At 43.1% G+C, this 144,179-nt stretch overlaps 3 protein-coding genes across 5 annotated transcripts; 2 read left to right on the plus strand and 1 right to left on the minus strand.

The window, feature by feature from the left end:
* Positions 1-1,119: 1,119 nt before the first annotated feature.
* LOC134527083 (serine/arginine repetitive matrix protein 1-like) lies at positions 1,120-2,686 on the minus strand. The gene is made up of 2 exons (XM_063359433.1): positions 2,596-2,686; positions 1,120-1,634 (listed from the first exon to the last, which is right to left on the minus strand). The coding sequence occupies exons 1-2, from the start codon at positions 2,684-2,686 to the stop codon at positions 1,120-1,122; spliced, it is 606 nt and encodes a 201-aa protein (XP_063215503.1).
* A 29,443-nt stretch (positions 2,687-32,129) lies between these two features.
* LOC134527450 (uncharacterized) lies at positions 32,130-75,184 on the plus strand. Its single transcript, XM_063360143.1, has 7 exons — positions 32,130-32,299; positions 45,820-46,073; positions 49,249-49,303; positions 50,053-50,202; positions 50,308-50,465; positions 73,305-73,410; positions 74,187-75,184. Exons 2-7 carry the CDS (start codon positions 45,834-45,836, stop codon positions 74,288-74,290), a joined length of 813 nt encoding a protein of 270 aa, XP_063216213.1. The 5' UTR covers positions 32,130-32,299; positions 45,820-45,833; the 3' UTR covers positions 74,291-75,184.
* A 90-nt stretch (positions 75,185-75,274) lies between these two features.
* Positions 75,275-87,566, plus strand: LOC134527451 (uncharacterized). 3 transcript variants are annotated; one of them, XM_063360145.1, is made up of 5 exons: positions 75,275-77,492; positions 81,242-81,309; positions 84,243-84,378; positions 86,831-86,938; positions 87,377-87,566. In XM_063360145.1, exons 1-5 carry the CDS (start codon positions 77,295-77,297, stop codon positions 87,473-87,475), a joined length of 609 nt encoding a protein of 202 aa, XP_063216215.1. In that variant the 5' UTR covers positions 75,275-77,294; the 3' UTR covers positions 87,476-87,566. The 3 variants fall into 3 exon arrangements, with proteins under 3 accessions (XP_063216215.1, XP_063216216.1, XP_063216214.1); XM_063360146.1 differs by having other exon boundaries at positions 75,275-76,987; XM_063360144.1 differs by having other exon boundaries at positions 75,275-81,309.
* The last annotated feature ends 56,613 nt before the right edge of the window (positions 87,567-144,179 follow it).

The following is a 144,179-nucleotide window of genomic DNA, read 5'->3' on the forward strand; positions in this document are numbered from 1 at the left end:
ATCCTAGTCACGGACATTTTAATTAAGGCCAGTGGCCGCGGTGACTTTTAATAAGGTTTGTTGTCTATTGGGGTCACGCCCGGGACGCTCGCCTGACTCAATCCGGCTGGGCAAGGGGCGCGCTCCGAAAACGGGATACGGTACTGGCGGTGCGGAGCACGGGCTTAAAGGCCATGGTCGGTACGACGTCAAATGTCCCCCCCAGTGGAAGCCCGTCTCCGCCCCGTGTTCCCGCTCCCGCGGTAAGACGACCCCCTAGCTCAGCCGGCACACTTCGACACGCGATCCCATAGCGTGGCGCCTTAGCGCCCGCGGCGCATGGAGTGTCGGCGCAGGCAGACGCCGCCTCGGTCGCTGCGTGGGCAGCTGGGCCGGGAGGCGGCGCCGCGGCGCATGAGGTGCTAGCGCAGGCGGACGCCGCCTCGGTCGCTGCGTGGGCAGCTGGGCCGAGAGGCGGCGCCGCGGCGCATGGAGTGTCGGCGCAGGCGGACGCCGCCTCGGTCGCTGCGTGGGCAGCTGGGCCAGGAGGCGGCGCCACGGCGCATGGAGTGTCGGCGCAGGCGGACGCCGCCTCGGTCGCTGCGTGGGCAGCTGGGCCGGAAGGCGGCGCCGCGGCGCATGGAGTGTCGGCGCAGGCGGACGCCGCCTCGGTCGCTGCGTGGGCAGCTGGGCCGGGAGGCGCCGCCGCGGCGCATGGAGTGTCGGCGCAGGCGGACGCCGCCTCGGTCGCTGCGTGGGCAGCTGGGCCGGGAGGCGGCGCCGCGGCACATGGAGTGTCGGCGCAGCGGACGCCGCCTCGGTCGCCGCATGGTCAGATGGGCCGGGAGGCGGCGCCGCGGCGCATGGAGTGTCGGCGCAGGCGGACGCCGCCTCGGTCGCTGCGTGGGCAGCTGGGCCGGGAGGCGGCGCCGCGGCGCATGGAGTGTCGGCGCAGGCGGACGCCGCCTCGGTCGCTGCGTGGGCAGCTGGGCCGGGAGGCGGCGCCGTGGCGCGTGATGTGTGGGGCCGCGTGACGAGACTGCCCAGGACATACTCGGCCAGGTGGGCCGGGGGTCGGCGCTCCCGTCGGGGGCGCTCTCGCGGGCTACTCTCCGCGGGGCTCGTCGGGCCTTGCCATCCTTAGGGCTGGCGTTCCCGCTCGGGTATCAGCGCCGGGCTGGGTGAGCTCCGCCCCGGGGTGGTGTTCAGGACGGACTCCCGCAGCCTCGCGGGTCTGCGTCGTGTCCGACGGGGACGTCCAGCCCCCTCCTCGCGCGGTTGTGTGACGGTGATGCGGAAAGTTGCGTCGGCAAGGGAGGCTGCGTGCCCCCAACCACCTCTGGTCGGGCTCGGGGGCGATTCCTCTTCGTCCTCGTCTGGGTCGGATATGATGGGTTCGGGGTCAGGGGTCGCTCTGGCGGGGTCGTCGGTGTCGTCCGCCGCGACTTCTGTCACCCGGAACCTGGCGTGGCGGGGCCGGCCCCTTCTCCGCCGGCGCGGCGTGGTGTGAGTCTCCGTAGGTTCCTTATGCCACGGGGGCGGCTCGCTCTCGGGGGCCTCCCCTCGTGGCGCGGTTTCTGCGGGACAGGGTGCCTCGCCGGGGTCGTGGGGTGCGTCCGCGTCCAGTTCCCCGTCGGAGAGGTGCTCGGGCTCGTCTGGAGCGGTGTGTCCTCGGCTTCCTCTCGCTGTTGCTCCAGTCCTCCAGGAGGGAGTGCATCAAGGGGGATGTCTGGTTCGTCTGCCGTGTCCCCATGTTCGGGTTCGGCCGGGAGTGGTTCCCCGGGGGTCGCCGCCACTCGCAGGTGGTCCCGGTGGATCTTCTGCACGCGGCGGCCACCCAAGTCCACCATGTAGGATGTCGCCCCCAGGAGCCGCGTCACGGTGTAGGGCCCCTCCCAGCGGGGAGAGAGTCCGGCGCAGTAATTGCGTGGCGCTGCCGACAGGGGGTACGCTCGGGCGTACACCCGATCGCCGGCCCGCAGTTGTGCCGGGGGTCGCACTGTCTGGGGCGTGATTCCCTGACTGTAGCGGGCTTGTCTTGCGCGTGCTGCATCGTGCTCCTGGGTTCGTCGCTCGTCGCGCTCCTCCGGTTGCTCTCCTGGGTGCGGTACGCCGTGTGTTGCCAGCTCGCCGGGCAGCGGCAGGTTACGCCCCTGGATCATCTCGGCGGGGGTCATCCCAGTGGCCGCGTTCACGCGCCGCCGAACGCAGAACAGTGTGTCGGCGACGTGGCGGTCCCACTGGGTGTGGTCCTCCTCTAGACGCAGCCGCAGTTGAGTTTTCAGATCCTGATTCCTGCGCTCGGTCGGATTGGCCCTGGGGTGGTATGAGGGTGTGGTGTGGTGGATGATGTGTGCCTCTTGGCACCACCCTCTCCACCGGGCCCCCAGGAACTGGCTGCCGTTGTCCGTCAAGATGGACTCTGGGTAGCCGAACCGAGTGAGGAACTCGCGCGTCTAGACTTCGATGATGGTGGCCGCCCGTGCGTTTCCGCAGGGGTAGGCTTCTGTCCAGCGGGTGAACATGTCGGTCACGACCACTAGGAAGCGCTTACCCCGCGGCGAGCGGGGGTACGGCCCCATCACGTCCAGCGCGAGCGTCTGGAACGGTGTTGACGGCTGGCGAGGCTGCTGTTGTTGTGTCCCGTCTCCTCGGCGGGCCTTGCGGCGCTGGCAGGTCTCACACTCCCGGACGTAGACCCGGACATCCCGGTTCACCCCCGGCCAGTGGTAGTACCGGCAGACGGCTCTCCGGGTCTGGTCCGAGCCCGGGTGTCCGGCGAGGTCATGATCGTGGTAGAATCGCAGTGTTGCCTCGCGCGCTTCGGGTGGGACGTAGGTCTTCCACTCGTCCTCTTCCCCCGGCGGTCTGGTCATGACACGGTCGCCCTGGAGCTGCCAGGCGGGGTGGTCTCCGCGCGCTGTCTCGCGGCGCCGGCGAGCGGCGCTAGGCCGTGGGGACGCGCTGCTCCAGGTCAGCCTCGGTACTGGGAGGGTCTTCGGTCCCTTCTACGCCGAGCGTGAGGCGGGTGCAGGTAGGGTGTCCATCGGCAGTCGTGCTGGTGTGGGATGGAGGCAGGATTTCGTCCCACTCCTCCTCGTCCAGCACCTCCCGTCTGCCGTCTGGCTCGCGCGAGAGCAGGTTGGGGAGCTGATTTTCCGCGCCTGGCACGTGCTCGACCGTAAAGTCGAACGACTGTAGGAGCAGCGCCCAGCGAATCAGCTTCCCCTTCCTCCCCTGCATGGTGTGGAGCCAGGTGAGGCAGCGGTTGTCGGTGCGGAGGGTGAAATGCCTGCCCTCCAGGTGTGGACGGTATTTCTTCACGGCCCACACCACCGCCAAGCACTCCTGTTCGTTGCTGTGGTACCGCTTCTCCGCCGCGCCGAACTTCGCGCTGGCGTAGTCCACCACCTGCCGTTCTCCGTGGTCGTTCACCTGGTACAGCACGGCTCCGGTACCCAGGGCGCTTGCGTCCGTCTGGAGGACGAGTGGGCGCTCGGGGTCGATGCGGGCCAGTGTGTGGCACGGGGTAAATGCGCTCTTGACGGCCTCGAATGCCGTCTGGGCGGGCGAGCCCCAGTGGTAGCGGACTTGGGGCGACAACAGGTCCGTCAGAGGCGCGATGACTTGTGAAAAATTCGGAATATAGTTCTGGAGCCAGTTCAGCAGCCCGATGAAGCGCTGCATTTGCTTCCGGGTGCGTGGGAATTCGGCCATCGCGATCTGCTGAAGGTGACCTAGTTGGGGGCGGTTCCCCTCCGCGTTGACCACGTGGCCCAGGAAGTCGACCTCGGCGGCTCCGAGATGGCATTTGGCTGGGTTGGCTGTCAGGTGGTTTGTGGCCAACCGCTCCATCATAAGGCCAGATGGCGGCAGTGGTCCTCCCAGGTGTCTGAGTACACTATGACGTCGTCCAGGTATGCTAGGGCGAACTGCCCGATGTAGCCCTCCAGCACCCGGGTCATCATGGACTGGAAGGTGGACGGGGCGCACTTTAGGCCGAACGGCATGGCTCTGAACTGGAACCTCCGTCTGTCTAGCACCGTGAACGCCGTCTTCTCCCGGTCCCCGCGTCATATGGGCACTTGCCAGTACCCGGACTTCAGGTCCAAGGTGCTGAAGACCTGGGCCCTTCCCAAGCCTGCTACGGCGGCCTCGACGCTAATCTGGGGGGGCGGGGTGCTGACGGTCACGGCATTTAACGGCCGGAAGTCCACACAGAATCGGCTTGTCCCGTCTTTCTTGTTGGCCAGCCCAATGCACGCATTGTACCGGCTGTGGGACGGCTCGATGACTCCGTCGTGCAGCATCTCGTCCACCTGTTCCCGGATGATTCGCTGCTCGCGAAACCCGTAGCCGCGGGGCGGGTCGAACATTGGGTCATCAGTCAGGGTGGGGATGCAGTGTTCGGTGACGGTGGTCCGCCTCAAGGTTCCGTCCACGGCAAACACTTCGGGTCGGGCGGCGAGGACCTTGTTTACCTCAGCCTGGTAGGAGGGGGGACGTCGTGGCGCACGTCCGCCAGGGTCAGCACCGCGTCCTGTCGGGGGGGCGTCTGTCCTAGCGCGTACACCACGTACCTCTCAGCTCTTCCCAGGTTGAGGCGGGGGGTTCCTAGCTCCAAGACCGCATCTTGCTGGACCAACCAGGGGAGTCCTAGCACCACCTCCTCACACAAGTCTTGCACGACTACTGCGGACACACTACTGTTCAATTTCTGCATACTCACCACGATCTCAGCATGCCCCAGCATCCGCCCGGTGTGTGTGGTGGTAGCCAGGCGCAGCTCGCCGCTGCCCGGATGCAAGGCGCCCGCGGGCACGAACGTGGGGCGTACGAACACGTCGCTCGCTCCGGTGTCGACGAGCGCGGCAGCTGGCCGGCTGTTCACCTCCAACGGGATGCGGAACAGGTTGTCCCGCGGGCGGCCCAGCTGTCCCAAGGTCGGCAGGGCGCGCACCCCGCCAGGCGCTGGGTTGATGGTCTGTGCGGGGGGAGGGGGCTCTAATCCCGGCCCCCCTGGGGGCCGTTTCCCGACTGGGCCGGGCTGGTGTGCTGTGGCGGAGGTGGTACCACGTGCGTCTCCTGGCGCGGCGGTGTGGCGGGTCGCGCCGCCCGGAATCCCCGCGGGCACTCGCTGTGCCAGTGACGTTCGCCACGCGGGCATCCCAAGCGACACAGGGGGACTTGCTCTCGTGCTCCGGCATCCCGCGGTCGCTCCGCTCGCCAAGTTGGCGGCGCCTCGATGGCTCGTAGTCCTCGGTGTTGGTGTGAGGGTGAGTCCCGTAGTGCGGCGTTCCGCCGGGCTTCTGGTGGGCTGTCACCCCCTCGGGTGCTCGTGGTCGGGCCGCGCTTGCAGGCTCTCTGGAAGTTGCGTTCCGTCTCGCGTGCTTCCTGCACGTACTCTGCTACACCGCCGGTGTGGCAGCGACGCAGGAAGGGCTGCAGCTCGTCCCTCACTAAGCCCGTGATGATGGGCAGTGCCCCGGACAGGGGAGTGCCGGGCGAGATGCGGCGAAACAATTGTAGTTTAGTGGCGATGAACGCCTCCACTGCCTCGCTGTCCTGCCGAGCCCCATAGAATGAGGCGGAACACTCGACGAGGGGCGATCCTTTGTCGAACCGGTGTCGGAACGTGTCCGTAAACTCGCCCCATGGCATGGCAAACCGGCCCCACATGCTCCACCAGCTCCGAGCGGTCCCTCGCAGCTGCTCGCTGACCCGCTCTGCCCACTCCGATTGGTGCGTCCGGCACCCGGTCAGGCGCGCCTCGCACTGCGTCAGGAATTCCCCTGGGTCCTCGTGCGGGGCTCCGGCGAACTCTGGCAGAGTCGCTCTGCGGGGCGGCAGGGCTCGTGCCAGGTCTTCCAGGCCGGGCCACACGCACTTGGCCTCGGTGATGTCTAGCACGTGCGTCGTGCGGTCAGGGTGCGAGCTCCAGTCGCTGGCGTGGGTGGTTGGGGGGGCGGTGATGGCCGGGGTGGTACGGCTCGGTAGGGGTGTGTGGTCCACCGGTGGTTTTCGCGCCTGTAATTCTGTCTCCGTGCTGTCGTGCCACGGTTCTATGAGCGCTTGGACCTTGATTGCCGGCAAGTTGTAATCCGGTGCGCATTTACATGTCTGTAGAGGGTTCGCTTTCCCCGTTACCAGGTCCCTGCCCTGTGGCCAGTAGCAGACACGACAGGTGTTCATCTTGAGTCTGTCTGCCATTGCGTCGCGCGGCGCGTCGGTGTTGACAGTCGCTTCGTGCGCGCACGTGGCTCTGTTTACAAACAGACTCCCGATGAATGGAGAGTGGTGAGGGGGGTTGGCGCGCGCGCTGATTCGGGCCGCTGGCCGAGAGGCGCCCGGACAGCCGCACAAAAGGGAGAGCCGAGACTGGCCACTGCGAAGGGGGGATGCGGATAGCCGTGTGTAGCGGCGGCCGAGAGCGCCCGGACAGCCGCACAAAGCGGAGAGCGCGAGGATGTGAAGATGGATAGGGGGGGTGTGCAGGCGAGGATGTTCGCTGAAGGCCTAAAGAGGGGGGGTGGGTGTGAAAGTGAAAGTTGGCGAGGGTCGGCGCGGGCGGTGACGCGCGCTTCCGGGTGGTCCCTTTGTCGCTGCCCTCCTGTGTGCCAAATTCCACTGCGCGCGTCCAAAATGGCCGTCTTCTGTCCCCTTGTCTGATTTTCGGCTGTAGTTATGCCCAACGCAAGGGCGCCATTTGCCGTCACCCGACCTATGTGAAAGGTCCGGGGGGTACCTGACGGGCGCTACGGGCGTCGCGATGCTCTGGTTGTCCGGAGGGGCGCCAGGCTAGCGGGCTGCTAGGCCTTTGGTGTGGGGTCGTGGGTACTCTGCCCCCGCGTGCCCCGCCAGGTACACGGCTTGAATGTAACCTGAATGGTTCTACGCTTGACTGTGAAGGCCGCTCGGACGTGTGGAGGACGGGGAATTACGGAAAATTAGTGTACACGAGTTGGCGAGAATACGTTTAATTTGTGAGTTTCACTGGGGGTCCATGTAGGTACACGGTACACTCTACAAGTCCGCTCCGCGGTTCATTCTCGCTACAAAAATTCTCACCAACACTAACACAGAAACACATACCACTACGCGACACTGGTGGTTACCGCGGCAGTCTCGCGGGACGCGGGTCGATGCTCGCTGGAGACGGCCAGCGCCGAACATTAACGGGTGCAGGGGGGCTCTATGAGCGGGCTCCTTAATTAGGCGAAACACTTACGTGAGTGATACGATCTGCCGCACAGTATCACTATGAAGACGGTCGGGATAGGCCCGGTTCCGTAAAATACGCGCCGAGTCGACGTGGGCAGCTATGAATTAATGAGGTTTAAATTTAAAGATTTAGTATAGAATAAAAATTAATAAAATGAAAGAAACTTGGATGCTGCCCACGGACACACGTCTGTTCCCGGCGCGGAGTGGTTCGAGACTGCTGGACATGGCCGCCTCGCAATGAAGAGAAACTTTCTCTTCTTTGTGAGTCGGCGTCAAAAAACATATATTAATTTAATTTACTATATTACCAGTTAAAACATGTTCCAGGTGCCCAATTAAAATGTAGCACCTGGTAATTGGGTGCTTAAGGCTTAACAATAGTTTTAATGTAATTAATTATTTAAAATGTGACATCAAGTTGGCGACTGTATTTATCAACATATTGTCTCACTGTGAGCTGTAATAGTTGGATTTCTTCTAATCTGACATGATCCTAGTCACGGACATTTTAATTAAGGCCAGTGGCCGCGGTGACTTTTAATAAGGTTTGTTGTCTATTGGGGTCACGCCCGGGACGCTCGCCTGACTCAATCCGGCTGGGCAAAGGGCGCGCTCCGAAAACGGGATACGGTACTGGCGGTGCGGAGCACGGGCTTAAAGGCCATGGTCGGTACGACGTCAGTTTCATATCTAACTATATTCCACTAAGTCTTATTTTCATTTGAAGAGTTATTTATAATAATTTCAAAGTTTGTGCTTTTTGCTGTAAATTTTTTTTTTTAATTTTGCAATATTTTTAATACTATATCTAACTATAGTTCATGATTTTGTGCATTTCAACTACGGGTTCAAACATTTTATAATTATCACCTTCAGACACACGATAACACAAATATCCATTACAAATCAACAATCTCAATGCCGTCTTTGCCCTCCATTTTGTTATATGCAGTGCTGCGCTCTAGAAGTGCTAAATCCCCGAATGATTGTTTGAAATATATGACGAGTTTAAAAAAAAAGGTCTCATGTGTCGAACACTTTTGGCCTATGTCTGACATTGTATATGGCAAGACCTCATGGTTCGAATACACTTGACCTATACGCCCAACTTTGTAAATTACTTGGTTGAAAGGTGACGTCGTCTGGCCGACGACCACCCCAGAGCCCGACCTGCACCCGCCAGCATACGCTCCCGTTAACGGAACACACCCCTGGCCATGGCCCACCTGAGTCAGGCGAGCCGAACAGCAATTAAAGGCAAAGCCGCGGAAACCTGAGTAGACAAGAGAAGAACCGTACCCATTCCTCCTGAAACATTAAATTAGGATTTTAGCGACAGTAAAATCTCTTCCAGACACACCCGTTTGGAGTCTAGCGTAATGAGGTCACGCCTGGCGCGAGAGAGGCCGACCCTCCCTCGGACGCCATGCCAGTTCGGCAGTTCAGCGCAGCTCACGGACCGGGGCGGACCTACGTCCCACGGAGAGGCAACATCCTTTGTCTTCATCGAAAGTAACGTCCGGTAAATATAGTCACTAATTAACAGAACCCCTTTTATTACTTAACCTCTCCGTGAGTACCCGGACCCTTTTTTTGGTCCAGGACCTAATCCGGCCGCATCAATTTAAAGACACCCCGCACCACACTTAGTCAGCGGGGCAACTTACAGAACTTTATTTAAGGTCACGCGCACGGGGCTGACCACAAACCCGCAAGGGAACTTGGACAAACTTAATTGCGGTGCGTGTTTCACCACAGTGGGCACAACACCCGCGCCGAGACATTTGCATACGTGATTGGCCGTCTCCAATCGTCCGCCCCCTTAATTCAGTGTATTTTGTGTCCCGGATTTTGTATTGCTAACTTACGTTACCCGAGTAACGAGTGCCACGTAACGTGTGCGCGCCCCCTTAATTCAGTGTATTTTTGTATCCCGTATTTTGTATTGATAACTTACGTTACCCGAGTAACGAGTGCCACGTAACTTGTGCGCACCCCCTTAATTCAGTGTATTTTTGAGTCCCGTACTTTGTATTGCTAACTTACGTTACCCGAGTAACGAGTGCCACGTAACCTGTGCGCGCCCCCTTAATTCAGTGTATTTTGTGTCCCGCCTTTGTGTTACGAAATTACGTTACCTGCGTACCCAGTGAGACGTCTGAGACGTAACAGCGTCCGAGGCCACGTAACGCGGAACACAAACCATACGGCGCCACGGAATAACGAGTAAACCACCCCCCCCCCCCCCGGGGACCTCTGTAGAGTGTTGTATTGTGTACGACTCGTTCCTATGAATAAAAGGTACGACACCACCACCTAAACTCCACGCCTCTTATTTAAAATCATCTCACGCAACACCGCCGCCGGCCCTAGTGGGCCAGGCAGGGGCACATACATCCACGACCCCAAACTCACGACTAGAACCGAGCTAGTCTGGCGCCCACCCGGACAATACGTAGCAAGAACCGCCTTTTCCCACTAGGAGCCACACCGGGACTCGAGCCCGAGACCCCGGACGACGGCAAAGGCATGCCAAGTACCAAAAAAAAAATTATTCGTTGTTCGGAGACACTCATTATATATGACTGACTTTGGACATGTAGGTATCGGAAAAGACCTCCATACCTATTAGAAATGCAATAAACCCACTTCGCACTCCATAAAGACTGAAATAATCTAGATATGCCAAATACCTATTCTCGCAGTTTGCTTGTTTTTAGTTGTAGAGTTTATGTACTAAATTTTTATTTGTAACTGTATTGTTGTTTCTTTAACTTGTCACTTTGCCGTCACCCGACCTATGTGAAAGGCCCAGGGGGTACCTGACGGGCGCTACGGGCGTCGCGGTGCTCTTGTTGTCCGGAGGGGCGCCAGGCACGAAGTACCCAGAGACTTCCTAACACACTGCGAGGTCAGACTAGCGCGGTCCGGAATACCGACCAACGAATGGTCGTGGCGAGTGAGCGAACAGCTGAAGGGGACCGCCCGCCAATGGTGGAGAATCTGGGGACGCTTCGGCATGCCCTGGGAGGAGTTTGCAACATCATTCAACCGCCGATTTAACACGGACCACGCACTGGTCCAATGCACTACGCAGTTCTATGGCGAAGGCCAACGCGATGGCGAACCCGTCGAACAGTTTCTGGCCAAGAAAATGCAACTGTTCAACCGAGTAGCACCCGGAGCCGCACCAACCGCCGCGCTCGCAACCATTACCACCATCCTACACAATGAACTGCAACCGTTCATGCGGTGGTACCGCGCAGAGGAAGTCGAGGACTACGTCCGACAAGCCATAGACACGGAACAGACTATCCGAGTCCTGCGGCACTACGACCCCCCGAACACCGACCGGGACCTGGTCAGACGCCCAATGGGTCAGAGAATGGCCAGCGTCTAGAACCGGGAAGCAGGGGGCTACCCACCCGACCGCCCGCGACGAGCCATCGAGGACGCACCACCACCTGGTAGGCCCGATGGGACATCGACACAACAGGAACCCCCACTACCGCGATGCCAGTTGGGCTGCCCCGCAGGTACCCGCCACTAGCATGTCGACTGCCCTTCACGCCGGCAAACACCACCCACCGCCAACACGTCGGGAAACGCCCACCCGGGGGCACGGCGGTAAAACGCGCGCCTCCGAGCAACCCGAACCAACCCACACCCGCCGCGGAAACAGCCACACCGCAGCTACACCAGCTAGTCCGCCCACGCGACGGCCTACTCCGCATCCCAGTGGAAGTCAACGGGCGACCCACGGCGGCCCTGGTAGACACGGGCGCGAGCCACGTGTTCGTGGCCCCCCACCTGGAACCCTTCGGCGCGCTGCAGCCCCACCAAGCCGAGTTGCGGTTAGCAACCAGCACACAACCGGGAAGGACAGTGGGGCAAGCCGAACTCGAGGTACGCATTCGGGACGACGTCACCACGGTAACCGCCCTGGTGTTAGAGGACTTACACGAAGGGATAGTACTAGGCCAACCATGGTTAGCGAGACAAGATGCGGTGATCGAAATGAAACCCAGACGAGTTTACATTGGCACTCGCGAGCGGCTCACGGTGTACGCCATAGGCACTACCCCCGAGAGTCAGGGGGAGAAAGTAACCCTAGACCAGTTCCGCCACAACGTCCCCCACGAGTACCGAACAGCAGTGGAACGCGTGTTGGCAGAAAGACAGGACGTCTTCGCGGTAGCCGACCCACTGAAGCACACCACCATCACCGAACACCACATCCCGACCACCCACGACAACCCAGTACACGAGGCCCCGAGAGTCTACGGGTTCTGGGAGCAGAGGGCCATCCGGGAGCAGGTGGCGGACATGCTTCGCGACGGGGTAGTCGAACAGTCCAACAGTCATTACAACGCTTGCGTCGTGTTAGCCCCAAAGAAAGACGGTTCACTACGCTTCTGCGTCGATTTCCGGCCACTAAACGCGATCACGATTAGCTCACCCCCACCTCAAATCAGCGTCGACGCCACCGTAGCCGGACTCGGCCGCGCGAAAGTCTTCAGTACGCTCGACCTGAAGGCTGGGTATTGGCAAGTGCCCATACGAGCGGAAGACAGGGGGAAAACCGCGTTCATGATACCAGACGGGCGGAAGTTTCAATTTCGCGCCATGCCTTTTGGGCTAAAGTGCGCACCGGCCACGTTCCAGGGAATGATGACCCGAGTGTTGGAGGGGTACCTGGGCCGGTTTGCGATCGCGTACCTCGACGACGTGATCGTCTTCTCCGAGAGGTGGGAGGACCACGCCAGACACCTGGCGCTGGTCCTAGAACGCTTGGCCACACACCATCTCACGGCCGCACACCACAAGTGTCATATAGGGACCCAGGAGGTCGAATTCCTGGGCCACCTAGTAAGCGCGGCTGGCAACCGACCCCAACCCGTTCACTTGCGCAAGATCGCTGAAGCGGCACCACCGCGGACGAGGAAGCAACTCCAACGGTTTATCGGCCTAGTGAACTGGCTCAGGGGGTACATTCCCGACTTCTCCCGTACCATCGCACCGCTGACCGACCTCCTGTCACCACGGGCACGGTACCATTGGGGCGAACCTGCGCAACGCGCCTTTGAAGAAATAAAAGCCGCCTTCACTCGCTGTCACACCCTCACACGAGTAGACCCCGGACGCCGCCTCTACCTCCAGACCGACGCCAGCGCACTCGGTGTGGGCGCGGTGCTTTTCCACACGGACCCGAACGGGGTCCGCGAGGTCATCGACTACGCTAGCGCAAAGCTCGGACCGGCCGAATGCCGGTATCACAGCAACGAGCAAGAGTGCCTAGCCGTAGTCTGGGCCATGAAAAAGTACCGGCCCCACCTGGAGGGGAAGTGCTTCACACTGAGGACGGACAAGAGCTGCCTCACCTGGCTGCGTACGATGCAGGGGCGGAAAGGCAAACTCATATGATGGGCGCTATTCCTCCAGTCGTTCGACTTCGACATCGAGCACGTTCCCGGCACGGAGAACCAGCTCCCCGACTTACTGTCGCGGGAACCCGACGCCCGAACAGAGCTGACGGACGAGGACGACTGGGAGGAGATTCTACCCCCGGACACACCACACGGACACGCATCGCACGACTCGGCATGCGCGCGCATCACGGCCGACGCGGACGGGGACGAAGACCCACCCAACACCGTGGCCGACGTCCAGGACCGGGTACGTCGAGCACAGGAAACGTCAATAGACGCGGCAAGACGCCGCCAGCAAGCGACCGCCGGACATGAGGCGTGGCGCGTGCAAGACGGCCTGATTCAGACTCACACACCCGGACACCAGGAAGACTGGAGGACCTACGTCCCGATGGAAGCCCGAGAAGCGGTCCTTCGGTTCTTCCACGACCACGACCTCGCTGGACACCCGGGGAACGATCAGACACGACGAGAAGTCACCTGGCACTACCACTGGCCCCGCATCACGTACGACGTACGTACGTACGTGCGCGAATGCGAGATCTGTCAGGCGAGGAAAGCGAGGCGGCGTGACGGCGAGGAGCAACAACGACCCAGGGAACCCACCACCGCCTTCTAAACGATAGCCTTAGACGTAATGGGCCCCTACCCCCGCACGCCGTGCGGCAAACGCTTCCTCCTCGTCGTGACGGACCTCTTCACGCGGTGGACGGAGGCGTATCCATGCGGGAACGTGCGCACACCTACCATCATCAGCCTGCTGTCCAGGGAATTCCTGTCACGTTGGGGATACCCCCAGTCGGTGTTGACGGACAATGCCAGTCAGTTCCTGGGGCGACATTGGAAGGGCTGGTGCGACGAACACCAGATCGAGCACCACACGACGCCCGCCTACCATCCGAGAGCGAACCTGACAGAGCGCCGGAACCAGGAACTGAAGGCACAGCTCCGGATCCGGCTGGGGGCGGACCACACGCAGTGGGACCTACACGTGGCTGACGCCCTCTTCTGTGTACGGCGCCGCACCAACGCCGCAACCGGCCGCACACCGGCCGAAATGATACAGGGCCACAACCTGCCCTTACCGGGAGAGTGGGCCACGCACGGCACTCCACACCCCGATGAGACGACGGAGGAACGCGACCAACGACGGGTGACTCTGCATGACGAGGCAAGACGTAGGCAGGAGAGGTACGCCAACCGGATCACCCCAACTACAGATCATCCCCCACCCGCCGTGCAGGTCGGCGATCAGGTGTTCGCGCGACTACACCCACTTTCAGCTGCACCCCGCAACTATTGCGCGGGACTGGCCCCGCGCTGGGGCGGGCCATACACGGTACAGCGACGACTAGGCAGGACGACGTACTTAGTCCGCACGGAGGGACGGCGCCTGAAGAAAGTACACAGGGACGACATCCGGCTCACCGCCCTACCTGGGGAGAGGAACCCAGACGGAGACGCAGGACCCCCCACTCCGGACGAAAACGGACGCCATACACCAGAGAGCGACGCCGTCCAGGAAGAGGACGACTTGCCAGAAGCGACCCCCGCTAGAAGCCGACCCGAACCACGCCCATACCGCACCCTGGTGTTCACGAACACCACGTCCGACAGGCCCCGAGACGAAACCGCGGACACGCCCGGGACATCACCCGCAGAGGCCGCGTCAGACGACGAGGCGAAGCCACGACCACGGTGGTGGCGGCGCCCGCCCACGTACCTCGACGATTACGCCCTGAGCACAGCCACGGGGGACACAGGGAGCGACCCCGCCCACGACGTGCCAGACGAACCGGAAGAGTTCCACGAGGACGCACCGGAGATGGCAGTGGTACCCTGAGAAGGAAGCGGGGTGTACGAGAGCCCCCCACCGCGATACTACCCACGGGGCGATGAAGCAGAGGCCGTGGAAATCGCCGAGCTGTCACACAGCATAGGTCAATCCGACGTGGGCAAAGACGACCGGCCAACGCCGATCGTCACACAACCCGGAGAGACGGACCCGGAGATCGCCGCCTCAGCATCAGCCGCCATACCCGAACGGGAACGTACTCCGTACCAGTCCACGAACTGTCAACCGCCGCCGAAGGAGGACCTCCGCGGACCGGGACATCGACCTGGGACAAGCGAACCCGCCAGCGAGCCGGCGGAACGACCCCGACGCACCCACAGACCTCCAGCTCACCTAGCCGACTACGACCTGGGACCAGGGCGCAGAGCCTGTCAGCCGCAAGGCCATCTCGACGAGTTGACCCCCGGATGTTCGGCGTGGGACGACCCGGGACAGGTGCTCGGACCCTACCAACTGCGGCCACCGCGAGCACCACCCGGGTGGGGCTGTTGCCGGAGCTAGGAGGCGCCACGACGCCGCCCCCGGCACGCCTGCCATGACGGCAACCGGGGCGGCGCGCACGCTGGCCCAGTCAGGCCACAATCACCAGGTCCAGTGCGCTGGCCCTACCAGCCGCTGACCCCACACCGGCACCACGATGCCGCCCCCGGCACGCCTGCCACGACGGCAACCGAAGCGGTGCACACGCTGGCCCAGTCGGCCACAATCACCAGGTCCAGTGCGCTGGCCCTACCAGCCGCTGACCCCGCACAGGCGCCACGACGCCGCCCCCGGCACGCCTGCCACGACGGCAACCGGGGCGGCGCACATGCTGGCCCAGTCGGCCACGATCACCAGGTCCAGTGCGCTGACCCTACCAGCAGCTGACCCCGCACAGGCGCCACGACGCCGCCCCCGGCACGCCTGCCACGACGGCAACCGGGGCGGCGCGCACGCTGGCCCAGTCGGCCACGATCACCAGGTCCAGTACGCGGAGCCAACCAGCTGCTGAGCCGCGAACCACGCCGGGATGGAGCGGCCGGAGCTAGGGGTGGCCCCATGTTAGCGGGACCATAAGCGGCGCAAGGTCGGGCTTCACAGGGGGGAAGGGGGGCGTTTGACGTCGTCTGGCCGACGACCACCCCAGAGCCCGACCTTCACCCGCCAGTATACGCTCCCGCTAACGGAACACACCCCTGGCCATGGCCCACCCGAGTCAGGCGAGCCGAACAGCAATTAAAGGCAAAGCCGTGGAAACCTGAGTAGACAAGAGAAGAACCGTACCCATTCCTCCTGAAACATTAAATGAGGATTTTAGCGACAATAAAATCTCTTCCAGACACACCCGTTTGAAGTCTAGCGTAATGAGGTCTCGCCTGGCGCGAGAGAGGCCGAGCCTCCCTCGGACGCCATGCCAGTTCGGCAGTTCAGCGCAGCTCACGGACCGGGGCGGACCTACGTCCCACGGAGAGGCAACATCCTTTGTCTTCATCGAAAGTAACGTCCGGTAAATATAGTCACTAATTAACAGAACCCCTTTTATTACTTAACCTCTCCGTGAGTACCCGGTCCCTTTTTTCGGTCCAGGACCTAATCCGGCCGCATCAATTTAAAGACACCCCGCACCACACTTGGTCAGCGGGGCTGCTCTTCAGTATACGGCACGGGCCACCTCCCGCAACTTACAGAACTTTATTTAAGGTCACGCGCACGGCGCTGACCACAAACCCGCAAGGGAACTTGGACAAACTTAATTGCGGTGCGTGTTTCACCACAGTGGGCACAACACCCGCGCCGAGACATTTCCATACGGGATTGGCCGTCTCCAATCGCCCGCCCCCTTAATTCAGTGTAATTTTGTATCCCGTATTTTGTACTGCTAACTTACGTTACCCGAGTAACGAGTGCCACGTAACTTGTGCGCGCCCTCTTAATTCAGTGTATTTTTGTATCCCGTATTTTGTATTGATAACTTACGTTACCCGAGTAACGAGTGCCACGTAACTTGTGCGCACCCCCTTAATTCAGTGTATTTTTGAGTCCCGTACTTTGTATTGCTAACTTACGTTACCCGAGTAACGAGTGCCACGTAACCTGTGCGCGCCCCCTTAATTCAGTGTATTTTGTGTCCCGCCTTTGTGTTACGAAATTACGTTACCTGCGTACCCAGTGAGACGTCTGAGACGTAACAGCGTCCGAGGCCACGTAACGCGGAACACAAACCATACGGCGCCACGGAATAACGAGTAAACCCCCGCCCCCCCGGGGACCTCTGTAGAGTGTTGTATTGTGTACGACTCGTTCCTATGAATAAAAGGTACGACACCACCACCTCAACTCCACGCCTCTTATTTAAAATCATCTCACGCAACACCGCCGCCGGCCCTAGTGGGCCACACAGGGGCACATACATCCACGACCCCAAACTCACGACTAGAACCGAGCTAGTCTGGCGCCCACCCGGACAATACGTAGCAAGAACCGCCTTTTCCCACTAGGAGCCACACCGGGACTCGAGCCCGAGACCCCGGACGATGGCAAAGGCATGCCAAGTACCAAAAAAAAAAATTATTCGTTGTTCGGAGACACTCATTATATATGACTGACTTTGGACATGTAGGTATCGGAAAAGACCTCCATACCTATTAGAAATGCAATAAACCCACTTCGCACTCCATAAAGACTGAAATAATCTAGATATGCCAAATACCTATTCTCGCAGTTTGCTTGTTTTTAGTTGTAGAGTTTATGTACTAAATTTTTATTTGTAACTGTATTGTTGTTTCTTTAACTTGTCACTTTGCCATCACCCGACCTATGTGAAAGGCCCGGGGGGTACCTGACGGGCGCTACGGGCGTCGCGGTGCTCTTGTTGTCCGGAGGGGCGCCAGGCTAGCGCCTGCTAGGCCGTTGGTATTGGGTCTTGGGTACTCTGCCCCCGCGTGCCCTGCCAGGTACACAGCTTGAATCTACCCTGAATGGTTCTTCCTTGACTGTGAAGGCCGCTCGGCCGTGTGGAGTACGGGAGACTCCGGAAAATTAGTGTACACATGTTGGTGAGAATTACCTTTAATCTAGTCCCGCTACAAAACACTCTCACCAACACTTGGCGACGTCTAGCTGTTACACAATTAACACAGAAAAAACATAACACTACGCGACACTAATGGTTACCGCGGCAGTCTCGCGGGACGCGGGTCGATGCTCGCTGGAGATGGCCAGCGCCGAACATTAACGGGTGCAGGAGGGGCTCTATGAGCGGGCTCCTAAATTCGGCGAAACACTTACGTGAGTGATACGATCTGCAGCGCGGTATCACGATGAAGACGGTCGGTATAGGCCCGGTTCCGTAAAATACGCGCCGAGTCGACGTGGGCAGCTATGAATTAATAAGAGGTTTAAATTTAAATATTTAGTTCAGAATAAAGTAATCACAGAAAGAAAAACTTGGATGCTGCCCATGGACACACGTCTGTTCCCGGCGCGGAGTGGTTCGAGACTCCCGCACATGGCCGCCTCGCAAGGAAGAGAAACTTTCTCTTCTTTGTGAGTCGGCGTCAAAAAACTTATATTAATTTAATTTACTATATTACCAGTTAAAACATGTTCCAGGTGCCCAATTAAAATGTAGCACCTGGTAATTGGGTGCTTAAGGCTTAATAATAGTTTTAATGTATTTAATTATTTAAATTGTGACATCAATTTGGCGACTGTAAATTTACTAACATGTTGTCCCACTGTGAATTGTTTTAGAGGGACTTCTATTCCGACTTGATCATAGTCACGGGCATTTTAATTAAGGCCAGTGGCCGCTGTGACTGTTAATGAGGTTTGTTGTCTATTGGGGTCACGCCCGAGGCGCTCGCCTGACTCAATCCGGCTGGGCAAGGGGCGCGCTCCGAAAACGGGAAACGGTACTGGCGGTGCGGAGCACGGGCTTAAATGCCATGGTCGGTACGACGTCAACTTAAGTGGTAAAATGTAGATTTTAAATTAAGTCAACCTTTTTACATGAATCTAGGATTGAACCAAGGCCTGAAATCGTTCGTATCAATCAGTAAATTAAAAAGTTATATTTATTTATAGAATTTTCCTCGAATTTCTAGGTTAATAATTACAGATTTCTAGATGGAAGCCAAGTAGCCAACAATAAGGTAAATGCCAGAAACATTATACTAAAACTGCACTAAGGGCCAGTTTCACCAAGCAGGTTTAATTTTGTTACAAAACGGGATTTACAAAACTAGATGTAAAATAATCGTAAGTTTAATTCCGACGCGTGTTTCACCATCGTTACATAAGTTTGACGCCGTCCCCGCTGCCTGTTTTGAAATTAAGTTAATTAAAAGGGTTGACGCCGACCGCCAATGCTCCTCTGTCGCATAGACCGCTATGCCTCATCAACGTCTCGCAAAAGCGTGTGCACCGAACGCGCCCGTGCGCGCAGCAAAGTGCAGTTCGTGCGACGAGGCGAACGCCATACAACGAGTTCTACACCGGCGCAAGGATCCGGCCGGGTGTGGCATATCCTTCCGCCGCACTACAACAAATTGTTATAATTATGTTTTTCCACAGGATTTTATTAAACATTATTTTTTATTAATTAATAATTAAGTCTTTGCAAAATCATGTTTCAATGTGCGATTTGTCCCGAACCTGGCCGGTTCAGTTTCCCGCGAAATTCACACGTTTCCGCGGGAGGGCTGGCGGGGGAGGGGGGTCGCGCGCGGCGACACCGCTAGTGTCCTTCGAGAGTTCAACCAGGCCGGCAGCCTGCGCGCAACGCGGAACCTTCAACCTTTGCATTCACCGACATGTAGTTTTCCATAGTGTAATTTCTTTTCAACCTTTTGTACAGTTCCGCGGTCGGCCTAAATTTACCATGAGGTACTTAACTTAATTCAATCAGTGCTCCGAGATGAGTGTTTACGTCATACGTAAGTACTGTGGGGAGAGTATGTGTTTTTACGTCGGCGCTTCACGCCCAACCTAGCCTACAGGCTACTTAGTTTTGGCCCGCACGGGGCAGCCAGCAGGCGACACGTGCCATCCAACTTAATAACGATTCAGTCCCTGGGACACACCTAGACACCACGTAGAGTCGCCGGAGACACGGGCCTACGTGTTGCTAGCCCAGTTTATCAAGTGTAATGTGTTAGCGGAATAGTTGTTCGCCTAAGTGTAATTCGTCATGTCAGGGCTTATGTATCACCGTCGTACTGCAGTGCGCCACCAAACTTAATAACGATTCAGTCCCTGGGACACACCTAGTCACCACGTAGAGTCGCCGGAGACACGGGCCTACGTGTTGCTAGCCCAGTTTATCCAGAGCTAGGTATTAGTGTAGTGTATTGTGCTTCAAAATATCGTGTGCCATGTCAGAGTGTCTTTTGTAACTTTCGCGTCACGTATACGAGTCTGCCCCTCACGCGCATAAGAATCGTGAGCCGCCACTGAGGAAGTGAGCTGCGCGTGTGACTAGTCGCGTCGGGCAAACCGTTACGGCCAGAACGGGCAGCACCATGTATTGGGCTGTGCTGTATTAAATTCACCAACTATCTGAAGAGGTTTTGTGTTATTATTCAGGCGTCCCGAGTGGCCTCAACAGCTCGGGGGGCCCTACTGCGTTGACCCCTACCTCTAGCCACAAGGCCGAACCCTCCCTGAGAACACGAACTGAACAAAAATTACGTTTAAATAATCAGAGGTAGCGGGGACGGCGTCAGGGTTTAAAGAATTTTGATCTCAAGGACGGGGTTCCTGGCATCGTGGCTGCAGGCAGGGACGCGTCGGCAAAGGGCCCCCCGGGCTATTATGGTCTCCCGGGACGCCGTATTAGAGAAAACACACACGTACGTTTAACAGATTTATTACGTCGCACACGTTACACTTCTCTACGTCACATATGGCACTCTCACGCGACTGGCCGCATCATCGTCGACCTCCGCTCAGCCTACACCATCCTCACTTGGCGGTACTCTTTACAGTCGCTCGGTAGCCCGGCGGCTAGTACTTTAAGAGGGGTAGGTACCCGGCGAGTTACGAGACGAATGCTCGGGTGAGCGGCAAGCCCGTTTCTGCACACGTGAATGTTTGTGCGGGACGTAACACGGGTTTCACTAACGGCTGATCATACAAGTTCACTTAACAAAGAAATATTACACTAGGGTCACTAAGGGCTAGTCCCGAGTTCGGGGTAAAGTTCAGGCATCCCACTCAGGTGGTCACGCAAAGGCGGCTAATCCGCGTGGTGGCGAGGGCCACGTTAAGCTGGGAACGGGTGCGGCAGAATCCGGCGGGATATCTGGTCCGCGACCGTTGCACGTCCCAGGTGATGAATCGTTATTAAACTCTGTTTCGCGTTCGGCACTGTGCCGCCCCGCGTGGGATATGAACTAGGTTTTTTAATAGCGAGAGGCGCAGGCACCACGACGGGCCGCCTAAATAATTGCACTTACGTAGCACTGGAAAGACTCGGTGGCGAGTCACACATTTTAACGAAAGACCGCAAGAGATATCGTACGGCCGGTTAGGGCCGACCAGGGAGCTGTTGCTAAAGATTTGAAGATAGTTACCTATTGCTGTTAACGTGGAGATGGCGCGAAAGATGAATGCTCCCCGTGCGCGGGGCTGTCGGCCAAGGTGAGAGCTAGATCGCTACTGACTATTCTCCCTGGCAACCGGGCCAGGGAGGGGGAAAAATCCGCGGGAAACTGCGGAGCGCGGGAAGGTGATTCCGGCCAGTTTTGTGAACGATATTGGTTTACAAAATGATTAGTTAATTCACAATAATTATTGGCTATTTTAAAAGTTTTAGTTTTTGATTGTTTTATCAAATGCATGTACACAGACTACCTTGTTGCGCAATGCCACACCCGGCCAGGCGCATTGCACACGTAGGAGGCCGTGACTGATGTCATGCCGTTCGGGGCACTGCACTACGTTGCACGCACGGGCGTGTTCGTGGCACAGCACTGGTCAGGTGTTGAGGACACATAACGGCCTGTGCTCTCAGAGGGAGCACCGACGGTGGCATCAAGTTTAAATTAATTTAGATTTCCAAAACTCGATTTATAAATGCCTTCCACATGAAAACACCCATTACCTAGCGAATATACCCTAATATCTGTCGGAGATACCAGAATATGTATTTTTTTTCCCCTATTGTAGATGCAGCTTTTGGCCGAGCGTAATTTATGGTGGCCGCATCAACCTAAAAAAAACGGGTTTTTATTTTTTTGAAAATTAGTAATACCGTGGAAATTGTCATATCGCATATAAACATGATTGGCAATGGTGCAGTTTCAGCTGCAATTAAAGAAAAGCGACAAGGAAGTCGAAATCTTTCGCCACATGAGAAGACAGTTTTGTTAGATCAGGTAGGTAACGGAACACTTCTCTGTGATTGAAAATCGTCGTACAGATGCTGTCACACAAAGCAGAAGGCGAAAGAATGGGAGATTATTGCGGCCGAATTCGATTTGCAATCAATACCATCGAATGCCAGACCAGCTGAAATCGTCGTGGGAGAAACTGACGAGAAAGATACATGCCGTTAACCGAATTGAAACGTTATGCACAGGTAAGGTATTTTATGGCATTCATGCTGATTGTTTTGGTTGCAATGGCCTTTTTTTCTCTATCCGAATCTTCTTCTTCTTCTTCTTCTTCTTCAAATATAAAATTGTCAGCTGCTCGAGCCATTTGTTTACATACATTAAGCGAGATTAGCTGCGCAAACTGGAAGAACTTGGCCAGTTAATATAAAATCTCGCTTTACTCTAGAAAATCGAGATTACGCATGTGGTGAAACGCACAATCGACTAAACGAGTTTATATTGAAACTAATCGAGATTAATTTGCTTAAACTACGTTGGTGAAACTGGCCCTGAAGCAGGTAAAAATTAAACTAACATTGAGTTAGCACACACTAGCAGAATCCATGCATTAAATTTTGTTAAATTACTTTTCGTACACTCTATCAGCTGTAAAAAAGTTTAACTAAAAAAAAAAAATGTAACACGGTCAAGGAAGAGATTGGTAAAACTACATTGCTATTAGGCACCATGTTTTTTCCACTTTATCTTCTATACCGACATAAATAAATTGCGTGTATTGTGGCCTTGGGGTTGTGGATACGTCAAATGCACAATACACACATTATTATGAAGCCTCTTAACACTACTAGTAACTGAATTTTCAGGTACATAACTCGAACCCAGAACCCCTCGTACCGGAAGCTGGCTTGCATCCGACTACGCTACGGAGGTTGACTCGATCAGTTACTTCATTTTTCAAGTAAATGTATGACTCAGAAAGAGTAAGTTTGTGAGACATTGCTCTGGTACGATGTAGCCAAACGAAATAAAAATAATGTTTTATGTAATTTGTTACTCGTTCATAGTTAAGTTCCGAACTTGTTTCGTCGAATTGGGTCCTGAATCAACATCTTGATGCCATTTATTAATATCGCATAATTTTCACAATTTAATTGATTTTACAATTTTTATTGTGCATGAGAAAATATTATCTCTTTAGTAATTCATTACAATTCATTACAATACACACACTAACAGTCGACAGGAATATGAATAAAATTTTTTCCCCCATATTGTAGAATCTTTAGCGAAAAATTGTCAATGTTTCATATACCACCACACTATCAGCACACAGAAGCAAAGCCAAACATTGCACGATCACAGGTTGGAAATTTGTTTTGGATTCAATTTTCTGTAATTAACTATGATATTGTGAGAAATGTTATCAAAAAAAGGTATTGATAAAGAATTTATTTATCATGTAATCTCTGTAATCCGTATTTTTACGAGTAAACTGGAAGTGGGGTCGTGTGGTTGGCCAGCGGCCCATTTAGTTAGCCAGCTGGCCCATTATCAGTCAATTATTGCTACACACCTAATTCGATAGCAACAGCGCCTTGATACCCCTCTCTCTCCCCACTTACTTCTTCGGCGCTTTCTCACATTGAGCTCTCTGTGGCTCTGGAAGGTACGGCACGTTCACAGAGTTCCGCCTGCATGAAGTGGCCTAACTAGAAAGCCAATGTTCTGGGAGATTCGTTTGTCAAGTAGACCCTGATGATGCGACACTTCGAAGGTGTGCGAGACCATTTCAGAAGGGTGATGAGGGATATAAAAACTGGCGATGCTAACATCCGAGGGAGTGAAGTGAAGAGGGCGAATGACTCTTTGATGAACGAAAGTGGACTACGAGCGACGAGATTTGTATGTGGAGACTGGTGCATCGGGGAGCGACACATCCTGGACACTGTTTATGCGAGACGATTGAATAGTGCGAGGCAGTGTGTTAGGGCAAAGGTGCACAGTAAGAAATGAGCAGAAGGAAGAGCAACTGTCGATCCGAGCTTCAGTGGGAAGAGTTAATTATGTATCTTGTGAATGTATGGTGCATTTTTGGATACAGATTAATTGTTAAAACTTGAGTTAATTAATTGGGTTATACTTTTCTAACCTGTTCTCCCACATGTAAAATTTGGTGTTAGAAGTTGGGATAGCCCTACTTAATAGATTTAGGAATCAGTTTCAAAGTTAAAATTGACAAAAATTAATGAATTAATAAAATATATAATTTATCTATTGGAAAATATAGTAAGTGTTAAAAAATGTAGTTAGTTTCAAGTGTAATAAAGTTAGTGTTAGCTTAGAGTGGAAATCTAGGCTAGGTCATAGATCAAATGTCATGAAGTTGATAGGACAAAAGTAACAAGAGTCATAGTGTACCTATATTACATTTTTTGCCGAAATTAAAAATGGAATGGAAAGCATTCTGGAGGGGATGAAGAATAAAATAAGGAACAGCCAAGAAGAGATGAATAAAATGAAGAGTGAAATCAGGAACAGCCAAGAAGAAATGAAGGGGTTTAAGAAGAGATGCGAAATGAAATAGTGCTGCGCAAGAAGAAATTAGGAGTGAGCTAGTGGCTGCTCAAGAATAAACTAAGACAAAGCTCGACGAAACCAGAAATCAGTTTGGAGGTAAAGTACAGTGTTTGGAGCAGCATCTCACACAACAGGAGCAACAGCTAATTCAGTTCGAAGAGGCAACCGATCGGCGCGCAGAATCTGTAACCGAGGAGTTCCGACAGATGCTTCAGCTGCTGCAAGCCAAAAGAGCATCTCCAGGGATGTCAATGTAGAAGGCTCTGCTAATGGGCACAAAAAATTCAAGCCACCCACTTCCGATGACAATCTTCGTGGGCAGTATGCAAGCGACAGTTCTAGGCAGAGGCAGTTGAATTTTTGGAGCGAGGAAGAGAAGACACAACACTTGTCTTGGCTCCGTGAAGACTCCTGCTCAAGCTGCTTCAAACCATAACAGTCCCGGACCTAAAGACTATGCTGTATTAGTGGCAGCTCTTGAGCTAAGGTATGGTGACCGACACATGGAAGAGGTGTATAGGACTGCATTGAAGACATGTCAACAGCGATTCTCAGAAATCCTTCAGGAATTCGAGGCTGGCATCGAGAGGCATATGCACCTTGCCTACCTAGAGGCTCCTGCAGAGTTCCGATGACAGATAGCTACTAGTGCATTTATAGATGGACTCAGGAAATCAGAGATTTAGCAAACCCTTCTTTGGCTTGCCATAAGAATATCTGCGATGTTCTTGTTCATGCTCTGGAAACTATATGTGCTTACACTACTTCAAGAAACCTAAACGAAGCGAACTGATATAGAAACGTAAGCTATGATTGCCAGTTCCAGTACTAAAGACGGAAATATCCTCGGGGCATTAGGAAAGCTTTGGAGGCCTGAAGGTCGCTCATGATGCGTCACATGTCGAAAACGAGGGCATATCCAGTGTGACTGCCCAAATCGTGGGAGGAAACCCAAGATAGGACAGCAATGTGATAATGAAGTTAAGGAAGAGGACAATTTGCCGGTTCAAAGAGCAGGAAGTTTCTCACGGATGGTTTGCCTGCCAGGGCCTAGGGCATATTCAGTGCAAATGCTCGGAATATGAACTTACCCAGTGGGACAGCTCGATGGGAAAGGCAACAAATGCAGAAGAAGGAGGTTTAAAATAATTTCTAAGCAGACCTATGGTCCCGAAGAGTTGGAGGACGGCCGGAATGTTAACTATCTGTCAAGAAGTGGGCTATATTTGGTACGATTACCAGTTGCATAGGATGGCATCGCAGCATGGACAACAGCAGCACGTTTTTACCTGTACAGGACAAACAGGTTAAAAGAGGAGGCAGTGTTATGAGTACACTGAAGGTGGGGCCACGGGGACCAGTGGGCCAGCTAGCTAGTCAGCTGGCCCGTTAGCCCACAGGTGGGGCGCGGCCCACTAGTGCTACATGCCTAATCCGATTTGCCATATCACCTCGCTACCCCTCTTTTCCCACTTCATCCTTCTTTAGTGCTGTCTCATTGAACTTTATGTGTCTCTGGAGGGTACGGCACGTTCAGAGACCCATCTGCGTGAAGTGGCATAATTAGGAAGACATTGTTCTGGGAGCTTCGGATGCAGCCTCTGAGGGAGTGAAGTGAAGAGGGTGAGTGACCCCTTGGGAGCGAAAGCTGACGACGAGTGATGGATTTGTGTGCGGAGACTGGTGGATCATTGAGTGAAAAATCCAGGCCTGTGATGGATTTGTGGCGGACGAGTGAGTAGTGCGAGGCAGTGTGTTAGGACAGAGGTGCGCAATAAGTGACGAGCAATAGGAAGAGCCACTGTTGAAACGAGCTCCTGTAAGGAGAGTAAATTGTGGACCTTATGAATCCCACTAATATTATAAATGTGAAAGTTTGGATGGATGGATAGATGTTTGTTACTCAATCACGCCAGAACGGCTGAACGGATCTGGATGAAATTTGGTCTACAGCGAGCTCATAACCTGAATTAACCCATAGACCACATATTAATATGAAATTCCATCACTAAGGGAATAAAAAGTGATAATTTCATTTTATAACAGAAAAATTTATAGGTCATAGACATACAAATAGTGAGTGAGTGAGTGAGTGAGTGAGTGTCATTTCTCTATGTCTGCCACACGATCATACACATAGTAAGGTCTGGCAAATTCATACTTTTTTCCTTGGTGAGACCAGCCCGCTTAGTGGAGCTCGCAGCGGCTAGCAAAATAAAGGCGCAAATAACAGTTTTGTTCTTAACTTCGTCAATAGACAGAGTTTCCTTGAATTTTAAACGCACCATTTTTTTATGCGTGTGTCATGTCTTTAATTTTCGTTTGTTTGTGCCGTATGCATTCCTATACCATTCATCCGATTTCGATGAAATTTTTGTTAGTTGTTATGCGCATGTTTGTGAAGGTTTCTGAAACGGTATAACTATATTGCAATAGTTGGAGCACGAATCGTTTCAAAAAATGTGTTTATTTCATATTATATAGCGGCACTTCGTCTGTTTTTTACACGCTTTATATTAGCTTCACCTGCATGTATGTATGTTTGTTTGTTTGTTTGTTTGTTTGTAACCGACTCCTTTGGGTGCGATTTTGACCCACTTTAAACGGCCAGATTGCATTCAAACTTTGTAGATTTATCGAGGACCGATGACAATACACTAATTTGATAAGATTATTCCATTATTCAATTTGCAAAATAAGATTTTTGTCAATTTATATAATTTCACAATATTTAGTAGGCTTTGTTTATATCGCGCCAAAGACAAACTGACAGAAAAGAGTTTGCACATTGTAAAGAAAACCATTTCGCTCATGTGCGAACTCTTTTCTTTCAGTTTGTCTTTGGCGCGATAAAAACAAAGCTTACTAACATAGAAAAGAGAGGGAGGGATAGAAAGGCCACTCTCTGAATAACAGCTAGAACGCTATTTGCAGCACTGTTGTGGCCGTGCACAGTACTAACAGTATAAACATTGGTGGAAGAATGACCTAAGTAGCTATTTATGCTAAAACCACCTATGTCACAAGCTAGCATTACTATTGAAGTTTGCAATCACATCTACAGCATTAAGAGGGTGGAGAGTTTTAAGCTTCTCGACGTTTATTCTCTGTATCCATTCATTGTATACCGTTTCTTCGTAAACTGGGAAGCGGTGTCTAACAGCAAATTTATCATCGCAACCAGGCACACAGCATTTTCCTACACGTGGCGGCATTGTATTTTACTTAATACGTAATTTTATACTCAATTTAACAATCTTACCTCAATGAAAATATGACCACTAAATAATTGAATAAATAAACGCCAGATATTTTCCAGTTTCCACCTACGAAGCAATAAGCAAGTAGCACGCAAATAACCTAAAGTCCTAAACAAAAATACGAAAGAAAAATTGCCGCCTTTACAAATGAGCCTTGGCAACGAATCTTAAACAAACATTGAGCAGTGAGCACACTAGCACTCTTACGGCCGTGCAAACAAACAAAACGTTGTTCAAGCATCTCTCTAATGAGTGCACATCCCGTCCTTACTAAATATTGTGACATTTAGGGCCGGTTTCACCATCGTAGTTTAAGCAAATTAATCTCGATTAGTTTCAATATAAACTCGTTTAGTCGATTGTGCGTTTCACCCAACGGTTTCGCCGCATGCCTAATCTCGATTTTCCAGAGTAAAGCGAGATTTTATATTAACTGGCCAAGTTCTTTCAGTTTGCGCAGCTAATCTCGCTTAAGATATGTAAACAAATGGCTCGAGCAGCTTACAATGTTATATTTGAAGAAGAAGAAGATTCGGATGGAGAAAAAAAAGGCCACTGCAACCAAAACAATCAGCATGAATGCCATAAAATACCTTACCTGTGCATAACATCTCAATTCGGTTGTCGGCATGTATCTTTCTCGTCAGTTTCTCCCACGACGATTTCAGCTGGTCTGGCATTCGGTGGTATTGACTGCAAATCGAATTGAATTCGGCTGCAATAATCTCCCATTCTTTCGCCTTCTGCTTTGTGTGACAGCATCTGTACGACGATTTTCAATCATAGAGAAGTGTTCCGTTACCTGATCTAACAAAACTGTCTTCTCATGTGGCGAAAGATTTCGACTTCTTTGTCGCTTTTCTTTAATTGCAGCTGAAACTGCACCATTGTCAATCATGTTTATATGCGATATGACAATTTCCACGGTATTACTAATTTTTCAAAAAAATAAAAACAAGTATTTTTAGGTTGATGCGGCCACCATAAATTACGCTCGACCAAAAGCTGCATCTACAAGAGGGAAAAAAAAATACATATTCGGGTATCTCCGACAGATATTGGGGTATATTCGCTAGGTAATGGGTGTTTTTATGTGGAAGGCATTTATAAATCGAGTTTTGGAAATCTCAAATAATTTAAACTTATGTAACGATGGTGAAACACACGTCGGAATTAAACTTACGATTATTCTTCATCTAGTTTTGTAAATCTCGTTTTGTAACAAAATTAAACCTGCTTGGTGAAACCGGCCCTTAATTAAATGAAAAGTGAGAGTGGGTTATGATTATAAAATGGATAAGTTTGACAGATGATATATCAAAAACATATTTGGATAGAGAGCAAAACTTACAGTTTAAAGATTTTTACCTGGAAGAAATTGAGGAAAAAACAAAAAGTGCTGAATCTATATCTAGTACATCAAATAAAAAATTGGAAAAACTGTTAGAAAAATTTCTTGAATAAAAAACAACTATATCTGAAACTCAAAATTTAGGGGAAAATTGCAAAAGATTTCATGATTGAGAAATTCACGGGCAGAAACTCAAATGCTTACCAGTGGATTAAAGATTTCAACAAAGAATGTGAACGTTTCCTAATCAAAGAAGACAAAAATAAAATATAAATTTTAAAACATTTCTTAGAATACTCCAGTGTAGTTTGGTACAACTGCATGCAAATGAATCGGACTGGAACAAATGGGAGCAGTTTTTTTGTGAGACATTTTCAAACAAAGGATGGTCACCCATCAGATATGCCGAAACATCAATGACTTCCCTAATATATTGATTTTCATAGCAGGATATTAAAATTATTGAGTACTGTAGTTCTTCAACACGCTATATTGGATATATATTTTAGAAGTATCCAATATCTATTCAAATTCACTTTAATAGTAAAGTCATGTAATAAATAAAAAATTGAGCCACATCTAGAGACACTTCTGAGATAAAACAATATTTATCGATTTTATTTTAACTGCAGCCAATATCTATTCAAAATCTACTTTAATAGTAAATTGATGTAATAACTATCAAGATTTTTACATTGTTATAAAGTTTCTTTCTTACGTCGAAAAAGAAGTATCACTTTAAATTATAAATAAACCAAACTAAAAAGTAGAAAATAAATAATAGTTAAAAAAAAACAAAAAAAAACACGCTTTATATAGAAAACCAAAACTAAAAAATAGAAAATAAATTTTAATAAATTTGAATTAAGAATAGTGTATTTTTTTTAATAAATATGAATTAATAATAGTGTATATAAGAAAAAAATATTTTATTTTAAAAAAAAGCGTGGGGTGCATGGTGTCAATAGTTATAAATATTTTATTGACATATATGAGTAGAAGGATTATCATTTCGATATTATCTTAAAAAGCACCCTACGCTTTTTTTTTTAATAAAATACATTTTTTCTTATATACACTATTATTAATTGATATTTATTAAAAGTGTTTACACTATTCTTAATTCAAATTTATTACAATTTATTTTATATTTTTTAGTTTGGTTTTCTATATAAAGCGTGTGTTTTGTTTTTTTAAAACTATTATTTATTGTTGTATAAGTGCGCACGCATATATATATATATATATATATATATATATATATATATATATATATATATAGTGAGATAGAGAGAGACAGAGAGATAAGTTGAGATAGAGCGAGGTATAGAAAATGAAATGGGTTAGATAAAGAGATATATAAATGTATAGAGCTATATAGAGATTTATATATAGAAGAGATAGAGATAGTGGGATGTATATATGCAGATATAAATAGACAAATAGAGATAGAGAGATACATAGATATATATAGATGTAGATAGGATAAATATATATTTAGAGAGATGGATAGATGATTTGTATATGTGTAACTACTTCAAACATATTACAAAACAAAACTGAATGAGGCATTGCAATGCATGCCGAGCATTAACTAGATAATAGAATCTTTTCAATATTAGTAATCTCTTATTTTTCAGTTTTTTTTTCTATAGTGCTTTATACAGTCTAGATTACATACAGACCACAAAATTTTTGATATATACAGGTAAATAACTATATACTGGCAGAACAACGTCTGTCGGGATCTGAAAGTGATATAGATTATTTTGCACACTTGCCATTCAAATTAAGAAGACAACAAATTACTAACTAGTACATCTGATTTCGAAAAAGGTCCCCTTCACCCTGGGTTCAGCCCGGGCAACGCCGTGTACTGCAGCTAGTTTGTGATAAATTTGTCGATAGACAATTCAATTGTTATAACTTAATAGTACAAATATTAGATAATAAATAAAACTGTATTTAATTAATTGGACTATCCTTTTCGAACATGTTTTCCCACATGAAACAGTTTTTTTAAACTTAGAACTAATCCTTAACTCATTGGCAAAATTAAAATTCTTCTTTAATTTTTATATTTTTGATTGACATAAAACATTTTTATTTCTTATAACATGATTTTATCCTTGTTGGTGTGTTCATAGTTATATCACAATAGTATCACCATAGTATCTGCTGCAATAGAATCTCCATAACAAGAGTACTCTTAATTGTCTAGCTTGGCTACTAGACATGTATATGAACTCATTAGTTTCCCCCCCCCCCCCCCCTAAAATATGCTAAATATATATTCCATGAAAACTGAACTTCAAAGAAGGAAATAATTATCTTATTTTTAAAATAATCAACTTTGACATATGTAAATATTTAAATATGTAAATATGTCTTATGTAAATGTGTTTAAATAGGTACATATTCATATATTTAATGATAATTAGGTCTTGTCTCTAAAAAGTAGGTATATACCTATTAATGATGTTATTGTATTGCAACGAAATTTCTCGATGTTTAAATGAGATATACTGTGTTAATTCTTGTTAACTTTGTTATGCTGTACTATTTATTTGATATTTTTGTAATGTTTTCTGAAATATTTACTTGTTCTTTGTAGTCTACTAGAGATCCACAGAACAAATAAGGAATTGTATGCCTACATACAAGAACCTATGCGTTCATTCATCCCTAAATAATCAAAAAAACATCAATAGAAAGATAAATAATGGTGCTAGAGAACTAAGGATACCGGTAATTTAGGGAACTGAAAGGCAAGGGCGGATCAATCTATTTAACTGTAGTAAAATAATACTTAAGTAAGTTTGGTAAACTATTATAAGGAATTAGGAGAACATTTAAAACTTATTCAAGTTCAGGCCTCTCCCCCATGTATCCGCCAGTGCTGAAAGTATTATACTTCGTTATGGATGGGCAAACCTAGTACATAGCACAATACAAAATTATGCGACGCGGTAGACGACATCTATTAATTATGTAACATTAACATAGCATTAAGTTCCGTGATAAAACTATAGATATGTACGGTCACAGTGCAAGTATAAGTACAACTTAAATCATGATATTGCACAATTTATCTGTGATGCAATACTAATTCCCATGGCTCACACGCTCAAGGTCGACTCGATCCGACGCGCGCAAAGAAGCTAACTGTTACGCCAGCGAACTAGTGGTATATCTTGGCCAACTAACTTTGGTATTCTTTTAAATACTCACCACTCGAGCGTCGGACGGACCGCGCGCGAGACCGCAGACCTCTGCCACGTAGTGAGTCCGGCTGTAATATTCAGGTAAACTAGTATATTTTATAACGGTTCGTTGCAACTCATTTCTAAGTGTGCTGCGTGATATCGGGACGTGATCCATGGTAGCAAAGTGAAAATGCAGGTTTTACGTAAAGATCTCCTGACTTAGTGCGGGCTTTGAAACTCGTGCTACAGACGCACCCTGTTAAAAATTACAATAAATATACGGACTTTTGAACTAATAATTTAACTCACGTAAACGAAGAGTTCTTCGTAATTTAAAAGAACTGAATGTTCTTATAAACTACGCCCTATTTCGATTTTCGCAATGAATGTTTCGTTCTAAACAATAGTAAACACACACATGGAAAAAATAAGTGTGTTCTTGCTGTAGACTTTTTTTTTTTTTTGTTAAATACCAAAAATATTATTTTGGTTTCATGTTTAAAGTAAGTAGGCTAGGTGTTCGTAAATTTACGAAGGTAAATTTAAGTAGATCTTCGTATAATGTAAACATTTTTTAACAGTGCAGTCTAAATAAAGTGATGTTGGGAAAGAGTACCTAACTAACCCAACATATTCTCTCAACATTAATACTTCTAAAACAACCTGCAGCTTTCGATATAAACATTGCGAGCTTGGCATCATTTTCCGTAGATCGCGTCATAGTGTCGTACATTTTGACTGCATGCTACACGCAGAAATATACAGATGAAGCCTAAGGTCCAATTCTCTTGCGAAGGGAGTGAGGACAAAAGGGGAGGGGGATTTCAGTGTACTACACGTACCAATATAGCGGCCGTTTGCTTACAAATGCTTCGCTGTATCTGTAGGCCTATTTGAGGTTAAATTGGATAAAAATATCAACTCATATCATTACATTTGTATTATGAAGACTTTTTTTTAAAATACATATACAAACATATTAACAAGTAATATTTTGATCTAAGTTTCTTCCGAACAGCATAACTACAGTCGTTAATAAAAGCAGGCTAAAATAGCAGATACAAATATGAACAAACACCCGCCATATTGGTATGTTAAGATCAGAAAAAATGGGGGATAAAAGGCTTCAGATCTGATGGCTAATGCTTCATCTGTATACTTTCCTAATCTCTGGCTACACGATGGTCAGCTTGTCATGGAACGAGGTAGCCCGGAGGTAAGACAGTGGACTCGCATACAGTGTAAGTTGCCTGTTTTCGAATTCTGATGCGGCAATCATGATTTCAATTTTCCATGGTTTCCGGAAATCATATCAGGCAAATCATTTTAAAAGCCATTTCTGGTCCCGTCCCCAATATGAGAGACCTGTCTAGTGAGTTACAGCCTCTATGGCCTCGCTGTCGCCGGACGTCAAGCCTTTGTAAATAATGTACTGCAGTGGCGGACGGATCGGGGGGTTATGAATTTTTTTTTTTTTTGCAAATATCAATGAAGACAAAATGTTACTGTGTGAGAAGCCACGTCACCTATGGCCCACGTGTGAGTGCGATGGTGTGAGTAGTAATGTAAGTTTTTTGAAATACATGTGCTCACATTTTAAATTAATTTTTTCCCCAAACTCGCCTAAAAAAAACCCTGTATACACCACTTGTGCATTGTAGATAGTGTGTTCGCAAACTTCGTAGCGCAGACTTAATGTTTGGCAGGAAATGCCAAAACAAGCAACTTTTCAAAGGAACAAATGTCCGGAAACCAGTGGCGTCTCGTCAGGGCAAGCAAGGCAAGCAGTGCTTGCCCAGGCAGTTTGCAGACAATGTATTTTTTAAACAAATATTTTATTCAGAATAGTATTTTACTTTGGCTCGTGCAGTTAGGTGTATGTATTTTTTACATTATCTTCTTGGGACCCAATACTGTGCGCTGTGCGCTATAAGAAAAGAACTCGTCGACACACAAAACATGCTGTTTTAGAAGCGTTGCTAGGTTTAGAAGCGCTGGTAGGACCGCTTTCAGCAGGAAGGCTGCCGCAGTAGTTTCCTTTCGGAAGGGGGGTGGCATGGTACAAAGGTTCGAAGAGGGGATTGGCTGTAAAAACACGTGGTAGAAGCTACGAAGGTAGCGCTTTCTTGCCGAACTCAAGCGAACATGGCCGAAGCAGACGGTGGAATTCTTCCGCCGACTGCTTCGGCTATGTCCGCTACAGTTCGGCAGGGCAGGTGACGAGGTGGCGTTTCAGTCGGCGGTCGTCTCTCGGGGCGCGCGCATCTCTCTCGCGGGCTGTTGGCTGGGAGTTCCCTGCGCCCTATTGGGTAACCGAAGGCTGGCAGTGCGTGTGGGATTTGTGTGCGTGCTGGGGGCGGCCTAGCAGTGCCAACTGCTACCGACCGCGTCCCGCGGGTGGCGGATACGGGAGCCCAGCCCGAGAGTTGCAATCTCGCTGGAGTGACTGTGAATAACCACGTACCAGTTAACAGAATTTCTGATCACGTATGAAGATAGTTCCTTTTGTGTTGGTACAAAAAATACCAACATTTAATTTTTACTATTCTAGTACATTTTTATGAGCTTCTTCTCTTTATTTTAAGTACCTACTTACTTTGCTATGTGTTGTCTGTTTATATATTTTGTACCAGATATCGATGATACTACACTCCCACTTAGTAAATAAATAATGTAGAGTAGGTATTTTATTATCAGAATAATGTATGCCAAACATTATTATTTTTCAAAAATAGTTTATAATTTTAAAAAAAATGTCAATTATTCTACCTGTGGAATCGTCAATGTTCAGTTAAGAAAACTACTTAAATAGCACCCTTTTGTACCTTGAAATCCATATTTTCCCGGGGGAGGGCCCCCGGACCCCCCCTCCCCCCCCCCCCCCGGTGTTTTGGGGTGAACGGAGTTGTTGCTTTCCCTCATGTAAACCTCACGCCTCGCCACTGCCGGAAACGAAACCCTGCCAAGCTACAGGCGCTAACAGTAACATGTTTTCGAGGGCCCGAAGGCCAACGCACCCGCCTACCACCCCTCCCAAATGTGCGCCCTTTAAGGGTAGATTGGGAGTCTGCTTACTGATCTGAAGAATACAGAGCTCTTTTCCACTGAAACTTCCAGATCCAGGAAAACATGTCCCCTCCACCACTACATACATAGTGGCTTCTTAGGGACCTGTAGACCAAAATCCCCACATGGAGCTACATGCAGGTAAGGGTTCAAGACAGGTGCTTCCACAGTCCAGCGAGCCCCACAGTCGCCGGACATGCTTAGCAGACTGCTACCCATTAGTCAACCAGGTCTTTCCAGTACTACAGCCAACTTTAGGTCTCATCGGCAGACTGTTCGCCGGTAGTTTGACCAGACCACCGCGCTTCAGAGTGCAGCCACGAGGTGTCCTCGTCGCCTCGGAAAACCCTCCGACCCGCCGTACCTCGGCCCGGCGGGTTTACAGCCGATTAAGGCCCGGATGCAACTGCACCCCTCTGGCGACGACCGCCATCAACCCCAGCTGGAAAATGGCAGTCACAGTGCACAGGCAGGAAGCACCTGGGGGTTACCTCAGTACATCCACCGACTACAAGGCTAAAGGGGATACCTCGCCGTGCAGTTTACAGCCCGTTTTTAGGCCCGGTCGCCCGACACCACAACCACCATACCCAGTCGAACTCCATTTCCATGGGGCCTAATCCATTCACTATGGGGCCCTTTGGGACCGATGCACCGAGGCTTGGCCAGTTGACCCCCCAGAAAGGTTTCTATCGCATCTGCTGTTGCCCGCAGATTCAGCCCTTTCACCATTTCCGGTCTCATACATACTATGCGGCAGAGTTAGACCCGGCAGCGCCCTCTTCAGTAAAGAGGTGCTATGACCAGAGGTCGGGGTGAGCAGTCCCTACATAGCCACCACAACCTCAACAGCGGTGCCACGTGAAGGCAGAGGGTTGCCACTTGGTGTGGAGAGGCTATATAATCGCATCACACACCCTTTCCGCGGACTTGATGGTTCATGTCTCGGATACTAGAACCGGCAACAGTTCCGACACCTCGAACGACAATCACCCTCCAATCAGCCGTGGATACCTTAGAGCAGGCAGAGGCTAACAGTAACAGTAGCGCACGTCTGTATCAGGCGGGCTTCAAGGACTGCTCCATGGCTGAGAGGACACGTGATCGCAGTGGCGGTCATACGCCCCGCGGGAGGCAGGGAGCCGCCAGACTTAGAGCGAGCCGTGCTCAGTCTGATACACATCGCCCTGCATGTAGAACTCCCAGTTACAGGCAGTCGCTGGTTAAGCCAGACGAAGATGTTTCTATTCGATACACTTTTGCTGTGGAAGTACTCTTGGTAAATTCCCAGTGCTCCTGTAGCTTTTTTTTTCGCCTGCCCATTTACCATTTACCATTTAAATATTGGCCATCTCTATGATGATGAGTCTGCCATGGTATTTTTGTCTGTCAAATCTGTAATCGCCGCACACGATCAGTCTAAACTGTTAGTTCGGACTTATCAGTTGGAGCTGAACAGTCAAAAGTGTCGTGAGTGAGCAAGCACGGTGGACTGACGAACTGATGGTTTACCATCAAATCGGACTGTGGGCTCGAGAGCCCTCAGGTCGAACTGCCATGTGAGAGAACAGCGTCTCGCCAGTCCAAACAATCAGTCCAAACAATCAGTCCATCAGTCCATCAGTCCATGAGCTGAGTGTCGTAGGAGATATATTTGTGGATACTCTTTGGTTGCTTTACTATTTTATTTATTTTTTCTAAATAAAAGTTCAACTGCAATTGCAACATCCAAATTTTCTTCCATATTCTACGATGAAACTATAAATTCAGCAGCAACAACAACCACATGGCTGATCGTGTGTGGGGAAAGTTTCAGTTCAGTCCAAACTGTCAGTTTGGACTTAGCAGTCTGAACTGGGAGCTGGACTGATCGTGTATGGGCTGCGCTAATTACCCAAGGCCAAACATGTGAATGTATTCCACAACCTACCAGCTGTACTGTACGCCAGAATGCTGGTTGCTAGTGCATTGACTAAAGTGGGTATGCCACAATGTTTCCGTGGAAGGTTCATTGGGAGCTTCCAGGGTCACTGGTATGGATGGTTCATTGGAAGATTTAGCAGAGCGCTGGCAGTTTTCATGTGCAATTTTCTTTCAATGTTTTCCTAAAAGGTGGAAATCTTAGCCAATAAAAATAATGCCATTGTCTTGAGTTATCAACTGTATTGAAACTTGTAAATGCTGAAACATTTTTAATCGTTATGGATGTTAGTAGTGTTATTTTAAGTGGACTTTAAATAATCAACTGTCTGGACCGATGGCATACCTATATATTTAGATAAAATATTAATCACTGTAATAATGATGGTACGCCTATCGCCAAGTGTTTATTACATTTATCCAAAATCTAATTATTGATTTCAAATAAAATGGTAATTTACGTTGTCTCACATGTATTGTCTTAATATGTGTAATTTATTGCATTAAAAAATTGCATGAATGTAATTCAAGCATGTAAAATTCGTGGCTTATGAGAAATACCTATCTCGAAAATGAAGGGAAAAAAAACTCTACCAAGATTATATTTAAGGATATTACATGATTATTAACAAAATATATAAGTAAAAATAATATAATAAAATAAAATAATATTATAATAAAATAAGTAAAAATTGACATTTTTACGTTCCGGTCTCGTTATTTTACATTTTATTCGAAAATTTCAGAAATTTCCGTTGTGTATAGTTTCGACACGTATTAGTTTTTCACTAGATACATACCTATATTACAAAAAAATATTTCATGTTCTTCATTATTGCATCATAACTAGTGGTAGGCTTATCACATGCACATTTATTAGTAAACGAGTACACTTATTTTAGGTTTGAAATGCATTTCAAATGACTACATGTGTGAATATTTTGCCCAATTATTATTTTAAATTAGCCAATAACTAGCGACTTCGCTCGCGCAATTTCAGGGTATTGCTGTTATTGTACCATTCCCGTTTTAGTGTTTTAGAGGATTTATTTTATCTTGATTAAATCACTTTTCTTTTTTCATTTCACGGGGTAGTTAATTAAAAAAATGTAAAACACGCGCCTATTTTATTTGGTTAAGATTATGCTATTGTTTAAAATCACACTGTTTTTTTGATATATATTTATATGCTTAAAATAATTAAATAATTTCACCTTATTACAGATACCTACATTATTTTAAGATTTTTTTAAACTATCGTTGCTTTCTTTCAAATGTAGAGTACATCTGTCAAATTTACTTTCAAAGATATTAGTTGATTATTAGTTATGCTTAGTAATACTTAAACAAAAATTCCAAAGTTTTCACCCCTCTGTTTTTTTCCCACAGAGATGCCTATGTTAAAATTCAAACTACAGATTTTGTAAATGTGCAAAATCAGTTAACCATATAAAACTCATCCCGTTACTTCTTGTAACCCTTCTCTACTTATTACCCTTACAGCAGGGAGAACCTGGCCTCAGAATTGGCCCAAGGGTACTAAATCCAGGGGCGTAGCCAGGGGGGGGTTTTAGGGGTTCTAACCCCCCCCTTAGCACCAAATCTTTAATTAATTTCTTACTCATCACTCAAACAAATTTCATATTAAAATTAATAAAATTTTTACCATTACAATATTTAAATTTAAGCACCGAAAACTGCTAAAATAGCACTATTTTACACCTTAAAATCCAAATTTTTCCGGGGGAGGACCCCCGGACCCCCCGCTTTAATACGGGGGGAGGGGGGCCATGCTTCTTAACACCCCCCATACGCAAATCCTAGCTACGCCACTGACTAAATCAAAGGGAAAGAAAAGGTTACGTTAAACAAAACAAAGAGCAGAGCTCAGTGGTATAAATATATTTTGATTATTTTGCAAACAACTACTAATATGCGCATCTCAACAGCGCTCAAATGCAAAAAAGGCTTTACTACAACAATCAGAGTAAACTTAAAAATCTCAAAATTCAGGTACAAGACAAAAACTTTTATAGGGGTGGGTAGAGTTTTCTTTTTTGTTGTGTGGGTTCACAGGCTTCACCACAAGTTCACCACAAGTGCATGAACTCTTACTCCATTTTCATACGCTATATACAATAACAAATTTACCCGACAAAAATTTTAAAACAATACTATTAAATTTCCGTTTATCCCACCCCAAGAGCTCTCCTATAGCAAATCCCGACACTCTAAACAACAATTCGGTTATGGTAATCTACCAACAGTATGACTATATAGTTCTATAAAATTTTATATAAAAGACATAATTATTTATAACAAAGACAGGTACAGAGCTAGCTGGGCTGCATCACATGCCGCCGTGACTTGAAATGTGCTGATGTGAAAATAAAAATAGTTTTAATAACTTAACGTTTATATAGGGTTGAAATTAATTTTTCCATTACTGATTTAGTGGAGCCATGGAAACTTGAGTGATATTTTGGAGAACGTTGAATAAGAGAAAGTAATATAAATTATTTTTATTATTCATTGCCAATATTTAAATTAAGCTTAATTTGAACAGAAGGTGTTATTTTCGAATGTTAAAACCACATTTAAAATTCTTCAATTCTTTAAGAAATATAATTTCACCAAGTATTATAAAAATTGGCTGAGTTCACATGTAAATAAATCATACCGCATTTGTTAAGTTACATACCGCTGGATTAGCTTCAGAGATATTACTTTTATAATAAAACCTAACTGCCCGTCTTTTCATCCCTTTTGCGGTTGAATATAGAATATATGGCAAATATAAAAAAACATCCTATAAAATCATATAATGTACGTTATTCCTGCTAAATTTTTTTAACTCCAGCTTAATTTTCTTGGATATGATATTTATCACGATAAAAACTAATGTTTCTAGACTTCACTCGGTGCACCCCACGCAATTATTAAACCGGGCCCCGCCGTCCATATGTAGCTGATTTACTGTGCATGTTTACTGGTGAAATTGTGACTTGAAAGTACGTTAGTGGTCATCTAGCTATCGTTATATCGTAAAAAACTATATGTATATATATTCTATTAAAAGTAAAGTAAATACAAAGATATAATAATAATAAATATATTCTATCTACATAAAAAGTTAGTACATCACATGACTTCCAAGCTTACAGAAAAAGCTAGCTGATATATCCGTGCTTTGCCGCGGCAGTTCACTCGCAGGCACTCTTGTACAGCTTACGGCGGCGCCGCAGATAAAAAAAAAAAAAACCGATTCAGTAGCCGTTGCATCAACAATGCAAAATCCCATTGTCATGGATACAAATGAATCTTCAACAACGTAGTAGTGAAACTTTATATATATATATATATATATATATATATATATATATACATATATATACATATATATTGTTACGAACGTTAGTAAGGCCACGCGCAGGTACAGAGCTAGCTGGGCTGCATCACATGCCGCCGTGACTTGAAATGTGCTGTGCCGCCGCCGCCGCCGCCGCCGATCCATCATATTGCCATCCGGGGCAGTTAGTGTGTGCGAGACCAGAAACCGAAGTTTCTATAACTCGCTTAGTGCATAGTAAATCAGGTGCACCCCACACTTTTGTAGAATCACTTGGATCAACGGGCGGGGCGCGTGTCTTGTGGGATAAGTTTGGCACACGGGCCTGTGTGTGCGCTGGTAGGTTGTGTAATGCTAAAAAAGTTACGTGTACCTAATTCGGCGGGGGAGAGAAGCTCCCCACCAGCTAGATCGGCTAACTGGCGTGATGTAGTGTCGTGTTGGTGTGCAATAGAGGCTTGTCAGTGTGCTGTAATTTCAAGTGACCTAGTTAAATTCGGGTGTGGCGTGTAGTGTAAAGCTGTGCAAGCCGCTCCTACGAACCCCTGGGAACACAGAAACATGCTAGGGCAGTTAGCCCATTATTGCATGTAACAAGGTAGTTCAGGCCGTCACTTCACACAGGCATATCATCGTGAGGTCGTGTTGGTGATACGGTAAAAGAAATTACATAGATTAGTAAACACCTGGCCGCCTTAAGGACCGAACTATTGCGTTCCAATATAGTTCGGTCAAAGTTAGGCTAAACCAGTATTGCTGTAGCTGGCCCCCAGGCTGTTGTCATCTAAACCTGAAAAATAGAAAGTGAAATTAGTAAATGAATGTCGTCCTATTCTATTATTGTTCGAGCAGAGAGATGCCCTCGTCCAGTTTTTTTTTATTATTTTCTTTATTTTCTTTATTTTTTTTATTATTTTTTGTTATTTTTTTATTTAATCTAGACTTAAAGCTACTGTACATGCCCCCAGAGCCCTGCCCTGACAGGCATGCATGCCTCTCGGCCCGGATCCCCAGCGAGGGCTGGGGTAGCTCCCTCTGCCAGTTCACCTGCATGATTCTGCCTTGACAAGGTGCTACGACGTGTGTGTGGATTGTTGCGCGTGTTGTAGTGGTGTGACTGTAAAATGTTACGTATCCCGGGGAAGGGAAAATTAATTAGGTGATGATAGATTTACGGAACTAGCTTTGTTAATTCAAAATCCCATGCCTTTCCGAAACGCGGCCGGCACTGGAGGTGAAGCCTGCCAGGCGGGTCTCGCCCTTCAGACATAGGGAGTCAGCCCTAACAACACTGCAGTGAACCCAGAGGTCGGTTAGTACATACACCTGCATGCTTCGGACCATTTTGAATTAGCTAGGAGAGAGAAATGCAGAGAATGTAAGAAAATTAATTTGCTATTATTAAGTGGTGAGCTAGAAGTGTATTTTATTATTATGATTCAAAATCCCATGCCTTCCGAAACGCGGCCGGCACTGGAGGTGAAGCCTGCCAGGCGGGTCTCGCCCTTCAGGCATAGGGAGTCAGCCCTAACAACACAGGCAGTGAACCCGAGGGGGTTGTATATACACCTGCGTGCTTCGGACCATTTTGAATTGTATAGGCCGTGTAAACTTTAAAGTTTAAACTGTAGGCTCTGCGCGGTGTGAACACGCCCGGAGCTGGAGTGCGACTGCCTTGGATTTTTTTATTTTTTTTTATTTTTTTCCTAACCTAACTAAAACTAAGTGTATTTGGGAGGGGTCCGGGTTAGGGAGGGACCTAAGTGCGTCTCAGGCCGAAGCCTATACGCCTTAGTCATGCTGGGATTAGCCATGCAGGGAGAGGGTCGCATGCATCGTGTGCTAGGAGGGGATTGGCCAGCCATGGCAGCGATTGGCGCCATGACTTGGTGTCGGGCGGAAAAACAGTTTTGTTTGGAGGCCCCCAGCGCCCCGACCAATCAGAGAGCTTCTAGGCCTGTGATTGGCCGGGGCCCCGCAGGCCCCCGCACGAGGTGTTCGGAGAGCTATTTTATGTAATTTTAAAGTTATTGAAGACTTTTTTTAAAACTGAATCCATGTCGCTTTCGTTTTTAATATTTATAGTTTTAATTTAAACGAGGATTTTTATGTTTACGTTGCTCGGACGGGTCGTAAATCGCTATTGAATTAATCAGTGCGTTTTCGTGCTGTGGTAAATCTAGGTACATTTTATTATTATTATTCTTTGATATTATTTCGCGGATGTACGGAATTTTAAGTGCGTTATGAATAGTTTCGTTACTCGTAAATCTATTACAGTCTAAAATGGCCCTTAGGAAATTATTCTGTTTAACTTGTAGCCGATTTATATGGTGATTTGCAGCATAGCCCCAGACCTCGCATCCATATAGCAACTGCGGGCGTACAATTTGAGTGTAAAGTTGGAGTTTTTTCCTGTGTGGTAAATTAGGTGCTTTTAACATAGGGTACAGGCTTCTTAAGGATCCTGTTGCAATGTTTGTTGCTCGAGTAATGTGTTTGCTATTTGTCTCTCTGCCGTTCAAATAACGCGGGAACGGAAAAGACCTAGAATAATGAAATTAGGTACATTAGTAGTACGACCAATTTTAAGAAATATTTTGTTTCATAAATTGATTTTAAAAATATTAGATTTTTTCTTTAGTTCGAGGCCCGGCAGGGGCGTGCCCGCGCACAGGGGCATGTATAATGGACAATTCGGGAGTGTTCTGCCTGTAGCCCTCCGTTGTAAATCTCGGGTACATCAGCTGGTGCTTAAAAAATGTAGGACGGGCACCTGGCATAGTTAAATGAGTGTTGTCATCGGGCCCCAAAGACGAAATGTGTTCAAACATTACGCAAGAAATATTAAAAAAAACTTGTTGACAACTTCCATCAGAGCTTAAAACAGCAAGTTCAACAAGCAGAATCATTGCAATCTACACATTACCGGGCCAACAATGGGTGTTACAAGGGCTCTACGTTTTAGAATAGTCTAATGTGCATTATCTAGAGGTGCAAGACTACTTGTAAGCATATTTTGAAGTTGTACAATTTGACGACTTTTTAAGCTGTAATTTTGCGAGTGAAGAATTTTTTGTAGACTATAGAATTCCAAAATCTGTTGGTACTGATTTCTTAGTTTACCTACTGCATATGAGTTCCAAAGGTTTTCGTGGTAAACATGGATATATGCATGAAACATCAATTCCTTATTCCCACAATCTAACTGTGAAGCAGTAAGTGCTGTGAAGGTGGCTGATAAAATCATATCCAAGAGAAAATACCCCTATCTCGGACCGTTGTCACGTGAGTCGACAGCATCCCTATTTATCGCGAGTGTGTACCTTAAAAGTAATTTATTTAAAATGCCGCAACTTATCTGTACGTTCGGTGCACCAACACCAACCATCCATCCATCCATCCATCCATCCATCCATGTATCCATCCATGTATCCATCCATCCATCCATCCATCCATCCATCCACCCATCCATCCATCCATCCATCCATCCATCCATCCATCCATCCATCCATCCATCCATCCATCCATCCATCCATCCACCCACCCATCCATCCACCCATCCACCCATCCACCCATCCACCCACCCATCCATCCACCCACCCATCCATCCATCCACCCATCCACCCATCCACCCATCCACCCATCCACCCATCCACCCATCCACCCCTCCACCCACCCATCCATCCATCCATCCATTTATCCATCCATGCATCCATCCATGCATGCATCCATGCATCCATCCATGCATGCATCCATGCATCCATCCATGCATGCATCCATGCATGCATCCACGCATGCATCCATCCATGCATCCATGCATGCATCCATGCATGCATCCATCCATCCATCCATCCATCCATGCATCCATCCACGCATCCATCCATGCATCCAAACTTTCAAATTTATAATATTAGTGGGATTTCCAATTCCTACCGTACATTTCCTCCTGCCAAAGACAAGAGCAGAATATACTCAAGTCCAACAAATTTTCAAGTCTGAGGACCGCCACTTAATTAACTTTGGGGTGAGAGTGATGAGAGGCGAAGTAGACAGCACTCTTAAGCTCCGCACATGCGGGCTGCAGAAGGCAATGTGTCATCAGCAAGTTCTAGCAGTATCGCCTGGAGCCACGGGCTTAACCTCTGAGGGATATGGCCATAAAAGCATTTCCCTTGGGCGCATGCAGAATTTGTTAAATACGGGGAAATGCACCTGGGTATGTCTTCTTTGTAATGACAAGTGAACGTTCGGGTGGGAGCGAGGCCGGACCATGGACCCAGGACATGAACCTATAAGAGAGACATACGGCCATAGTTCGATTAATATTTCGCTTTCACGAGGATTATAAGGCGAATGCACTACTGAGGCTGTGCACATAGACATACGTAAGTTATTCGTGTTTCAGATGTAGAACAAGTAATTATTGTCCATGGTGCTCCCATCCCAGCTATGTATTTAATTAACTTCTTTAATTATCTATTTTATATACAACAAATAATACAAATCTCATGTTTCATTTATCATCTCTGTGAACTGCACACTATTAAAAATTAATATATGATAACTAAACAATCTGTAATAGGGGGTCTTTGTTAGGAAATTGCTTTCACTTTAACACTGCTTGGCTCATCATCCTAACCTCTCTGGAGTAAAAGGTGACATGAGTAGTTTTACAATAACGATCATAGTATAAAATTAAGATGCCAAGAAGCTACTATATGAGTCATATAGAGCTCAGAAGAATATTCAATTTATATGCATGTACTTATGAATCATATACATGTGAAGGTGTGACACAGTGCTTAATTTAACCAACATAAGTCATTTATTGTATAGATTGGCAGCATAAATGTGAGCAGGAACAGGACGCAGTTGCTAGGAGTCTGAGAGAAATATAAAGTACAATCAACGAACACCAAGGCAAGTGAAAGCGTATACCAAGCAAACTCTAGGAAATAAAAAGGAAGCCTGGAGATCAGCAGATACTAAAGCGTACTTACACAAAATGCTTCAACAACATGCTACACAAAATAAAGAGGTTTTACAGACACATAAATTAATGACAAAAATCCTGCAAATTCATAAGCAGGTTTTATCTTCCAGGAGTTTAGGTACCTACCTATAAACGACAACAAACAAAGAGATAAAATGGAGCACAAAACTGTTATTGGGAATGAATTGAAGTTTAGGACAGGATGTGGGTGGCAGCTCTGGAGAACTGTCACGGCCGAGATGTTGGGCGAGACGCACGTGCCAACAGCGAGGTTGCACGTGGTTGCAGGCGAGACCAGCAGCATGTCTGGGGGCTGGTGCGGTAGAGGCGACAGAGCGCGCAGGTTCGCGAAGAGGCCGGCTGTGATCTGCTACGACAGCCCGGCGGCGGCGCGCGTGGACAAGCAGCTGTACGACACGCTGCGCCACGAGGCGCTGCTGGGCGAGGCGGTGCAGGACCTCACTGTGCCCAGGAGGTCGGCCAGGACCTGGACCGTGCGTCGGGGCGAGCTGTGCCGGATCTCCGTCGTGGAGGGCTCCCAGGCACGTGCCATGGCAGTTACTCTTCTCTCACACTCAGTGCTACCACCATGCATTCATTTATGTGTATTGTTTTGCCATAAATATTAATTCTCTTAATTTTTAATTAACGAACAGTAAGTTCCATATGATAATCTTATATACTTTTTAAAGATTATAATTATATAATTGTGGTGAATTTAATTTCATATGCCAATATGTATTGCTTAAAATGATTCACTTATGTAGCAAAAATTAAAAACTATTTTTATCATAAAAATTATTAATATTTTAATATATAAATGCTGTTTCTGTTGAAACATCTGTAATCAGTGCACATATGAAAGTATTTTTCCAGGCAATTTTTAACCGTGTGGTGCATTGATCAGGAGTAATGATTTAGTTATAACAACATATTTGTCTCAAATCGAAATGGATCGAGCATAACTTCTTGTTGACATTCAGGTCATTAGAAATGATGAGAGGTGAGATGTTAATGGAGTATTGATGGAACAAATTCTGATGGGGGGAAATGGGATTATCCTGAGCAAACCAAAGTGGACAGCAAGGCACACCACGTCTCTCACTTGCAACATATTATAGTTAGACCCTACAGGGAATCAAACCCGTATTGCCTTGATGGTAGAGTGTGACCTGACCACTCAACCACCGAGGTACCTTTATATGTGATAAATTGTTAAAGAATTGACAATATTATACTAGGAGTGAATAAAACAGCAAGCGCAAGCAATTACTAAAACATTTTGTTAGTACAGACCTATCATATTAGGGGAATTGTGCTTAAGATGGTATACTCAGGTAAAATGACATAGTACCTATATTGGTTCAAATATACGCGACACAAGCTCCAAAATGACATTTACATGTCTGCTCATAGATGGCGACACCACTAAAAAATTTTGAGACCGCCTCTTGCGTTGTTTGGATGTGATGTGTATTGCTTTGATTTCGTCACTCGAAAATATTATTTCGTCGATAGTGTTAGTGCCGATAAATTTGTATCAGGTAAGTTTTTTTGTTGTTGTGTTTGGCTACTTTGTTTTGAACTGTGGTTAATATGGGTTATTAATATTGAAGAATAATTTAAGCAACCTTAAAGTTTAAGTCGCAAAAGGCGGCAAATATTTTTTACTTCGTGGAGTAAAATGACATAGTATGTTATCTTACCCTAAAGTTCTTTACATTTATGAATACTTAAAACCTGTTTTATTTTATATTCAGGGCACCCAGCAACTATCAAAAAAGTCTGCAGGTCATTTGTAGTCAAAGGAAGATAATGGCGAAGGCCATTGAAAGCGTCAAAGACAACAAGATGGGATGGCTTAAGGCCTCTAAAACATTAAAAGTTCCGCACACCACACTTCGTCGTCATTTCGTGATTATTCATCGTTCCAAGCATACCTTTGATATTTCCATAAATCAACAGTTTTTACTTTTGGAAAGAGATTCTTTGGGTTTAACAGAAGGATGTCAGAAAATTGGCATACGAATTTGCAGAAAAGGCAGGATTTTCTAATAGGTTGGACGAAGATAAACAAATGATTGGGATTGGCAAAAAGGTTTTAGGGAGCGCAACCCTTCCATATCGTTGAAGGCTCCTGAAGTCACTTCCTCAGCAAGGGAAAGAGCTTTTAATAAGTCTCAAGTGATGAGGTTCTTTGGGCTCTTAGAGAAGTTGGTGACCGATAATGATATTCCACCATCAAAAATTTACAATATGGATGAATCTGGCCTCAGCACCATCCAAAAGCCACCAAATCTATTTCCACAGAAGGCAAAAAAAGTCGGTGCATTGACAAGTGCTGAACGAGGCTATCATGTCTGTCACTGTCTGTGAGAATGTTTCTGGGAATTTGATTCCGCCTGCAATGATTATCCCAATAAAGAACTATAAACCTGAATATTTTGATGGTGCACCTCCAGGAAACTCGCAACTATGTTATGATAGTGGTTACATGGCTGGTGACTTATTTTTCAAATTTATGAAATATTTCGTCAGTTCCACTGGCTGCAAACCCTACAGACAAAGTTATTCTGATCCTCGATGGCCACAGTAGCCACAAAAACCTAGAAGAACTGGAATTTGCTAAGGTCAACGCAGTCATATTGCTGTGTCTGCCGCCGCATTGCACCTATCGGATTCAGCCACTTTACATCTTATTTTTTGGACCACTCGATGCATATTACAACTGAGAAATGAGCACCTGGCTAAAAACGCACGCTGGTAGAACTGTATGGCTTCACCAAGTCGCTGGTACTTTTGGGAGAGCGTACGAAAGTGCTGCCTCGGTCGGAAATATAACGAGTGGCTTTGAAAAAACTGAAATTTATCCACTGAACGCAAATGTTTTTCCGGATCATTTGTTTCTGCCCAGTGAAGTAACAGAAAATATTATTGAGATGTAGGCGGACGACAGAGGATGCGAGAAGTAAAATGATGAACTTCCTGGATCAGCATCTTGTTTCACACAACTTTTTCAAGATGACCTTGCATCAAGTGCTCCATTGCAGCATAATCGTGAAGATACTGCTGGACCTTTTTAATTTAGCGCAGCCCAGCATACGATGTATCCTGAAACAGTCAATTCAGTTCAGTGTGATTGCTGCCAAGTCATGGCTAGATAGTCTACCACCCAGGATATGCTAAATGAGATCGCAATTTCTGAAATCATTGTCTACAGGTAAAGCAATCGTCCAACCATCGCCATGGGGGGTTGGCAATGTGAGAAAACTATGCGAGGTCCTGCTGTGGTTCACCATTACCTTCCGCAATATGGAGGTGAAGGGATAAATGGCGACCCTTGACTCGTAGCACAGAACTAACTCTCAGCCAGCAGGTTAGACTGTTGTTAATAAGATGATTCAAAGATTGTTTGTTATCAGCAGCACAACTACCACCTTGCACAACTGCACTGAATTGGTCATTTTACTGCTTAATAATTAACTTACCTTTTAATATAGTTGAACTTATTTGAAAATAAAGCTTTGCCCACAAATTATTTTCACTTTTTTTGAAAATAAATCGTTAAATATGCATGTAACTGTAGGTGGTAAAATAAGAAAATTATTTATAACCTAGTACTCCGTGACATTTTAAAATGAAAATTCAGTATTTTAAGCTTCATATAAATGTGTATAGAATAAGGTTCTTAAACATTTATTTTTTCATAATTTTTAGGTTGGAGATGTCAATTTCTGGAACCTACACAACCCTAAAGAAAGATTTTACTCAGGTAGGTAAACAATAGCACAAGATAAAATTCACAGAGGTCGCAGTCATAATCATTAGTCGTTACACCAGGATGTCCCACTGCCAATAAACTAAAACCAAGTGCAGTCAGCATGTCAGCTTGCTGCAAGAATGATCCATATACTCCCCTGAATGTGCGAAACATAGCGGACATTACCGTGCACTTTGCTTGAGGCATCACGATTCTCTTCAATACTACAGTCCCTCGTGCTCCATGTTCATAGTCCACTCCCTGGGCTGCCGGAGGGGAATGGCTTGTACTTAGAGCTTAAGTAAACTGCTAGTGTTCATCTACAATTTTCAACAGAATTTATAAAAGTAAATAATTAACTCTTAAATATTCTCAATAAAACATTTAATCAAAATACACTAAGCCAAAGGAAAATAACCAGTAATGAATCACACTTGCACATACATACACAAAGACAATCAGAATTTCATAAGTCATATTTATTTATAAAAAATGCATGAAATGATCTTATCCTAATGTATTTCGTTTGTCACTTGAGTAACATTGTATTTTTAAAATACTTTTTGTCTGATGACTCAAGACAATTTTGTGTTTCATTAAAATCTATAAAAAAACACTTCCATGTTGATATATACTAAACATGTTGTCAATTACTTCAGTTAGGTACTAAAGCAATTAACATTCACAAGCGTTATAAATTAATGGTATGACACTGGTTTTTATTTTGTAGAACTTTTGAGTGCTGTAATGTTTGTGTGCAGGTAAAACACGCCAGCTTCATTCTACACATCTCACCACCTACGACCGGCTGTGGAGCAACCTACCATACTTGCGGCCGATGGCTACTGTGGTTGCTGATTCCATCAAGTACGGCATCGACGAAGATGGCGCCAGCGTGCACGATGTCATTGGTAAGTCAGTCATCCACAGTGAAGCTCAGGTATAGATGTTTAAAAGTTATTTACAGACAGGCCTGTTTGTGACTTGAGGTTTGAGCTGCAACGTGAACATTACAGGAACACGTTGTGATGATTACACGTACAAACTGATCACTGGCAAGGAACGCGCGATGTCTTGCCACACTTACCTAACCAGGGCCGCCGAGCTCGCAGGTCTCAAGGAAGAGGACGTGCACGACGTATGGAACATCTTTATGTGCACTGGCTTCACAAGGGTGAGTGACACACACGCCAGTGATATTTAGGTTGTTTTGTTCTCTTCTACACTGAACCATATTCCACAAAGAATGGAAGTAGGGAGAGCGTGCCGACTCTGGAACATAGGCGAGGGGGGAGCAGGGTAATCCGGGGATTATCCCATTTTTTATGGTTTTGTACGCATTTTTTATGGTTTTTTATGTGCAAATCCAGTTTTTTATGCGCTAATCCAGTGGCTAATCCGGAGATCCGCAAATCCGCAAATTCGCAAATCCGCTAATCCGCAAATCCGCAAATCCGCAAATCCGCAAATCTCAAATCCGCAAATTCGCAAATCCGCCATTTTGTATTTCTAGAAATTTCCACCAACTTCGAATCGTGACGTCATGATTCTGTGTCGTCTGCTGGAGGCCGCCATCTTGATTTCTTCTGGCCGCCATCTTGTTTCGTCTGCTGGAGGCCGCCATCTTGATTTTTCCTGGGCGCAATCTTGTTTCGTCTGCTGGAGGCCGCCATCTTGATTTTTCCTGGTCGCCATCTTGTTTCGGCTGCTGGAGGCCGCCATCTTGTGTGATGTCATATAGTTCTGTTGGTCGCCACCAGGTAGCAGCAGGTATTATTTTATTTTAACTAAAATATTTTCAGTGCCGAGGCTGGGATTCGATCCATGGGACATGAAAACGTCCAGGATGTCGTGGTTACGAGGCGGACGCCTTGACCACTAGACCACGAGACCAATTGGAATATGGTGGAATAAATAATCTATATATGCTACGTACTGACGGCAAGTTTATGATAAATGGGGGAGGGTGTTTTTGCCTTCCTTAATGCATACCTAAGGCGCCACATTTGAAATTAAAATTATTATACAGCCGCCATCTTTAATTCCAGCACAGACTACCAGATGGCGCTAAATTCAAAAAATTAGTTGCCAGAGGCGCCGCCATCTTGGTTCTCAAGTTAGCTGGTAGATGTCGCTAGTATCGCGCGGCAAATTCAAAAATTAGTTGCCAGAGGTGCCGCCATCTTGGTTCTCAAGTTGGCTGGTAGATGTCGCTAGTATCGCGCGGCAAATTCAAAAAATAGTTGCCAGAGGCGCCGCCATCTTGATTCTCAAGTTGGCTACCAGAGTGTGCCACCGTCGCCATCTTTATTTCATATTTCAGCTGCCAGGGCACAGCACCATTCGATAGATCGAATGCTAATCGATATATTTACTTTTATTTCATATTTCAGCTGCCAGGGCGCAGCACCATTCGATAGGTCGAATGCTAATCGATATATTTACTTTTATTTCATATTTCAGCTGCCAGGGCACATCACCATTCGATAGGTCGAATGCTAATCGATATATTTACTTTTATTTCATATTTCAGCTGCCAGGGCACAGCACCATTCGATAGATCGAATGCTAATAGATATATTTACTTTTATTTCATATTTCAGCTGCCAGGGCGCAGCACCATTCGATAGGTCGAATGCTAATCGATATATTTAGTAACAAGTGTTGCTACCAGAGGGCGCGATATTTAAATTTAAAAAATATTACAACCTTTAAACAATTCTCCGCCATCTTGGATTCAACAGCCCCACCATCTTGGAAGCACATGATACACCCAAGGACTCGTTCCAATACATGCACAGAGTGCACCGAAAAGATTGTTCCCTTACATGCACAGAGTGCACCATATTGAATGATCATGATATGTGTTCCTTTATATGCATCAGAAGCAGGCATAAGAAATTTTTTCTTATAGGCATACTTTAGTGTTAGCTTTCCTGTAATGCATTTAATAATAGTGTAAGCTCATTATTATTATTTAGTGATAGTGAATTTATAACTATGATGTGTAGTCTCATTCTCTTCATCTCGACGTGGCGGAAGATTCTCTGGAGTGTAAGCTGAAAAAAAAAAAAAAACTTGTGTTTGAATTTATAGTGGTATGCTGCTTTCCACATCACCTTAGAGACTATGTCTCAGGAGGTACAGCATTAGATGCGTTAACTCCTTTTTTTTATACATGGCGAGTTTCCCCGAGAGGCCTATTTTCCATGTTTAACAAGGGCGCAAGCATTATGCTTCACCGTCACTCTCTCCCAAGCCGCTGTCCACTCCATCATCTGGCTCCACTTGCTCTTGAGCCTCCATTACAGCTTCAAAGCATGCAATAATACCGTTGTAAAGGTATGTTAGAAACTCGTATTCCTCTGGAAATGCAGCGAACAAATTGATCGCGGAGACCTCTAGATGGTGTACTATCGCATCTATATTCATGCCGATGCAAGCATGAAGCGCATATTCAATGCAATCGCGCATTTCCTCAAAAGCAGCCATGTTCATTATGGAATTGTCAGAGACAGAATGAAGACTATAGTTGACCTGTTCTTGACGGAAAGATGACATGCAACCCCGATGTCGCGCTACACATTCCAATGAGGCGCCCAGCGCGGGCTGACGTCACAGCTTGTTGATCCCAAGCTGCAGAGTACTGGGTCGTGTTCAGGAAGTAGTCCACACATTATAAATACATTGCAGGAATAGAATCTCAACAACAGCCCACACAAACGATTCCATAGAATATGCTTCGATTGAGAACAAGCAATAAGGTAAAATAAAATGTGTATATGTAATCTTAAACTCCCATATCCTTTCTCTTTACCCATGTCCTCACGGTATCGGGAAACCCCTTCCAAGACACCTGGAATCTTTCACCACGCTTTCGATGAATTTTATTTACCAAGTATGTATTAGGGTATTTTGTAATTTGAATTTCTGAAGCATAAAAAACACCTTGTATTTTATTTCCATCCATATCACTCAAGTTATACACACGCGGAAAGCTGGACCTCATAGCTGTTACTTTAAACACTTCGTGAGACCAATTCGGTGTAAACCCCTTTTCAAAAACTTTCTTGTTTCGTGACACGCGTACATGATCCCCCACACGAGCCTTAGGTTTTCTAGGGTCAATTGTCTTTACATATTTGTAAACACTTTGTAGCAAAGAGTCATCCTTCACTTGATTCGGAGCCATGCCAATGGTGCGGTGGAATCTGTTATTGTAGACACGTAGAACTTGTGGTAAAATTTTAAGCCACTTATAATTTCCTTGAGCTGAAAACTCGCGAAAAAGCAGCGATTTTGGAGATCTATTAAACCGCTCTACCACACTTGCTTTAATCTCACTGTGAGTGGAATAATGATTAATATTTTTTCTTTTCATAAGAGCTCTGAAAGTTGAGTTATAAAATTCTGTTCCCGCATCACTTTGAATACTTTTAAAACTTCCTGCTTCTTTCAAAATACTTCTCATGGCAGCAGTAACCATCACACCTGTCTTTTGTTTAACTGGAACTGCATAAGCACATTTGCTGTACACATCTATGGCAGTCAGGATGTACTTGTAACCACTGTTCACTTTACTGTATGGTATCATTTCTACCAAATCAATCTGTAGTAAATCATGGAGTCCATATGTTAAAACCCTTCTGCGAGGAAATATAATACGTTTGCCTCGGTGAAGCTCGTATGCAATCCCACGCTGTGCGTCGCTCATTTTGCAATGTATCCTGATTCTTGTAACTCTTCAAGTATCGAAAGGATTTCGTTATTGTGTCCAGTGTGGCCAGAAGCCTGCGAGGCCATTAACAACCTGAGTCGATCTACTATCTCATTCGGATCATTCCAATAAATGAACTCTCGTTTACGACCTAAATCCAATGTTTTATGTAACAATCCACTTCCTCGTTGCTGCGAACCAATATGTGGAAACAGTTGCTTAATGATACCAAATTTCGCATGTGACGTGCTTTTATAGAGATTTGTTGCAGGATCATTCTTTTTAAAATAAGCATTTGTAAGCTCTAGTAGATTACCATATTGTTTAAGGGCCGATTCCGAGTACGTATGCGGCTCTCTGCGAAATAAAAGTTCAAAAAAACCAGGAGCAGGTTGTATTAGTTCATCTTTAACGCGAATCATATTGTTATCGTGAAAAAATACTTCCGTGTCCCCTAAAAACCAGCGGTTATGTCGTTTAGATACACCATAGGTTCCATCACCAGAGCGAAGGTTGTAGCTCTGCAAATAAGACTGCACTCCACCTAAAGAATCATCATATGGAACACCGTGATGTTTTAAAGGAATAGCGTTCGAGTCATCACTGTCGCTTGATTCTAAATATTGTTTCACAGTAGCTTCTTCCGCAGAATCCTGCTTCACAGTATCGATAGACTGTGCGAGCGATGTAGTAGGTCCAAGTTTATCTAAACGCGAATTAACAGACTTGAATATTTCTTCATTAACTGCATCCCTCTCCAAACGAGCTCGTTTGGCAAGTAGATACTTTGCACGAACATTTTCTATGACGCGCTCCAACTTACTAGCCTCAAGAGACATGACTGCAGAGTTAGCGATAGCATATCACCCTTTTATATACAACTAGCATCAATACGTGAGTGATCTAGGCATGTCTAGAGCTTGATGGTTTTGGAGGTGCTGGTTTTGGAGGTGCTGGTTTTGGAGGTGTTGGTTTTGGAGGTGCTGGTTTTGAAGATGCTGTTTTTGCAGGTGCTGGTTTTGGAGGTGAAGGTTTCTTAGACAACACACCGCGAGAATATTCATCAGGAGTAATCGTCAAAACACCAACAGTGCGATTCATTTGTGAAAGCTGTTGTACAATTCCAGCATTAATTTTCAATACCATCTCAACCATGTTAGCATTTAGTGCATCATTTAGTTCCTCTATAAATGTTTGTGCGAATAAATCTAACCTGCTCTCCAACGAGGTGCACATATCACCCAACTTTGTCGACACAGCTGAAAGACTTTCATTTAATTGAGCAATTAAATGCTGTTCTTTAGCCTCCATATTGCGCAAGAACTCCATAATCCCCACTTGCACATCTCTTGTTACAGTAAGTGATCTGTTGATATCTGTAACTTGTCGTGTCATACCATCAGTCATCGAATGCAAAGCATGTGTAAAAGCCCCGCTTACTGCGTCAACATACTTCTTATTAGCAGCATCACCATCTTGTTTAGGATCACCAACTCTCTTCAAATGTTTCCAGCTTAAGTCGCAGTCCCCTTCACGAGTAAACGTCATGCATGAGTCGTGCGATCGTTTAAGTCCACCACCACCGAACTTTGACATCATGATTCATGAACCTATCACAATAAACTGATCAAAACCACATCTGTAACGCCCTTTATGTAGAGGAAAATCTTTAGCTATCACAATGAAACCATGCTCATTAGGACTGTTCCAACAGTGACCGCAAAGAGTTTTAAATCTCTCAAAGCTCATATCTGTACCGACATGGTCGGAAAACACATGTTTTAGATTAAGATCGTCCATTTTAAACAAAATTATTAGATTACAATTATCTCGCACTAATTGCTTTCGGGTTTGGGTATAAGTTTGTACCAAGTAGAAACAGTCGATCTTGTGGTGTCGCCCCATAGAATAATACTTTTGAACAATGCTTTGTTTATCACAAGCAACATCATCGAAGATTAGCACAGAGTTGGGGAGGGCTTGACTGGGGTCTAAAACATCAGCATTTTCTCGAAATTTAAAAAATTTCACTCCCCCGACATTTTCCAGCACATGGGCTAAACGTTGATATTTTGGTTGTTCTAGGGACTTGCTATATAAATACACATTCTCAAAACGTATCCCATTGGGGTGTTCTAGAAGTGAAAGAATAAGACAAGTTTTGCCAGAATTCGAAGGACCTGACACTATACACCGTATGGTATTTGGTAACAGAGATCCATGACGTTCTTCAGTTTTACTAAACACATCATCATCAATTAGTGAAATTGGTAAAGCGAGCTGTTGTTGAACAACCTCCATTCTTAATACTAAACCTAAACACTATAAAACAGTCATCCTTATAGTGAAACCACTCAGTGTCTTGATATGTCTTGTATGAGACGGAAGAGAGGTTCAGGCTTAGTTAATTCTGTTATAAATAAGCTACCATTCGAGGCACATCTTCCGGGCTACAATTTCTGTGGACCTGGCACGAGACTTGCCGAGAGACTAGCAAGAGGTGATCGTGGTGTGAATGCACTAGACGAGGCGTGTCGTCTTCACGATATTGTGTATGCGAATAGTAATAACTTGGCTGAAAGACATAAAGCGGATAAAATATTAGCTGACACGGCCGAGAAGATTAGAAAGTCTCCCGAAACTAAATTTGGACAGAGAGTATCCGCGTGGACCGTTAACAAGATTATGAGAGTGAAACGTAAGCTTGGTGCAGGTTTAAGATTTTCATCATCATCAAAGAAGAGAAACCGTAAATCTGTCAGGAAAGCCCTGGGGAAGAAGGGTGGTCTATTACCATTTATATTTCCAGCACTCGCTGCATTAGGCAGCTTAATTGGTGGAGCTGCGGGTGTTGCTAAAACTGTTTCCGATGTCCGGAGTCAGGCACGTATGCAAGCGATAGCACGTGCAGCAAAAAACGGTTCAGGACTTTATCTACGCCCCTACCCACAGTCGGGTGGTGGGGGAAAGCGAAGAGGAAGAAGAAGAAAGAAAAATCGCGGGAGCAGGAAGCGATAATCAAAAACTTACCAAAGCGAGCTCTTACAAACCTCGAGTTAATGAAGGCGATAAAAGAATTGAAAATACCATACTTTAGACAAATATACATGCGCGATTCGCTACCTAAGAAACCATTGCGTAATGAAAGTGCTATTTTGAATCTAGACTCATCCAAAGGACCGGGAACGCATTGGACTGCTTATGTCAAGACCGGTCCTAACGTTGAATATTACGATAGCTTCGGAGACTTGCCTCCACCAGTGGAACTGATACGATATTTAAACAAGTGCAACATAACCTATAATTATGACAGGCAACAAAAGTTGCATTCATGGAATTGCGGTCACTTATGCTTAAGATTTTTAGTATCAATATATAAGAAGCATTAGTGTTATCATAAGCCACATATGCGACAGAGTGTTTATAGAGAGACCACACACAACGCGAGACGCAGTGTAAACTAGACAAAATGTCAATAACATTAATTTTAACTGGGAAGAGCTCGATTATGAGAACCTACTACTTCCCTCCCTTGCAATTGGATGGAGAGTGGACAATGGCATTGATCGATCTGACAACATATAACTCGATACCGAACATTGATGAAAATAATCAAGTTTTTCGATACATCGCAAACAATGAACATCATGAAATGAAATTACCAACAGGTGCATATGAAATAAGTGACATGGAAGCTTACATAAAACAGAACCTACCTGCAGATTCAACATTTCTATTACGAGGCAACCCCAACACCTTACAGTGCATAATGTTCAGCAACAATATACATGTGGATTTTAGTGGAAAAAATACATTAGGTGAAATGCTTGGATTTTCTTCTCAAGTATACAAAGCAGGTGAGCTGCATGAATCGACAAATCCTGTAAATATATTCCCCGTGAATGTTATACGAATTACAAGCAATGCTGTGGGACACACATACTTGAATGGTAAATTAAACAATACTATTCATGAATTTTCCCCCATAGTACCTCCGGGATATAAGATAAATGAACGACCTACCACGCTCATTTATGTCCCAGTTACCGTTCAATCGATATCGGAGCTCGACATTCAAATAGTCGATCAGGAAGGATGCTTAGTTAACCTAAGAAAGGAAGAAATAACTCTAAGACTGCATTTGAAAAAACAATGGGAGTGAAATATTTTTCTAAGCATAAATGGAGCGGTTCAGGTGTGTCCTTATCCAGTAGACGACGAGACATCAAGCGGCTAACATCTGTTAACGTGAGATTCCTTAAAAAACTTGGATTTAGAGTTTATCCTCATGGAGAACACCGTTCTTGAAGTCGAGCAAGCACCACAATTTGAGGATTCTATTTCAAAAACTGAACTGCATATTTACAAACCATACTTAAATGGACCCTATGCCCCCAACTCTGAAATCCGTATAGTGATTCAAAATCATGATGCATACACAAACATCTCAAAATCCTTTTTGCGTATACGTGGAAAACTCGTAAAGGCAGACGGACGGAAACCGGACCATGCAAAGATTATAAACAATGGTGTATTACATATGATCAATCGGATAGGATTTGAACTGAACGGCGTTCTTATAGACCAGACCAGATCACTAGGAGTGGTATCTACAGTGAAGAATTATCTTTCACGAACTCGTGATGAATACGCCATCAGCAAAATGGAGGGATGGTGTCTCGAGGAAAACTATAGCTTGCCTCTAACAGCCGATGGTGTTTTCGAAATCTGTGTTCCGCTAAGCCATCTCCTCGGCTTTGCTGAGGATTATCACCGTATACTTCTATACTCCAAACAAGAGTTAATTATAGTTTTAGAAAATACGTACATTAACTCGATCGTAGATGCGAGTGCGCAGCCTCAAGCAGTTAATTTAACCATAAACTCTATCGATTGGGCCGTACCACACATCCAAGTGTCTCTAGCGGAACGCACGCGACTGCTTAAGCTTGTGGAGAAAAGCAGAAATATAGATATAGCATTTAGATCTTGGTCTGTTGAAACATATCCCAGCATGCCACAAGCACAAAATGTCAGCTGGTCAGTAAAGACAAGCTTCTCGATGGAAAAACCACGATACATAATAGTCGGCTTTCAATCGGCTAAACATAATGTAATGTCTGCCGATAAATCGAGGTTTGACCACTGCAACATAAAGAATATAAAACTATTCTTGAATTCAGAAAGTTATCCATACACGGATTTGGACATAAACTTCGACAATGGATTTTACTTAATCGCATATGATATGTATTCAAATTTTCAAGAGTCTTACTATGGAAAGCAGAATGCACCTTTGCTTGACCCTCATCAGTTTAAGGAACTGGCTACGTTATTCATGTTTGATGTAAGCCGTCAAGCTGAGAAAATACCTTCGAATATCATAGATTGCAAGTTGGAGATCACAAGCTCAGACAACCTACCGATCTTAACACAAGCATTTGCAATAATATTGCACGACAGACTTGTCTCCTATAATCCACGAGACAAAGCTGTTAAAATACTGAGTTAAGCATAGTAGAGGCTCAGTCGTGTCTCAGCCACCATGAAGTATGTTAATCTGCAAGGATTTTTCTCTCAGTATGGCTTTATTACCAAGGAACTTAGCATTGCTGACTCTGAGGGGAACATAATTACGCGAACATTCAAACCGCCGTTTGAATGGAGAGACATTAGTCGTAAATACCGGAGAAGTAATGCGTGGCTCACTAAAAATTTTCATAGTTTAAAATGGGAACACGGATTGTTTCCCTACAACAGTCTTTCCACCATCTTGACAACTCACTTGAGTGGAACTGTAATAGTTGCTGGAAGCGAACAGAAAAGATGGTTGGGTAAACACTGTCTCAAACACATGCACATAGTGGATGCACAAGAGGAATATGGCTGCCCGGCTTTCAAAAAATTAGACATAATGTATGCTCAAAATCGTGACAGCATAAGACCTGTATCGTCTCGCCGTAATGTCGCATTGCTTAGGGCTTGGATGCTAGAACACAGCGATCCTGGAATGTTGGATGACGCGCTCGAAATGGAATCAACAACAAGCGAAGCAACGGTAAACATGTCTGGACTGGAGGCGCTATAAATTGAGGTCATCGTCCCGGGGTACGACAGTCAGCGTACAGTTCGCGGTCGTGCGGGCGTAGACTCACTATATATTCAAGAAAAATGACGTTCGATCCATCGGCACGCTACGCAGACGTGTCACCCGGCTTTCGTCGTGTGGCATACCTTACCGGAGATGGAGAGTTCCACCTCATAGTCTGCAACTTCAATCATCACTGGAGCACCGATTGCGATCTGGAGGCTCCGGACTTTATTGAGACGCCCTGCAATCAGGTAGATTGTGTTGTGCACTACTTGAGACCCGACAGTAAATTTCCTACTACCTTAGAAGAACTTAAGGCAGCAGCCGCTACTGAAACTATAACCTCAGAACCAGATTATTCTGCAGTAAGGTGTGATTTGAGACGCAGCACGAACCCAGAGACAGTTGTGCATTGGGAGGAGCAGTGTGACGGTTATGTTCACTACACAACTTATGAAAACAGTGTTTGCTACGAGACATGTAGTTTCCTTCAGTGTAAACTTGATCGATTCACCCCATTCGCTTAAGTTTGAGAGCTAAGACAATACCTATGTCAGTCATGTTATCACCGCGATTCCATGATATAACTCAAAGCCAAGAAGATGCCGTAATAGATGAATTGTGGGCACCGAGCATCTTAACATGGGATGAAGCGACAAGATATTTTAATTATCCTCCTGATCCACGATCTAAAGAAATGAAGCCTTCGACTTTGTTTGACAATACCGAAAATAGATATCTTTACAAACGTGCAAGTCTGAACTGTGTTGAATTTCATGTAGAGTTCTATGAATTTGATATTGGATTGAGTAGTCTTCGATACGTTTATTTCGAACTTTGTCGCGAAAATACTCATTTCCGACTGAGGTGGCACGCTGATAGACCATACAAGTCCGTGACTCTCTTGACTGTTTTCGACTGTCAGCATAAAGACTGTGTAATAAATCTTAGTCATCCAATGGCAAAGTTTCCCTGTACTATTGATGAGCTCAAGACATCCCGTGACAGAGACTATGAAAGTACTTTCTCCGAATGGTGTACCGGAATTAAACACTATCGGCATAATCCCGCTACATGCATGTGGAACCCACCTCACGACACGCCTTGCAGTATTCATTTGTGTTCCTTGTCGAGAGGTCGTTTATTACGAGAAAACAAATTCTCGGTGTCGACGCATCTAAGCAAGCAACTATGGGGATGTAGATAATGGACTGTTCTACGAGATGCTCTACTCTATGGAATTTCGTAATCAATTTATTCATTCGGATGGGCAATATATTTTTAAATAGGATCGCCGCTTCCTGGGTCGACAGTCGAGCTGAAACTGTGTCGGTGTGAGGATCTGTGCCAAGCAAGATGTCTAACTTTCATTCAAGAAAGAAATACGTGAGTGTAAATCCTGGTCTAGGCAGTGTTGATTACAGCGAGTGGAGTCAAGACTATTTAAAACACATATCGGAAAGCTGTGACGGCATGTTTCACTCGAAACAAATACTCGACCCAGGACCTCAAGACATACCATTTGAATTAATTAACTGCTCGGGTTATGGACAATGTATTGTTAACATGCTTCGACACGATACAGTGCTGCCTGCCACGAGTGAAGACGTCTACGCACACGCATTCAACCAGACAGCTACCCAATCGGTTCAGGTTATCCCTGAATGCATTCAAATCAGCCCTGATTCGCCAACATCCATCATACCTGTAGCTGAGCCAATCACCGAGGCGACACCGAAGTCCACCAGACGACAGCGAAAGCCTGCTGCCTCTCGCAAGAGTCGAACCAGAGATCTCAGTCATTTAGGACCGGTGAGTCAAGATGTCGGAGTTCAAACAGAGTCTAGTGCTTCCATACAAAGAACTGACGAGATGGCCCGGGTAGCAGTGCGCTCATTACTTCTAGAATTATTAAGCAAAGTATAATTGAATTTTTGTCACTTTGTGTATGTAAATGTTTCAGCTGAATACGTAAATATAATATTCTTTGTGTGTAAGTAAATGTTCAAGTTAGCATTCAAATCTTTTTTTTATCGTCACTTTAATACTCTTTGTATGTAAATGTTCAGGTTTGTATGCAAACATTATGTGTGATTTTCTTGTAATATTTCAGTTTTGCATAAAGTTTTAAAATAAATTGTTAAAAGCATAATGCATATTTTATTACCGAAACTGTTTGCAACTTAAGTAAAGAACGTGTAGGTTACTGTATTTTTTATTAATACTCTTTTCAATTATATAATTTTCTGGTTTAGTATAATTTAAAAAAAATGTATTCAAATTATCCATCAGTCTCTGCGCCCGCACGTTCACGAAATGTATGTTGACTACAATAAAACTAATGTGTAACCTCTGATTTATTGTTATGATTTAAGTATTCCTCTGATATAAAATAAAAGCTAGCATTGAAACGTCCTGCCTTCCTGGGCCGACCAGCGGGTTGACGTGCGAGAGCCCGTGGATGAAGCTCTCTATTTTCAGAGAAAGGAATTTGTTTTTCCAGACAACTGTCGTCGCACCTAAGAGGTGTCTATATGCTGTCACAGACTTGGTTGACAGTTTCTGCAATCGTTGTAATGCATTACAACGATTGCAGAAAAATGTTTTCAGTAAGCTATAATAAAAAAACATTAATTAAATTTTAATTCTGAAAAAAGTGAATGGTAGAAAATCTACTTTCTAAAACAAAAAACATATAGTTTAACTAGTTTTCCATGATCACCATATTATTAAATGATTTTACCAAATATAATCTACTCAACTTTCTTAAATTAATAATTTTCAGTTTATAACTGTCATCTAAAGTCGACACACAGAGTAGGCGATTCCGCGAGAATTCAGGTCATCGCCCGACGCAGATTTATATATATATACACCTGCCACAGAGGTCGGAAACCTCATTTGATCGCAGCCAGCCCTCGTCAGCCCTCGATACCTCCTCCGCAGAGAGACGTTCTTCTCCAGATAAGGTATGTGTCCTGTCAGTTCTGACTGACAACACGAGATGGAGTACATTCGTTTCGTTAAAACACGTTCGCGCACTGTGTTTACAGTTCTTATTTAACAATATGTCCACTATTTTAAATAAATAAACACGTTAAAACGGTCGAATTAAGCAATAACTAAATCCATGTATTTATATTACTTAAATTGTGTATTATCACGGAAAAATTACTAAACTCTATTTTTTTTGTTGCGATTATATTACTTTGAATATTATTCCTGTTTTCGCTTATTTATTAATGATTGAGAATCAACTTGTTTTCATAATTATTTTTACAACGGGATGCGTGTATTTAATATTTCTTTAATACATCTTTCATTCTGTTACTGAACGCTATGCGCGATTTATAAAAACAACAACCATTCAGAGCTCGTTCTTTGCTTGCAAACAGTTAAATAAATTTTGTCAAACTTTAAACAATATTAAGCGTGATATGAAGTTGATATACATTTGTTTTCAATACAGTATGTTCCATGTAAATAATAATTCTCTACATTCTCAGAATATACCGACATATAATTAATTTCTTGCACATTGTTTACATGTCTTAAACATTTTATATTTCTACATTATTTACAACTTGAAATACTTCACAAATAAATATTACAAGAAGTTTTCTCATGACATACAATTATTTCATATTTACACTTATTTTTTCAATACAAATTGTTACACATATTATGGAAAATAATAAGTGCTGATACAGCTGTTGGTTTCAGTATATTAGAGCAAGCATCTTTTATTTATTTTTCAGGTTCTAACTTGTTGAGCGTATCCTTCTTTATTTTTTTTAAATTCCTTTTATAATAATGTCTTCTCCATACTCTAATAAGCGTGCTAGATTTGAGGAAAGCGAGCCTTCGATGTCTGAGCTCGATGAATCATCTATTGATTCATTGATTTCATCTTCATCATCATTTGAGTCAGTGATTTTATCGTCGGCTGATGATTCATCCAACCTAGAGATCGAAGACACGCCACCTCCCTCTTTGCCTAGCCTGAAGCCCGTCACTTTAGATTCCGCATTCCAGGGTCGACTTGTTGATTCCAGAATCGCGAATTATATTCCCCAGCCCGACCCCAACATTAATAGATTTCTCTCCAGGTGCAGGGAACCCTTTCTGGACGTAGTGGGTGGCGTTCTCCGCCCATTCAAAATTTATCTTACATTGGCCGCGGTATTTATTAAGGAGGATCCTGTGCAGGGGCCCATTAGTGATAGCTTCCACTTCGCCTCCAAAAGTATCCCTGTTTTGTTAAGTGAGGACCTAGCAGAAATTTTCAGTTTCACATTAGTTTCTGTGCTTATGGAGCATGTAAGTGAGTTTGCTTTGCACGGGTCTGGATGGATGTTTTGTCATGTAAAACATCTCGACATGCATGTCTCTGCATACCGACCATTCACGGTGGGGGCCGCGCATACAAAGTTGCCTGCATTTTTGTCTAACCGCAAAGCTTGTGTAAACATCGAGACTGACCGTGAGATGTGCTTTCTGTATGCCGTTATGGCAGGTGTGACGCCGGCGGCTGGGATGGTTACTCGTACTGGATCGTATCCTAATCCTCTCGAGGTTTTTGATACGACCGGTATGACGTTCCCCATGACACTGCATCAGGTTAAGATCTTTGAGAGTCTCAATAATATTTCCGTGAACATTTATTCTTGCGTGAGTGATCAGGGAACGATTATTGACGAGGATTTTAACAAACCTACTGATGCAAGTATCCAGCCGATTTGCATTACCTCTATGCGATGTGATCGCCATGTGAATATTTTGGCTATTCGTGCGTCTGGTGCTCCCGCTCATCTCCATTTCATGACTATTAAGAATTTGTCCCGCTTGCTTTCTTCTCAACTCTCGCGTGATCAACATACAAAGTGGGTTTGCGAGCGCTGTCTTCAGTATTTCCATACTGTGGACAAGTTGAACTCCCACACTGATTTGTGCAGCCAACACACGGCCGTTCGGTCAGTATTCCCGACTGAGGAGACTAAATGGCTCGAGTTCACAAATGTATCCAAGAAGGAACGTATGGGCTTTGTCGCTTATTGCGATACAGAGACCTACTTGAAACCGATGTCCACCTGTTTACCGGAGACCGATGCCTCCAGCACCACGACGGTGAACGAGCACGTGCCTTATGCATGTAGCATTTTATTAGTTTGTTCGTACGATGCTTCGCTTACCAGATATGCGCACTTTGAAGGGGAGAATTGTGTTGCCGACATGGTCTCTACCTTGATTGATATGACTAAGTGGGTGTGCGCGATTTATGCTAAGACCGTTCCCATGAAAGCCCAGACTCCTGCTGTTGCTGCGCGGTTGGCGAGTCAGACACATTGCCATATATGTAATAAGACACTAGGTGACAAGTCAGTGTTGGACCATGACCACCTGACCGGTGAGATTCTTGGCTATGCGCATTCTAAGTGTAATATTGCATTTAGACTGCAGAAGAACCAACTGGTGGCTATTTTCCACAATCTTCAGAATTATGATGCCCACTTTTTGATGAGACCATTAGTCTCACGTCATATTGCACAACCTGATGGTTCCTCCATTTTGGAGAACCCCGGGGAGGTCAGGGTTATAGGCACGTCTCTTGAAAGTTACAAGAGCATAACAAAGTACATACCGATAACCGGTAATGATGCGAGAGGAGGTACTCGAACAGTGCGTTTAAGATTCATTGACTCCCTTAACTTCCTAACTTCATCTCTGGATACTCTGGCAGGTAATCTCTCGCCTGCTCAGCTGAGCCTCACTCGTGTCCAGTTTCCAGAAGACGCACAGTTTGATCTAGCTCGTAGGAAAGGGGTGTTCCCATACGATTTCGTCACTAGTATGGCAGAACTGCAGACGACCTCACTACCCCCTAGGGAAGCATTTCATAATGCTCTTAGTGGGACTGACATGAGTGACGGGGACTATGCTCACGCTAGATCTGCGTGGAATGTTTTCCGCTGTAAGACTTTGAACGATTACGCGTTGCAGTATTTGAAGGTGGATACGTGTTTGTTGGCTGACGTGTTCGAGAATTTCCGTTCAGTTTGTTGCCAGTCCTATGGCTTGGATCCGGCGCACTACATTACGGCCCCATCACTTGCGTGGGACGGTTTGTTGAGCAAGTCTGAGGTGTGTCTGGAATTAGTCACCGATCCAGATATCTATCTTTTCTTGGAGAATGCTGTTCGGGGTGGGATCACCAACGTTAGTCGGCGCTATGCGAAGGCTAACAATGTTTACATGAGCGATTATGACTCCAGCCTGCTGTCTTCCTACATCTGTTATTTCGATGTAAATTCTCTCTATGGTCATACGATGCTTGGTAAGCTTCCGGTGGGCAACTTCCAGTGGGTGCAGGAACTCGAATATGCAAACTGGAACTTTAGCACCATGGACACCGATGGTGAATGCTCATGTTTTATAGAGGTGGATCTATCCTTTCCGCGTGAATGTCATGACCGGCTATCAGACCTGCCGCTTGCACCCGTGAATGGCGTACCGGTGAACGGCAATATGTCAAAGCTCTTATTGACACTTGAACCGCGAAAGAACTATGTTTTACATGCAAAAACACTGCAGCACTACCTTACGTACGGGGCCGTTCTTGACAATGTTCATCGTGTTTTGCGCTTTGAACAAAAATCCTGGATGGCGTCGTACGTACGGTATAATCTGAATTGCCGTGCTCAGGCAGCGAACCCCTTTGAGAAATCCTTCTATAAATTAATGAATAATTCCGTTTTTGGCAAATCTTTGCAGTCGCCGCGTAGGGAGCGTGACATACGTGTGGTTTCGCGGTACGATACCATATATGGTGCGGCAGAGTTGATAGGTCGTCCGTCATTTAAGGCAAGGCGGATCGTCGATGAGAATCTGGTCCTCATTGAGTTAGCCAAAGGTTCGGTAACCTTCAACAAACCCCTTTACACTGGTGTGGCCATCTTAGATTTATCCAAATTGCATCTCTATGATTTCCACTATAACTATATGCAGGTTAAGTTTCCCTTTCCATCTCTGCACCTGCTTTACTCAGATACCGATTCTCTTCTGTACCACATCGAGTGTCGCGATGTGTATTCTTCGATTCTCCCCGATTTGGCTTCTCGATTCGACACTTCGAATTATGCTCCAGATAATGCTCAAAGGTTTCCATCAGTCAACCACGGCATGACTGGTGTCATGAAGGATGATGCCGCTGGACGCATCATTACTGAGTATGTTGGTCTTCGCCCCAAACTTTATGCATACAAGATGGACGATGGTGCTTTTACGCTTAAAGCCAAGGGTGTGAAGGCCAGTGTACTCAGCTCGCTACTTTTTGAGCAATATCTGGATTGCTTGCAAACAAATTCAAGGGTTTGGGGGACTCAATATCATTTTCGTTCACGAAATCACATTGTTTGTACTGAACGCGTGACTAAGGTGGCGTTGTCATCAGGTGACGACAAGCGGAGCATTTCCGATGATGGAATTAGCACGCTTCCATGGGGACATTACCGTCTAGATCCCTGAACCTGAGTTCCCCACATAATAAGAGATTCTAACTTTTTATTTTATTTTATAATTTTCCAGTTTATTTTTTTTTGTACTATCCTCATACCTTGGTACGCTCAATAAGCATTGCTGCTCCGAGTCGAGTTGTAGGAAAACAACAGCACTCCAAACTCCTCCTCCGCTCGGAGTGGCCAACTGGGTAGATGGCAACCAACTTCGATTCATTGCCTCCCCCTTCAGCCATAAAACATTAAGAATGTTGGACAGAACTCATGCACTACTGTACTGCGCATGTGGAGATAAAACCATCGGTATGTTTAACATGTAGAGATTGCACTCATCTTATTTACACGGTTCAGATAGTGAATCTGATAGTTTTCTTTAAATGCTAGTCTGTTTAATAATTTAAAGTAAATTTGAGTCTATCCTGATTTTAAATGCTAATGTGGTTAAACTTTGTTGCATGTCATCTTTCTGTCAAGACCAGGTCAACTATAGTCTTCATTCTGTCTCTGACAATTCCATAATGAACATGGCTGCTTTTGAGGAAATGCGCGATTGCATTGAATATGCGCTTCATGCTTGCATCGGCATGAATATAGATGCGATAGTACACCATCTAGAGGTCTCCGCGATCAATTTGTTCGCTGCATTTCCAGAGGAATACGAGTTTCTAACATACCTTTACAACGGTATTATAGCATGCTTTGAAGCTGTAATGGAGGCTCAAGAGCAAGTGGAGCCAGATGATGGAGTGGACAGCGGCTTGGGAGAGAGTGACGGTGAAGCATAATGCTTGCGCCCTTGTTAAACATGGAAAATAGGCCTCTCGGGGAAACTCGCCATGTATAAAAAAAAGGAGTTAACGCATCTAATGCTGTACCTCCTGAGACATAGTCTCTAAGGTGATGTGGAAAGCAGCATACCACTATAAATTCAAACACAAGTTTTTTTTTTCAGCTTACACTCCAGAGAATCTTCCGCCACGTCGAGATGAAGAGAATGAGACTACACATCATAGTTATAAATTCACTATCACTAAATAATAATAATGAGCTTACACTATTATTAAATGCATTACAGGAAAGCTAACACTAAAGTATGCCTATAAGAAAAAATTTCTTATGCCTGCTTCTGATGCATATAAAGGAACACATATCATGATCATTCAATATGGTGCACTCTGTGCATGTAAGGGAACAATCTTTTCGGTGCACTCTGTGCATGTATTGGAACGAGTCCTTGGGTGTATCATGTGCTTCCAAGATGGTGGGGCTGTTGAATCCAAGATGGCGGAGAATTGTTTAAAGGTTGTAATATTTTTTAAATTTAAATATCGCGCCCTCTGGTAGCAACACTTGTAACTAAATATATCGATTAGCATTCGACCTATCGAATGGTGCTGCGCCCTGGCAGCTGAAATATGAAATAAAAGTAAATATATCGATTAGCATTCGACCTATCGAATGGTGCTGCGCCCTGGCAGCTGAAATATGAAATAAAAGTAAATATATCGATTAGCATTCGACCTATCGAATGGTGCTGCGCCCTGTCAGCTGAAATATGAAATAAAAGTAAATATATCGATTAGCATTCGATCTATCGAATGGTGCTGTGCCCTGGCATCTGAAATATGAAATAAAGATGGCGACGGTGGCACACTCTGGTAGCCAACTTGAGAATCAAGATGGCGGCGCCTCTGGCAACTCATTTTTGAATTTGCCGCGCGATACTAGCGACATCTACCAGCCAACTTGAGAACCAAGATGGCGGCGCCTCTGACAACTAATTTTTGAATTTGGCGCCATCTGGTAGTCTGTGCTGGAATTAAAGATGGCGGCTGTATAATGATTTTAATTTCAAATGTAGCGCCTTAGGTATGCATTAAGGAAGGCAAAAATACCCTCCCCCATTTATCATAAACTTGACATCAGTACGTAGCATATATAGATTATTTATTCCACTATATCCCAACTGGTCTCGTGGTCCTGTGGTTAGCGTCTCTGCTTTCTAACCTCGACATCATCATTGTTTTCACGTCCCATGGATCGAATCCCAGCCTCGGCACTGAAAATATTTTAGTTAAAGGAAAAATAATACCTGCTGCTACCTGGTGGCGACCAACAGAACTATATGACGTCACACAAGATGGCGGCCTCCAGCAGACGAAACAAGATGGCGGCCAATAGAAATCAAGGTGGCGGCCTCCAGCAGACGAAACAAGATGGCGGCCAGAAGAAATCAAGATGGCGGCCTCCAGCAGACGACACAGAATCATGACGTCACGATTCGAAGTTGGTGGAAATTTCTAGAAATACAAAATGGCGGATTTGCGAATTTGCGATTTGCGGATTTGCGGATTTGCGGATTTGCGAATTTGCGGATTTGCGGATTTGCGGATTTGCGGATTAGCCACTGGATTAGCGGATTAGCCACTGGATTAGCGGATTAGCCACTGGATTAGCGCATAAAAAACTAGATTTGCACATAAAAAACCATAAAAAATGCGTAAAAAACCATAAAAAATGGGATAATCCCCGGATTACCCCGCTCCCCCCTCGCCTATGTTCCAGAGTCGGCACGCTCTCCCTACTAATGGATATTTTGACAACCAGCAAGAAAGTGAGAAGGATAATTCGTTAAATGTTTTATTCTGCTGTTACACAAAATAAAGCCAGAAGTGTTTATGAACCTGCTGGTTTTTTGAAACGCCATACAATCTTAGTATTTCGTAAAAGCACTTTCTGTGTCATAATTAAATTTAGGAAGTGTTATGATAACTGTTGACCTCAAATAAATAAGATTATGCTTCATGCTATCATAATTCTTTCGTGGTTTATTTAGAAATACTTAGTATTTTAATAAGAACTGTCCATTCGTGAAAATGATATGTCTTAACTGTGTATAATGGAAAAATAATTTGTTACCAGTTCAGTGCTATGAAAGTTTGTAGCTAGATTACTTTTAAAATACACAGATCTCAATTTTTTTAAAAAATATGTGATTTCCCAAAACACAATATCTAGTTATATATATTAACTTTAATTTATTATATGTATAACTAGTTTGCTCATATATACATTCCAAGTGAAAGGAAAAATTGAAAAAAAAAAGTATTAAACGCGTAGTACCTACTCTTTATTGTCAGATGATTTGTGTTTAGTTTTTCACAGCCAAAATACTACTATGCAATAGAAAAAAACGTTTGAAATGACTTAGGTAGCCACAATTATACAGAAAATCTCCAAATAAACCACGGAAAAGCAGTAGGCATGTTGATAAAATTTGTAGTTACACAAATATTCAGAAATTATCAATATTTTTTTCCCCAAGGAGATGGACTGATTAAGGGTAAGGAAATTAAGAATGGCAGACTATATTGGCTTAGTGAATCAATATACTAATGTTAAAAGTATCTTGGATATGTTTGATGATAGAGATTTTAAAGTAAATGAGTTGTAGCACTTTACATTGTAAATAGACGCTGAAAAAAAATGTGGTGTAAACATATAGGCTCATTTTGAAAAGGTATTTATTCGCCTCGCTGCCCATCCAGTCTCCTCATGTGGTGGTGGGTTAGAACACCACCACACCGACCCATGCTTCTCACAAGAGATGACTAATCGTGCTGCGATCACAATCTGTAATTTGTTATGTCCATTATCTCATCTTTCATGTTCGCCTTCTTCCACTCTCTCACCATCTTGCTCTTTTCAACTGAATAGAATATGTAATAACTTCTTTTTCAAACCATCGTTCGAGCAGGGTAGCCTTCCTCGTCCTATGAGGGTCTGAATGCAACCTCCACATTATGTGTCTATAAATAATGCTCAGGTGGTGATGTTCTGTGCAAACTTTTCTTCCCAACAAGAAGATATAGGCGCGAAATTCATAGCCATGAACGTGTACACCCATATAGCACCAAAGGTGCAGTCATGAAGAGAGAGGTAGTCATACCCTACTATGTCATGATTACATACTTGCTGGGGGTATGTGCAAACACTGTATGGATGAGGCCTGCTTAATGAAACACATGTCAATTGAAATGTAATCTAATGGTGCTATGCATAGTGGAAAACCTAAGATGCTTTAGCAGGTAGGAAATTAAAGCTGACCTCGTTTACCTGACCCTGATTCGCCCTGGTGTACACTTCAGTGAACTACTAGGGTAGTAATTCTAAGTGGATTGCTGAAAAAGTTAGCCATTACTAAAATTTACTGGCTAAGTTTGTGGAACAAACATATAATCTTTAACACCGTGCTTTCATTCCTCCCTCTCCTCCTTGCATGGCAGGCCAGGGCCGGGCTCCACTAGAAACAGTGACAGACACAGCGTCGAATCTTGGGAGGGGCAAATGACCGAAAGACTTTGAGTGGTATGGAATACTTTACATTTAAATAGGCCAAGAATTCTTATTTTTAAGCATTTATCACAACATTTATGATTCATTATAAAATCTATGAAGTAAATTATTTGTGGTTCTCATAGGGGAAAAAAGAGGGGGGAAGAGAGGGAAACTGCCTCCATCATCTCTACCACAGGACTGCTACTGAGAAGTACTTTACATAGTGGATTTCAAAAAGCATTCACTAGGGTAGCACCTTTATCAGCCAAAACAAAAACCAAAGAAAGACCAGGCTACCGATTCAGTCTCGGATATTGACTAAGCAATAATGACTAGTAAAGTAGTGCTTCTTATACCGCGCAAGTTTCCTTATAGTTCGGGGTCTGGAAGAGCACTAATTTAATAAAGTTGTTGCCATATTACATCAAAATGTATTGGTAGATATGTGAAGGAAGAAGTCTTAGACTTAAAAGATCAATGAAATATGTGTGTGTCTGCTTGAAACATCAAATGATCCCCAGAAAAGAGGTCTGATAGAATTGTAGGCTTCAACATGGCCAATTAGATGTTCCCTTTTTAAGTGAAACCCCACATAGAGTTAAACTCTGAATTTCCGTACGAGTTAAAAATCAATATGTAACCCACATTCATAGGATATATAAACACAGATTAAATCACTACAGTCATGCTCCATTATGCTACTAGAACTGCCAGAAATAGAGACACAAACTGTATGAATAACTTTGTGTTTTCCTTACATGGTGTTAACATTTACTACTCTTGACTCAAGTAGAAAACAAAAGACAGTAAAAAATAATATGGCGCCAGTGTCAAACTGGTAGATATGTATCAGATTCTAGTGTGCAGTGTTTCAAAGGAATAACACTTGTTCACTTTGTAGAAAAAAACTGTGTAACAAAAAAAAACTAGAAAAAAAAACTAGAATTTTAACAAGCTTCATTTGAAAACATTGAACTTAGTTGAAATATTTAGGTGTTTTCTCCAATACTGTATCAATTATCATTATTTATTTTTCCATAATATATTTTTAAAAGGTAAACATGTTTCAATAATGTTTGTATTTCCAGTCGTATCCAAATACCAAACAAAAGAACAATTTTTTAAAAGTGATACTGCAAAGATCTGCAGCACCGCATTATAGGCACTGCATAAAACAATAGCCTCTCCAAAACCAACAAAACCACTGGAAGCCAGTTCGAAGTCTTCCATCTCAATTTGATGCACAATACAGTACAACAAATACCCTCAAATAATTTGAAATTTTACACCTGTGAAATTATAACCTTGTCTACGGTATGATAATATATTTTTCTTGTTGATTTTTGTTTCCAGGACACGAACCAGTATTTCACTAAGGCAAGTCCAGCCCAAAAAGGAGATTACATAGAGTTCATTGCTGAAATGGATTTATTAGTGGGAATGTCTACTTGCCCCCAAGGTAAAACGTTTTATTATTATTTTATGTGATCTGTATTTAAGCATGTGGGTAATTTTTGTAATTGCAATGATGCAGAATGTACTAACTGAGGTTACGTTTCTACCATTAATTATCTCACATCTTTATTTTGTAAGTGTGTATTGTAGCCCTACTTTACAAAGCTGCTTCATCCCAATCTCAAATACATATGCACGGCGCATTACGTTTTGTTTACAGGAGTACCAATACTTATTTTTAAATTATGTATGTATTTCATAGGATAATTTTCTGTTTTTGGTTAGAACCACAAAAAGTGTTTTAACTTGTATTAATTCCGGCCGGCCGAATTTCCATTTACTACACAGTGAAGCGGCTGCTTTAAGCAATAAGCCAAGCACTTGTCGGCCGCAGGTGGTCTCACACTACTGTCACACAGGGCAACAACTCTCGCCTGTTCTCACGAGAGATTTCTCGGCATCTCACCTTACGCATCCTGCACTCCGCTGTTGTAGGCGCAGGTGTACACGCGTTAACTAACAGTCAGCGTCTGTCGGGGAGATAAAGGCCACATTCATGCATTCTGATTTGATCAGGGTTTTAGACACTGGATTCATAAGATCTCATATATGTAAAAAATCTTAACCTTTCCTGTAGAGTAAAACGCCTGTGTGGAGGAAAATTTGAACTATTTATTACTGATAATTTTTCGGAGTATGTTCAATTGTATATTTAATGTAGTGCAGAAAGTAGTCATGTAAACAAGTCGGATCACGTAATGAATATGTAAACTTTTTCAGGAGATGTGTCGATAGCTGTGGGGCAAGAAGTACCAGAGAGCTTGTGCCATCCGCTAGGAGTGCAGGTGTTCAAGGCTACCAACCCGACTGTGAAGTTGCCATAAATGGAGGACTAGAGGACTAACCATGCAGTGATTGTGTTGGTCTTTTGGTCACTGTTAACAATTTGCTAGAGAAAATAAAATTGGAATTTCAAGAACTAAACTCAGTAATTTCAGCAGTTTGCTATTCTGTGACAGATATTTATCACAGACGACTTACATCTGGCACGCCGCCCTCGTGCGAATACCCTGCAAAACTAAATTAACCTAACAGACTTACATGTTGCCAGCTCGATACTCGCCAATGCCATAAGTGCGCAGGCTCAGGGGAAAGCAAAGGAGGTGAAAAGGGGTGGGGATAGTCTCTCGTCGCGGGCAGCTCCTCGAGGCAAGGCGCGAAGTTCGAATGTCCGTCGCCGGCTCAACTGAAAATATTAGCCAACACATTGTTGAGAGCCAGCTTCATGTCGTGCTTGAACCATTTGGCTTTGCTTTTCCCATCATTACTGTCTTTCGACATGCTTAGTATTTCTTTAATCTGCGAACAGGACAGCTATTTAATGTCTGAACACATTAAATGCACAGTTAATATGTGGCTTCACTTACTAGCTTCAGTAAGAAACAAATGCTATAATTTTAAATATAAGTAGCATCTTCAACACGTGTGCAATATTATGATACCTGCATAATTCAATTGTACTACTCGTTTAAGAAGGAATTATAAGCTCAGTAAATTACAAAAAAGAATGAAAAATACTGTTTGAAATAATTAGAGACATTGTATAGAAATTTGTAATTAAAAGAGCGTCTAAGGTTTTGTAATGTTTGTTGCTCTGCAATCTGGGTTTATATTCAAAGCGTTTTATTAAAATTCAAGCCTGAGTTTGTTTAGTAATCTCTGTATGTAGCATAAATTTACTTTAATTAGAAGGGTAAATAAAAGTAGAGGAGTATCAATGATTGTGTATTTTACTTAAATATACTGATAATAGTTGTGTAACAATGTATAGTAATTTTTGTAATTCAAAAGTGTAATTCAAAACTTACAGTTTCGTAACAATGGTTTATTAATATCAGGATTTACAGTCGATAATATTTCATAGCATAACAAAGCATTTTAAGTCTTTGTTTTCAGAAAAAAACTTTGTTTGTGACAATGTATTTTTTTATTTTGCATACATACCTAACACAAAAACTTAACTATGCTTTTCACAAGAACAGTGTTATAAATCAAAATAAGATTTTCAAATTAGATTTTAAAAACATCTTTACAGGTGTTTTGCAAAACATCCTACTGTTAACTAAGTACGAAATAGCTTCTGTTGATGAACACCTATAGTTTCAAAATTCTAAGTAAAACATGTTTGGAATTGGTAAAATGTTTTAATTGCACCTCCTGAAAACCTTATTTTTTTACTTATGTCACTATTCTTCCGGACTAAAGAATTATATATATATGTGTATATACATATATATATATATATATATATATATATATATATATATATATATATATATATAACCCCAAATGGTAGATTGAAGGCAAAATATTTTCAAAAAATTCATCACTAGGTATATTTTTGGGTTGAGGACCTCACCATATGGAAGTTTGGGAGCGAATCCTTCCGAAGGATCTTAGGGGAAGTCCCAAAGTTGGTCGAAGCTTAACAATGTCAGTTTTGAAGACGTGTTTTGGGGTGAATTTACCAAAGGGGATATGGTGCAGCCCCCTATGAGTAGATTAAAGCGAAGACCCTCTGATGGTCATTATCTGAGGTACCTAAAGCCTTTGTGTAGTGGACGAGCGGAAGTGAGTTGTATCTATTTAATCACTCCTTCCATTGCATTTCAATAGAGTTGCTTGGCTTCTAGATACAACCTAGAAGCCAAGCAGCTCCAGAAAATTGCTGCGTAAGCCTGCGATCTTTGTTAATATATTCCAATGTTATGGAATTTCTTTAGTTTGTATTCTTAATTGAAAAGCTGTTTGATATTCTATTGATTATTATTGTTGGTTTTGTATGTGAAAATCATATTCATTCAAATGTTTTAGAAACTTTATAATTATTATTTTTGTTTTGTGAAATCGTATTAGTTATGTACCTAATTATATTTTCATCAATAATTTTTTTTTGTGTTACAAAACATAATTATATTTCCAGCAAGAATATATTTATGTTACTATACAAAATTATAAATAAGTTGGTTGAAATTTAACTTAAATAAAAATACACTTACAATACCCAAGTAAGTGTTCGTTATCGGCAAGATATCAAGCACAACGATAATGATCTCGTACTATATCACTGCCAAACATTAGACATATTATGTCCCCTACACCATCCTTTATTCGACGTTACTCACCCTATTAAAAATTATTGTTCCCCGCCGCAATGTAGATGTAATTACATATTGCTTGTGTCTAAACCTTCGCTCTCCGCAACAGCGCAACATATAACTGTTGTGTTACTTATCAACCTTAAAGAAAAACGTGTTCAGAAAAAATAACCATTAAAGTCAATTAAGATTTCAAGTATTATGATTTGCATATTACAGAAGTGACTGGACTGGTTTCATAGATATTTCGTGAAATCAAACCTGTTATTTCAATGAAGCAGTTGTGTCTTATACGTCAATTAACTACACCATATCTCATCCGTGATAATGAGTATCAAGCTAAGTCACTATATAATGCTGCAGTTAAATTCTTACCAACTATAACAGCAACATTCACTCAGAACATCACAAGAAACTGAAACGGTAAGCTTAGCATCGCATCATGTTCGTCCTTCGTGTACATGCGGTTCGTACAATTTAGCGTAAATTGTAAGGATGAATTTCATTTGTAATGTTACGAACACATCAGAAGCTTTTTCACTTTATAGTAAACTACCTCCATGCAGTTTGTACAATGGTCCGTTGATAAAAATAGAAATAATTAAAATGATGGTTTCAACAGGGTTACTTGACAGTTTTTAGACTTAGCCATTTAAGTAATAGGTTTATATTTATTTTATTTAACACACCATACTCAAGTCATATAAGCATTTTACTTTATAACTTTCCCATGATTTCTATTGTTGAGGAAATGAAGGCTTTTATAATACACGTAATAATGTTCGTAGCAGGTTCCAATGACTCGTGCTGCGGCTGGAACAAAGACGTGAGGCTGTTGACTCGAAGGCTACGAACAAAGCTATACTACTACTTTGAAGTGGAGCGTTGGACGGGATGCGAAACAGCAAGGATGACAGTAAACAGAACAGTTAAGTCTCCTGCCACGGGCACATGTCTACTTGACCAGGGGCACGTTATTTTGTTGTTACGGTCTTAACTTATGAAAAGCAAACACAACAGAAAAGGTTTAGTCGTTGAATGGTTATGCTGACATCTGCTGCTGCAGTCTAAAGTGCCGCCTGTCTGAGTGCACACACGGTCTGCAGAGCTCCAGAAAAAAAAAACACGTGATTTAAAGCCTGCTCAAGATATTCAAGTGATGTTTGTTAAAAACATTAAAAAATACATCGTGGGCAGATAAGTAGTTCTGTTTCTGTGTTCAGGTTTTCTAAACTACATTTTTATAATTAGGAAAATGGCTACACCACGAGATTCCTAAATATATTTTTGGGAATGACACTTCCGGTACAGATTTTTTAAAGCCTCGTGTGACATGCATTACATCCTAACCATCACTTCTGCGTCATACGAGGGCTATCTGTAAAGTTTCCGACCTCAACATGAAGATGGCAGCACTCGTCAACAAAAATAGGGGTATGTGTTTGCGCATGCTTTGGAATTTATATTCTGAAATTTCAGCCATTTTTGACGTGCATTTTTTTTTTAACAATCCTTTGCGTGAGTCGATGCGCATGTTTTTATGTAAATGAAAAGTAGAATATCGAGCTGTCAATGAAAATTTGTTTTTGAAAGGCAATACGACAAGAAAATTAAAGAAGAGTTGGACGCTGTGTACTGGAACTCTGCATCATAATTTACCACAGTGATATTTGAGGCAGCTGAATGGCCATACCAGCTCGGGCAACGATGAACGTTTGCGACACCAAAAACTGTGAATTTGGAATCAGCTCCAAAAAAGGCAAAGTCTGTTCATTTGGCCAGGAAAGTGGTGGTGACTTGAAAGGAGAAAACATGACAGGAGAATACTAAGCATCATTTCTTAACAAGCTGAAGGCAGAAATGGCAGAAAAAGGTTACATTTGCAGAAACAGAAATTTTTGCTTCACCAATGACAATGCACCAGCTCACACCTCAGGGTTGCCATGACGAAAATATACGAATTGCGGTTTTAACTGCTTGACCACCCTCATTAACACCAGATCTAAACCCAGTTGACATTTTTTGTTCCCTAGGCTAAAAGTTGCACTCTGAGGACAAATATTTTTTGTTGAATTAGGAGGCCATAACCTTCTTTAACAACTATTTTGCAGAGATTCGGACAAACGATTGTTAAAAAAGCAACTGCGCGTCCAAAATGGCTGAAATTTCAGAGAGTATATTCCAAAGCATGGACAAACACTTTCCCCAATTTCTGTTGACGAATGCTGCCATCTTAATGTTGAGGTCGGAAACGTTTCAGACAACCCTCGTATAATGCGTGGTTGCCGCTCAAATATTACATGTTCCGTAAGCTCGACGATAATATTGCGCTTAGAGGCGATGCCGTGCTAGAATTATCAGCGAGCTTCGCACTTATAATTCCGCCTCACTAACACCAATACACCCCTGAGTAGGCGGGCCCCTTACGGACTGCCCGCAGCTGCTACTACAGAAACTGAAGTCTCTCTGCATTAACGTAAGCAAACACGCAAGCTACACAACATATTTTCATGGCCTGCCAAAACCATATTATGAGTAGCCTAATATTGTCTTGCGCATCATCTACAACGAGACGATAGCTGGCAATAATAGAATTGGGCTACAGTCTGGGTTGGTGTTTTACTGGTATCATAAACAGACTTATTTCAATATATCCTTCCAACATTATAATAGCAGTTTCAGAAATTTCATAGCTATTTGTGTTCATAAGGTTTTACGCAACAACATATCCCAATATCATAGACACAACATGACAGAACAAACTTGAGGCTGTACTTATGTTTACACTCGTTTTAGCAAATTTAGACTTAAAAATATACAAATATCTTAAAAATAGTTTAATCAACTTCTTGGGGAAAATTCGATTTTTGTTTGACGGAATTTCTCTTAAACATTACCCAAGACCGCAGAAAAGCTTTTTATAAAAACTTCCCTCAAACAGCTCTTCAATATTTATGTTACTCGGCAATGTAGAAACTGTCTTCAAATTTTGTTAAATCATCATCTTGGTGATATAAAATATATAAAATGTTGCTGTTAATCAATTTAAGCCACCCTTACCGCAATACTGAAACACATTTCATTGCAGAAGCTTGTGAAATTATTATTACAACAAACCCCTCCCAGTATTTCATCTCGACGTCAACCCGAAATATATAAAATAAGGTAAATGATATACACGTTTTTTTACGTCGCAAAGTTATGCACGTGCTTGAAATGGTAAAACGTCTAAGATTTTAGTGAAATGTAAATCACATGATACCGTATGTGTTTGTAAAATTGAGTCATGGCGATGCTAGGTTTAAACACATGACCCTCTGGGGAAGCGGCAGTAGGCCGAAAATCACTAGACCGAAAGGCTCTAGACCAAAATTCGTTTAACCGAAAGTCATTTAACCGACATGTAGTTGACTGAAAGGCACTAGACCGAAGCCATTAGACCGAAAACTTGAAAATTCACCACGATGGGAAAATATCTTAACTTTGGCAACAAGCAGTTGACGGAAAGGCACTATACCGAACAGGTACTAGACCAAAATTCGTTTTTCCATGTAATTGCTATCTAAAATAGTAGTATTATTTTTTTTTACGTTTCTACGATAATACTGAAATATTACACTGATTTAAGCGATTTTCCATGGTTAAAATAAATAAAACAAAGCAGCACATTTTTTTTGCATAATTGAAATATTTATAGGGCTATAGATAGCGTACCATACGGATAATGTCTGTATATACTCAAAAACTGTATTTTACTTCCGTTCACTCTAACTCAAATGATACATTACAAGACTGAACATAAATGTTATCACCTTTATCATTTACATTTGAAAATAACATGTTTGAATGTTTACTGAACCAATTATGATAAAATATGGAACATATGTAGCCCCTTATGCTGGTTTAACATATTTATATATAATTGATCATGAATGTGCAACCCTGAGCGGACCGCGTCCAGCCAGCTTCTGGACCGACTGGTGAGTGTTAGGCGCTGGACGCGCTCAGTCCGGTCCACGATTTTAATTTTTTTTTTTTCCCCTAACCTAACTAAAAACTAAGTGTGTTTGGGAGGGGTCCGGATTAGGAGGGACTTAAGTGCGTCTCAGGCCGAAACCTATACGCTCTACTCATGCAGGGAGTACCATGCAGACAAGGGAGCATGCATATTGTGCTAAGGAGGGGATTGGCCAGCCATGGTTGCGATTGGCGCCATGACTAACTCCCCTCACTTGACTATTCTAGACTAAAACTAGAGATAAGTTGGGCCCAGGTAAAAAAGCACTTATTGTTCTTTTGTTATTAAAATAGCATGTTCTATATAAATGAGTAGGAGATGCAAAAAGACTGGTATGCCACACCACAAAATATATGACTACCAAAATAAAGTGAATCAATTTTCACTGTTTTGCTTGCCTGATAATAAATGGCTTATGCATTACTTTCACAACCAATGTAGCTATGTTAGTAATATATTATTGGATCTGCTATCTAGCGGGTGGGCCCAGAACTACTTCAGAAACTAGGTGTCAGTCTCGGCAAGTAGAGTGTCTCCCCCGTGCTGGGCGGGGCACTGACCACAGCGCTGCGCCTGATAGCCGGGTGCACCCACGAGCGGCGTGGCAGTGTGAAGTCGTGCCACGTGAGTCAAGCTTGTGTTTCTGGATGTTCTTCCAGGCAGGACCAGTGGACATGTGGGCCTTGTGTATGCTGATGGTGCTGACTCCGCTGCACTACGCCAGCGGGTAAGGACTGTCTATCACAAGACCTAGTACCGATACTTCCTTCATGCCGGTCTCTATGGTCCATGCCCTGCACGCTCGATAACCAAATTAGTTGTGGGCTTGAGTCACAACTTGGGCATTAGTGTCTTTAGATTTATATAGTTACTTATCATTTCACATTCAAAAACTATGCTCTAGACTATAATGACCATGCACAATCACGATTAAAAAGAAAATGAGTCTATGCGAGGCACTAACAAATGTTTCTAGGAATAAATTATATCAGTATTGGGTTACTTAGGGTAATTTTGGTTTACATTAGTATACACTTTCTGTAATAAAATAGCTAAACTTACGTATTCTCATTAAATGAAAATAAGGTTACTTACGAACGAAGCAAAGGGCGAGAAAATATCGCTAGGCGGTCCTCCATCCCACCTCAAAATATTCCCTGGCTCAGAATATGTGCTTAATGAAGCAACCCCCTAGCAGACACTCAAGGGGATTTCATCATCGCCAGTGAGGGCTTAGAGGCCCGATTGCCGCGACTTGGCATCGAACCCCGAGACCCTTTAGGAGTACCAGGTCGCGTTCTGCCACCCATAACCTCCAGTTCTCACCTATAAAAGTTTTGTTTTGGCTTGCAATTGGCCTGGAATATTTAAATTTAATTTCGTGTGTTGACTCTACTTTAAACTCGTAGTGTTGTCCAGTCCTCCCTTTAAGTTTAAATTTAAAGTGGGAAAAAAAGGGGGGGGATGAATATTGGGTTAAGCTGAGAAGTTGGCCCTAGCTGCTCAGTTTGTTTTGATTTTATTATTATTTGTTGTTGTTTTGATTTAATTTTTGCTTGTGGGCAATGGCTGGACTAATTTACTGTGTTGAGCTAAGTGTGTTGTCTGTGTTGCGAGATTCCTAAACCGTGGGCCACTGACCTCCTCCCTTAAACGGGAGAAAGGGCTAGGCCGGCGGAGGGGACGAGTCCCCTCTGCCCCGGCTGGCTCGGTGTGTACCTGGGGCGGCTCAGAGCTGCAGCTAGCATTTCTGCCAACTGCAGCACTGCGCCGCGCGGAGTAGACTGCAGCTCGGTGCGGCCCCAGGCCCTGGGGAGCTGCGGTCTGGTGTGAGCTGGTTCAGCTGCGAGCTGGGCGCCCTGGGTGACGAGCCCGGCGCCCTGGAGTCGAGTGGCCTCTTCTGAAGTGGCAAAAGCCACTCGGTGAAGGCCGGTGGGGCGCCCTGTTGCCCGGCTGCGGATGCGCCAGCACTTGGTCGGCTTGTGGCCGGCCTCGCGCAGTGCAGACTCCACTTCTTCAGTCGGCACCCCGGCCCCTCCGCCGCCCCGGAGGACGACAAAGTGCCAGGCACTCTCTTCAGTTGCGGAGGCTGCTGGCGTCGATCTGCAGCAGGCTGAGGTCTTGGTTCCCGCGCAGCTGCGGCCGCCTCCCTCTTCTTGGCAGGGGCGGCCTGCGTCACTGGGCGGTCTCTGGGCGTCTGCAGCTGGTGTGATGCTGTGTTGTCCTTGGGAACAGTGTTGGTACCTTTCGCAGCCGTTAAAACGGCGGTTTAGGTGCCAGAGTGTTTCCACTTGGCTGGGGCGGGCGTCTGACACGAGGTGTGTCGGAGCCCTGCTGGTTGGTCCGTCTGCGTGCTGCAGTCCTGCAGCTCTGGAGTGGACTGGCTGGTCTGTGGTTGCACTTCAGCCGGACTCTCTCTTCGCAAGTTACCACAGTGCTGTACATCTCCCAGGGGATGTACGTCTTCGGGGTCCCCCGGGATGCGGACGGCCGTGAGGATTCTCCCCATGTGGTACCTGGAGTCATCCACATCGTAGAGTTTCTTCAAGTAGCCAGACTCTCTGACGTAGATCAGTGCTTCGGTGAAGCCTGGGGAAGTGGGTATTGGTACTACCACAACTTCGTGCTCGTATTCTTCTCCTGGGTGATCGAGGTACTCGTAGATCAGCTGTCGCAGTTGTTTCGGACCCAGGTCGCCGTCCCACGAGAGCCCGATGCAAAACACCAGCGAGCCGAAGTACTCTGGCATGTCGCCCTCGTACCTCTTCGCCAGGATGTCAACAGGCGAGCCTCATCGCATGTAGTTCGGCGACAACTCTGCTCCGAAGTCTGGCTCTAGACATGAGTCGCGCTGCTCGAGGTGCTTTTGGCCGCGGTGGTTTCCCCTCCTCCTTCGGTGCGGGTTCGGCATCTTGCTACTAGTGAGGAGAGAACTCGACCGACCAGGCTGACTGCTAGAGCGCGAATGAAAAAAAAATATTCCTTGGCCTTAAGTGCGGGTTTATGATAAGTGCTCAATAAATACAGCCAATGAAAACAAGCGAGAATGCTGCCAGGTTCAATGTCAGCATTATATTTATGTTTAGGTTACGTCTGCATATTGTGGTTAGGAATCATTGCTGATTGATAATTTATTGTTAGAGATAGCATTGTTATATATACTTGGTGACAAAGGTTATGTTTTTAAAATACCAGTTATAAAGCTACAGTTGAATCTTTGGATTGCAGCATTTTTATGCTAAAAATAATAGGTCCGTGAGACTTACTTGACGTGGTGCAAATTTTTCCATAAGCCGTAATCCAGTGTAGATTTAATATACCCTCATTGTGTCTCTCTTCGCTCAGCAACATATATGACACAAACAAGACTAGCCTAGTCTCCAAAATAATGCATTGACTTAAATTTTTTTCAAAATCTATGAACTGCTTAGCCAAGAGCCAGATACCAACTACGCTCAACAAACTGTACAAATGTGTCAGCTTCCTCTTAGTGCAGGTTCCTTAGAGGTCCCTTATTTTTGGGCTGGCTGGTGAACGGACATTGTCATATATAAACAAGGCCTCGCGATACGGCATAGTCAGCCAAGGGTGACAAGGCCAGCTACATGGTGATGCAGAGGCGCCAGGCCAAAGTTGGTGACGGAGAATGTGATGTTGCAGAGCCGGTGCGACTTGCGAGTGCGCGGTGTTGTTCACCTCGGACGTGCGTGGTGACCGACCAGTGTTCACGTCTCCCAGCACGCCCCTCTCAGGCTGCTACGACTCGGCGCTCTGCAAGCAGCAGTGCGCCCACACGGTGAGAGACACACCTGCCACACCGCCAGAAGGCATCTCGCCAACTTCTTTGGCACAGCTCTGTGGGGTCGGTGGTTGAACATGTCACCAGGGGTAGGCCCGCGATGAACGGCGCGCGACTCGTCCAAGGAGAATCTCAATCACATACGCTCGTCAACACAAACGAATCTGGAAGTTAAAGATCCACAGACAAATGGCAATAAAGTGCAGTCTGTCATAGGCCAGTGGGCTTCTGGAAAGATGCATGATGCATTGTGTCTTAAGGGTGTTGTTGTCACCGACTTTTGGATTTATATTCTCAACAAAAATATTTTTTTCCATAGCTTGCAGTAAAGGATGGTTGTCCAAAAATATTTTTGGACGTAGTTTTGGTACTACTGTTATAAATAATATATAATTATTAGTATTACAATACTTAAAAAATTAAAGAAGTAAGAGTGATCTAAAACAAAAACATTAAAATGATATACCGCAGGGAGGGGACCCATAATAAGTAGTTTAAATTGCGAAATTCATAAGGAATGATGTTTGCCACTTTCAAAATATTAAGGGGTTTCAACCCCTTCACATGGAAGTGGAGGAGGGGTTTCAGCGGTTCCGAAATGCCTTTGATTTTTTTTTGTGGTTCCAAGAAATCGGGGGCTTTGATCCTACCACCACCCAAGGGGGTGGGGGGAAGGTGGCCTAACTCTTCCAAGGTTTGTGCTTATAGAATAAACAATGCCCATATCGTACAGAGGCCGTGAATCCTTAATGTTCCTTATCGTTGAAAAATATTCTAAGTCATCAAAAATCTCAAAAACATACCTCTCAGGTTGAGCTATCATCTCTCGGTGGTGCCCGGGTGAGGAGGGAAGGGGGGGGGGGGGTGAAGAAGAAAAGTGCGGATAGGTGGGATCGAAAGAGTAAGGACGGCGGATGTGTTTAAAGCTTGGACGTTAACATCGGTCAGCTATTTGGTTTTGGCAGCCCTTGAAAGTTTGGCTTTTCATGCCGCAAACTTCCACTCTTGATTAATGAATAAATTAGAACGAACGACTCTTAAGTCAATAAAACATACACCAGGGGCAGAGTTAATTTTTCTGAATTTAACTATTTTATCCTTTGTTATTTCAATCCAAATTTTTCTCGTACTATACACCGTAATTAGTGTTCAGAATTGTTAATCAACTTCTTTATGCCGAAACGCAATATATAACTGTGCTGTGCTGTCGTATTATGGTCTTCACTAAAACACAGGAAGAATTACAACATCTTTAAGAAGTTAAAATCCTTTTTGCGTGGCCACCATGTGTGTTGCATGTGAAGCTTCACTATGCGTCGTTTTACACAATGATTAGAAACAAGTATCTATTTTCTGTCCTTTTTGCGTCAGAAACTTATCACAAAAATGTTTCACGAAAACGTTGCATTAAAATTCGGCCTTGAAATTTTACTCTTTTCGCACCCATAGAAGTTTCACTTTAACAAAGTACACAATAAGCGGCTGGGAGTCGGACTGAGTGTGTTCGTCACAAGTTTCCAGTGGATTGTGTCCACGGAGAGCAGCAATCAGCAGGACGAGTGTGTAGCAGTGTGTCATCAGCGAAAACAAAAACACAGCACTGTAACGTGGCTTCAGTGACACTTGCCCGAGAGTGAGGAGTTGGGCGCACAATGTTACCCCTCATCTCTTTGCCAATGAGCACCCCGCTCCAAAGCATTGCACTTTATGTAGCGCTCTGATGAATCATTGTTTTGACTTACCTACCGGCTACAAAGAAGTTTCACTTTAAACAATTTACAAAATACACAGTTTATTATGTAATTTTTGATTGCAACATCTTAGCTCTCGGTATACAGCATTTGGTGGGAGTAATTTCGAGAATGCAACGGAAATCAGGGAACGGAAATGTGCAACAATGAAGGTGCTGCCATATGTGGTGGATGGCGCGAACAAAAGTTCAAAAAGACAAAGGAAAAATCTGTAATATTAACTGTTTAACTAACTTTAACCAGATGATCAGTATTTTAATAAAATTTACTGTCGAAAATCAGGTCCGAAGCCCCGGTTTAGTATTTTTTTCAAGTATTTTTCACTTTTATTAAAGTATTTTAATCATAAAGTTTAAAATTTCAGTCTGCTGATCAAATGATTCAGTAGTGGACGTAGCACTTCGGGAGCGAATTCTAGCTGTGGGTGTGGCAACTACGAGTGATTTGCGTAAAATAGGGGTAGATGAAAACACAATTTTTGTATATTTATGACCTTCGGAATATTTTTTAAGAATTCTACGTTAGATTTCGTGTCCAAATTTCGAATAATAAGTGTATTTGCTACATGATAATATATGAATTTGCTCGTTACCAAGGATAGGTGTTACAAAAGTAAACACATTGAAGCACAACCAGCTCGACCACTAGGGGAGTCCGTGAACTAGAGGCACGGCGGGCGTGTGCGGTGTTGCCGACAGCTGACGACTCTGGGCGTGGAGGGCGACCCCCAGCACCTCACCGCCGGCGGCTCCACCGTGGCCGACTACTCCTGCAAGTCGTACGGCAAGGACATCCACAACGGACAGGTGAGACACTGAGCACTGATCTGACATGTCATTCGACCAGTCCACGGATCTGCTAGGGTAACTTCTCCCATCGCCTGACTATTTACTTCCTTAAGGCAATACGTCTCAGTGCGAGCCCAAGTGACTACCAGTACGAGAGCCTTTTGCGAGCCCTATTGCAAGCCCAAGGGCAAGAGCATAGTGCGAGCCCTAATGCGAGTCCAGTGCGAAAGCCCAGAGTGAGCCCTGATGAGACCTTGGAACTTAGCTATTGCAAAGGGATCTTGAAATAAGTTGAACAGATTTGAATAAAAATTACATTAATTTTTTTTGAAAAATTATTAATTTTTCATATTTGTGTTTCCAAAGTTCTTCCTTAGAATACAATGTTTTATAACTTGTGTAAAGGGCTGTAAGTTTGGTAGTCCGTACTTTGTGTGCACGTGGTATGTGCTGCAGCCTGCTGGGTACTACAAGCTGTGTGGCGGGAAGTGGCAGCACATCCAGGATGCCAAGTTCAAACTGTGCTGCAAGGACGGCTCCTCGGTCCCCTGCTAGAACCAGCCTCTGCAGCCCGGACCTTCCCGACAGCTCGGGCGGCTTGTTCATGTCACAGTTCTCCAGTCTAATAAATGCAACTGAAAACGAATACTACCACCAAGTTATTTTGATTCAATACATATCAGAAAGCACAATTATGCGATCTAAATATGCGTCGTCTATTCGGTTTTTCTATTGCTACACTAAGAATAGTTTCATCCCTACTTACTTATTTTCTGTTTAGTTGGCTATCTTTGGAAAATCTTTAACATGTGTGTAATTGCATCAGGAATAAACAATTTTTATTCAGCATGTTTACAATACAAGAAACACTGAAACCACTCATGTTCTTATAATATGTTCTGGAATAGCGTCAAGAGAATCTAAAGAGGGAATACAGTGCATTTTGCAAGCGGGTCGTATGCACTTAGAGAGTAGACCTGGGAAAAGATTAAAGGGAAATAGAGGTGTCAGGGCAAATGGCAGGGGAAACAGTAAAGAGTTTGTTTGGAGAAGATGGAGCTCCGACTGTTGGCTGCCGGGAATATCAAGCTAAACACAGGACATGTTAATTAATGATGATAACGCAGCGAGTGTTGCACACAGTTTACACATGCGCTGAGTCACACGTGGGGCACGCCAGCTGCAGAGATTTATCTGGGTGCTGCCTGACTGCAGTTATAAATATGATTATGTATGGTGAACTGTCCAGAAGCTGCTAATACAAAATCATGTACAATATATGTAGTGCGTGGGGGAACAGTTAGAATTATAGAACACAGTCATTAGAGGTCTATTAAATGTCCACGGATTAACCTCTCTTGAACAAAGTAAAGCAAATAAAAAGACTAAGGCTGAGTAATCTGTTTAAGAGTAGCTGAGTTGCCTTGTTAAATGTAGGCTGTAACAAAATCGAGCCCGATTGAGACAGAGAACGATAGAGTTTGGGATTTTAAATATGTACACGAACCAAACAGTCAGTGGACAACACGACGTGATAATGTCCCCACAGAGTAACCTGGACTCGCCTCTGGTCTCGGTGGTCGCGTGAATGACAAGGGGGGGGGGGGGGGGGGGCACGCGCTGCACCTCGTGACAGTGATGTGCCGCTCGAGCAGTGGCACACAATACAGTAACTGAATCATAAAGGTCTTAAAAACAATGTGCAATTTTATTATTCGTTCTAAAATTCTAAAATGATTACGCCTACGCTTATTAAATAACATCTCGCAATAACATGTCTCGCACTCGTGCAGGGCAGATTCTTTGCATGGCACAGAACTTGCACAAGATGCACATTCGACACTGCGAGTCCAGGGTTGGCGTGGAGGCTTAGTAACAGCATAGAGCGGCTATTTCTTAGCCTATTGAATCGGATCACAAAAATTAATCAAAAAAATAAATTGTAGTGAATAAGTAGAAAATCCAGTGTAGCAAGCTAGCTAAAAAAAAATTCGCTTCCTCCATATTTATAAGAACATGCTTTTCAAACAGACAGTTCTTCAAAGAACCATTAAAATACTCCTTAATTGTTTATATTTCTCTTGTCGTTAAATATTTGTGTTACAATAAAACACATGTCTCCTCTCGACTTTGTCACGATGGGGAGTGTGGAGTGAGCAGTCTGCGAGAAGTGGACAAGAGGCGGTGAAGATCCAAGCGGACGAGCAAAGATCAGGGAAATCTCCTAAACTCTGCGGAAGATGAAGAAAATAATAATTAGTAATTGAGCAGTGGGTACAATATGAAAAAAAATCACGAATGCAATAAAATCAGAAATATATAGAGAAACAACTAATGTGTGATTTCTAAACATTATTCCTATGGTTAAAAGTACAATGCATTCACATGTCATACATGTGTGGTACATAAATAAGAACAAGTACGTATGTCTTTAACAAGCAGCTTGATCCGAAATAAAAAAATATGTATGAAAAAAGTGTTTCATTGATATCTAAGGTAAAAAATAGCTTGTAATAAAAGATAAATAACAAAATATTTATTGCAGTAGTTAAAAATTATTATTTTTCTAGTTAATTTGCCTTATACAAGAACTGGTCAAGTGCATAGTTACCTATTTACACACCTGCAATGTTATTGCAGACTATGAATTGAAATTAATTTTGATAAATGACAGGTGTTCACCATAAATCGAAAGTTTTACATAAAGATGAAAAAGAGAAGTAGGTTTGGTGATTTTATGTCCTTTGGATTTTTTATGTGAAAATAAAAATTGGCCAAAATAAGTACAAACTTAGTAGATATTCTTTAATGATGTTGTAATCCATTTTTAAATAAGAAATCATATGCTGTATTTATAGCCATATGAAACTTAATATTTTACTTTAAGATGATCAACCATTTGTAATTTCCGTTTGCCACGATATGTCACCCATCTTAAGGGGCCCGCCTAGTCAGGGGTGTATGTGTGTTAGTGAGACGGAATGATAAGCGCGACGCTCACTGATATTTCTAACGCGATATAGCATCTAACAGGGTTCGTACGGTCCTGGAATGTCCTGGAACTTTTACCATGTCCTTAAAAGGTCTTGAAAAGTCCTTGAATTCAATCCAGTCCTTGGAAAGTCCTTGAATTTTCAGGTAACATAATATTCCAGTTAGTTTCCCATCGTTAAAATCCTAGCTTAGGAATACAAAACCATAATTTGTTTCTTATTTCTAGAATATAATTTGCTTGACGTGAACAGACGATAACCGAGTGAATTTTCGTAAAAAAAAAAAAATGGATTTGGGAATTTCTCGTGTTCTATTGGCAACGACATTTATCGGTTATGGTGCGTAATAATGCTTTGCGTAACTGTGTTATTGGATATAGTTTGGTACACAAGAGTAAATGTGGTATCGCGTGGTAGTTGTGGTATCGATTTTTAAAATATGCAGGATAAATATGGTATAGTATGGTAAATGTGGTACAAACAAAAGAAGTTAGATGCAAGATGGTGGTTTTGCTTTGTACTTTCTCCGGATTTACATGCTTCTGTAATTGTATGGCATTGTCGGAGTGATTGGAAAGGGAAAAGTGTTATTTCTAGAAATGTTTTAATATCAGTTCCGACTTCGTTTTTAGTTTATACTTCCTACGAGTTGCGAAAAGATTTTTTTGCCGGCTTTGATATTTGCATCAAATAGCCTATTTGTTTGCATTTTGATTTAATTTTTGCGGCTGTCGTATGTAAAAACTACATTTTTTCACACTTTCTCTTATTATTTTCCTTCAACGTGTTTGATAGTGCTTTTGGTGTTTTTATGTACCTATGCAACTTGAGAGATACTGTTAACATTTTTTCTCAAAATGCCTGGAAACTGTACTTTTAACGATTTGTGGTTACGTAACCCAAAATTCAGTAAATGGCTACAAAAAACGACTGACAGAAATAAAGCCAAATGTGTTTTATGTAGTAGTGTTTTCGATATCAGTAACATGGGTGTATCGGCGTTAACGAGTCATATGGGTGGGAAGAAACATGTCGCTCTGGCAAGTGAGAAGCCAAAACTTGGAATACAAGTATATCTCGGTGGTAAACAGCCTTCACAAGATGGCCAATCTACAAGTTTAGCAGTCGTGAAACCAGATATCCAGAATTCTCAAGATCAGCAGGTAGGCCTGATTAGTTCTTTTATTACTGGCCAGGACACTTTAAAAGCAGAAATTCTGTGGGCCCTTAAAGTATGCAGTAACCATTTTTCATACAAGTCCTGTGAGGATATTGGGCCCTTGTTCAGACAAATGTTTCCTGATAGCAGTGTTGCCAAAGGCTTTTCGTTGGGAGAAACAAAGTGTGCCTATATATGTTGTTTTGGGATAGCACCTTATTTTAGGTCCTTACTCATGGAAAAAATTCGAAAGGAAGATTCGTATGTTCTGCTTTTTTACGAGAGTGTTAACCGAAAACTTCATCAGAAGCAATTGGATTACCATATTAGATATTGGGATACCGACAAAGTCGTCTCATGCTATATGCACTCTAGTTTCTTGGGACATGCAACTGCAGAAGACATGTTTAGTTCGTATGAAAAACTCAGTTCTGAAATTTTTCTTCCCAGCATGCCTTTACTGCAGCTCTCCATGGATGGTCCAAATGTCAATTGGAAATTTTACGACATGGTTTGTGATCAACTGAAGAAAGACACAAATAAAACAGTGATACTGGCAGTTGTGGGTTACACATACTTCATGGTGCATTTAAGTATGGATCAGTTTCATCTACCTGGGATGTGGAGAGAATTTTGTCAAGTATGTATTATCTTTTTAAGGACTCTCCAGCTAGGAGGGAAGATTATGTGAATGTGACCAGTAGTACTCTTTTTCCTTTAAAATTTTGTGCTGTTAGGTGGATAGAGAATTCGATAGTTGCAGCTCGTGCTATTGAAATGTGGCCTCATATGCTCAAGTATGTAAAGTCTGTAACAGACAAAAATGTTCCCAACCCCAACACCAAATCTTTCATGGCCATCAAAGAAGCGGCAGCTGACCCACTCACGCCTGTAAAACTGCTAGTATTTCAGTCAATTGCCAAAGAAGTGGAACCATTTTTGATAGCATATCAAACTGATAAGCCAGTTCTGCCATTTTTAGGGAAAGATATGTTGAAATTGCTGCGAAGCCTAATGGAAAGGTTTATCAAAGATGATATTATGAAGAATGCAAATTCTTGTGGCAAACTTGTCAGAGTTGAAGTTGCAAAGAAAGAAAACCATTTGCCAGCAACCAAAGTCTATTTAGGATTTGCTGCAGAAAATAGAGTAAAAGATTTGGTTCACAAGAATGTAAGCAAGGATCGTGACATTATACAGTTACGAATGGAATGTTGTGATTTTCTCTTGGAAATTGTGAAAAAGTTGTTGAACAAGTGTCCTTTACAATATTCTGTTGTTAGGAACCTCAGTTGTTTGGACCCTAGAGAAATGAATGACCAAAAAATTTGCACTACCCGGTTTTCATTAGTATTGAAAATTTTGGTAGATGCAGGGCGAGTTGAAGAAACAGACTGCGATGCATTACTTTCAGCTTACAAAGATTTTATTCTGGAGTTTGGTTCGTCATCACAGTTTCGAAATTTCAAACCTGAAGCTGACCGTTTGGATTCATTGTTATTTGGTAGTGCAAACTCTAGTTCCAACTACGTAGGATTATGGTGTGTGATGAAAATGCTGCTGATTTTGTCACATGGACAAGCCTCTGTTGAGAGAGGTTTCTCAGTTAACAGGCAAATTGAAGTAGAAAACATGCATGACCGTACAGTAATTTCGCAGAGAATCATTTGTCAGCATGTTACATCTGTTGGTGGTGTCCCAAATGTAAACATTACAAATGATCTGATAGCTTCAGCAGCAAGCGCACGCCAAAAATGGCAAAGCTTTTTGGAAGAGAAAAGGCGCAAGAAAGAAACAGAACAGCAGAAGTTAAAACGAAAAAATATCACAGATGAAATAGATGAACTCAAGACCAAGAAACAAAGAATCGAAGCAGATATTTGTGAACTCACAAAATCAGCTGATAGGTTCTCTGAACAGGCGGAAGCAACCGGTAGTTTAACCATGGTGTCAAAGTCCAACAGCCTTCGAAGAACAGCCAAAGAAAAATCTGCAATCCTTGCTGAAGTAAACAGACAGTTATGTGAGAAGTTAGAAGAATATAAAAATCACTAAGGTATTGTGTGAATGTTACGTAGGTTTTTAGGTAGGGATTAAATTTAGTAGAAAAACATACTTAACATACTAAAAATACAAAAGCAGAAATAGAAATGTTGCGAAACTAAACTTAATTTGACTTACTTTAAGTAAAAATTTGATGTAGCTAATATAATTTATTTTTACTGTGGTCCTTGAAAAATTATTGTACAGTCCTTGAAAAGTCCTTGGAAAGTCCTTGAAAGTTAATTGTAAGTTCCTGTAAGAACCCTGATCTAAGCGCAAGGCTCTCAACTGATGCGCAGTCTTCTCGTGGTTACTGGAAAACTTTGAAATTTTAGCGGTGACCGTAACATTACATGGCCGAGAAATGAAGATAAAGGTGTAACGCAAGTCCCTTAAGTGCTTTCAAGAATCTGTGCTGGTTATTTTATGCCTAAAAATTAGTCTGAATACATGCGTTTTAGCCATTTTAACTCTTCTAAAAATACAGTTTAAAAACTTAATCCGGAATCGAAAGTACTTTTCGGCCTTCAGCGTACTCTTAAATGCTTTTCGTAAACAGACTCCACTCGGATATCTTGAGTAGTTTTGAAATCGCGTTGTTTTTCCTGAAGCTCTGCACACCATGTTTGTGCCCGGGTAGGCGGAGCCCTGAATGCATAAAGTTCTGTTAAACCTTTAGACTACATCAGAAGCTTTGACATTACTAAATATAGAGTATTGATTGAGGCCATACTTATTCATCAATGACTTGGGGATAAAATTGTAGAAATCTTTTCATAAATCTGCTTGAAGGTGCAATAGTATGCGTCAAAAGTATACTTTGGTATTTCCTGCGCCTGGTGCCAGTGCGAGGATTAAGGATGGGGTTCGCCAGCTGTGATTTTGACATCACGGCGGCCATCTTGGATGACCTTGACCTTCAAAATTTGCAAAAAATGACTCAAAATTAAGTTTGTTACTAGAGGTAAATTAACTCTCACTTACAAAATATTAAAAATTCGATTTAAGTAATGGCTCCAATTTAAAACTCTCAGTAAACATATTCTGTTAGTCTCAGTAACTAATATGGATCTCTGTTCGATGTCTGTAGCTGTATCTAAAGGACACAGTAGTAAGTCCTGCAACAAGGAATTTATATTGAGAAAGAATGGTAGACAACACAATAAGAATGACCGTGTTAAAAATCTGCTTAGCAAAATGATAATTTACGTTCTTTGTAGCCAGTCGTTTACACGAAGAGAGAGCTTACAAAGAAACGAACAGGTAACACCTACCCTTCTTACAAGATAGAGGACAACGAAGAAGCTACTATTCTATAGAAGAGTGTTCTGCATTACGTCAATAATTTTCTTTGTCTTGAACGAGATTATGTTCATATCTCTCCTAATTACAACAAAGAACTTAAATTGTAGTATGTTGATGATTTATGGAAGAATGAAGACAGTGTAAGTATCGATAACATGATAAAAGAGAAATCGTTCAAGCCGAATACACGCAGATCCTCCATACTTTGTTAAATTGATGGACTCTTAAAAAGGATGTTTGAAGACGACGAAGAAGCTTCGAAGTCAACGATTTTAAATTCTTACAGTAATCTAGGTGAAGACGCTGATGGTGACAGTGCCTCAGAAAGCTGGTGACAAAACCAAAGACTGAGATGAAGCACATAAAGCTGGCAAGATTGAAAGCTATGATGACGCCCGGAGAGTGCAATGATGGAAACGACGTGATAAAATAAATTATTCTTATCAAGTTTACGATAAATAATGGGACGATAGTAATCTTAAAACATTAATATAAGACATTCCAGTAAGATGACGATAGCAGAAAAGATTGATTATAAATCATGGGAAGGTCACAGAATATTGTTTGATCGCCTAAGACTGCTGGTGGCATCGGTTCGTGGAGGAAAATACTCGCACATAAACGTAGTAGCATACATACTTAAAGTTCAAAATAACTAGTTACAAACAATAATCTGTTTCCCTTGAAAATCTATAATATTAATAATAAATCAATTAATAAGATTAAAACATTATTTCGTTTTAATTACTGCCATCTGATTCCTAACTAACAATGAGCTCTTGTAATACAAGTTACCTTACGTTGTTTGTGCTTCCAATCAGGCTTCCTTCTCGTTGACTGTGCTTCCCATCGAGCTTCCTTCTCGTCGACTGTGCTTCTAATCGAGCTCCCTTGTCGTCGACTGTGCTTCAAATCGAGCTTCCTTTATCGTCAACTGTGCTTCCAGTCTAGCTACCTTCTCGTCGACTGTGCTTCCAATCGAGCTTCCTTCTCGTCGAATACGCTTCCAATAGTGCTTCCTTCTCGTCGAATCCGCTTCCAATAGTGCTCCCTTCTCGTCGAATACGCTTCCAATCGTCCTTCATTCTCGTCGACTGTGATCCTTCTCGTAGAGTATGCTTCCAATAGTGCTTCCTTCTCATCGACTGTGCTTCGAATAGTGCGGTTTTCTCGTCAAATGCGCTTCCAATTGTTCTTCCTTCTCGTCGAGTGTGCTTCCAATAGTGCATCCTTCTCGTCGACTGTCTTCCAGTAGTGCTTCGTTCTCGTCGACTGTACTTCCAATCGTGCTTCGTTCTCGTAGACTGTGCTTCCAACCGTGCTTCGTTCTCGTCGACTGCGCTTACAATAGTGCTTCCTTCTCGCAGAGTGTGCTTCCAATAGTGCTTCCTTCTCGTCGACTGTGCTTCCAATAGTACTTCCTTCTCGTCGAATGTGCTTCCAATCGTGTTTACTTCTCGCCGAATGTGCTTCCACTCGAGCTTCATTCTCGTCAACTGTGCTTCCAAAAGTATTTCCTTCTCGTTGAATGCGCTTCCAATAGTACTTCATTCTCGCCGAATGTGCTTCCAATCGTGTTACCTTCTCGTTGATTGCGCTTCCAATCGTGTTTCCTTCTCGTCGACTGTGCTTCCAATAGTGCTTCCTTCACGTCGACTGTGCTTACAATAGTACTTCCTTCTCGTCGAATGTGCTTCCAATCTTGTTTACATCTCGTCGACTGTGCTTCCATTCGTGCTTCATTCTCGTCAACTGTGCTTCCAATAGTGCTTCCTTCTCGTTGAATGCGCTTCCAATAGTGCTTCCTTCTCGCCGACTGTTGTTCCTTATGGTCGAGTGTGCTTCCAATAGTGCTTCCTTCTCGTCGACTGTGCTTCAAATTGTACTTCCTTCTCGTTGAATGCGCTTCCAATAGTGCTTCCTTCTCTTCGACTGTGCTTCCGTATCGTCGAGTGTGCTTCCAATAGTGCTTCCTTCTCGTCGACTGTGCTTCCAATTGTACTTCCTTCTCGTCGAATGTGCTTCCAATTGTGTTTCCTTCTCGTTGAATGTGCTTCCAATCGTGTTTCCTTCTCGTTGAATGCGCTTACAATCGTGTTTCCTTCTTGTCGACTGTGCTTCCTTATCGTCGAGTGTGCTTCCAATAGTGCTTCCTTCTCGTCGACTGTGCGTCCAATAGTACTTCCTTCTCGTCGATTGTGCTTCTAATCGTGTTTCTTTCTCGGCGAATGTGCTTCCAATCGTGTTTCCTTCGCGTCGACTGAGCTTCCATTCGTGCTTTATCCTCGTCAACTGTGCTTCCAATAGTGCTTCCTTCTCGTTGACTGTGCTTCCAATAGTACTTCCTTCTCGTCGAATGTGCTTCCAATCTTTTCCTTCTCGGTGAATGTACTTCCAATAGTGCTTCCTTCTCGTTGAATGCGCATTCAATCTTTCATCCTTCTCGTCGACTGTGCATCCAATAGTGCTTCCTTCTCGTCGACTGTGGTTCCAATATGCTTCTTTCTTGTCGAATGCTCTTCAAATCGTGCCTTATTCTCGTCGCCTGTGCCCCCAATAGTGCTTCATTTTCGTCGACTGTGCTTCCAATAGTCCTTCTTTTCGTTGACTGTGCTTCCAGTAGTGCTTTCTTTTCGTCGATTGTGCTTCCAGTAGTGCTTCCTTTAGTCGATTGTGCCTCCAAATTTTGTTCCTTTTCTTTGATTTTGTTTCGTGAAGTCTGTACAAAGTACATGATTGGTTTCATGTATCAGATATGTCTGGTCTAACCGCCTTAGATTGAACATGGCCTGTTAAAAATTGTTTTTAGTTTTATCGAATAGTACATCCTGTTTTGGAGATATTTCGTCTATACACCTTACATTGTAAAAGACCTAATGGGAAGGTATTCCAAGTGTCGAAAAATAAGACATCCATGGTAAGCATAGCTACAATGTATTTTCTTTGTAATTTTCCGTAGAGAGAATGATTAATAATCTCCACAAAAGGTAATGGGAAACAATTTAAAATTAATTTAAGTTATATACTTTAATTATTGTGGTGAATCTAACCATGGACGGGAATCGATCAAGTTAATAAATATTTTAATGATTAATTTTATGATAATTTAGGATTTTTTTGTGTGTTTCCAGCTTAATAATTACATATTTTCAAGATAGTGGTAAATGTCAATTGGCGGACGCCACAGTAATAAATTATTCCTTCTCTCTAGCGGTCAAAATTTAAACTAATATGGCGACAATGCCATCTAGGAGACAAAAACTATGTGTCGGATCAATATGGAAGCCTCCAGCATATGAAAACAAGATGGCGGCCATGACACCATACATCTGATGTAATATCTACTTTGGTATTAGTGGTGGGAGGTAAGTCTACCGGTGGCTTCCATGGAGGAAGTATCCATAGGTAGTAGTTATTTTTGATTAAATCACCTCGCCGAGTTTGAACCCAGTATCTTTATATAAATTTTATTTTTACAATTTAATTATTAAAATTTTTTATGTTTTAATTTTTTTTACCCTTTAAATTGGATAATAATAATGGCATTTCTTATGGTGGACGAATTTCAAAACGGCGGAAAATCTTTTTATTATAATTTTTGTTAATTAAAATATTTCAGATTTTATAGCATAAATCATACTTATTTTCAAGCTGGCGTGCGTTACTAAAAGTGCCACGTTTGTAGAATCCAAGCTGGTTAAAGTAACGTAAAATGTTTTCATTAAATGTTTTCAAACTTAATAAGAATTGTTAATTTTTTATACATAAAATACATGTTTACTCTCGCCGGGAATCAAACCGACGACTGTGATGGATTGCATAACTAATCATTTGAAAGAAGCATTTTTTTTTTTTTTGGGAATTTTTCGGAATATTTTGGTCAAAAATCAAAATATTTTAAGTTTATGGTCAAGGTCAAGACCTCGGCGGCTTATGGCAGCTTGTTGATGCGGACTTCAAGCCGCTCTGCGGACGCTTGGTTCTTTCAAAGGCAAAATTCTATTGTTAATTTTTGAATTTGGATTTTTTGAATTTTTAAAGAATAAAACGGAAAATTTTTCCCTAAAATCGAGAATTTTTGTTCTCGAAATAGGAAAAAATTTTCTTCAATATATTTTTAGTTTTTTGGAGGATTTTTTTTTCTTCAAAAAATAACTGGAAATTGTATGGGGTTTTGGCGACCTCTAGGGTACTTTTAGAGTAGGAAGAGCGTGCCGACTCTGGAACATAGGCGAGGGGGGAGCGGGGTAATCCGGGGATTATCCCATTTTTTATGGTTTTTTATGCATTTTTTATGGTTTTTTATGTGCAAATCTAGTTTTTTATGCGCTAATCCAGTGGCTAATCCGCGAATCCGCAAATCCGCAAATCCGCAAATCCGCAAATCCGCAAATTCACAAATCCGCAAATTCACAAATCCGCAAATCCGCAAATCGCAAATCCGCAAATCCGCCATTTTGTATTTCTAGAAATTTCCACCAACTTCGAATCGTGACGTCATTATTCTGTGTCGTCTGCTGGAGGCCGCCATCTTTATTTCTTTTGGCCGCCATCTTGTTTCGTCTGCTGGAGGCCGCCATCTTGATTTTTCCTGGTCGCCATCTTGTTTCGTCTGCTGGAGGCCGCCATCTTGATTTTCCTGGTCGCCATCTTGTTTCGGCTGCTGGAGGCCGCCATCTTGTGTGATGTCATATAGTTCTGTTGGTCGCCACCAGGTAGCAGCAGGTATTATTTTATTTTAACTAAAATATTTTCAGTGCCGAGGCTGGGATTCGATCCATGGGACGTGAAAACGTCCAGGATGTCGTGGTTACGAGGCGGACGCCTTGACCACTAGACCACGAGACCAATTGGAATATGGTGGAATAAATAATCTATATATGCTATGTACTGACGGCAAGTTTATGATAAATGGGGGGAGGGTGTTTTTGCCTTCCTTAATGCATACCTAAGGCGCCACATTTGAAATTAAAAATTATTATACAGCCGCCATCTTTAATTCCAGCACAGACTACCAGATGGCGCTAAATTCAAAAAATTTGTTGCCAGAGGCGCCGCCATCTTGGTTCTCAAGTTGGCTGGTAGATGTCGCTAGTATCGCGCGGCAAATTCAAAAATTAGTTGCCAGAGGTGCCGCCATCTTGATTCTCAAGTTGGCTACCAGAGTGTGCCACCGTCGCCATCTTTATTTCATATTTCAGCTGCCAGGGCCCAGCACCATTCGATAGGTCGAATGCTAATCGATATATTTACTTTTATTTCATATTTCAGTTGCCAGGGCGCAGCACCATTCGATAGGTCGAATGCTAATCGAAAGATTTACTTTTATTTCATATTTCAGCTGTCAGGGCGCATCACCATTCGATAGGTCGAATGCTAATCGATATATTTACTTTTATTTCATATTTAGGCTGCCAGGGCGCAGCACCATTCGATAGGTCGAATGCTAATCGATATATTTACTTTTATTTCATATTTCAGCTGCCAGGGCGCAGCACCATTCGATAGGTCGAATGCTAATCGATATATTTAGTTACAAGTGTTGCTACCAGAGGGCGCGATATTTAAATTTAAAAAATATTACTACCTTTAAACAATTCTCCGCCATCTTGGATTCAACAGCCCCACCATCTTGGAAGCACATGATACACCCAAGGACTCGTTCCAATACATGCACAGAGTGCACCGAAAAGATTGTTCCCTTACATGCACAGAGTGCACCATATTGAATGATCATGATATGTGTTCCTTCATATGCATCAGAAGCAGGCATAAGAAATTTTTTCTTATAGGCATACTTTAGTGTTAGCTTTCCTGTAATGCATTTAATAATAGTGTAAGCTCATTATTATTATTTAGTGATAGTGAATTTATAACTATGATGTGTAGTCTTATTCTCTTCATCTCGACGTGGCGGAAGATTCTCTGGAGTGTAAGCTAAAAAAATAAATAAATAAATAAAAACTTGTGTTTGAATTTATAGTGGTATGCTGCTTTCCACATCACCTTAGAGACTATGTCTCAGGAGGTACAGCATTAGATGCGTTAACTCCTTTATTTTATACATGGCGAGTTTCCCCGAGAGGCCTATTTTCCATGTTTAACAAGGGCGCAAGCATTATGCTTCACCGTCACTCTCTCCGAAGCCGCTGTCCACTCCATCATCTGGCTCCACTTGCTCTTGAGCCTCCATTACAGCTTCAAAGCATGCTATAATACCGTTGTAAAGGTATGTTAGAAACTCGTATTCCTCTGGAAATGCAGCGAACAAATTGATCGCGGAGACCTCTAGATGGTGTACTATCGCATCTATATTCATGCCGATGCAAGCATGAAGCGCATATTCAATGCAATCGCGCATTTCCTCAAAAGTAGCCATGTTCATTATGGAATTGTCAGAGACAGAATGAAGACTATAGTTGACCTGGTCTTGACGGAAAGATGACATGCAACAAAGTTTAACCACATTAGCATTTAAAATCAGGATAGACTCAAATTTACTTTAAATTATTAAACAGACTAGCATTTAAAGAAAACTATCAGATTCACTATCTGAACCGTGTAAATAAGATGAGTGCAATCTCTACATGTTAAACATACCGATGGTTTTATCTCCACATGCACAGTACAGTAGTGCATGAGTTCTGTCCAACATTCTTAATGTTTTATGGGTGAAGGGGGAGGCAATGAATCGAAGTTGGTTGCCATCTACCCAGTTGCCCACTCCGAGCGGAGGAGGAGTTTGGAGTGCTGTTGTTTTCCTACAACTCGACTCGGAGCAGCAATGCTTATTGAGCGTACCAAGGTATGAGGATAGTACAAAAAAAAATAAACTGGAAAATTATAAAATAAAAAAAAAAAGTTAGAATCTCTTATTATGTGGGGGAACTCAGGTTCAGGGATCTAGACGGTAATGTCCCCATGGAAGCGTGCTAATTCCATCATCGGAAATGCTCCGCTTGTCGTCACCTGATGACAACGCCACCTTAGTCACGCGTTCAGTACAAACAATGTGATTTCGTGAACGAAAATGATATTGAGTCCCCCAAACCCGTGAATTTGTTTGCAAGCAATCCAGATATTGCTCAAAAAGTAGCGAGCTGAGTACACTGGCCTTCACACCCTTGGCTTTAAGCGTAAAAGCACCATCGTCCATCTTGTATGCATAAAGTTTGGGGCGAAGACCAACATACTCAGTAATGATGCGTCCAGCGGCTTCATCCTTCATGACACCAGTCATGCCGTGGTTGACTGATGGAAACCTTTGAGCATTATCTGGAGCATAATTCGAAGTGTCGAATCGAGAAGCCAAATCGGGGAGAATCGAAGAATACACATCGCGACACTCGATGTGATACAGAAGAGAATCGGTATCTGAGTAAAGCAGGTGCAGAGATGGAAAGGGAAACTTAACCTGCATATAGTTATAGTGGAAATCATAGAGATGCAATTTGGATAAATCTAAGATGGCCACACCAGTGTAAAGGGGTTTGTTGAAGGTTACCGAACCTTTGGCTAACTCAATGAGGACCAGATTCTCATCGACGATCCGCCTTGCCTTAAATGACGGACGACCTATCAACTCTGCCGCACCATATATGGTATCGTACCGCGAAACCACACGTATGTCACGCTCCCTACGCGGCGACTGCAAAGATTTGCCAAAAACGGAATTATTCATTAATTTATAGAAGGATTTCTCAAAGGGGTTCGCTGCCTGAGCACGGCAATTCAGATTATACCGTACGTACGACGCCATCCAGGATTTTTGTTCAAAGCGCAAAACACGATGAACATTGTCAAGAACGGCCCCGTACGTAAGGTAGTGCTGCAGTGTTTTTGCATGTAAAACATAGTTCTTTCGCGGTTCAAGTGTCAATAAGAGCTTTGACATATTGCCGTTCACCGGTACGCCATTCACGGGTGCAAGCGGCAGGTCTGATAGCCGGTCATGACATTCACGCGGAAAGGATAGATCCACCTCTATAAAACATGAGCATTCACCATCGGTGTCCATGGTGCTAAAGTTCCAGTTTGCATATTCGAGTTCCTGCACCCACTGGAAGTTGCCCACCGGAAGCTTACCAAGCATCGTATGACCATAGAGAGAATTTACATCGAAATAACAGATGTAGGAAGACGGCAGGCTGGAGTCATAATCGCTCATGTAAACATTGTTAGCCTTCGCATAGCGCCGACTAACGTTGGTGATCCCACCCCGAACAGCATTCTCCAAGAAAAGATAGATATCTGGATCGGTGACTAATTCCAGACACACCTCAGACTTGCTCAACAAACCGTCCCACGCAAGTGATGGGGCCGTAATGTAGTGCGCCGGATCCAAGCCATAGGACTGGCAACAAACTGAACGGAAATTCTCGAACACGTCAGCCAACAAACACGTATCCACCTTCAAATACTGCAACGCGTAATCGTTCAAAGTCTTACAGCGGAAAACATTCCACGCAGATCTAGCGTGAGCATAGTCCCCGTCACTCACGTCAGTCCCACTAAGAGCATTATGAAATGCTTCCCTAGGGGGTAGTGAGGTCGTCTGCAGTTCTGCCATACTAGTGACGAAATCGTATGGGAACACCCCTTTCCTACGAGCTAGATCAAACTGTGCGTCTTCTGGAAACTGGACACGAGTGAGGCTCAGCTGAGCAGGCGAGAGATTACCTGCCAGAGTATCCAGAGATGAAGTTAGGAAGTTAAGGGAGTCAATGAATCTTAAACGCACTGTTCGAGTACCTCCTCTCGCATCATTACCGGTAATCGGTATGTACTTTGTTATGCTCTTGTAACTTTCAAGAGACGTGCCTATAACCCTGACCTCCCCGGGGTTCTCCAAAATGGAGGAACCGTCAGGTTGTGCAATATGACGTGAGACTAATGGTCTCATCAAAAAGTGGGCGTCATAATTCTGAAGATTGTGGAAAATAGCCACCAGTTGGTTCTTCTGCAGTCTAAATGCAAGATTACACTTAGAATGCGCATAGCCACGAATCTCACCGGTCAGGTGGTCATGGTCCAACACTGACTTGTCACCTAGTGTCTTATTACATATATGGCAATGTGTCTGACTCGCCAACCGCGCAGCAAAAGCAGGAGTCTGGGCTTTCATGGGAACGGTCTTAGCATAAATCGCGCACACCCACTTAGTCATATCAATCAAGGTAGAGACCATGTCGGCAACACAATTCTCCCCTTCAAAGTGCGCATATCTGGTAAGCGAAGCATCGTACGAACAAACTAATAAAATGCTACATGCATAAGGCACGTGCTCGTTCACCGTTGTGGTGCTGGAGGCATCGGTCTCCGGTAAACAGGTGGACATCGGTTTCAAGTAGGTCTCTGTATCGCAATAAGCGACAAAGCCCATACGTTCCTTCTTGGATACATTTGTGAACTCGAGCCATTTGGTCTCCTCAGTCGGGAATACTGACCGAACGGCCGTGTGTTGGCTGCACAAATCAGTGTGGGAGTTCAACTTGTCCGCAGTATGGAAATACTGAAGACAGCGGTCGCAAACCCACTTTGTATGTTGATCACGCGAGAGTTGAGAAGAAAGCAAGCCGGACAAATTCTTAATAGTCACGAAATGGAGATTAGCGGGAGCACCAGACGCACGAATAGCCAAAATATTCACATGGCGATCACATCGCATAGAGATAATGCAAATCGGCTGGATACTTGCATCAGTGGGTTTGTTAAAATCCTCGTCAATAATCGTTCCCTGATCACTCACGCAAGAATAAATGTTCACGGAAATATTATTGAGACTCTCAAAGATCTTAACCTGATGCAGTGTCATGGGGAACGTCATACCGGTCGTATCAAAAACCTCGAGAGGATTAGGATACGATCCAGTACGAGTAACCATCCCAGCCGCCGGCGTCACACCTGCCATAACGGCATACAGAAAGCACATCTCACGGTCAGTCTCGATGTTTACACAAGCTTTGCGGTTAGACAAAAATGCAGGCAACTTTGTATGCGCGGCCCCCACCGTGAATGGTCGGTATGCAGAGACATGCATGTCGAGATGTTTTACATGACTCAACATCCATCCAGATCCGCGCAAAGCAAACTCACTTACATGCTCCATAAGCACAGAAACTAATGTGAAACTGAAAATTTCTGCTAGGTCCTCACTTAACAAAACAGGGATACTTTTGGAGGCGAAGTGGAAGCTTTCACTGATGGGCCCCTGCACAGGATCCTCCTTAATAAATACCGCGGCCAATGTAAGATAAATTTTGAATGGGCGGAGAACGCCACCCACTACGTCCAGAAAGGGTTCCCTGCACCTGGAGAGAAATCTATGAATGTTGGGGTCGGGCTGGGGAATATCATTCGCGATTCTGGAATCAACAAGTCGACCCTGGAATGCGGAATCTAAAGCGACGGGCTTCAGGCTAGGCAAAGAGGGAGGTGGCGTGTCTTCGATCTCTAGGTTGGATGAATCATCAGCCGACGATAAAATCACTGACTCAAATGATGATGAAGATGAAATCAATGAATCAATAGATGATTCATCGAGCTCAGACATCGAAGGCTCGCTTTCCTCAAATCTAGCACGCTTATTAGAGTATGGAGAAGACATTATTATAAAAGGAATTAAAAAAAAAAATAAAGAAGGATACGCTCAACAAGTTAGAACCTGAAAAATAAATAAAAGATGCTTGCTCTAATATACTGAAACCAACAGCTGTATCATCACTTATTATTTTCCATAATATGTGTAACAATTTGTATTGAAAAAATAAGTGTAAATATGAAATAATTGTATGTCATGAGAAAACTTCTTGTAATATTTATTTGTGAAGTATTTCAAGTTGTAAATAATGTAGAAATATAAAATGTTTAAGACATGTAAACAATGTGCAAGAAATTAATTATATGTCGGTATATTCTGAGAATGTAGAGAATTATTATTTACATGGAACATACTGTATTGAAAACAAATGTATATCAACTTCATATCACGCTTAATATTGTTTAAAGTTTGACAAAATTTATTTAACTGTTTGCAAGCAAAGAACGAGCTCTGAATGGTTGTTTTTTTTTATAAATCGCGCATAGCGTTCAGTAACAGAATGAAAGATGTATTAAAGAAATATTAAATACACGCATCCCGTTGTAAAAATAATTATGAAAACAAGTTGATTCTCAATCATTAATAAATAAGCGAAAACAGGAATAATATTCAAAGTGATATAATCACAACAAAAAAAATAGAGTTTAGTACCTAATTTTTCCGTGATAATACACAATTTAAGTAATATAAATACATGGATTTAGTTATTGCTTAATTCGACCGTTTTAACGTGTTTATTTATTTAAAATAGTGGACATATTGTTAAATAAGAACTGTAAACACAGTGCGCGAACGTGTTTTAACGAAACGAATGTACTCCATCTCGTGTTGTCAGTCAAAACTGACAGGACACATACCTTATCTGGAGAAGAACGTCTCTCTGCGGAGGAGGTATCGAGGGCTGGCGAGGGCTGGCTGCGATCAAATGACGTTTCCGACCTCTGTGGCAGGTGTATATATATATAAATCTGCGTCGGGCGATGACCTGAATTCTAGCGGAATCGCCTACTCTGTGTGTCGGCTTTAGATGACAGTTATAAACTGAAAATTATTAATTTAAGAAAGTTGAGTAGATTATATTTGGTAAAATCATTTAATAATATGGTGATCATGGAAAACTAGTTAAACTATATGTTTTTTTGTTTTAGAAAGTAGATTTTCTACCATTCACTTTTTTTCAGAATTAAAATTTAATTAATGTTTTTTTTATTATAGCTTACTGAAAACATATTTCTGCAATCGTTGTAATGCATTACAACGATTGCAGAAACTGTCAACCAAGTCTGTGACAGCATATAGACACCTCTTAGGTGCGACGACAGTTGTCTGGAAAAACAAATTCCTTTCTCTGAAAATAGAGAGCTTCATCCACGGGCTCGCGCACGTCAACCCGCTGGTCGGCCCAAGAAGGCAGGACGTTTCAATGCTAGCTTTTATTTTATATCAGAGGAATACTTAAATCATAACAATAAATCAGAGGTTACACATTAGTTTTATTGTAGTCAACATACATTTCGTGAACGTGCGGGCGCAGAGACTGATGGATAATTTGAATACATTTTTTTTTAATTATACTAAACCAGAAAATTATATAATTGAAAAGAGCATTAATAAAAAATACAGTAACCTACACATTCTTTACTCTTGCGAGAGGCAGCAGGCTTTCGCTGTCGTCTGGTGGACTTCGGTGTCGCCTCGGTGATTCGCTCAGCTACAGGTATGATGGATGTTGGCGAATCAGGGCTGATTTGAATGCATTCAGGGATAATCTGAACCGATTGGGTAGCTGTCTGGTTGAATGCGTGTGCGTAGACGTCTTCACTCGTGGCAGGCAGCACTGTATCGTGTCGAAGCATGTTAACAATACATTGTCCATAACCCGAGCAGTTAATTAATTCAAATGGTATGTCTTGAGGTCCTGGGTCGAGTATTTGTTTCGAGTGAAACATGCCGTCACAGCTTTCCGATATGTGTTTTAAATTGTCTTGACTCCACTCGCTGTAATCAACACTGCCTAGACCAGGATTTACACTCACGTATTTCTTGCTTGAATGAAAGTTAGACATCTTGCTTGGCACAGATCCTCACACCGACACAGTTTCAGCTCGACTGTCGACCCAGGAAGCGGCGATCCTATTTAAAAATATATTGCCCATCCGAATGAATAAATTGATTACGAAATTCCATAGAGTAGAGCATCTCGTAGAACAGTCCATTATCTACATCCCCATAGTTGCTTGCTTAGATGCGTCGACACCGAGAATTTGTTTTCTCGTAATAAACGACCTCTCGACAAGGAACACAAATGAATACTGCAAGGCGTGTCGTGAGGTGGGTTCCACATGCATGTAGCGGGATTATGCCGATAGTGTTTAATTCCGGTACACCATTCGGAGAAAGTACTTTCATAGTCTCTGTCACGGGATGTCTTGAGCTCATCAATAGTACAGGGAAACTTTGCCATTGGATGACTAAGATTTATTACACAGTCTTTATGCTGACAGTCGAAAACAGTCAAGAGAGTCACGGACTTGTATGGTCTATCAGCGTGCCACCTCAGTCGGAAATGAGTATTTTCGCGACAAAGTTCGAAATAAACGTATCGAAGACTACTCAATCCAATATCAAATTCATAGAACTCTACATGAAATTCAACACAGTTCAGACTTGCACGTTTGTAAAGATATCTATTTTCGGTATTGTCAAACAAAGTCGAAGGCTTCATTTCTTTAGATCGTGGATCAGGAGGATAATTAAAATATCTTGTCGCTTCATCCCATGTTAAGATGCTCGGTGCCCACAATTCATCTATTACGGCATCTTCTTGGCTTTGAGTTATATCATGGAATCGCGGTGATAACATGACTGACATAGGTATTGTCTTAGCTCTCAAACTTAAGCGAATGGGGTGAATCGATAAAGTTTACACTGAAGGAAACTACATGTCTCGTAGCAAACACTGTTTTCATAAGTTGTGTTGTGAACATAACCATCACACTGCTCCTCCCAATGCACAACTGTCTCTGGGTTCGTGCTGCGTCTCAAATCACACCTTACTGCAGAATAATCTGGTTCTGAGGTTATAGTTTCAGTAGCGGCTGCTGCCTTAAGTTCTTCTAAGGTAGTAGGAAATTTACTGTCGGGTCTCAAGTAGTGCACAACACAATCTACCTGATTGCAGGGCGTCTCAATAAAGTCCGGAGCCTCCAGATCGCAATCGGTGCTCCAGTGATGATTGAAGTTGCAGACTATGAGGTGGAACTCTCCATCTCCGATAAGGTATGCCACACGACGAAAGCCGGGTGACACGTCTGCGTAGTGTGCCGATGGATCGAACGTCATTTTTCTTGAATATATAGTGAGTCTACGCCCGCACGACCATGAACTGTACGCTGACTGTCGTACCCCGGGACGATGACCTCAATTTATAGCGCCTCCAGTCCAGACATGTTTACCGTTGCTTCGCTTGTTGTTGATTCCATTTCGAGCGCGTCATCCAACATTCCAGGATCGCTGTGTTCTAGCATCCAAGCCCTAAGCAATGCGACGTTACGGCGAGACGATACAGGTCTTATGCTGTCACGATTTTGAGCATACATTATGTCTAATTTTTTGAAAGCCGGGCAGCCATATTCCTCTTGTGCATCCACTATGTGCATGTGTTTGAGACAGTGTTTACCCAACCATCTTTTCTGTTCGCTTCCAGCAACTATTACAGTTCCACTCAAGTGAGTTGTCAAGATGGTGGAAAGACTGTTGTAGGGAAACAATCCGTGTTCCCATTTTAAACTATGAAAATTTTTAGTGAGCCACGCATTACTTCTCCGGTATTTACGACTAATGTCTCTCCACTCAAACTGCGGTTTGAATGTTCGCGTAATTATGTTCCCCTCAGAGTCAGCAATGCTAAGTTCCTTGGTAATAAAGCCATACTGAGAGAAAAATCCTTGCAGATTAACATACTTCATGGTGGCTGAGACACGACTGAGCCTCTACTATGCTTAACTCAGTATTTTAACAGCTTTGTCTCGTGGATTATAGGAGACAAGTCTGTCGTGCAATATTATTGCAAATGCTTGTGTTAAGATCGGTAGGTTGTCTGAGCTTGTGATCTCCAACTTGCAATCTATGATATTCGAAGGTATTTTCTCAGCTTGACGGCTTACATCAAACATGAATAACGTAGCCAGTTCCTTAAACTGATGAGGGCCAAGCAAAGGTGCATTCTGCTTTCCATAGTAAGACTCTTGAAAATTTGAATACATATCATATGCGATTAAGTAAAATACATTGTCGAAGTTTATGTCCAAATCCGTGTATGGATAACTTTCTGAATTCAAGAATAGTTTTATATTCTTTATGTTGCAGTGGTTAAACCTCGATTTATCGGCAGCCATTACATTATGTTTAGCCGATTGAAAGCCGACTATTATGTATCGTGGTTTTTCCATCGAGAAGCTTGTCTTTACTGACCAGCTGACATTTTGTGCTTGTGGCATGCTGGGATATGTTTCAACAGACCAAGATCTAAATGCTGTATCTATATTTCTGCTTTTCTCCACAAGCTTAAGCAGTCGCGTGCGTTCCGCTGGAGACACTTGGATGTGTGGTACGGCCCAATCGATAGAGTTTATGGTTAAATTAACTGCTTGAGGCTGCGCACTCGCATCTACGATCGAGTTAATGTACGTATTTTCTAAAACTATAATTAACTCTTGTTTGGAGTTTAGAAGTATACGGTGATAATCCTCAGCAAAGCCGAGGAGATGGCTTAGCGGAACACAGATTTCGAAAACACCATCGGCTGTTAGAGGCAAGCTATAGTTTTCCTCGAGACACCATCCCTCCATTTTGCTGATGGCGTATTCATCACGAGTTCGTGAAAGATAATTCTTCACTGTAGATACCACTCCTAGTGATCTGGTCTGGTCTATAAGAACGCCGTTCAGTTCAAATCCTATCCGATTGATCATATGTAATACACCATTGTTTATAATCTTTGCATGGTCCGGTTTCCGTCCGTCTGCCTTTACGAGTTTTCCACGTATACGCAAAAAGGATTTTGAGATGTTTGTGTATGCATCATGATTTTGAATCACTATACGGATTTCAGAGTTGGGGGCATAGGGTCCATTTAAGTATGGTTTGTAAATATGCAGTTCAGTTTTTGAAATAGAATCCTCAAATTGTGGTGCTTGCTCGACTTCAAGAACGGTGTTCTCCATGAGGATAAACTGTAAATCCAAGTTTTTTAAGGAATCTCACGTTAACAGATGTTAGCCGCTTGATGTCTCGTCGTCTACTGGATAAGGATACACCTGAACCGCTCCATTTATGCTTAGAAAAATATTTCACTCCCATTGTTTTTTCAAATGCAGTCTTAGAGTTATTTCTTCCTTTCTTAGGTTAACTAAGCGTCCTTCCTGATCGACTATTTGAATGTCGAACTCCGATATCGATTGAACGGTAACTGGGACATAAATGAGCGTGGTAGGTCGTTCATTTATCTTATATCCCGGAGGTACTATGGGGGAAAATTCATGAATAGTATTGTTTAATTTACCATTCAAGTATGTGTGTCCCACAGCATTGCTTGTAATTCGTATAACATTCACGGGGAATATATTTACAGGATTTGTCGATTCATGCAGCTCACCTGCTTTGTATACTTGAGAAGAAAATCCAAGCATTTCACCTAATGTATTTTTTCCACTAAAATCCACATGTATATTGTTGCTGAACATTATGCACTGTAAGGTGTTGGGGTTGCCTCGTAATAGAAATGTTGAATCTGCAGGTAGGTTCTGTTTTATGTAAGCTTCCATGTCACTTATTTCATATGCACCTGTTGGTAATTTCATTTCATGATGTTCATTGTTTGCGATGTATCGAAAAACTTGATTATTTTCATCAATGTTCGGTATCGAGTTATATGTTGTCAGATCAATCAATGCCATTGTCCACTCTCCATCCAATTGCAAGGGAGGGAAGTAGTAGGTTCTCATAATCGAGCTCTTCACAGTTAAAATTAATGTTATTGACATTTTGTCTAGTTTACACTGCGTCTCGCGTTGTGTGTGGTCTCTCTATAAACACTCTGTCGCATATGTGGCTTATGATAACATTAATGCTTCTTATATATTGATACTAAAAATCTTAAGCATAAGTGACCACAATTCCATGAATGCAACTTTTGTTGCCTGTCATAATTATAGGTTATGTTGCACTTGTTTAAATATCGTATCAGTTCCACTGGTGGAGGCAAGTCTCCGAAGCTATCGTAATATTCAACGTTAGGACCGGTCTTGACATAAGCAGTCCAATGCGTTCCCGGTCCTTTGGATGAGTCTAGATTCAAAATAGCACTTTCATTACGCAATGGTTTCTTAGGTAGCGAATCGCGCATGTATATTTGTCTAAAGTATGGTATTTTCAATTCTTTTATCGCCTTCATTAACTCGAGGTTTGTAAGAGCTCGCTTTGGTAAGTTTTTGATTATCGCTTCCTGCTCCCGCGATTTTTCTTTCTTCTTCTTCCTCTTCGCTTTCCCCCACCACCCGAATGTGGATGGGGGCGTAGATAAAGTCCTGGACCGTTTTTTGCTGCACGTGCTATCGCTTGCATACGTGCCTGACTCCGGACATCGGAAACAGTTTTAGCAACACCCGCAGCTCCACCAATTAAGCTGCCTAATGCAGCGAGTGCTGGAAATATAAATGGTAATAGACCACCCTTCTTCCCCAGGGCTTTCCTGACAGATTTACGGTTTCTCTTCTTTGATGATGATGAAAATCTTAAACCTGCACCAAGCTTACGTTTCACTCTCATAATCTTGTTAACGGTCCACGCGGATACTCTCTGTCCAAATTTAGTTTCGGGAGACTTTCTAATCTTCTCGGCCGTGTCAGCTAATATTTTATCCGCTTTATGTCTTTCAGCCAAGTTATTACTATTCGCATACACAATATCGTGAAGACGACACGCCTCGTCTAGTGCATTCACACCACGATCACCTCTTGCTAGTCTCTCGGCAAGTCTCGTGCCAGGTCCACAGAAATTGTAGCCCGGAAGATGTGCCTCGAATGGTAGCTTATTTATAACAGAATTAACTAAGCCTGAACCTCTCTTCCGTCTCATACAAGACATATCAAGACACTGAGTGGTTTCACTATAAGGATGACTGTTTTATAGTGTTTAGGTTTAGTATTAAGAATGGAGGTTGTTCAACAACAGCTCGCTTTACCAATTTCACTAATTGATGATGATGTGTTTAGTAAAACTGAAGAACGTCATGGATCTCTGTTACCAAATACCATACGGTGTATAGTGTCAGGTCCTTCGAATTCTGGCAAAACTTGTCTTATTCTTTCACTTCTAGAACACCCCAATGGGATACGTTTTGAGAATGTGTATTTATATAGCAAGTCCCTAGAACAACCAAAATATCAACGTTTAGCCCATGTGCTGGAAAATGTCGGGGGAGTGAAATTTTTTAAATTTCGAGAAAATGCTGATGTTTTAGACCCCAGTCAATCCCTCCCCAACTCTGAGCTAATCTTCGATGATGTTGCTTGTGATAAACAAAGCATTGTTCAAAAGTATTATTCTATGGGGCGACACCACAAGATCGACTGTTTCTACTTGGTACAAACTTATACCCAAACCCGAAAGCAATTAGTGCGAGATAATTGTAATCTAATAATTTTGTTTAAAATGGACGATCTTAATCTAAAACATGTGTTTTCCGACCATGTCGGTACAGATATGAGCTTTGAGAGATTTAAAACTCTTTGCGGTCACTGTTGGAACAGTCCTAATGAGCATGGTTTCATTGTGATAGCTAAAGATTTTCCTCTACATAAAGGGCGTTACAGATGTGGTTTTGATCAGTTTATTGTGATAGGTTCATGAATCATGATGTCAAAGTTCGGTGGTGGTGGACTTAAACGATCGCACGACTCATGCATGACGTTTACTCGTGAAGGGGACTGCGACTTAAGCTGGAAACATTTGAAGAGAGTTGGTGATCCTAAACAAGATGGTGATGCTGCTAATAAGAAGTATGTTGACGCAGTAAGCGGGGCTTTTACACATGCTTTGCATTCGATGACTGATGGTATGACACGACAAGTTACAGATATCAACAGATCACTTACTGTAACAAGAGATGTGCAAGTGGGGATTATGGAGTTCTTGCGCAATATGGAGGCTAAAGAACAGCATTTAATTGCTCAATTAAATGAAAGTCTTTCAGCTGTGTCGACAAAGTTGGGTGATATGTGCACCTCGTTGGAGAGCAGGTTAGATTTATTCGCACAAACATTTATAGAGGAACTAAATGATGCACTAAATGCTAACATGGTTGAGATGGTATTGAAAATTAATGCTGGAATTGTACAACAGCTTTCACAAATGAATCGCACTGTTGGTGTTTTGACGATTACTCCTGATGAATATTCTCGCGGTGTGTTGTCTAAGAAACCTTCACCTCCAAAACCAGCACCTGCAAAAACAGCATCTTCAAAACCAGCACCTCCAAAACCAACACCTCCAAAACCAGCACCTCCAAAACCAGCACCTCCAAAACCATCAAGCTCTAGACATGCCTAGATCACTAACGTATTGATGCTAGTTGTATATAAAAGGGTGATATGCTATCGCTAACTCTGCAGTCATGGCTCTTGAGGCTAGTAAGTTGGAGCGCGTCATAGAAAATGTTCGTGCAAAGTATCTACTTGCCAAACGAGCTCGTTTGGAGAGGGATGCAATTAATGAAGAAATATTCAAGTCTGTTAATTCGCGTTTGGATAAACTTGGACCTACTACATCGCTCGCACAGTCTATCGATACTGTGAAGCAGGATTCTGCGGAAGAAGCTACTGTGAAACAATATTTAGAATCAAGCGACAGTGATGACTCGAACGCTATTCCTTTAAAACATCACGGTGTTCCATATGATGATTCTTTAGGTGGAGTGCAGTCTTATTTGCAGAGCTACAACCTTCGCTCTGGTGATGGAACCTATGGTGTATCTAAACGACATAACCGCTGGTTTTTAGGGGACACGGAAGTATTTTTTCACGATAACAATATGATTCGCGTTAAAGATGAACTAATACAACCTGCTCCTGGTTTATTTGAACTTTTATTTCGCATAGAGCCTCATACGTACTCGGAATCGGCCCTTAAACAATATGGTAATCTACTAGAGCTTACAAATGCTTATTTTAAAAAGAATGATCCTGCAACAAATCTCTATAAAAGCACGTCACATGCGAAATTTGATATCATTAAGCAACTGTTTCCACATATTGGTTCGCAGCAACGAGGAAGTGGATTGTTACATAAAACATTGGATTTAGGTCGTAAACGAGAGTTCATTTATTGGAATGATCCGAATGAGATAGTAGATCGACTCAGGTTGTTAATGGCCTCGCAGGCTTCTGGCCACACCGGACACAATAACGAAATCCTTTCGATACTTGAAGAGTTACAAGAATCAGGATACATTGCAAAATGAGCGACGCACAGCGTGGGATTGCATACGAGCTTCACCGAGGCAAACGTATTATATTTCCTCGCAGAAAGGTTTTAACATATGGACTCCATGATTTACTATAGATTGATTTGGTAGAAATGATACCATACAGTAAAGTGAACAGTGGTTACAAGTACATCCTGACTGCAATAGATGTGTACAGCAAACGTGCTTATGCAGTTCCAGTTAAACAAAAGACAGGTGTGATGGTTACTGCTGCCATGAGAAGTATTTTGAAATTAGCAGGAAGTTTTAAAAGTATTCAAAGTGATGCAGGAACAGAATTTTATAACTCAACTTTCAGAGCTCTTATGAAAAGAAAAAATATTAATCATTATTCCACTCACAGTGAGATTAAAGCAAGTGTGGTAGAGCGGTTTAATAGATCTCTAAAATCGCTGCTTTTTCGCGAGTTTTCAGCTCAAGGAAATTATAAGTGGCTTAAAATTTTACCACAAGTTCTACATGTCTACAATAACAGATTCCACCGCACCATTGGCATGGCTCCGAATCAAGTGAAGGATGACTCTTTGCTACAAAGTGTTTACAAATATGTAAAGACAATTGACCCTAGAAAACCTAAGGCTCGTGTGGGGGATCATGTACGCGTGTCACGAAACAAGAAAGTTTTTGAAAAGGGGTTTACACCGAATTGGTCTCACGAAGTGTTTAAAGTAACAGCTATGAGGTCCAGCTTTCCGCGTGTGTATAACTTGAGTGATATGGATGGAAATAAAATACAAGGTGTTTTTTATGCTTCAGAAATTCAAATTACAAAATACCCTAATACATACTTGGTAAATAAAATTCATCGAAAGCATGGTGAAAGATTCCAGGTGTCTTGGAAGGGGTTTCCCGATACCGTGAGGACATGGGTAAAGAGAAAGGATATGGGAGTTTAAGATTACATATACACATTTTATTTTACCTTATTGCTTGTTCTCAATCGAAGCATATTCTATGGAATCGTTTGTGTGGGCTGTTGTTGAGATTCTATTCCTGCAATGTATTTATAATGTGTGGACTACTTCCTGAACACGACCCAGCACTCTGCAGCTTGGGATCAACAAGCAGTGACGTCAGCCCGCGCTGGGCGCCTCATTGGAATGTGTAGCGCGACATCGGGGTTGCATGTCATCTTTCCGTCAAGAACAGGTCAACTATAGTCTTCATTCTGTCTCTGACAATTCCATAATGAACATGGCTGATTTTGAGGAAATGCGCGATTGCATTGAATATGCGCTTCATGCTTGCATCGGCATGAATATAGATGCGATAGTACACCATCTAGAGGTCTCCGCGATCAATTTGTTCGCTGCATTTCCAGAGGAATACGAGTTTCTAACATACCTTTACAACGGTATTATAGCATGCTTTGAAGCTGTAATGGAGGCTCAAGAGCAAGTGGAGCCAGATGATGGAGTGGACAGCGGCTTCGGAGAGAGTGACGGTGAAGCATAATGCTTGCGCCCTTGTTAAACATGGAAAATAGGCCTCTCGGGGAAACTCGCCATGTATAAAAAAAAAGGAGTTAACGCATCTAATGCTGTACCTCCTGAGACATAGTCTCTAAGGTGATGTGGAAAGCAGCATACCACTATAAATTCAAACACAAGTTTTTATTTTTTATTTTTTTTCAGCTTACACTCCAGAGAATCTTCCGCCACGTCGAGATGAAGAGAATGAGACTACACATCATAGTTATAAATTCACTATCACTAAATAATAATAATGAGCTTACACTATTATTAAATGCATTACAGGAAAGCTAACACTAAAGTATGCCTATAAGAAAAAATTTCTTATGCCTGCTTCTGATGCATATAAAGGAACACATATCATGATCATTCAATATGGTGCACTCTGTGCATGTAAGGGAACAATCTTTTCGGTGCACTCTGTGCATGTATTGGAACGAGTCCTTGGGTGTATCATGTGCTTCCAAGATGGTGGGGCTGTTGAATCCAAGATGGCGGAGAATTGTTTAAAGGTTGTAATATTTTTAAATTTAAATATCGCGCCCTCTGGTAGCAACACTTGTAACTAAATATATCGATTAGCATTCGACCTATCGAATGGTGCTGCGCCCTGGCAGCTGAAATATGAAATAAAAGTAAATATATCGATTAGCATTCGACCTATCGAATGGTGCTGCGCCCTGGCAGCTGAAATATGAAATAAAAGTAAATATATCGATTAGCATTCGACCTATCGAATGGTGCTGCGCCCTGGCAGCCTAAATATGAAATAAAAGTAAATATATCGATTAGCATTCGACCTATCGAATGGTGATGCGCCCTGACAGCTGAAATATGAAATAAAAGTAAATCTTTCGATTAGCATTCGACCTATCGAATGGTGCTGCGCCCTGGCAGCTGAAATATGAAATAAAAGTAAATATATCGATTAGCATTCGACCTATCGAATTGTGCTGCGCCCTGGCAGCTGAAATATGAAATAAAGATGGCGACGGTGGCACACTCTGGTAGCCAACTTGAGAATCAAGATGGCGGCACCTCTGGCAACTAATTTTTGAATTTGCCGCGCGATACTAGCGACATCTACCAGCCAACTTGAGAACCAAGATGGCGGCGCCTCTGGCAACAAATTTTTTGAATTTAGCGCCATCTGGTAGTCTGTGCTGGAATTAAAGATGGCGGCTGTATAATAATTTTTAATTTCAAATGTGGCGCCTTAGGTATGCATTAAGGAAGGCAAAAACACCCTCCCCCCATTTATCATAAACTTGCCGTCAGTACATAGCATATATAGATTATTTATTCCACCATATTCCAATTGGTCTCGTGGTCTAGTGGTCAAGGCGTCCGCCTCGTAACCACGACATCCTGGACGTTTTCACGTCCCATGGATCGAATCCCAGCCTCGGCACTGAAAATATTTTAGTTAAAATAAAATAATACCTGCTGCTACCTGGTGGCGACCAACAGAACTATATGACATCACACAAGATGGCGGCCTCCAGCAGCCGAAACAAGATGGCGACCAGGAAAAATCAAGATGGCGGCCTCCAGCAGACGAAACAAGATGGCGACCAGGAAAAATCAAGATGGCGGCCTCCAGCAGACGAAACAAGATGGCGGCCAGAAGAAATAAAGATGGCGGCCTCCAGCAGACGACACAGAATAATGACGTCACGATTCGAAGTTGGTGGAAATTTCTAGAAATACAAAATGGCGGATTTGCGGATTTGCGATTTGCGGATTTGCGGATTTGTGAATTTGCGGATTTGTGAATTTGCGGATTTGCGGATTTGCGGATTTGCAGATTCGCGGATTAGCCACTGGATTAGCGGATTAGCCACTGGATTAGCGCATAAAAAACTAGATTTGCACATAAAAAACCATAAAAAATGCATAAAAAACCATAAAAAATGGGATAATCCCCGGATTACCCCGCTCCCCCCTCGACTGTGTTCCAGAGTCGGCACGCTCTCCCTACTTTTTAGCATTACAAATAACCACGAACTTTCGCTCGGACGCGTGTCGCATACCAGGCCCCACGTATAAATGACGCCTCTTGAACGTCCTCAGCTTAGCCCACAGGGCCGTCCGTTTAGCGAAACTTGTACCACAATCTCTTTTATTTAAGGTGGCTCGAAGACTTTCGGCGCCGGCACCTTCGCTTGCCTGCGTGGCATGATTTGTTCTACGGCTTTGCGCCAGTCTAGTTCTGCACAATACGGCGTGTTTTCTCCACGTGTTCGTTGTAGTTTATTAACACTGTACTATGTTAGGATATTGTCATATCTGCCCGTGTAGCCATTGGGAGATGGTCACTGAGCTGTAAGAGTTTTGCTTGTATTCTCATTGTCGCGTATTTTCATGTAGTTTTTTGTTTTGTGCACGCCCAGTGCAGCATAATTCTTAGTGTAATTGTATGCCCGTCCATTAACGTGCAACCCATAATTTTATCATGTCACGACAGCATCTTAGTAGTGCCGCACATTTAATGCTCAATCCAAGGACAGCAGGCCCGTAACGTATTAACTGTGTAACAGTCTAGCCTTGATGCTCGGAACAAGAGCGAATAGGACAGGCATGCCACCCCGAGCCCCGGCTCCGATGTAATACAAGCCATGTTCATGCAGTGCCTTGTATGAGCATATCATGTCAACAAACATCTCAACCAAGCAACTATTTTCATTGGCTACAAACTTCCCCGTCATTCGATCACTAAGAGGGACCCAGTCAGCATCATACCTACCGTATGCTGATGCCACGTGGTGACATCACGCCCAGAGGAGAACAATCGTGCTCTACCTGTGAACTGGCCTGCAGGCCAGTAACTTAGGCTAGTTAGCGCTCTCAGCAAATAACCGAACATTTTAAACAAAAGCAGAAGGTGGCAGGACGGAACAAACATACTCCAACCTTATTACCAGTAACTGTTGTCACATTGTAACCAAATGAGTACATACCTACTTTCTATAGCCCACTCCAACATCATTACATTTTTTGGCATAGCCCAGTCTGCACTCTTTACACTAAATTAGACTATTGAGACATGCATTTAGAATGTTGTACTCCTGCAGCTTGTAATCTGGCCAAATAATGTGTTTTTTCAATGTTAGTCTAACACTGAATAGCTGTACCAGTTGATGTTAGATCTATCTGATTTGTTTTTTGCAGTCATGTCAGGTCCTTGTCCACTATAACTTTTTTCTTTACAATTACTCTCTTCCTTTGTCTGGATTGCAAATGTATTTTTACAACCACTTTCAACAACATTTGATCACACATGGATCCATGTTTCTGCGAAATATTTTAAAGCAAGTTTACCAGAAGTGAACATTTACATTTAAAAAAAATTAGATCAAACTTTTATTGCAATGTGGGTACAAAATAATAAATCACATATAATACACATAAAATAAAAGATTTAATGGAAACAATTACATTTCATATCAATATTGCTTTAACTAATAAATGATAAACCAATATGTAACATTCCTATAGTGGTACCTGTGCCACTCCTATAGCAGGCACCATCAGGAAGTGGCATAGCTACTTCTGCCATTCAAAATGCTGATGAGGGTGTATTAAAGTATTCAGAAAATCTGCTGCAGAAAAAACTGGGAGCTATGCCACATGGTTGTAGTTCACATGATATATGAAAGATGGCTGGAGAAGATTGGAAATGGCAAAAATTGAAATTTGTAAGATTTGTGGCATAGCTACCACTCTCACTAGACCCTTCAATTAAGTAAAACACATAATAATTTCATTTTTATATACATAATGGCTTAATACCAAAAGTCAGTAAAAGTACCGTTCGTTGCTCTTGCTCGAAATGAAAACACAAGTTGGGTGGTAACATTCCATAATAGTCTCAAAGTTTGTAGAGGGCAATGAAGTTCTGCATCTTCATTTTCATCGCCATAAAAGTATAAGTATGGTAAAAATGTTGTTAAAGTATGTAAACATGTACAGAGGCCATAGATGTCTATTTCTTTTAATATGGGTTAGATGCCTTAGTTTTCTCCTTATTATTTCTTTTAAAGCTCTGTAAACAGTTTGATAGGGAGGCAGCCACCAATATTGTGACGGTGCTCCCTCGGTTCGCAAAGTCCACTATGTCTGATCACCGCCTCACCAGGCTGTATGCGGGAGTGCATGGCCCGAACAAGTGCAGTGCTGTGCAGTGTAGTGTGCCGCCATGAACTAATACTGCCACCGGCGACTATGAACCAGGGCTATGTATTTTTAATGTACTTAAATAAAAACAGAGAAAATATAATATATTTTATATTCCTTTATGAACATAAATAAAATAATAAACACTATTCAATGTGTGACTATAAACATGACCTAGCTCGACTAGTGTTCTCTACACACTTTGCACACAAAGACAACCCCTAGCAGCTTGTGGCCTTTAGGAGTTGGTCCAGGTAGTTTCCACCCTATGCCAGGGCTGGACACATCCGCACATCAAGGATCTTCACCGTCTTCGACAACACTGGAGTAGGTGCAATAGAGTAAGTCTTTCTAAATAATTTCCCATCGGCTCTGCCGCTGTCTTCAATTTACTTGGCTCTAACACACTGGCCGCGCAACTAGTTTATTTACGCCCTACCAAGGAATATTTTTACCTTAGGACGCAATTCTTTCGTCGTCTGACCATGGGGCATTGTCTAGGCTCCAAGTAATGCAGACTCAACTGAAAGGCTTTCTAGTTTCTCTCGCACAGGCCCGCATACAGGTGAAACATGTGCCATTGATTTTATCTTCGGTTATTTCGCTCAAGGTCTTTCCCGATGGGCTATGAATCGCACCCACGTGGTACCATTTCAGGGGCCCTTTGTCCGGTCATACCAATTACAATGATAATCATCACATCTCTAACAGCTAGACATTCAGCGACTAGTATTTCCTTTGTATTTGTGATTCATGTAGTGTAGCAGCCATCCCACAACAATATACATTGTCAGGGATAAGCATTGTGTAACTGTAATAGGGGATTTTGTAACATGACCCTCATAACGCGACTGATGTCACAATCATTAATTAGTCCTTTTGTTTTAGTGATCAGAACTTACTTCAACCTGCAGTTACCCCAAACTCTGTACCGACTCGCAGTTCCGCCAACAAGCACTCTCATGGTTCTCTATGACCGCATCCCGACCTAGGACTTTGCTTTAAGCATTTATAAACTAATGAATTATAGTGTGCCAGGACGAGCTCTGGCTCTAAGATCGAGACATGTCATGCGCGGGAACAGCACCATGTACGAAGGCTGTGTAAGTAATAAATAATGTTCTGGAAAAGCTCTTTCACTCGTAACTAGCATAGCATCCTAAATGGCTTACAGCTCGGGGAGTCTCAACCGAGCATCCAACCTACTGCCTTGCACCAGTGGCCAGAAACTACCTCCTGAGAAGTCTCGTGTACTAGGGAACTCAACCCTCCCCCTCTCCCGATAGTTATCTGGGAAATGCCATTCATTTCATTATCTGAAGCAAGCAGGATGTTATAAATTGTTATTAATAATATATGTATTTACTATGCTGTGGTTTTGTGTTACGAAGACAAAACTTGTTTTAGATTATTTATTCAAAACATGTTATATTTGTTGTGATAAATGAGAGTTACATATTTTTTATACACTTGCCTACAGTCCAGGCAACATCCCAACTCACTCCCAGGCCTCCCATTTACATCACATGCATATAGCCAATGAATGAGCAGCCAATGAATGTGACGTGAGGCCAACTGGAAGCCCATGGCAGGATAATGCCCAATAAATCGTTTCGTACAACCACCCTAAAAAAACTTCCAACAAACAATATAATCAAACATACTATCATGTGCATTTATGTAGAATCATTTGTCAGCAGACAGTGAATAAAAGCCACAATATACTTACATTAATATTAAAACCAGTAATTAATTTGTTTTATATATTGTTTCATGATAATTAACTACAAATTTTAAGGTTTTCAATTTTACTTAATACTGTTATGAAAAATGTGGAGAAAATGGGTTCCTAGGGGATAGGAATGTTTATTCGCCAGTCACTCAATGTCCATCAAGTTCCACAGTTCGAAATTCTCACTGGAGCTAGGTTCGACAGTGATTCGCCCCTTACCTCGTGCCTGTCCTCACACTCATATACTCGCGCCACTCAGTCGTACTCTCACAGTACCATCGCTCCTAGTTGTGCTGCACTCGAGGGAGCCTCTGAACCTCTTCGCTGATGTCGCACTTCCCTTCACTCGCGGAACTCCCGCGGAGGCCAGAATAGCACTTATATCCTCATGCCGTCCTTCTCGAAGAGTCGAGAGCAGCTGTGATGTGTCGCGTCATTCTGGGCCGACCCGATGCCTAAAACGTCCAGAGAGGCGGCGTTTATCCGCGCCTTTCTGCGTGGCGACCTCGGGAAACCCACAGAATTTCCAGGTCGCTTAAAGTGGTATTGCAGGGGTGCCCACAAGGGGGGGTAACGACGCAGACTGCGTCCTTAAAATTTCAGGGGGGGGGGGGGGGGTTGTTAAAAGATGAGAAAAAAATATATAATATTTACATACTTATAGTTTCTAATGTGAAAATACGTTTCTGGTGCTTTGATAATTGAAAGGGATCTTGTAAATCAAATTGGCAACCCCGCAATTTCCTCAACAAAAGCAGTTTGGCATCTGTAGGTTCAGGATGGTCCCTATCCCCGCTTTGACAATAAGCGCACACACTCAAAAGTAAAAAAAAAAAAAAAAAAAAAAAAACCTTCGCGCCTACGCAGACCGTGCAACTGAAAGGAGAATCTGATGCATTCTATCAGGCTTGGAAATTCTATACCTCTGTTCAGCTCATGCCCGCCTGATAGTTGAGACCATATTTCCGATTATTCCCCTCACTTTATTTGCAAGTCAAAAAGATTAGACAGAAAAAGGAAAAGTGTTCTCACTTTACACGCATTCCTTCTCATTTCATTGTTTTGCTTGTTATAGCTGGCAGCGACGCCCAGAATTGGCTGGACCACACTGAAGCTATTGTCTGCCATTACTGAATGTATCAGTGCGAAGTCGGGTTTTGCTTGTGCGTTATTCTTATTGTTATCATCTTCGAATTAATTAGTTTTTGAAGTGTAATCGTGATATAATGCTGGTATTGTAGCCATGCCTAAAAAACAAACGCAATATAAATATAAATGTTTAGAGATTTTGTGTGAAGGGACTGTTAGGCATGATAAGTGGGCAGACCATTGCAAGAAGAAGCATTTTTATAAAGTTAAGCACAATTTAGAAATTAGGAAAAAAATAATTGAGGTGAAGTGCAGTGATAGTTCTGCGTGGAAACCTTATGTTGAGGGAACATCGACATCTACTGCTATTTATCAACCAGAACGAGAAAGGTAAGTGTAAAATATAATAAGCAATACAAATGTACATATCGGTATCAGAAACTTATTACGGGGCCCGTCTACATCCCAGAAAATCGCGCTGCAGCGTGTTAGAACACGTTTTTATACCGAAACTATGTAAATGTGTGTTCATGCCCTTTATATACGAAAAGAACACACATTTCAAACGTTTTCCCTTGCTTAAGGCGCTCGCATACCTAGCAAGTGAACAGTGTTACATAGTGTTTAAAATACACTTTTAAACAGAATACTACAAAAAATTTTAGAAATCGGATTCGGTATGAAAAGAACTCAAACTTTAGTCAAGAACTAAAATATATTTTCAAAATGAACTGTACATAAAAAAACAATATTTTATTACCCCTGAACATGGCCAAACATGGGTTTTTCAGGGTTTTGTATCTTACTAACTATTCACGGGATGTATGTGGCACTAATAAGGGCATGCGCTGGACCTTTCTACAAACTATCCAGAAATAAAATTATTAGGTCACCGCATTGTATGCGGCGGACGTAGCGTCAGAACAACAAGAAAGGGTGGTGGGGGAGGGATGGAGAGAGAGAGAATTGCACGCGTTATCAATTATCTTTCTTTTCGCCATAAGAGCAGAAGTATTGGAGGTTTGGAAACACCCTATTACGGTTGTGACAATTCTTGGAAGGGGGAAACTGAATGACACTCCCGCCGAGGGAACGCGGCTGTCGCCCGCGAAGGCTGCTTAGATAGCGAGTGAAAGTTCGGGATGCGCTCCCAGGTAGGCGGGTGCCTTAAGTACTTTCAAGACAACACGCATATTAGAAACACCTTTTTTGGGCCATGATGCGGGCCCCTTCAGGGCATTTTATAGTGTGTGTGTAAATTAATTATGCAATTATTACATGTTTTTTAGGCCATTAAAATAAGCATTTCAAAATAGTCCCAATTTTGCAAAGTATATATATTTTTTTTAGGAATGATGTCACACCAAATGGAGAGGAATATTCATATATTCTGCAGGGCCAGTCAACAACTTATACTGATACTTCTGGTTCACCCTCCATCGTTTTTGGTAACACCTACTCTGCTGAGAATCCTCCTGCGACTGATGGTATTCTGTCGATGTCATCCACCACTGACATGTCAAGTGTTCCTGGGCCTTCGCATGGATTTAATGCAGGTGAGAAATTTCAAGATCAAATACCTTTCAGCTTGCCCTCTAGCATTCAGCCTGAGTTAACCACAGAAATAATAATGCCGGATACTGAAGTGGCATCTGCTGAATTGATTTCCGACGAGAATAACAGTGATCCTTGTAGACTGAGTGAAATAAAACTGACAGCCAGAGACATAGAGTTTGGCTTGAAATTGGAAAATAATGAGTTTGATCCTGAATACGATTTTCCATCAGTCAACAACAGAAAATTCTCAATGAAGTGGCGGAAGTACAAACTTCCTGATGGCACGGTAAAAGATAGAAATTGGTTGGTTTACAGTAAATGGAATGATTCTGCGTATTGTTTGCATTGCCTTCTGTTTGCACTACCCAACCATCATTCTACTTGGTCATCTGGTAACGGCTATCAAGGATGGCGCACAGGTAATGCACAAAGAGATATTGAGGTTCACGAAACTTCTAAAAACCACTTAGGTTGCCAAATTGCGAGGGTACAGTGGATTGCAGGAAAACATGTTACCAGTACATTTTGTGAAAAAGAAAATGAGAACATTCGACACCAAAGAGAAGTTCTCTCCGTCGTCATTGATTGTTGCAGGTACTTGGTTGAGGAAATGCTAGCATTCAGAAAAAACACTGTAGTTGAAGGAAAGCTGCCGAAGTTGTTTAAACTTCTAGCTAAACACAGCCCTGATGCCAGAATGTATCTCGAAAAAATTGAAAATGCAAGGATGAATAAACAAAAACTGGGATCAAATTTTCTAAGCTACAGAAATATATCAGACTTGATTTCCATTATGACTGGCATGGTAACCCAAAGGATAGTTGACAGTATAAAGGAAAGTAACAAGTTTTCTGTCATTTAGGATTCAACACAAGATGTCGCTAAGAAAGAAGCAACTACGGTCCTTCTGAGATATGTAGAAAATTCAGGCGTATCTGCAAAACCATTCGAGCGATTAATAAAGGTATTCACATCTGCTGATGTCACTGGAGCAAATCTGAAGTCAAAGTTGGTAGACACTTTAAAGGAAGTAGGACTCAACCCCTTAAATATGATTGGTCAAAGTATGGATGGTGCTGGCAATATGAGGGGCAATTTCTCAGGACTTAAAACTTTAATTCAAAATGAGTATGACACTGCCTTCTATGTTTGGTGTACTTCGCACAGATTCGCTCTCGTTCTTGAGAAATCAATTGATTTTTGCCCCCAGATTCGAGAATTGTTTTCAGTGCTGGAAGAATTATATCGCTTGTTTAACTCTGGGCATAAAAGGCATGATGTTTTTGTTGAGAAAATGGATTTGAGAACAAAGTTGAGCGACAAGAGGAAGCGACTGAAGAGGGTGCAAACAACAAGATGGTCAAACAAAGCCGAAGCAATAAAAGTTATAATATTGTGCTTCGAGGAGATTACGTCAGCTTTAGAGGATTTGCAGGACAGCAAAAAATTTGACAGAGAAATTGTGACTCTTGCGAAAGGGCTATTGGGTAAGCTAAACTCTTTTAATGTAATCACTGCTCTTCATGTCGCCCAGTCTGTATTCACTGTAATGAATCCTGTGACAGTTAGTCTTCAAGGTGTAGTTATAGATTATGGGACTGTTCAAACAATCATTAACAGTGTTAAGACTAAAATCAAGAACCTCCGAAGTGACGAAGGTTGGTCTAAAGTGTTAAAAAAATCGGAAGATTTTGCGAAAAAACATGACATTCATCCACTTGTACCAGTACCTGGAAGAATAAGGTTTAGGAAGAGAGCAATGGACGAGATTGGAGTTGACGAGCCCATAATAGACCTAAATCGTAGACTTAAAATTGAAATGTATTTTAAGCTCTTAGATTCTCTGCATCGTCAGCTCGAGGATAGATTTTCCGATCATTCCTTAAAAATGGTTATGCAAATGAGCCACTTTTCTCACACAGGAGTTCTTAATGCAGAGAAAGATAATGTTAACTCTGAAGACATCAAAGAGTTGTGTGAGTTCTACAAGTGGGATTGTGACTCGGTGGCTGAAGAACTGAACAGCTTCAGTGATCTATACCTTGCCACACATCCAAATATCTCACTATCCGATGTGGTAAAAGAAAGCCCAAGAACATCAAGAAAGGAAGATGAAGAGACTGAAGTAACTAATGAAAACCTGGTAGAATCAGAAGAAATCGATGGTGATGAAGAGGAAAAGGAAGATGAGGGAGATGAAAAGAAAAATGTTTTGTGGGTAACCCAAGGGTTTCTGAAACCTTATCGATGCCTCAATAACTTTTTTGGGTTTAAAGCTATTAAAGTTGTTTATGCAACTTTACTCTCATTGGCAGTAACAAGTTGTTCCGCAGAAAGAGCAATGAGTAAGTTACGTATAGTGAAAAACAGGCTGAGATCGTGCATGGGTGACAGATGGCTGTCAAATCTAATGGTTCTGTGGTCGGAAAAAGATTTGCTTGCATCCATTTCAAATGATGAAATCGTTGAGAACTTTTCTCGATCTACATCTTCAAGGAAGAAGCTTTTGTCAAGGATATAGATCAGCGCTAATTTTTAATCATGCAATTTTTTTTTGCTAGTGAAAGTTATTGCAAGGAGACACAAATTCAATTTGAGCTAGATTTTCAAACAGGCAGTTATCTGTATTATTTTTGTTTGTTATGCTAAGATGTATATAAATATATATCAATGTTAACTGTTTTTAATATATGTCTAATTCAGAAATTTTAAAATTTTCCATTGTACTACTGAACTATTGTGAGTGATGCTGCGATACTGTTTCATCTCATTTTTAAGCTATTAAGGTAACAAACAAGGATTGAAAAGAACATTGTCACATGTATGATTAAATTATAATATTAAATATTACCTGATATTACCAAAATTATTATTAGAAAATCAGTTTTAATTAATGCAAAATGTGACAAAATATAATACTATAAAAGTATAATATTATAAAATCATTGAGTAAATCATTGAGAAAATGGCACAAAAAATTTCGGGGGGGGGGGGGGGGTCGCATCATTAGGTTAGGGGGGGTGAGTCATAGTGTTTAGGGGGGGTGGGCACCTCTGGGTATTGACAATAATCCAAAAGGGATGGTAAGCAGGGAGTGGAGGGGAATGGTTATCCAGACCCTTGTAATCCGACTGGGCATGCGTGGCATGCATGACCTCAGCACCTGTGCGGGGCTGATGGCCAGACTCGCTGGAAGGCCTGCACAGGTAACTGGCATGCATCGCAGTCTTGCTTCCTAGCATGCATGTAACACTGCCCCTACTTAAACCTGTTTGTGTGGAACAGTAACGCTTCCCATACAACATATTCCCTCAATGGGTCCAAATGTACCACTTTCATCCATCCCCTCTTTCCTCTCTGGATGCGGTAGACCATACCACTTAGTCGCTTCAAGACCTCATTTGGGCCTTCCCACATTGCTTGAAGCTTAGGGCACCTTCTCTTCCTTTGTAGCGGGTTGTACAGCCACACCAAATCGCCTTCCTGAAATCTGGTTGAGCTAGCATTCATGTGTACCTAATATTCATTCGATTCGTCACTAATTGAAGATTTCTGCGGGTTTCTTCATGTATAAGAACCGTTCGCTCCTCTAGACGAATTACATAATCAGTGGTGCCTGTCGGCTTCCTGCAAGGATGATTGAAATTTACATCACAGAGTAGCCTCAACTCCTATACAAACACAATACTCGAAGGGATCTGCCCAATGGAGTCATGGATGGCAGACCTATATGCCTTCAGAAGAAATTGGATGTGTTGATCTCAATCTGGTTAATGCTTGGCCACAACCTTGGCAAGGTGTTCCTCGAAATAACTGTTGAACCTTTCCACCATTCCATCAGATTGAGGATGTAGGGCTGTAGATCTGGTTTTATTTATTTCCAGCAACCGACACACCTCCTGAAATATTTTCGACCCGAAATTGCGGCCATGGTCTGAGTGGAACTCCAATGGTACCCAAAATCTGCAAATGAAGTTGTTGACTATTGTATCCACAATGGTAGTGGCTTCTTGGTTAGTAAGTGCATAAGCCTCCGGCCATTTATTGAAGTAATCCATTGCTACCAGAATATACTATTTACTATCTTTAGTCTTGGGAAATGGTCCAGCAATGTCTATGGCTATCCTCCCAAAGGGGGTCTTTACATTTTAGGTCCTGTGGTGTTGTTGCCCTCTTTAAGCCGAGAATGCTTCGCATATTCTACACCTAGCCTCCACATCCTGGTGACACCTCAACAAATAGTAGCATTGATGGATCTTGGCTAAAGTTTTTATCACCCCTATATGACTACCAGAGTTACCATCATGGATTTTTTAAACACCTCTTCCACTAAACTATTTCGAAGGAGTAGTTGCATGGTAACTGCTTATTCACTTGCACTCATTAGTAGCCCATACATCATCCTCAAGGAATCCCACTGTGCCCAGTAGCTTCCACAGCCCTTCAGTTACTGTAGATATGCCATAGTGAATGTTCAGTACAATTCTCTAGCCAGCTTATAATGGTTGCCATGTCAGGATCTTGCCACTGCACTGCTTTCAAGCTGGTATTATACTATTTATCTCCCCATTAGTTATCTTTGTTCGCTGAGCATCTTCGATTACCTCAATTTCATCCACCCTATTGCAATGGTTGCAAACTACCTTGCAAGGTCTTCGGGGCAGGACATCGGCATTGCTGTGAATTCGGCCTTTCATGTGTTTTATCCAAAACTCAGATTGCTGTATTTGTTCAATCCACCTAGCAAGTTGATCCTCTGGGTTCTTTAACTACAATATACACTTAAGTGTTGCATGGTCAGTGCATAAAAATAATTTTCTTTCATATAAATATTTGTAGATTGTTGCAGAGATTTCACTACAGCCAAGAGTTCTCGTCTTGTGATGCAATAGTTGCATTCAGTCTTAGACAAAAGTTTGCTGTAGTATGCGATTACTCGTTCATTTCCGTCTTGTACCTGGGAAAATATAGCACCCAACCCATTTACACTTGCATCTATGTCGAGGATAGACTCTAAAGGGGGGCTAGTTCACAGGAATTACTTGAGGCCTTGAAAGGTAGTCTCACATGCTGAAGTCCATATAAATTGTCTCTTGTTCTCGGTCAGCTGATGCGATGGTTTGGCGATTGTCGAGAATACAGCCACAAACCGCCTGTAGTAAGTACAGAGACCCTAAATTCTCCTTACTTCATGCTTATCCTTTAACAGAACGGATCTTCTCCAGATCTGTTCACACTCCATCCTACGATACACTAGGTCTCAGGAATGTTACTTCAAGTTGGAACAGGAAGCACTTCTTAGGACTTAACTTTAGATGGTCATGGCAAAGCCTGTCAAATACATCCTGGAGTTTTTGCAAATGTTCCTTCACTGTATTTCCCACCACAATAATGTCATCAAGGAATACTAGGCATGTTTTCCAAGTCAAGCCATGTAGGACACGTTCCATGACTCTCTCAAAATTTTCAGGAACATTACATAACCCAATGGTTACATAGTAAACTGATACGGCCCACTCCCTGTTGTGAAAGCAGTCTTCTATTATCCTCGGCATGCAGCTCTCCTTGCCAGTAAACAATATTGAGAGTAGTATAGAATAGGGCAAGCTGGGACTGGCGTCGGCGCGTGGTGTGTGGTGTCGGTGTCCGCCATCTTGGATTGTGACGTCACAGCGGCCATCTTGGATGGTTGTGACCTTGACCTTTGACCTTGACCTTGAATTTGATCCTCAAAATGTGTCAAAATCCGCCAAAATTGGGCAAAATTTGCCCAAAATTCCTCAAAAATCGCCAAAATTTCAATTTCTGTGAAAAAAAATTCCGCCAAAAAATCTCAAAAAATTCCACAATTCAAAAATTCCCGTTTTCGAGAGAAAAATTCCCGTTTCGAGGGAAAATTTCCCGTTTTTAGTCCTTAAAAATCCCAGCGGCTAGAAATGTCCATATGTAGGCTTAAGCATCCATGTCTACAGCCTACGATAAGCCTCTGACGTCATCATGGATTATGACGTCACCGTTGTAATTTCCGTTACGGCCGCCATCTTTAACTTTTTTATTTATTATCCGATTTTAATGAAATTTTTTTTTTAAATTATAAAAATATTCATTTAATAAAATTTCAATAAAATTTTTTTAAAAATCATACATTAACGACACGGAGCTCGGAGTCCTCGGTTCAAACCCGACGAGTGCAAAAAAAATAAAAATGGCGACCGATCCTTCCCCCCGCGGTGGCTGCAGGCATACTGACTCCCACCACTTTTTTTCAAAGCATATATATCGTCAGGTAGTATGACGTCATGTTCGCCATCTTGTCCTCGTCTGCTGGAAGCCATCATCAGTGTATCGTCGGCGAGAGTGCGCTGACGCCATGTTAGTTTAATTCTTATCCGCTAGAGTGCAGTAATCATTTATTATTGCTGTGACACCCGACATCTTGTCATTTGGCCGCCATCTTGAAAATCCGTAATTATTTAGCTAGAAATTCGGGAAAAATTCCAAAATTCATTAAATAAATTTGTAATCTATATACTGATTGATTAGGTCGACTAAGGTCCTTGGTACGATCTAGGACGATGCAAAAAAAAAGGAAGTATAACATCAATTTAACATAATAGTAACAGGTTCGAAAATAAAAACACTGCAAGTTCTTTTACAAACATAATATTTATTACATAATTTCTATTTTACTACAGGATCACCTGCGAAGGTTAGCAATCTTACAAACATTTAGGTCCGCATAGGCGTGAAATGACTAATTCTTAGCTCCAATCGGTTTATACAAGACAGAGTCCAGCCAGATCCTTTACAGACATAGTCCTCCTCTTCTTGACAGAGTTTCTGGATACCTTGTTTAACAGTTTGCTTGATATCGTTAGAACTGTAAATTACTGCAGCCGATGTCTTGAATGCACACTTCTTCACTTTGTCATCGAACGGATAAGGCTTTCCATATATACAGTCCAACCACAAGTTATATTTCAAAGGTCCGTTTGTTGCTACGTCATCAGTAAGCTGATTGATTATGTCCTGTCTGATATCATCAAGAAAATTACAAATGTCCTTTGACTCACTTAACGTACTTGGATAATAGTAGTCTTTCAATGTTCCACGAAATGCAGACTGCGCCAAGTAGAAGCCATTATCGTTCACTTGTAATGCTCCGATCACAGTCTTATGTTTATTTTCATGTTCAGATGCCACAGCAATCGGTTGCTGCACATCAGTTTTTTTACTTGTACGCTCACGAGTCACCAATCTAAACTCAGGAGTCGTAATTGCTGCAGGTAGTTCAGCAGTAGGCGCACTGACTTCACCTTTACAGTTTATCGAATGTTGGCGCAAATTATCAATTCGAGTAAACCATTTATGACACTCGTCACAGCGAAACTTCATGCGAGAAGGATTCTTCGTACATTTACTCCTCTCCTGTCTCCGTACATCATGTGCAAATGCAAACGTCATGTCGCAGTAGCCACAAGGATGCCTAGTTGAAGACAAACCCGAACCAGATGTCGCTGTTACTGCAACTGAATCATTTCCAGGCATACTCTTATGCACATCAATGCATCGCTGTTGTATAGAAACCTTTACTTTCTGCCGCACTGCAGGTCCTTTACATGTCTCCAAGTGATGCTTCAAATTAGCATTTCTTGTAAATTGCTTGCGACACTTAATACAACCAAACATTTTACGATAAGGGTTCTTGGCACATTCTCTCTTCTCGTGTCGACGAGCATTGCTGATGTTTGAGAAAATCTTGTCACAGTAACGACATCGATGTTCGTTAGTTGACGATTCGCCATCCATTGAAGTCTCCATCGAGGGCGAAACAGCGTTCGTCGAGGTTTCCTGTACAGTCAGCACTACCGGCATTAAAGTCTCTTCTGCTGGTTGTATCCCATCTGTTGAAATCCCCTCCAATGTTGACGTCATCGTTACCAACGGGATCTGCTCCTTCTCCGTCGTAGCTGTCGATAAGGTTCCCGTAGTCGATGGTACAACCTCCGAGTTCAACGTTAAAGACGGTAAAGATGCCATCGAGTTCGCAAGAACAGGTAATTACGCGATTTATGCACCAGATTAAACAATCTAGGTGATCCTTACACCGCCGTCGTCAGAAACAAACTGAGCGTCCTGCTGTCTAGGACTCGCTTATATACATGCACCGGATGGAATAATACGCTAGTCAAATCAAGAACAATTTATTATAATACTAGAGTCAAAACAACATTAAAAAAATAGAAGCACCATCAAAAAAAAAGGAAGCACACTTGGAAGCACCGACAACGAAAAGGCAGCACATTTGGAAGCACCGACAACGAAAAGGCAGCACATTTGGAAGCACCGACAACGAAAAAGGCAGCACCATCATCGAAAAGGCCGCACATTTGTCATTGGCTCCAATATTCATTGGCTCCAATATTCATTGGCTCCAATATTCATTGGTTCCATCAGTCTATTGATTCTATCAGTCTAGTGACTCCAACAGTCATTGACACCAACGGCCTTTTTTTCTTCATCAGCTCCAATGATATTTGGCTAGAATGCTACGAGTCTAAGAGACCATGAGACTACAATTCTACGAGTGTACAAGACTCCTCCAACTACCTTCAAGTGTATAAAGCTCCAAATGCTCCAACAGCTCCAACACGCAATGTACGCGCAATACATGCAATTTACACGCAATAAATGTAATGATTACACAGTACACACACACACACAGGAAACGGAACGTACACACAGTACACACAGGAAACGGAACGTACACACAGTACACACAGGAAACGGAACGTACACACAGTACACACAGGAAACGGAACGTACACACAGTACACACAGGAAATGGAACGTACACACAGTACACACACAGGGAACGGAACGTACACACAGTACACACAGGAAACGGAACGTACACACAGTACACACAGGGAACGGAACGTACACACAGTACACACAGGAAACGGAACGTACACACTGTACACACAGGAAACGGAACGTACACACAGTACACACAGGAAACGGAACGAACACGTAATATTTACGCAATTGACACACAGTACACGCAGAGTACACGCAATTTACGCAAAGTACACCCAATGTACGCAATGTACGCAATATATAGGTAATGTACACACAATGACTACGCTTCGTTCGTGCAGGACAAGCATTTAATGAAAACGAAGCACGTTTGGACGGAAATTCTATAAAACGAAAGCTCATTTAACGAAAAGGAGGCGCATTCTCTCGTTCATTCAACTTGGTAAGATACGATCTTCAATGATAAGTTAGGATATAATCTCTTCAACAGTCTATGAAGCCAACAGTTTATATTTCCATTAGCCATCGACTCCAACAGTCATTGGCTCCAACAGTCATTGCCTCCAACAGACATTGTCTCCAACGGCCTTTTGGTTCATCAGCTCCAATGATATTTGGTTAGAATGCTACGACTCTAAGAGACTATGAGACTACAATTCTACGAGTGTACAAGACTCCTCCAACTACCTTCAAGCGTACAAAGCTCCAACTACTTCAGCAGCATTATGTTATAATTGTACAAGGCTACTTGACTACGAAGCTACAAGTCTACATGGCTCCAATTGCGACATCTGTCTTCGTCTGAATTTTCTCTTTGACTCCAACTCCGCCCGCCAGCATCTCTTCGATCTGCACCTCGATTATGTTATAATAGTACAAGGCTACTTGACTACGAAGCTACAAGTCTACATGGCTCCAATTACGGCATCTGTCTTCGGCTGAATTTTCTCTTTGGCTCCAACTGCTACAGCAGCATTATGTTATAATAGTACAAGGCTACTTGACTACGAAGCTACACATCTACAAGGCTCCAATTATCACATCTGTCTTCGTCAGCATTTTCTCTTTTGCTCCCACTGCTCCAACAGCATTATGTTATATGATTCCATGGATACTTTGTTACATAGCTACAGGTCTACGAGGTTCCAATGCATCATGTTTACGAAGCTTCCAGAACACAGGGTTACGAGACTGCGAGGCTACAGGACTACGAAGCTTCCAGGACACGAGGCTACATGGCTACGAGACTACATGACTCTAACTGATTACAATAGCACCACTCAGTGGTGAGAGTTAGGTTATCTCATGCAAAAGTACTTTATGCATGTAGTTCTGCTTTTCAACAACAGATGTCGCCACATGTTGCTTGCAGGTAAATAATATTTAGTTATTTTATGCGGGATGCGGGATGCTCACTAACGATCGCAAAAGAAGGATGGCTTCGCTAGACTCCAAGGAAAAGGAAGTTCGTCTTACATGTTGGTGCTCCACAGATGTCTCATGGCGTAATATTAATTTGACTGAGTAATGATATTTGTCAATTCCACCTGATAAAAATATTGCAAGTTTTGATTTAGTAGCAGAAATTATCGAATTAAATGTAACTCCAATTAAAATGACATGTCTCAATAGACAAAAAAAAATCCATGCAGAGAGTGGTTCCTCAGAATAGTCAGAAACACTTGAAGAAACCACAGGAATGATTGCAAGAACACGGGAAAAACCATCAAATTATTGACATTAATAATCAGGAGCACACGGAGAAAACCATCATAATATTGGCAAGAATAATCAGGAGCACACGGAGAAAACCATCATAATATTGACCAGATTAATCAGAAGCCACCACATGTTTTCCTTGATATCATAAAATTACAGGAAAAAATATTTAAAAAAAATAAAAATAAATTAATAAAAAAATTAAAAAAATAAAAAAATGCATAAACAGTTTCTGCTAGCTTGTAAACTTATCATTGTTGAGCAAAGATAAAGTTCTTGTACAAGCCAGAAATTTATGCATTTTTTTATTTTTTTTATTTTTTTATTAATTTATTTTTATTTTTTTTTAAATATTTTTTCCTGTAATTTTATGATATCAAGGAAAACATGTGGTGGTTTTCTCCGAGTACTTCTGATTAATCTGGTCAATATTATGATGGTTTTCTCCGTGTGCTCCTGATTATTCTTGCCAATATTATGATGGTTTTCTCCGTGTGCTCCTGATTATTAATGTCAATAATTTGATGGTTTTTCCCGTGTTCTTGCAATCATTCCTGTGGTTTCTTCAAGTGTTTCTGACTATTCTGAGGAACCACTCTCTGCATGGATTTTTTTTTGTCTATTGAGACATGTCATTTTAATTGGAGTTACATTTAATTCGATAATTTCTGCTACTAAATCAAAACTTGCAATATTTTTATCAGGTGGAATTGACAAATATCATTACTCAGTCAAATTAATATTACGCCATGAGACATCTGTGGAGCACCAACATGTAAGACGAACTTCCTTTTCCTTGGAGTCTAGCGAAGCCATCCTTCTTTTGCGATCGTTAGTGAGCATCCCGCATCCCGCATAAAATAACTAAATATTATTTACCTGCAAGCAACATGTGGCGACATCTGTTGTTGAAAAGCAGAACTACATGCATAAAGTACTTTTGCATGAGATAACCTAACTCTCACCACTGAGTGGTGCTATTGTAATCAGTTAGAGTCATGTAGTCTCGTAGCCATGTAGCCTCGTGTCCTGGAAGCTTCGTAGTCCTGTAGCCTCGCAGTCTCGTAACCCTGTGTTCTGGAAGCTTCGTAAACATGATGCATTGGAACCTCGTAGACCTGTAGCTATGTAACAAAGTATCCATGGAATCATATAACATAATGCTGTTGGAGCAGTGGGAGCAAAAGAGAAAATGCTGACGAAGACAGATGTGATAATTGGAGCCTTGTAGATGTGTAGCTTCGTAGTCAAGTAGCCTTGTACTATTATAACATAATGCTGCTGTAGCAGTTGGAGCCAAAGAGAAAATTCAGCCGAAGACAGATGCCGTAATTGGAGCCATGTAGACTTGTAGCTTCGTAGTCAAGTAGCCTTGTACTATTATAACATAATCGAGGTGCAGATCGAAGAGATGCTGGCGGGCGGAGTTGGAGTCAAAGAGAAAATTCAGACGAAGACAGATGCCGCAATTGGAGCCATGTAGACTTGTAGCTTCGTAGTCAAGTAGCCTTGTACTATTATAACATAATGCTGCTGAAGTAGTTGGAGCTTTGTACGCTTGAAGGTAGTTGGAGGAGTCTTGTACACTCGTAGAATTGTAGTCTCATAGTCTCTTAGAGTCGTAGCATTCTAACCAAATATCATTGGAGCTGATGAACCAAAAGGCCGTTGGAGACAATGTCTGTTGGAGGCAATGACTGTTGGAGCCAATGACTGTTGGAGTCGATGGCTAATGGAAATATAAACTGTTGGATTCATAGACTGTTGGAGAGATTATATCCTAACTTATCATTGAAGATCGTATCTTACCAAGTTGAATGAACGAGAGAATGCGCCTCCTTTTCGTTAAATGAGCTTTCGTTTTATAGAATTTCCGTCCAAACGTGCTTCGTTTTCATTAAATGCTTGTCCTGCGCGAATGAAGCGTAGTCATTGTGTGTACATTACATATATATTGCGTACATTGCGTACATTGGGTGTACTTTGCGTAAATTGCGTGTACTCTGCGTGTACTGTGTGTCAATTGCGTGAATATTACGTGTTCGTTCCGTTTCCTGTGTGTACTGTGTGTACGTTCCGTTTCCTGTGTGTACAGTGTGTACGTTCCGTTTCCTGTGTGTACTGTGTGTACGTTCCGTTCCCTGTGTGTACTGTGTGTACGTTCCGTTTCCTGTGTGTACTGTGTGTACGTTCCGTTCCCTGTGTGTGTACTGTGTGTACGTTCCGTTTCCTGTGTGTACTGTGTGTACGTTCCGTTTCCTGTGTGTACTGTGTGTACGTTCCGTTTCCTGTGTGTGTGTGTGTACTGTGTAATCATTACATTTATTGCGTGTAAATTGCATGTATTGCGCGTACATTGCGTGTTGGAGCTGTTGGAGCATTTGGAGCTTTATACACTTGAAGGTAGTTGGAGGAGTCTTGTACACTCGTAGAATTGTAGTCTCATGGTCTCTTAGACTCGTAGCATTCTAGCCAAATATCATTGGAGCTGATGAAGAAAAAAAGGCCGTTGGTGTCAATGACTGTTGGAGTCACTAGACTGATAGAATCAATAGACTGATGGAACCAATGAATATTGGAGCCAATGAATATTGGAGCCAATGAATATTGGAGCCAATGACAAATGTGCGGCCTTTTCGATGATGGTGCTGCCTTTTTCGTTGTCGGTGCTTCCAAATGTGCTGCCTTTTCGTTGTCGGTGCTTCCAAATGTGCTGCCTTTTCGTTGTCGGTGCTTCCAAGTGTGCTTCCTTTTTTTTTTGATGGTGCTTCTATTTTTTTAATGTTGTTTTGACTCTAGTATTATAATAAATTGTTCTTGATTTGACTAGCGTATTATTCCATCCGGTGCATGTATATAAGCGAGTCCTAGACAGCAGGATGCTCAGTTTGTTTCTGACGACGGCGGTGTAAGGATCACCTAGATTGTTTAATCTGGTGCATAAATCGCGTAATTACCTGTTCTTGCGAACTCGATGGCATCTTTACCGTCTTTAACGTTGAACTCGGAGGTTGTACCATCGACTACGGGAACCTTATCGACAGCTACGACGGAGAAGGAGCAGATCCCGTTGGTAACGATGACGTCAACATTGGAGGGAATTTCAACAGATGTGATACCACCAGCAGAAGAGACTTTAATGCCGGTAGTGCTGACTGTACAGGAAACCTCGACGAACGCTGTTTCGCCCTCGATGGAGACTTCAATGGATGGCGAATCGTCAACTAACGAACATCGATGTCGTTACTGTGACAAGATTTTCTCAAACATCAGCAATGCTCGTCGACACGAGAAGAGAGAATGTGCCAAGAACCCTTATCGTAAAATGTTTGGTTGTATTAAGTGTCGCAAGCAATTTACAAGAAATGCTAATTTGAAGCATCACTTGGAAACATGTAAAGGACCTGCAGTGCGGCAGAAAGTAAAGGTTTCTATACAACAGCGATGCATTGATGTGCATAAGAGTATGCCTGGAAATGATTCAGTTGCAGTAACAGCGACATCTGGTTCGGGTTTGTCTTCAACTAGGCATCCTTGTGGCTACTGCGACATGACGTTTGCATTTGCACATGATGTACGGAGACATGAGAGGAGTAAATGTACGAAGAATCCTTCTCGCATGAAGTTTCGCTGTGACGAGTGTCATAAATGGTTTACTCGAATTGATAATTTGCGCCAACATTCGATAAACTGTAAAGGTGAAGTCAGTGCGCCTACTGCTGAACTACCTGCAGCAATAACGACTCCTGAGTTTAGATTGGTGACTCGTGAGCGTACAAGTAAAAAAACTGATGTGCAGCAACCGATTGCTGTGGCATCTGAACATGAAAATAAACATAAGACTGTGATCGGAGCATTACAAGTGAACGATAATGGCTTCTACTTGGCGCAGTCTGCATTTCGTGGAACATTGAAAGACTACTATTATCCAAGTACGTTAAGTGAGTCAAAGGACATTTGTAATTTTCTTGATGATATCAGACAGGACATAATCAATCAGCTTACTGATGACGTAGCAACAAACGGACCTTTGAAATATAACTTGTGGTTGGACTGTATATATGGAAAGCCTTATCCGTTCGATGACAAAGTGAAGAAGTGTGCATTCAAGACATCGGCTGCAGTAATTTACAGTTCTAACGATATCAAGCAAACTGTTAAACAAGGTATCCAGAAACTCTGTCAAGAAGAGGAGGACTATGTCTGTAAAGGATCTGGCTGGACTCTGTCTTGTATAAACCGATTGGAGCTAAGAATTAGTCATTTCACGCCTATGCGGACCTAAATGTTTGTAAGATTGCTAACCTTCGCAGGTGATCCTGTAGTAAAATAGAAATTATGTAATAAATATTATGTTTGTAAAAGAACTTGCAGTGTTTTTATTTTCGAACCTGTTACTATTATGTTAAATTGATGTTATATTTCCTTTTTTTTGCATCGTCCTAGATCGTACCAAGGACCTTAGTCGACCTAATCAATCAGTATATAGATTACAAATTTATTTAATGAATTTTGGAATTTTTCCCGAATTTCTAGCTAAATAATTACGGATTTTCAAGATGGCGGCCAAATGACAAGATTTCGGGTGTCACAGCAATAATAAATGATTACTGCACTCTAGCGGATAAGAATTAAACTAACATGGCGTCAGCGCACTCTCGCCGACGATACACTGATGATGGCTTCCAGCAGACGAGGACAAGATGGCGAACATGACGTCATACTACCTGACGATATATATGCTTTGAAAAAAAGTGGTGGGAGTCAGTATGCCTGCAGCCACCGCGGGGGGAAGGATCGGTCGCCATTTTTATTTTTTTTGCACTCGTCGGGTTTGAACCGAGGACTCCGAGCTCCGTGTCGTTAATGTATGATTTTTAAAAAAATTTTATTGAAATTTTATTAAATGAATATTTTTATAAATAAAAAAAAATTTCATTAAAATCGGATAATAAATAAAAAAGTTAAAGATGGCGGCCGTAACGGAAATTACAACGGTGACGTCATAATCCATGATGACGTCAGAGGCTTATCGTAGGCTGTAGACATGGATGCTTAAGCCTACATATGGACATTTCTAGCCGCTGGGATTTTTAAGGACTAAAAACGGGAAATTTTCCCTCGAAACGGGAATTTTTCTCTCGAAAACGGGAATTTTTGAATTGTGGAATTTTTTGAGATTTTTTGGCGGAATTTTTTTTCACAGAAATTGAAATTTTGGCGATTTTTGAGGAATTTTGGGCAAATTTTGCCCAATTTTGGCGGATTTTGACACATTTTGAGGATCAAATTCAAGGTCAAGGTCAAAGGTCAAGGTCACAACCATCCAAGATGGCCGCCGTGACGTCACAATCCAAGATGGCGGACACCGACACCACACACCACGCGCCAGCGCCAGTCCCAGCTTGCCCTATTCTATACTATTGAGGTCCAGTGTGAAGAACCGTCTGGTGCTGTAGAATGTATCAAGTGTGTCATCGATGTGTGGGAGGGGGTAGCCGTCCTTTTTGGTGATGTCAACAATGATCTGGTAGTCCACACAGAGACTCAATTGGCCATGCTTCTTCGCGACTGGGGATATCCAAGGGCTTGTCTGATGGTTCTAATATACCACCCTTCATAATACCCACGATAAACTTATCTGCTTCTTCCAGTTTTGCTTGATGCAGCCACTGTAGTGTTTGCAATATTGGCTCCGCATCACCTGTGTTGATGCGATGGTAGACCAGGCTTATTCTCCCAAGGTCGGTATCTTCTTAGGAAAAGACATCCTGGTTGCTTACAAGAAAAGCTGTGACCTCTTATATTTCTCCATTTGTTAGTTTCTTTTGGCATCACCTTAGTAAATGTTCTAGATTTGGGTTCAGTGGTTGCGCATCACGTCTAATAGATGAGTAAGACTCACACTGGCCTACCCAAGAAACTGGTTTGCAGCTAGTTATTGGGTTTCCCTGTTTAAGAACCCTTGTTCGAGAATTAATGTTGACCACCCTGACTGGTACAACATCGCCGAACCTTGCAATGCTTCGGGGGACCAGGAGTGTCTTCAATCCTAATGTCATATCCGGCTCTATCAGGTATCTCATGTTGCCCCTTGGGTCTCCCATAATCCTAGCTACTATTATCTGCTCATGGTTTGTTGGAATTGAAACATATTCGCTAACTATTACTTGCATTACAGGAAATTCTAATTGTTCGGGGTAAACAAGGCCACTTTTAATATTTAATATGCAGTGCCGGTCCTTCCATGCCAATAAAGAATCCGTATCGATTTATGATTTCCACTCCTAGAATTACCTCATCGGTGATATCAGCAACAAGAAAGGTCTGTTTTAATGTCCAAGTTCCAATACTTACCTCCAAATCCAGCTGTCCATGCACAAGTAAAGTGTCTCTGGTAGCTGTTTTGTATCTGTATGGGATAGGTGTTCTCTTCAGATTTTCCCTACTTACAATGTCTGTGAGAACTATAGCTGCCGAAGCCCCTGTGTCAACATTAAGTAAACACTGTCTGTCATTGTTCCATCCATTGAGCAACAAACTGTCATGACCTCTACGAACTATAGATTCAGAAAAACACAAGGGGCTATCCTTTCCTTTAGAGCTGGCATGCACCTCCTCACACCAGCTATTGCTCGTTTCCCTGTTGATCTTCCTATTTCTCTTCCTGCTGCGATGTCTTCCTGCATGTTGGACAGTCCCACTGGATGTGTCCTGGTTCATTGCAGACAAAGCAATATGGGCGTCCTCCTGCGCTTCTGACCTGGTTAAATGGAGTGTGTTTCAGCAGCTTCTTCAATGCTCAAACGAAGAGTTTTCTGAAACTCCAAATCTCCGAGTCCGTCTATAAACGCACTCGTGGCTAGCTGCTGACGGAACTCTGTTGGTGCTTCTGGGTAGGCGAGGTGCACGAGTCGCTCGATGTTGGCTTCGAATTCCTGGAGTGTTTCTGAAGATTGTGTTAACATGTCTTCAGTGCTGTAATATACTCCTCACCCATGTGTCGGTCGCCATATCTCAGCCTAAAGGCCTTTACTAATTATCCATAGTGTTTCTTTTCTGGGACTGGTATGGTCTACAGCAGCTCTAGTGGAGATCCTCTCCGGGCCAAGACAAGTGCCATAGTCTTTTCTTCCTCGCCCCAACCATTTACTTCTGCAGCTACTTCAAACTGTCTTCTGTACACTGTCAAAGAAGATTGACCATCGAAGTTGCGTGGTTTGAATTTTGAGTGGCCGCTGGAAGTGCCCCCCACTTTAACATTCTCGGAGTTACTCTTCCGGTTTGCAGCAGCTGTAGCTTCCTTGATCATCCGATGGTACTCCTTGGTTACAGCTTCTACACGCCGTTCGGTTGTTTGTTCAAGCTGAATTAGTTGTATCTGCCTGTCAAGTTTCTGTTCTTGTTGGGCGAGGTGCTGCTCCAAACTCTGCTATTTACCTTCCACCTGCATGCTAGTTTCATCAATCTTCTTCATTTCTTCTTGGTTCTTTTTAGTGTCCTCTATCTCGGGCTTCATGGCATTCTTAACCTCTTCTTGACAGTTATTTATTTAATTCTTTATCTTATTCTGTTTACTCTACATTTTATAATTAATGTCTTCCTGGCCATTCTTCATTTAATGCTGGCTACTGTTTATTTCATCCAGCCTACTCACCATTCTTTCCTGGTTACTCTTCATTTCATTTTAAATTTCTGGCATAATTGCATTATGTTCTTAAGTTCGTTGGCAGCCATGTTTCTTGTCCACATTCACAACCATCCTGTCACTATAATTGCTATCCTATGAATTACAATGTAATTTGGCCTACGAGCTAATATAATCTTTAACAAACTTCACTACAACTACACTCAAAACTAACTGCGTTTCCTAACAATAATCGCAATCACGAAAATATAAATCATTTTTTTTAAATTCACTATAAATTAAACCTTAATCATTTAATTAGGGCTATCCCACGTGTTACACCAAAATGTTACAAATGATGTGGGGAAAACTGGGTTCGTAAGGGATAGCCCAATTTAATAATGTCTGATCACCAATCACTTGCACTTAAAAATGTTTATTTGCCAGTCACTCTATGTCCGTTAAGTTCCATAGTTCGCACTACTTACTGGAGCTAAGCTCTACAGTTTTTCGCCCCTTGCCTCACGCCTGTCCTCACACACACAGCCTCGGGCCACTCAGTCGCACTCTCACGATCCTGGTGCTCCTCATCGCGCTGCTCTCGAGGGTGTCTCTCACCTTCTTCGCCGATGTCGCACTTCCCTTCACTCGCGGAACTCTCCGAACTCGTGGAACTCCCGCGGAGGCCGGCATCACCGATTATATTCCCATTGTGTCCTTCTGGAAGGGAAGAGAGCGGCTGTGACATGTAGCATCATTACGGGCTGTCCCGACACCCGAAAAATCCAGAAAGGCTGCGTTTATTCGCGCCACTTCGTGCGGTGGCTTTAGGAAATTCGCAGAATACTCAGGCTGCTTAGAGTATCAGTAATAATAGTCCGAGATGGGATGGTGAGTTTGGTGCGGAGGGGGATGGCTATCCAGACCATTGTTATTCAGCAGGGCACGCGTGTCATGTTACATCAGCGCCCGTGCAGGGCTACTGACCAGCCTCGCTAGAAGGCTCGCTCCAGTACCTGGCACGCTTCGTTTCCCTGCCTCTTATCACACATGTAACAATACTATTTTTGAAATACTTATTTTTCATTAATTTATTACATGCCCTGAATTGTATTTATTTGTTAATGTGGATGTTACAATGATCCACCACATCTGTCCATCACCCATCCATCTGTCAAATGGACGACACATTGACAACATTCCACACATCCATTACATTTTGTAAATGTAGATTAGTTTTACAATCATGTATGCTAAGCACTTATAAATCACTGACGTGGCTACATCTCTGGCGCTAGTTGAGATGTGACTGACATCTCATTTAGAAGGTAGTCATTATCTAACTTGTTCATTGTCAGCTTTGCAAGAGAGCAGCCCCTTTGGTGGAGGCGACTATGTGGATCATTTGGCCCTTGCTGTCCCC

Source organism: Bacillus rossius, chromosome 1 (genome assembly GCF_032445375.1).
Source record: "Bacillus rossius redtenbacheri isolate Brsri chromosome 1, Brsri_v3, whole genome shotgun sequence".
Taxonomy (NCBI): Eukaryota; Metazoa; Arthropoda; class Insecta; order Phasmatodea; family Bacillidae; genus Bacillus; species Bacillus rossius.

Excerpts from the sequence above, each read along its gene's own strand:
- LOC134527083 (XM_063359433.1), bottom strand. The coding sequence starts at position 2,686 with ATGTCCGGGTCTACGTCCGGGAGTGTGAGACCTGCCAGCGCCGCAAGG. Across the intron at positions 1,635-2,595 it reads CAACAGCAGCCTCGCCAGCC|ACGAGCCCGAGCACCTCTCC; the intron begins GTCAACACCGTT and ends ACACCGCTCCAG.
- LOC134527450 (XM_063360143.1), top strand. The coding sequence starts at position 45,834 with ATGTCTGGGGGCTGGTGCGGTAGAGGCGACAGAGCGCGCAGGTTCGCG. Across the intron at positions 50,203-50,307 it reads CAGCGTGCACGATGTCATTG|GAACACGTTGTGATGATTAC; the intron begins GTAAGTCAGTCA and ends TGAACATTACAG. Across the intron at positions 73,411-74,186 it reads AATGTCTACTTGCCCCCAAG|GAGATGTGTCGATAGCTGTG; the intron begins GTAAAACGTTTT and ends AAACTTTTTCAG.
- LOC134527451 (XM_063360144.1), top strand. The coding sequence starts at position 81,026 with ATGTTAGTAATATATTATTGGATCTGCTATCTAGCGGGTGGGCCCAGA. Across the intron at positions 81,310-84,242 it reads CCGCTGCACTACGCCAGCGG|AGCCGGTGCGACTTGCGAGT; the intron begins GTAAGGACTGTC and ends GTGATGTTGCAG. Across the intron at positions 84,379-86,830 it reads AGCAGCAGTGCGCCCACACG|CTGACGACTCTGGGCGTGGA; the intron begins GTGAGAGACACA and ends TGTTGCCGACAG.